Below are 144,179 nucleotides of genomic sequence, written 5' to 3' on the forward strand. Positions count from 1 at the left end.
TGCTTTACTGAATTGCATCTGATATTCCCCCCTCCCCCCCACCCCCAATTCATCAGGCTATTTTAGCATTTAAGTTCTTCCCTTCAATCCCATTTGACAGGCTGATGGTGAACCCCTGAGACTATTCAAAATTGTTAGTTGAATAGATAAGATTCAACCAAGACTGTGACAATACTTGTCAGCACTTTTAAAAGTGTCTGATCCAGGCACAAAAGCTAGGAAAAATCACCAATCAGCAATAGCAGCGGGTTGATTCTGATGGTAAGGATTAAAATGAACATTTCTTTGGGGCAGAGATGGCCAGGATCTCAGAAATATGTTTTGCAAAGCTAAGCAAAAGGAATACAAAGCTTGAGGGAAAAAAATGTAGTTTTTCAGTTAGACAGGCAGACTTTCAGGACATTGGATCAGGCACATACATTTTATCTGTCTCAAAGTGTGTCTTGCTGGAAAAGGTCTGCACGTTGTGCTGGTTTCTTTTATTACTCTCTAGATTCCCTTTACAGTCAGAATTCCTTTCTCATGTCATATCAGGATACATGCAATTTTCTGATCAATCCTCCAAGCCAATAAGACCATCATTTTCCATAACAAAAAGGAACTTCCTAGAACAAACTCAAATCCAAATCAGAAATACAAGAACTTCACCTTGCTTTTACTGCCCCAAAATTCATCTAGCTGCATTCAGACAGAAGGGCAAGGGGGGAATGTTCCCTTCTGCCACTGTTTTACTCTGTCCAAAGTTTGTTGCTGTCTTGAAATATCTGTGCACTACAAATCACACATTTCTGTGATAAAATGACACAACACCGTCCTGGAATGCTGGGTATTAGTGAGCTTCAAATTGCTGAAGGTTTTTTGTCCCTAATGCTCAAAGAAAGTGAAGGGATTTTGAGTAACGGTTTGCAAGGCGTGTGCTCGTTGAGCAATTACTCCCCAGCACGTATAATGCTGAAGAAAATCTCATTTCTTTTCCAGAGCAGCCTCTGCATATCAGCCATCTGCCACTGACTTTAGCCATCAGCCCCTACAGAAGCACGGTTTCATCTTTCACTGAAGGATTAGCCCATGCCATTCTCATCCGCTATAGTCTTGCCTATCTATACACTTAACGCCTTATTTTTAAATGTCTCCTTCCTGATTAAAACACACAGGTTATAATTCTCAGGGGTGATGAGAAGATGAGGAGATGATCTCTTCAGCTACCGGGGGGGCATTCCATCAAATTTTCAATCAGCTCTGAAAGGGATATAACCTCTCTTTGTTGTGGGTGCAGCCGAATCTTTTCTGTTCTCTTCTTTTGCCAGGAAGATATGAGTGGCTGGAGTGTTGGATTCTATATATAACTGGTTGATGTCAGCTGGATGCCAACCCCTTTGGAGAGGATCAGCCCCCCAGTTTGTCTCAGTACTAGGTACCATGCAGATCCCAGCACAAGGGTACAAACCATCCAGGACCAGGCAGGTCATCCCCATGCATAACTAACTTCTGAAGCCTCAGCTAAAGGGTTGACATCGCTTTTTATCTGCACAACAAAACAGTAGGGTAAGTGTATTGTTTCCTGAAATGTTTTGACATTGTCTGTCCTACAAACTGTCATATACAAGACATTTATGTAACCTCTTGACTCTGCAACTTTAAAGATGTTTATATTTTTACTTAGACAGAAATGCACCTTCTTTAAAGATGCCAGAGGAGCTAGTTTCATTCCTCAGATTCTTAGATTAACAAATTTCAAAATGTGACATTTCTGAAAACATAAACAAAGATGTAAATTAAAATTACTTAGGAATTTACATCTTGTAGTATAGTGAGTAGATGTGAGAAGGCCTATACCACTGACACTGATTTTTGCTGAAGAATTTATGTAACCAGCTCGAAGTCCATTCCTTTGAATCTTCTATCCATCAAAACATGTCCTAACATCTGTCTGCAAGCAAGGACTGCCAGTGCATTTTGCAGTGCAGTATTTCTCAGTCAGAAACCCCTGACTTCACTCTTCAGCCCTTCTAAACAGGCTGTTGGAAATGAAAGTTGGCCGAACTGTGCGCGCTGGCTCAACAATATAAAAATGTGTTGTTTTTTTGCAGCAAGGAAAAACCATATCAGGAAATCACAATGTTATCAGACTCTGCCCTGGCCAAAGAGAGGAAAGAGCAAGCATCAGCCATTATGGATGAAATACACAGAAATGGTATAGCACTGAACCCAGCTTACTGCATATGCAATGTCCTCTAGCCCTCCCTAATACAGTTTTTTAATCATAGAGTTTAACTCTCTTACAGCTTTGTCTCTGGGTGTTTTGCCATAAATAATCTTGTGGGAGTATCATGCTGCCTATGGTAACTAATCCTTTTGTAGTTGCCTCTTTTCATTTGAAAGCTATTTTCAGATGAACAACTGCTGTGGAGGAATGAAGTAATCTAACAGCTGATGTACATTCTGCTAGGATAGCCTTTCAGAACATTGTTTGGGGTTAATAACATGACTTCATTCCACTTTAAAAGGCTATCTTATAAGAAACATCATGATCTGTACCCTCTATTTTTTTTTCTCTGTTTCACTCTGCTTTTTTTATATAAATGATAAAAAAATTAGACACAAATCTTTACATCTCTGTTCCTCTCAAATCTTGTCTTTGTAACTAACACATTTTACTAGCTTTTTGGCATTCTCTCTAATGCACAGCCACCAATTAATCTTTTTTGACAGAAATTTTACTTCTCTGTAGTTGCACTGATGAAAATGCAGGCACTTGTTAGAAGGTTGTTTGATTTTCTAAAACAGGTTCTTGATGTTATGCTTCTAGCATGACACCTCAAGAAGCAATTAACTCAGCTGGGAATACAAATCTGCTTGGCTCACATTAGGCATGTGCTGGATGCTTTTGGAGAGCCTTCCAATCCTGCCCATGAAACCTTTTTTACCATCTACATAAAAGACCAATTTTCTAAAAGTGATAAGCACCCCACAAGCTTCACTGCAACCACAGGGAGCTGCATTAATATTTAGGATTTATGAAAGTTATACCACTTTCATGGGATAAAATATTGAACATTGAATTCCAGTTTTGAAAACATTTACAGTGGACTTTTGTTTCAAAGAACTTGTGGTTGGTTTCTGCACTCACTCAATGACCACTGTGATTGCATGAAGAGGAGGGTGAGAGACTAAAGAATTTTTAGAACAAGAAGCTATGAGTTTGTCTGGTCCTACTCCTTCTGATATTTCCAGAGATTTTTTTTTTCTCAAGTTTCTATTTCTAAGCAAATACCTCTTTTCTATTTCCATTCTCCACTGAACACGCACTCAGATCTGAAAGCCAGTCTGTCCTTCCAGATTTCATTACAACCCCTGGTTTTTTTGGGGTTTTTTTTTTTGGTATTGTAAACCCAAGCACTACATGTGCCTGAAATAGCCTGTAAGCTCTTCAGGGCAAAAAGAAAAAAAAAATCTTTCATATGTTTGTTTGGAACCAGGCATTTCACATGGTAAATGTTGCTACTATTCATAGCAATACTAATAAATGTAGCATACAGCCCTTGAAATCATTGGCGTATCTGGATAATCTGTACTGATGCTTAACATTTGCCTCACATAATCTTCCCTTTTATTATTTACGTATTATCAGATTTGCTGTCAAGATTCATACTCATAGTTACAGCAGTTTATCCTGCAAGATATGCTGTGATATGTGGCCACTGAAGGCAATTCTATCTCTTCAAAAAATTCTATTTTTGACTCTTCTCTGGATGTTTGGGGTATTTATATGTTAAGTAAAAAATGAAAGTCCATGAAATGGGCATGATAAGAGACTAAAATTTGTACAAGCTCAGTGAAGCCGGATAGAAAATAGAAAGATAACCAAAGCTGTGGTGACACAAAGTAGAAGCCAGTTCTTTGGGACCAAATCTGAAAAATCCTCTGAAAAACCAAGGAGAAATCTGGCATTTAATTGGCTAGATTCAGTTCAACTAATTTTTGACATTTTGTTTTGCCCCGAATTGTTAATTCAATGACCTTAATTTGAGATCTAGAAGGTGAACTGCTGGGTTTCTGGGCTTGGAATCACTATTCTTAATGACAGTCCTGCAACTGGTAATTACATCAAAATTAATTGTACAGTTCCAGTCAGTCTCACAGCCCTGTGAAACTCTCCACTGCTAACACAGGTACACAATAACAGAAGGCTCTGTAACACAAACCCTAGCACCTTGGAATGGTGTAAGCATTCCTACTCCATTTTTATTTCAGGCCTTTTTATTATAATGCTTTCAGGTAAACAGTGACTCTCCATTTCCTTGTTAAAAGATATTCATAGCAGAAACATTTGTTGGTAAACCCCAAAACCAGCCAAGATTTTTGGCAGTGTCTGAGACCACCTGGGCAAGACTGGTGAAGACTGAAAGTCCACCTCTGCTGTTGGCTTGTGGGACATGACTTTGTCCCATTTTTTAGAGAAAATGAATCATAAAACACTGCAGAAATAGACACCAACTGTAAACCTTCTTATAGTCCCAAAGAGAAACTGCCTGATAAATCAGTGGGTACATGCAGTGACCCCCTCAAGCCCTTGGTTTGTCACTTGTCAGACTTGGGCTGATGAGAACATTTCTAAGACTACCTGCTAAAGGTAAAATTGGATGTAAATATATATGTTTAAGGAAACCCTTAGAGCTCATCGCTTAAATCCCATGTCCAGTTCTATATTACTTCTTAAATGCATTCTTCAGTATCTACATGATTAACTGTCTTTCCTGATGCAGTTAAAAAGATCTTATTTATGATACTACACCAAACACACTTTCTAATATTTATTATTAAATTTTGTAGTCCAGATTAAGATATTTAGAAGATTGTACACTGAAGGATTAAAGGAATATTAGGTAGTGAATCCAGGGGGAACTATATAAATCATATTTACATACAATTCACTGTAATTTTAAGCACAGGACAACAAGGACTTGACAGAAACAAATTAAAGAAATGAAACTAAAAGGTTAAGATTAGGATTAAACTATGAATTAAGCGTTCAATATTATCTTGCAATGTCCATCTATGACATTAATATCTTCTTTCTCTCATCTCCTAAATGTCCTCCTTCTCTCATTCTCCATCACCTTATCTGCACTGACACTGAAACTATCCCTAGACACATCATAAAGCTAGACAGATGATTAGATTTTACTTGGCAAGGAATTCAAATGAACTTTACACTTATGATTTTGGGATGCTGCCTGGATACACAATAGAACACAACTGTGGCTTACAAAGTAGCTTGGAGCCTTCAGTTAACATTAACAAGAACAGTGTGTATGTAAGGGAACAGCAAGACCCAAAATAGATAACACCCAGAGTGTCCCAGAAGAATCCCGAGTGCTTTGGACAGAGCTGGGCAGTTGCCTTGGCTCCCCGGTCTCTGAGGATGTGCACGCTCCCCATTCCGTGTACAAACAACAAAAGCTTTTCTGTCTGAAAATGTTGCTGATCCGTGGGGTGAATTTCTTACTTCTTACTAACATAAAACCATCCAGCAGTCTCTACCCCCACAGTCATTTTGAGAAATGATAAAACAAAAATATGACTTGAGGTGTAAACTGCAGGCCACAGGCCAATAACCAGTGCAGTTATCTCCATGTCAGAGCCAAAATCCCACCACTATCAGTCACTGATAGGGCTACACTGGGCAAGCTGAGTCATTTTCTTCCATGTTAAGAACTCTCTGTTTTGTAACTAGCTCTTAAATAACAAGAGGTTGTTAGGATTTATTGCACACACTATTTTTAAAGGAGAAGTGCACAATCCAGCTCATGATAAAGTTAACTTGCACTTGCTCTGCTGAAATCCACTGCAAGCATTCAATTGAAATTAGTATGGACAGAAAAGGATCAACAGTGATGCACTCCAGGGCCCATCAACTTGTTTGATTTACTACGTGGAAAACTCTTGTCCATCCTGCTTCAGCTAAATATTTAATATACCTGTCTCCATTAAGTTTTCCTAAATGTCAGCACATCACATTGTTTTTCCAATATAAAGTTACTAGGAGACACATGCCAGGCTGAACATGCCGTTTACTCAAAACAAAACCCTTCATATGCAATATTGACTTTGGCATTAGGTACCTTCTGCAGTTAATTAATTTGTAATGTTAATTTTAAACTGGGCCTCCTGTCTGCTTAGTCTCACAGCAGGGCACACATTATGTATAATTTGTCCTCATTTCCTTTTAATGTAATAAAATACATGTCAAAGTTCATAATTTCACATCCTGGGGAACATAAGAATATGTGAAGCATAGAATGCCCTATTATTGTTATATTTCTTAAATTCTGCAACATTCTAAGCAAAAACAAACAGAAAATAGTTTATTCAGTGTTTAAGTTTCTGTATTCTAAGGTTTAAGTTTCATCTCTAGGTTGAGGACATTCAGTGAGAGTTCAGTCACTAAGCAATTCCTTGCTTGGTGCCACCAACATCCCAGCTTCCAGAACACCACCATGAAGATGACCACAGGAATTCTGACATTCAGAGTTCCTTTTTTATGATCCTGATTGATCTCCCCTTCCCTTGCTTATGCATTCTCTTTTTCAAATTCCACAGGATATGAGTAAAGACATAGAAGAAATTTTCCCCAAGTGGTGAATAGAGAAATACTCATCCAGTACTTCAGTTTCCTCTTAGAGAGAATAAAAGCCAAAATGTTCTAAATTAATGAATTCCTAGAAGCACCTTGTAGTTCTTTGTTAGGACTCTCATTTTCCACACCTTGGGCTTTATTTTAAGTTTAAAAATGAGAGTTAGTTTAAAAATGGTGTTTAATAGAGACTGGTAGGTATTTTTAAAAGGGGTTATCTCTAATCTATCCAATGCAGACACTTAACTGAAGGTTTGATGTGGGAACCTGGGATAAGAAGGAGTTTTGTTCCCAGTTTCAGCAGAAGCCAGTTTTTACTAGCCTGCTATTAATATAGTGTGTAGGACACTATAAATCTTATCTTGATAACAGCTAATTTGGAGCTTGAGGTGCTTATCCTCTTTGAAAATTCAGGTTTGTGGTGTTCAATAATCTCCCCCAAAATTCTGGAAGAAGGCTTAATTTCACTAACACCATGTGACACCGTGCTATGTGCTAACAAAATATGCATGAACATGTGTTGGATTTCAGGTGCAGGGCATGGAATATCAGACATTTCAGACAAACAGAGGTTTGTACTTACCCATTGCATTGCAGTCTCACCCAGCCTGAATCTTGGAAAGAAGGTCAGCACGCCCAGAGATATCATGGTGGAGGAATTGTCAACGCTCAGCAACAGAGGGGCCAGGCTCTTCAAGCGACGCCAGCGGAGATCTGACAAATACACATATGAAAATTATCATTACGTGGCAAACAAGCCAAGAAATGTGAGTATTTTGCAATGACTTCTTAGTGATTCTACATTGGGCTCCTTGGGTGCTCACGATACACATTGTGTGTGATTTACCTGTAGTTTCAGGAAAAATAAAAGCTAAGTTCTAGAATGAGGACAAGAAGAAGTGAGCCAATTGTATTTTATTAATTGAGATCCCATAGGAAAATAAAAACACTAAATTTACATTTCTTTTTATATGATATAAATATTTCCAACATCTTTGATCACTTGCTCACCAGAAGTTAAGTTACACTGGGATAAAAGGGGATCAAGTTTGAGCTTTGATAAATCTGCCTTTTAAAAATATATCTGCACAAAAGAAATCCTGTATAAAAAAATCTGAATAACTCCACTGAGCACCCAAGGCTATTATTAAACACTATTATTTAAAAGCCCGTCTATGAATACTGTCCCCCCATTTCTCCCTCTATTGAGGGATTAGAAGCTACACAGATAAATTCTGAGCACACCGTCAATCTTGTCAGAATTCTGTACACAATTCCATGATTTTGCTACAGTCTGACAGATCCATTTCCCTCTAGTCCACTTCTCCCCCCAAAACCACAGAGTACACATGGTTTACAGTCAGTACGACATTCCAACATATGAAAAAATGATGCCTCTGGCTCCTGTTCCCTCCCCTAAGTGTCTATTTAGCACCGCTGGTGGTGCCTGCATCATCTTTAGGATTCCGCCTGCCAAAGTTAATCTTTCTAACCTACTTCAGGATGACTAGAAAACATTCTGCCTTGATCATTTCTTTGTTGTTGTTTCAAGTTTAAACAAGTATTATTTGTTTGCTTTCCTACTTCAAGAAACTCTTACTCTAAACCAGTCTATATTTAAATTTGTTTTAGCCTATGTGTCATAGCTAAAATAAGATGCTGACTTCTTATGAGACTCTAATTCTATATTTATGCAACAATGATTAAGCCTTCAGATGTTTCCTTAAACCGATATCCCAATAGGAGGGTGGAAAATAACAGCATATCATCAATCTCCAGAAAGTGACCTGCACTGAATTTGTTATTTCTGCTACAAATAAAGGAAAAGACAATCCCAAACAAAAGCAGTTCAACAAATGCAGCGAGTTTTCAACCAATAGGGAAGAGTTGCTTTGAAGAATCAACGCTTTGAAACTCAAAGGGCTCAAACTTGCCAGATTTCTTGACCCTTTGGGTAGCATGGATGCTCTGTCTGGCACAGAACAGCTTCTAGTGTCTAGTGACCGAAAAAAATGCTCATTTTTGGTTACTTAGGCAATTGAAGTGTGAAGGGAATACTGTACCAAACAGCAGGACAGCGTGCTTTAGGATTGTACGCGCTGGGAATCAGATCTGGGCTGTAAATCAGAGCATTACTGCAGCCTCCCCAGAGAATCCCATGCCTGAAGTGCTATTTCTTCCTGTCTGAATGCAGCGTGGAGAGCCCATCCAGAGTGTCAGAATGGACGGCCTCAGTGTGGAAGGAATCCCCCAGCATGCCCCGATGACACCTCCCAACACGCCTGACCCCCGCAGCCCTCCGCATCCTGACAACATCGCCCCAGGTAATACGTGAGTCCACAGACACTAAACACATTCAGTCTCATTTCACAGCAAAGACCATTTTTAAGGCAGTATCCTCAACAAGGATGGACTAATGGACTAATATCAGAAAAAGACCTAAAATATTAGATAATTATATATAATATATAATTAATATTCTAAAATATTAGAATCAGAACTTCTCCCAGAAGTGTAAAGTGATGCTCTTAGTTGGTTGTGTTCATTTTTAAAAGATCTGATTTACCTTTTGTACTACATCTCTCTAAATTGAAAACGTATCTTAATATCAAGAGAGACTGCTCCCATATATATAGGCCTTAAAAACATTGACAAAGAAATCCTCTGATTTAAAACCACATTTATATACTGATTTTTCTTCACCCAACCATTGTTTCCAATATGCAACACCCTGCTCAACAGTCAGCAAGCTATTCATTGTAGTTTAATTATCCATAAATGTAAATCCAAAGCCACTAAGTTTTGCTAGAACCCTTTAGAGAGGAGTAACTTTAAAAGGAATTTGCCTCTGGCTGCATAAACTGTTCTTTTTTAAATCCTTAACTGTGAGGGTACTGTTGGCTTTATTTAAAGGAGTGAATTACAAGAAGGCCTTATTTTGTATTCTTTAAAGACTAGAGAAGGCTAATTTGTTTTAATTAATTTATTCAGTGATATAGCCCTTCTTCCTGTTTATGAATTATCCATGAGCAGACCGTGGTTTTTACAAATTCATTCTTTGTTCAGAATTACTCAATGCATGTTTTGTGCAGACCTTTTCCAGTCCATGTAAACTAGGTCAGTCCTGCTCTGCTGGTGACTGCTGAGGCTCTGCATCTCTTGGTCAAACACAATGCAAACAGAGGTAACTTCCCTTGCTAAGACATGATACAAATCTTCAAGCCTTTCTTTAGGGAAAAAAGCCCTGGTCAGAGTAAGTCATGAGGAGATTTAGGCTTAAAGAATGAAATAGCATTCATTTAAAAACTGAGATGTAGATGTACTTGTGGAAAATTTCACTCAAAGAGGTAGAATTATCTTACTTTTAATCAATGGTCTCTTTTCAACATCTTTTTGTTAATTTAGCCCAAGGACTGTGTAGGTACTCTCTGGTTTCAAACAAATGCTTACAATAGAAGCAAATTTATAAAAAAACAAAATAAATGTAGCTTCAAAAGAAGTTGGAATACTTCTTTTAGAGCAGTTACCTATCTAAAAGGCTACAAATTTCCCCTGCCAGATCTCTGTTTCTGTGTAGCTGTGGTCTGGTGACTTTATCCAACTGTTCATTTTAACTCGCTGAGAAATTCTGCTGTGTTAGTTCCTGCTCAATGCAGAATGGTGGCAAGGAAGCAGAACACACAAAGACTCATTATAATCATTTTACCTTGATCACACTGCAGGATATTCTGGACCACTGAAAGAAATTCCTCCTGAAAAGTTCAACACTACTGCTGTGCCAAAGTATTACCAGTCTCCCTGGATAGAAGCCATTAGGGATGACCCAGAACTGCTGGAAGCTTTATATCCTAAACTTTTTACACCTGAAGCAAAGCCGGAACTGCCTGACTACAGGAGCTTTAACAGGTAACCCTGAATGAACACTGAATTTTACTGACCAGAGGAAAATTACTGTGAAATAAAATGTTTTTACACCAGCTTTAAAAACCCTACCACCTGTGTTTGCAAGTGTATGCATAAACATGAACACTCACAGAGATTACAAGTGGTAAACAAGAGCATTAAGGAGCAGATTAGTCCATCTCTAAGGCATGGGCTCAAATTCAAACTGTAGAATTAGGAATAGAAGCTAAATTGCAAAAAAATATTGAAAGAAAGAAAGGATCAGAATCCAGTTCCCAGAGAAGTTGTGGATGCCCATTGCTGGAGGTGTCCAAAGCCAGGCTGGATGGAGCTCTGAGCAACCTGATCTAGCAAAAGGTCTCCCTGCCCATGGCAGGCAGGTTGGAACTAAATCATCTTTAAGTGCCCTTCCAACCCAAACCACTCTATGATTCTATGATTCTGTGATTCAATGCACTCAATAAATTGGAAATATGAGCTTCAAAGTCCTTTCAGGACGCCTGTTGTTGACTTCAGTAGGTATGTTATTGTCAGATCTCTCAGACAGAACTTTGTTTCTAAGTTGTATAATGCAAAGTACTCTTTTTCTGTTTCTTTTTTTAATACAGCTGTCATGGTTTCATTTTAGGCAATGATGGTGCAATGAACTTTATCCCACAACTAATCCCTCACACTTTTGTTTTACTGCTGTATAACATTTTTTATTTATTTGACAACCTTCAGCAACAAATTAACAGATTAAACATTGTTTTACTTACATAGTAACTAGTGTATCATGGCTTTCCTTAGAACTTCTAGCTACATGGACAACACTGAGTTTTGAAAGCTTTAAAGCAAATTCTTACTCGTGTCTTTTACTTTCTTTCATTACATCTACACTATTTTTATTTACTGAAGTAATGGACAACCCTGCTGAGTTCTAGACAGCTGAGCCAAACCAAAACCCCTCCTCAAAAGGTCAGACAGCATCTATTGAACAACAAAATTGTTCATGGCAATACAAACTTAGAGAAAAATACCACAAACATCACTTGTGTTCCTGATGTTGATGTGGGCCTCAACTATGAGTGCAAGCACTAAAACATCACACAATTCAACACCCAAATTGGCACTGCAGACACTGTATTAGTTCTGATTTCCTAGCAGCAATATACAGTGCCATGTTATAACTGAGTCTGTGAGGCAGGCTCTTCCCGGCAGACAAAATAGCAAATCCAAGTCAGAGCTGTGCCACAGCTGCCAACATCAGAACAGTAACAGCACAGTTTATGTACTGTGCTTATTGTAACCTAAAAAAACATAAATTAAAAATAAATAAATAAATAAATAGCTCAAGAAAAAAATCTGAAGATACAAATAGATGGAGACAGAATCAGTTCTCCCTCTTACAAGAGGTGCTAGTCATTATTGTGAAGGACAGCATCAGACAGGGCACAGAGACTCCATTAACAGGGATATGTGTCTTGAGACGGTGTCTGATGGCTTCTTTGTGGATTTTAAGGCTGTCTCTGTGGCCCTGTGTTCTGTTAGCTGCCCTCTTTACAACACTAACTATTTGGATTTCTTTCTATGTGGAGTTTCTTTATGTATGACATGGCAGAACCGTGACTCACCATTTGGATGTCTGAATTTCTTGAACATATGTGCATTCTTATAAGGGAAAAGTCAATATTCCCCCTTGTAACTGCCATAAAAAACTAAAATTTGGCACATAAATCCAGGCTGTGAAACTGGTAAAATCAATCCAAAAAATAAACATAGCTCACCACAAGTCTCCTTCTCATAGAAAAAAAATTATATCCAGTAGAGAAGGATGGCTGGTGGTCTTTGCTGTTATAGACTTATGTTTTCTAGCAGATTCAAAAAGAAATGGAGAATCTGAAAAACTAAAATTCAAGATAATAATGTCTTGGAGAGGATTTTACAGCCATGACTTAGATGTCTACACTCCTGAAAATGCACAGAAGAGTGAGTGTTTGATGATGGGATTTAAAACAGCACACTGCCATGCCAGCAGAAGAAGACTAACTGGACTTCTGTGTCTAGATCCTACTAAGTCATTCTGTGCATCTAGGTCACAGCATCCTTGGTCTGCTTAATTGCAGTCTTGGAGAGAAAGCAAATGATACTGTATTAAACAATTAAAGTGTGATATAATGGCATCATTTTGTTATCAGCGAAGGTATCTATCTAGGCTTTCCATCCTGCCTCATCATCCACTAAAGTGCCATTGTGTTTGTTCTCCTGCAAAGCACTGCTACAGTCACCATTAGTCAGGAGGGGGTGCGGTTAACAGCAAGCGTGAGCCATAGGATTCCCAAGGGAAATGGCCCTGAGATCCTTCCCGGTTCATTCACTGGCGTCTGTCTAAGTGGCACTCAGACTTTACAAACCATTTCAGGCTCCTTTCAGCTTTCCTTGTTACACAACAAACTGGAAAAGCAGCACAACCTGAGCAGGTAGGGAGGTCTGCTGTGTTGGAACTGAGGTCCACATTCACACCTTAAGAGTATCTTCAGCACTAAACAGCATCCAATTTTTTTTCCCCACTGTCCAGCAGTGAAAAGATGACTCTGGATGCTGCAGCAGCACAATTTTTATAACACTAAGGAACTTTTTAAAACAAATAAGGAATTCATAGAGGTATTTTTTGGAGTCTAGTATTCATTTTAAGCTGCAGGGATCTTGCAGTGCTGGCAGGTCACTGGAGGAAGAGCCACGGTAGCAAATGTCAGGAGGGTTTGTGCAGTGAGACAGGCAGCAGTGCCCTGGCTGGGCAGAAGGGACTGGGGCTCAGAGGGGCTCTGAACACACTGTGAACACCAGGCTCCTCTTTCTCCTCCTCAGAGGTAAAATGAATCTGTGCTAGCAGAGAAAAGCAGCAGAACAGACCATGCCATCTGGCTTCTCTTGGAGATCCATTCCTATTAGGATTGAAAAAGCATTTACTAGTGAAAAACTTTCTTGTCGCTTTTACCAGTGTGGAAGCACCAAGTAATTAATCTGTGGGAAAGCAGCATGAATCTGCATTTGCTAAGGAGTTTATAATATTACTTAAATTAGTACCTTTATTCCATCTGCTTTCTTGGAGCTGGATAAAATGTCAGAGGTAGGATTATGAGTAACATACAAAGCACCACATCTTACTCACATAGGACAAGCAAGTCAGACTTGTTCTGCCTCCCCTACCAGATAAATTCTCGCTCAGCTTTCTCAATTCCAGAAGACTACTCTTTCAAAAGCACTACAGGAATTCAGTCCATCTGGACTGGGCTCTGTTTTCATTGATTCATGGATTTTGAAGTCTATTGTAAAATGCTAAGATACAGAGTCTCACAGAAATGTTGGGTGCTAACTTGAAGTGATGAGAGATTAGTGGGAGCTGGGTGCTTAGCCAATTCCTTAGTGTTCAAATACCTCTGTGAAATTAGCATTAGCTCTTGCACTAAACTCCCGTGAAGCTCTGAGCATCTTGCAGGGTCAAAGTCTTTGCTCCTATGTCTCATTTTTTAGCAGAATTAACGATAAGCAAAATGTTCTATGAATGATGATCCCGCTTTAAAATGTGAAACTCACATTTTTTGTGGTTATGTAACCAGAGATGCTAATCTAATGCAGTTAAAACATTTCTTCACTTTTCCAAATCATTAGCTACAAGCAGTCTCCTATGCTGAGAAAATACAATGTTCAATAAGAAAGACTAAGGGTAAAAAGTTAAAAAGAAATCCTGTTAAAATGACAGCTAAAAATAAACATGATTGTGCTTGCTATTGTTAAATCAAGCATCTACTTTTTAGGAATATGCAAAGTGAATATTAAACAATCTGTTACACTTCCTGGTGCTATTTCCTATGGCTCTGAACCAGCATTTCCACCCTTATTATGAGCAATGACTACTGGAATTTTTCAGGCATGAGATTTAGGCTTCTATACAATGAATCAGAGCTCAAGTAGCCCAGCTGATGTGCACACAACAGAGGTCATTACACCACCATGTTGTCAGACAAGTTATTGCTCACAAGAATATATTTACTGCTGCTGTGAAGGAAAATCAACATCTCCTAGCCAATTACTGTACTCTCCTTTCTGTCAATCATCATGTGCCCCTGGCCTATAAGGCAGGAATGCAGAGTTCTCTGAGGCCAGACTTTGGATAGCAACTACAGGGGGGTATTTTGCCACAGAAGATACCTGAATTTCCAACGAAAGCCCTCCTGTTTCTGTTACATACAGGAACATTCTCTATTTAAAACCCATAAATACCACAAAGAGGATGTTTTAGACAACAGAATTGTTTAGCAATTTATACAACTATTATAATTCTGTTTATTTTAATTATCCCTTTAATATACATATCAATGATAATTAAACATCACAACAATGTGAGAATGTGTATCATAATTAGGGCAGCAATTAAAACAATATTTATTATCCGGTGAGATGTAGATCACTACATTCACTCTGTGCCAATTACCAAGCAATTACTTTTAATCAGTATCATACGGTATCCCTGTTGACATTGTGACCTAGAAGACATCCCCACAAGAAGAGCTTGATACCACAGGCTCGATACCAACTTTGGATAAACAATTTCCTTTGACCTCAAGAGAGTTTAATGCCTGGGCTGGCTGCTGCTGCAACATCTTGTCTTATCATCATTTGAGATACATTTTTAGAGCTTAATCCAAAGCAGTGTTCTTCTCTCAGGGAGGGTGCAAGCCCAGAGCTTGCATGATTTTTTATATCTCCCAGGATTGATGCTTTGGAGTTAACACCATCCCCTTCAACAAATGCTGCTCTTACCAAAATGCAGTGAATCATCCACGTAATGACAGAGCACCACCACTTCTATGTCACAGATGCATTTTTCTGAACTAATCTTTTTGTGTCTGTGTACTTAATTCTTAGTACAAAACTTAAGGGTTCTATCCTGCTGAAAATTCTAGACAGACCTTCAAATGATCTGTTTTAGTTTCTGTTGGTATTAATTTCTCTGGGCTTCTGCTATTATACCTGAAGCCACTGGAAGTATATTCCCTCAGATCTGTTCTTCTATACCTCACATAAAATATACCAAGGGTGCTGAAATTCCTACTCAAAAAAACTCATTTTCTCATGCCACTGCATATCTGGTTTTGCAGAAATCAGGTGCTCTTGTGCAGTTTAAAAATCTGACACTCTTCACTGGCTAGAAAATATCCCAGCAAAGTTATGCAGCTGATTAAAATGCAGAGCACATACCATAGTCTGTTTGTTTGTACAAAGGAGGCTGGAAGAAGTGACAGGAAAACTCAAGGGTTTTTTTCAGGCTGAAACCTGTATATACAGAAAATCAGGGGAGGTATTTGGAAATACTGTTGTTTTAAATTATTTGCAAATGCATGTGAAAGTCAGTTCCAGCTTAGTATTCCTTATCTTCCAGTTTCTCAGGTTTACTGCCTGAGGGAAAATTTACATTTAAATAACATGAAAAATGCTGGCTGAACAGTGTTTCAAGGTTTAGTTACATAAACATTTTCTTCAGAAACAAAGCTGGTGTATCAAGTCCTCACCCATTCCCTCCTTTCCAGAGCCTGTTGTCTTTGGCTGTTCCTTTCTGCTTCACTCATTAAGCTCCACTCCTTCTCTTCACTTGTATTGCTGCAACTGTTCGAGCACACTGTTATAAACCAAATTGTTGAAATAATTTGGATTTTGAAGTGCTCCTTTGTTTTGAAGGGCCTTTGTTTAACCCAGATCACAGAAGTGACCCGAGTTTATAGCACAACCCACATACATTCTAACTGGTACAACAATATGGTGCTGAAACACAGCGTAGTGGGAGGAAAAAGCAGCTGAGGAGAGGAGAAAATGGGGTGAGAAGTTTCTGAACTAATTACTTGCTAGAGAGAATGTGTTGAGCTACAGTTTCAGACTTATCAACTTATCACCAACAAAATAAGTTTAGTAACTGTGACTCACCAGTTACAGGGTTTTCTTGCAACATCTTTTTCTCTCGGCTTTTCCATCCATTTGAATTTTAAAAAAGGCTTTGAGCTTTATCTAAGGGGAAATTAATCAGATCTTAAAGAGAATTTCCCAGAAAAAAATCTGAATGCTTTTCTCCAAAGCTTGAAAATGTAAACAAGGAATTGGAACAAAAATCTGTTATTTTCAGCTTCTGGCAGGAAAAGTATTTTTAAAATCACATTTAACTTTTATTTCTCTGATATCTACAGAGTTGCCACTCCCTTTGGTGGTTTTGAGAGAGCATCAAAGCTGGTTAAATTCAAGGTACCAGATTATAATATGCTGATGCTAAACGATCCCAGATTCATGATCCTTGCAAACCCTCTTGCTGCCAGAAGATCCTTCAACAGGACTCCCAAAGGATGGACATCTGAGAATATCCCTGTAGTGTTCATTCAGCCTGCAGAATCCAACACCGTTCCAGAAACAGAGGACCTGTGAGAGAGGCTGCATTCTACATGGTACAAAATGCTGAAAGCTGCACATCCGTGAATTTTTGGTCCAAATATTAATAAAGCCTACTGACAAAATTTTTCCTTGGAAGCTGGAGTATAAGTAATAATGTGGGATGCAGTGTCTCTTTTCTGGCACCCAGTTTCATCTGTAAACATGAGCTAAATAAAGTAACTTGGAAAATATGACAGTGATATTTTCTATTTGTGTTTACATGTTCTTTTACTTTCTGAAATCTTTGCATGTCATTTAAGAACAAGTGTACCAAGAAGAATGAAGTGACCTTGATAGGCACGGTAATTTAGGGAATACAACCAAGCAAACTCTGCATTTAATGCACCCCAGGTCCTGCCTGCTCAAGATAAGCTCTGACAAATCAACCTTTTTCCCAAACCCTGCCTTTGGCCCAAGGTAAGAATCGTGTCATTACTTCAGTGACAGCAAGTTCAGGCCATTTTCCTCCTTTCTGACTCTTCCTCAGCTGTTATGATGCACATCCGTGCCTGTGTCACCTGGATTTGTTTACAGAAAACTCAGTAAATTTGGCAATGACAAGGATTACGTACTGGGATGAAAGAGTACAGAGGTATTTCCTGGATGTCTAGAATGTTTGTATTATTCACAAGTAAAAAGCCCAGCAATGACTGGTTATGTCAAACATACAAAAATAGTATCACCAAGCTGTGTTAGCACAAATGCTTTACTTACTAGAAAGAAATGTCATAGATCTTTTCCCCTACATCTATACTGGGACTTATAAGCATGAGAGAGTCTTTGCTCTTGATATACCGACAAGCTCTGACATTTTATAAATATCAGTATACATGTTCTTCAAATGTCACTTCAAGGCAGGTAGCTGGCAAAGGATATTTTGCCATCCATTTCCTTTAATTTACTTTGTCACACAATTTTCACAAATAAATGTACAGGTCCTGAACAGATTTAAGAAATAAAGAAATAAATTAAAAAAAAAAAAAAAATCCACCTCATTGACTGAGAACACTTTCCTAGCAAGGGAGTATCTTGGGAATCTTAACTGTCCATACTGTACAACCATTAAATGAACAATGACCAAATATGAATTCTTCAAAGCCAAAGATGCTAGACTAAAGATAATAAAAACTATGGTGAGGTATAATGCAAACAAGTTCTGGAGGAATTAGTATTTTATGAGCATTCATAAGGCTGTTTGAAGAGAAATGTGAGAAAATTGGTGCATAGCACATATACACTGAGGACTGTGAAGGGGGAATAAATAATTTTTACTGTATTCTGCGTAAAAAATAAGCTATACATGCAGAGCATGCCACCTTGCTTCTTACACAGCACACATAATGGCAATTTTAGTTCCCTGTTTATCCATGAATCCACTGGAACAGAACGAGCTCTGGAGGCTTCAGATGTTTGAGAGGTGCTGAGCCTGCTATGGACGTGTTCAGCCAAAGGTCTGAGCAACAGAAATTACCAACAGCCCTTACGTTCTGCCTCAGCCTTCTCAAAGGAGCTGTGTCACCACAAAACCGGGAGCTCTGTTCCCCTCTCAGCTCAGTCTTTAGCTGCAGAACAGGAGCCCTGTGCCTCCTGTCTCTCAGCTCTGCCACCACAGAGCTACAAGCACTGGAGCTCTCCCTGGAAGCTCAGCTGGCAGGGAAGAGTCTCAGGCACACCGTTCAACCTTCCCGTACTGAGGGGCTTGTGCCAAACCACCTGCTGGGAAGGGGCCATTCTAAACTCCTCAACCGTGCCTGGGAAGGGTTTGGGAGAGTGCTAATTGGCAGAGGGAGGGCTGTGCAATGTGCTAAGCATTCAACAGCAGGCAGGAGCCAGTGCCAGTGTCCAGGAATGTTCCCTGGCTGCATCAGCCTGGATGGAGCCTCATTGTGCAAGTCCCACTGCAATAAACAAATCCCTCTGCCAAAACCCAAGTCGTTCGCCACAAAGGAACATCTCTTGGTAAGACTGGGAATTCAGAAGTCCACTGTTAACTTCATTGGGTTTTAGGACTTGCATTTATTTCCTCAGACTGTTATATTGCACTTGAAATGTATCCTATAACCAAAGGAAAGCTGTAGGGGGGCTCCTGAAGGCTTCTTTTAGCTGTAACAAATACAGCTGCAAGGAGAGATTGAATGGGAAAACACACAACAGATTTACACAAACAGAAACAAACACAAGTTTGTAAGTATTTCAGGAAAAGTGCATTTAACACCACGTACATTATATGACAAGACACTCATATTTGCTTCAAAAAGAGAAAAGCACTGAAGCGTATGGTGAGAAGGTGGAAGTATGGTGAGAATAAATATACAATAAAAACCCCTAAAAGTCTTTGTTCCCAAAGTCCTTTCACCTCATTTTTATTTACATTAAGGTACCTGTTGCAGCAGTATAAAGGGAACTCAAAAATTAATGTAAATGTTTTCACTTAAAGTGTTGAATTGAGAAAATACATGTGCTATATCCCAGTCTATACAAAATACCCTATGATCGCAGTATGAAAAAGATAAATAAGAGATGTACGTTTCTAACTAGCTCCATGACTATAAGGGATTTTTAAAACATGAACCTTAAACCTCTTTTGACATGAAAAGTCAGGGTTCATGGCCTGTACTGTCTGCTCTGGAGAAAAAAAAAAAAAAAAAAAGAACTAACTGCATGCTCCCTTCTTAGAAGTCTGAAATATGTCAGCATGTCTTGGCTGCTTTCCCTGCTGCATGATCCATACAACTGACAGTTGTGGAAATAAATTATTATTCTATTGTCTCAAAGTATCCCTGTGTTTAAATTAGTTTAATACACATTGTCTCAATCAGAAGCAGGAAAAACACGCTGGAGACAGAATTCTACTCCCAGTGAAATCAGAGGTTTTGGCACTGCCCTCTGTGCAGACAGAACTTGTACATGGTATTTATTTCATTGCAAACATGCATTTGCAATCAGAATTTGTACTTTGTATTCAGCATCAGAGTGGGTATTTTGGATTACAGAGCTGGGTCTAACTGTGTAGGTAGTTTCTTTTGCATTTTACATATGGTGAAGTGCTAACAACCCTAATCATGCCTTAGAAATACTCTGGGAAACTGCATGGAAATGCAGGGGGAAATGAGCCCGTATCTAATTAGATCCCTTTAAAATGATTTTCAGACCAGACATGAATAATCTGCACTCTACCTCAGCTCTTAAATGGATGGCCTTACTAATCAGCACAAAATATTCTGGGCAGAACAACCAAGAGGAAAAAACAGACTTTCTGGAATACATTGAGACTGTGGAGCATAAACCCCCATATATGTTAGATTAGAATTTCTCATTGTGAGGCCCATAAATTATAAACAGACTAGACAGAAACACCAGAAGATCCCTATAAGGCTGACAAGTCACGTAGCACTGGCTCCTTCATTATTCCCAGAGGCTACGTACTGTTCAAAACCAAATAAAAAGTGATCTAAATGATTTATAAATAGTGTGTTTGCCACAGAGCTGTTATGTAACTGGGTGTTAGAATATAGATTTTAAAAAACAGTTACAAAATGCAGTCAGCAGACTGATAGAGTTTAAGAAACAAAAAATTGCACGTAAAATACTTTTACTAAAAGGAAATTAAATGGCCATTGAAAGGGTGAAATCCTTCCAAGGAAATAATGCATTATTTTAAACAGCCTGCAGACTAAGTGTTCAGAGCAAGGAAAACTGCTGCACCACTCTAACCCTTCTCTCCAAAAAGAAAAAGAAGTTATCACGGCTTAAGAGTACAATAGAGGAGACTCAGAAGACAAAAAGACAAATAGAACTTTACTGCAAGGACACAGTAATTAAACTATCTCAACACAAATAAAGGAAGTTATGACAGAGGTCTCCACAAATGGTATGGAAAAGATGATGAGGGAACAATAACACAGGAACAAACTGACTCTTAATAAAATGGTAAGGAACCAACATTTAAATTAACGGAATAAATATTTTTTCAAGAAATGCCTGGTTGTGGAATCTGGTGCTATAAGATGCTATGGGTCAAAAACTATTAATAACTTCAAAACAGGATAAACAACTTCATAGTGGTAACTATGCCTATTATGGATAATGGCTACTATGGGATCTGCACCTGGAACATAGGAAGTGTGTAAGATCACCCCACACTTACCCCATTTCTTTCTATAAATATCTTCAACTGGGCACCATCAAAAATCTGGGAAAGAAGGATTTGTCAGTGCTGTGAAATACTTCCTGTCTCCCCAAAGCCATGTATTAAAGTACCATGTGAATTCTAGCATGTGCCGTTAGTATTGATGTTCATTAATTTACATCAAAATATCCCAAATTAGGGGAGCAGTCAGAGCAAAGTTAATTCCCACATGGAAATGGGGACATTTAAATGTAAGCTGGAACCAGAGAGAGCCAGGGTTAACTTAAATCTCCCACACAGCATATGGGCACTGCAGGGAACACCAAAGCCTGACCTCAGCTACGCCTTTGGCAAGACTCCTGATCCTATACAGAGAGCTCAGGTTAGGACACAACATACACAACTTTCTCCTCAGTCTTCCCTTTAATAAAATAAAAATCCTAATGCAGACTGTATAAAGCTTATTATTGTTTTATTATTGTATGTTTGGGGGATTGGGTTTTGTTTTTTTGGTGTGGTTTTTTGCTTGTTTTGGGTTTTTATTTTCATGTTAAAGAATTAATTTAATGGTGAAAAAAAGGAAAGTGAAAAATAGCCTTACATGAGTACCTACATAATATTCCTAGCTATGCTGTATAATGAATGCAAGAAGCATTACAAGTAGAATAACATTCTACTTTCATTTTACTTGAAATACTGGACTTCATTCTACAATGGGCAGACTAACTAATAAAAGTATCAACGAATTCGTATTTGATTTTTTAAAATAAGATGTAACTTTAGCTATTAAAAAGTCCAAATAATTTCTCTTACTGTTATTTTTGGACAAAACTATAAACTAAATTCAGGATGAATTCACAACCCTTTTGTTTTCAGATGGAAATTGGATTTCCTGAGAACAGGCTACTCATCCAAAATACCTGGCCCAGAATTTGCAATACTTCCCTACCACACAAAGACACTGTGAGACAAAGTTAAATAACACTTGCAAGAGGCAGAGGATTTATAAATCACTGTAAGAGTGAAAATAAGCCCTGGTATTGTGAGCCAACTATTCTTTCAAAAGCAAATGGAGATTAAAATATTCGATGGTGTTTGTACAAAGAACAGCTTGAACTTTGCCAGTTCAGAGCTGGCTGTACTCCTTAGCACAGGAATGCCCTCAGGCTGCTTTGCATGGAAGGTATAACTTAGAAATGCATTTCTCTAGAGTTCTGAAGGACATATGGACAGTCATCTCCAAAATGAAAAAAAAAAAAAAAAAAAGAAAGTTTAAAGTTTCAAAACTTGAGGAGATCCTGGGTGCCAGGAGGCTGACCATACCCAGTCCCCATAGTGGGAAGGCTGGCAGCCGTGCAGAAGTCCAGAGTGTATCATTCCACTTCCCTTTCCTTTGAAAAGATTTCCTTTGAGAAGATTGAGAAGTTAATCTAGTCAAATACTAACTTGAAACAGTAGTTACTCTGGTCATTACCCTGCAGATTACTGAAAGATGACTATGCAAGATAACTACAAATGATTATAAACAAACATTTGAGGCATGACAGGCTCTTCCTAGGCTGGCCTACTGTACGTCAAGGAGCCAAGTAAGGCTTAATTCCGGCAATGAATTCCAGCACTATGTCATTCCTCAAGTTCTTGATGAGAACATTTTGACTATTTGCTGGCAAGGGTAAAAATAAGAATATGTTTTACGTAAAGGAAGGAAAAGAGCAACCTGAACTAAAATGGAAATGCCTATTTCCTATCCCAGTTTTGCAGTGATGCAAATCCTTTTCATTAGTGGCTCGTTGCTGAAAAGGAAGCGATATTACACAGAGCTGAAAATGAAAAGTCTCCTTATATTCAACAATGTCACTTTATCATTTGTTCAGATGTGCCTTATAAAACAGGAAGAAGGAAAGGAAAATGTGGAAATGGGAAGCATCAGTGGGAAAGAAGCAGCAAAGCAGACCTGTAGCTCTAGGGTTCTGTGAGATGAAGTCGGTGCTGTTCTAGAATGTGTTCCTTGCACAAGACATTCTCTCTTAGCAATATTTAGACACCTTGACAGTTAAAAAACTTCTAATTTTCAATCTAAATTGGGTCATACCCATTTTAATTTCTTATCATATTTTTTAAAATTAATTAATTAATACATGCTTCTTTTCCTGTCACATTTGCTTCAACTGTGATATTCAAAGACTGGAAGGTCTTTAATGCTTCAGTTGTCCAGACTAAAAAATTCAAGTCATTTTAGTCTCTTGTCCACTCATCTCATTTAGTAGGGATTTGAAACATATTTTTACAACTCTTCTAAGTTCAATTTCTTGCATGTGGATTCTAAGATTTGTTCTATTCTAAGGTCTCACTGACTACATGTACAACACATGGCATTAGTACTGTTTTATCTGTTCAAGAAGTGCAGGGCTGAAACTATTTGTGACTGAGTTCACATTTTCCACAGTGGCATCAAATCAGTGACTCACATCCACTCTGTCTTTGGCTTGCACACCCACTTCTTTAAAATTCTCTCATCTTCCATCCAACAAGCTCTGAGCTTTTATCAGGGAGCCTTTCCCTGAGGGGCTCTAACAGATGACCTTGTACTTTATATCCTATCCCATTTTATTTCTCTGCTCCTCAAGCTCATCCAATTAGTTTGGCATGACATCACCCTACAGGGACTGTTTCCCCACTCTGTGATGTCAACAGAGCTCATTAGCAAGTTCTAGTTTTTGTGCCAGGATCACCAATGAAAAAATTAAACAATATGAGTTTCATTATCAATTTTTGGACAGAGCTCCAACAACTTCTCCCTGCCATTGAGTGTAACATATTGCCACCTTTTCCTCTGGGCTATTTCTTTGTCCATCTGGCACCTTAAACATTGCCCTTTTCTTCAGTGCAACAACTTTGTTTATCTAGGAAGCAGTTACTGTATCACAGAAGAAAAGTAGGCAAGTCTGGCATGGTCTGTCTGTGGCAAAAAAAAAAAATGTTTTGTCCTATTTACTTCTATATTTTCCCCTAAGAAGTCACTATAATCTTTACATACTGTGTTTTAACCCTGTTATGTTTTACTTGGGTAAAGACTGAGGTGCATGAGGAATCCAACAAATGGATTTTAAATCAAATAATGCTCAGTTTCTCACCACAGACAAAATACAAAACATTTTTTTGCCTTCTATTATCTGAAGAACTTAATGTGTTTTTTATTTTTAATGAGACAGAACATGTATTTTGTATGTTATATTTTGTAATGTCTGCCACTATATTACTCCTAATTTTATACTCACTAAATTCCTCTCTTTTGTTTTTATTTTACTTCATGTTGGGTTTCACCCTGAAAGTTCAATTCAACCACAGGAGTTGTCTGTATGAATCAGATGTCTCTTTTCTTTTTCTGTTGCAGACATCCATTCTTATTGGTTTACATGCTAGGAGGAAGCAATAAATGAGACCTGAAAACTTGAAAGGATTCTTGAAGACTGATGCAACACTAACAAAGATCATCATAAAAACTTTATTTTTTCAAGAGCATCCAGATGAGGACACAATTTTAAACAGCTGTCAGATACACACAGCATGCACAGAATTTTCTTATACTTCAACTGTTCCAGCAACTAACTTTAAAAACAGAATAGCCTAAAATAGGAAAGGATTTCAATTGCATTGTTGTTCCACAGAAGTAGATTATTGGACTGGAAATTGGATTATCCAAGAGGAAAAATATTCAGTTGCAAGACTTATGCAACCCCCACCCTTTTCCTTGTTCCTAAAGAATGAAAAAAAAAAATCAAGAACACAGAGACCTTGTTCCAGGCCCATTATCATCAAAAAGTCTGGAGAAGAATGCAAACCAATGTTTCTTTTTCTCAGGGTGAAATCCTAGAGGACTTCAATGAAATTGCTTTTGCCACCCCACTGAACATCGTAGCCCTTGAAAGCTACCAGGAAAAAGTCTATAGTCAGGCTAATGTACAATGAATAAGAGCAAAATATCTTCTGTTTATTCCTGCACCTACAGGAAGAAAAGTTTAAAAAAGGTGGCAGTGCTCTATGAAAGTGTCCACAGCTAACTGAGAGGAGGAGGAAAAAGATCAAACTTGACCAGAACTGCTAGGCAGATTTTTTTTTAAACTTAGCTAAAATGAACCACCACTTAACACTCTCTCATTGCTTCTGAAGCTTCACTTAGAGCTTTTAAGATGAAAAAAGCCAGTGATGTCTTTTTTCAGACAAGATCCATTTTCTCCTTCTTTCATTCATGTCTTCTTATGTCCTCAATTTACATGCATAAATTTTAGGCTCTGTGCAGGATGTGGGAATGAGATCAATCGGATGAGTAAGCTTCATGTGACTGCTTGCTACAGACTACATGAGGAAAACACTGCTAGATGTGTTTAAAAGAAAGGTTAATAAGGGAATAAGATGTTCATGGTAGGGAAGATTTGAGCACTGGAATGGAGTTAGGTAAAGTTCCCCATATGAAAACACGTCCTCATGTAGCTTACTGCAAGCTGAAGGTATATTTTTCATTTGTTCTGCTCTTGTTTTGGATCCTTTTGTGGTGATACAGCTGAGCATACAGCCTAGAGAACTTGGGCTAAAGTGCTGTTGGGGCTTCCCTTCAGAACCCATGGCAAATCCATATGATTGCTATTTGATGCCACAAATAATTAAAAATGCTGTTTACCTTTTCTCTGGTTCTTCTCCAGCTTTATGGCACTCCATCCTACCAGGGTGTTTTCATTAAGTCTTGCAGGATTATGCACAGAACTGAGCAAATCACTCAGTTAAAAAGCACTGCTCCTGGAGACAAGCAACTGCAAGAACATATTGGAATTGCAAAGATTTATTTCTCCTCTCCAGAATTGTTTAAACACATGATCTGACAATACCCCAAAGGCTTAGAGAACTTGGAAAAATCACATAACCTGAACTCTTACCTTACTTAATGAAACTTTATCCTGCTACAGCGTATGCAGAATAGGGCCCAGTGTCCCTGGTATCTTTCAAATTACATTTTCTTCTAGGAGAATGATTCTCTTTATCCTTTTTTCTCTTGAGGAGAGTAGCCAGCCTCAAACACTCTCTTCAGAGCTCAGTAATTACTTCACAACTACATGATGGCAGTTCCCATCCACTGGAATGAAAAAAGTTTTTCAATTAAAATGGCATTATCTCTTAAGTGTCTTAAAGTCAATGCTAAATGGTACTTGATCACACAAAAATTGTTTATGGCCAGTAAAACAGACTTGACCGTAACAGGCAGTGTGACATGTGGTGCTGAACTAAATGCAGTGAAAACACTTAAAAAGAAATGTAACTAATAAAGCACTCCATAAATCCTGCATGGGCTTGTGGAATTTTCTGCCTCAGACCTTACACATAATTTCCTAGTTTACTTTTTGCAAAATACTCCAGTAAGTACAGACACAGTCCCTGTTAAGTATACAAAGTTGATTTCACATGATTAACAGCTCATGAAGAAGGAGAAATATCCATGCAGAAGGGTGACCATGACAAAATCAATGACACAATAACCTCATTGCTTAACTATTTTTCAAAAAACCGTCCAAATTTTAGTATTCTACCCCTCCAAGAATTTGAGGAGGCATAATTTTTTTATGAAACATTTGAACATGAAGAGGATAGCAGTTGGTTTAAAAGATTGTTGCAAACATGTTCCAAGCATTAAGAAGAAATATGAAAGAAATTAGAGAACAGGTGTTTCAGTACAGCTACAGTTACTGTAGCTGATGAAAATGTTCATTAAAAAATGTTCATTAAAAAATGCATATATATATATGAATATACATATTTATATGAAAAGACAATATAATTATTTCAGAGGAAGAAGTCAGAATTTATTTACAGAACAGCCATTGGCAACAAGATTAGAGATGACCCAGGAATAGGAAAATTGTAACACCAAAATAAATCCTTGTGTGCATCTGTAAAACACAGATTTGTAGCTCAGTCATTGATGAAAACAATGTGTGACACCCACAGCATTGAGGAAAAATATTTAATGCAATTACCTTGGAACATTTTGATGTCTCCTAACTATGTTAAGACTTTTCTTTTGGCATGTAGCTATCCATAAATGCGTTTTACCCTGGAATGGACATGTGCAAACCCCCAATGCCCTGGATATGCTTAAGGATCTGGATAAGTTCTGCCTCCTTTCCCTCCCAGCTTGGTGTTTTGTGTCACATCCTGAACTCCTTCAAGCCCTCTCCTGCAAGTTCAGCACCTCTTCAGCTCTCCACCAACTCTCCAATGTAAAAATCTATTTACTAATAATACCAAAGTGCACTCATAAACCCACAGAAACATTCTTCTGCACCATGCCTGGCACATATGCTGCACTGCCACAAACAGCAGCAGGAAATCACCTGCCCTGGTAGCATTGTTTTGTACGTGCACCATTTATTCTAATTTTAAAATTCTTCTGCTACCTCATTTAGGGCTTCCTGTGCTGCACCTGTGTCACTCTCTGCCTGAACTGTGTGTGGAAGGCTCTGCTAAGATTCACTGCTAGAGAATCTTAAAATATACTATAATTAAAGCTCACAGACTATGCTTACTCCCAGAGGAAAAAAACAAGGAATAGAAGAAACCAATATAAATCCTAAGGGACTTGTAAAGATTAGTGGTGAGAAACAAATCCGTGCTGAAGAAAGGGCAGAGGCAAACACAAAAAACAGAGTTCAGGGAAAGCAAAAATATCAAAATGAGGTCATAATCAGAATGAGGTCATAATCCCACTTTGGGGGACACAGATGCCTTTGCTTGACTGGCTTTGCAAAGAAGTAATGCAGGGATCAAGGACTGAACTGACACTCCCCAAAACAATAAGCAGAATGCCTTTTGTAAGTGTACAATAACAAGATGCATGAACAGAAAATTGGATTTTTAATTGCCAGGTTAACACACTGACTTTCAACATGTTTTAACCCTTAAATCTCTAGTGAGAACCTCTCAATAAAGAGCTAAGAAAGAACTACACAACAAAGTAGTGCCAGGATACTGTATGAATCTTAGAAGAATAGATCAGATATTCAATTCCCTTTAAACAAATTACAAATTTAGGAAAACAAAAGACGAGCTAATATGGTATCTGTTAAAAAATTAAAAAGCATCTGGTTAAAACATCCTAATGCCTCAAGAAAAAACATTTTCTACAAATCCTGCAGTAAGTAATTCCAATTTGTGAAGATGACTCCAAAAATCACTGAAACATGTGGTTATCTATCTATTGATCTAGCTATCTCTATATGTACAAGACAAAAGTCTGGAAAACTTAATGGAAATCTTCCCAAAGAAACACCAAAAAGCTGCTGAAAGACTTAGGAGAGTGAACCTGCTAAAATGGCTTTGCTAGTGGGCGTTTTACACTTGCAATATAATGGAAGAAACTGTAGGAAAAAGTAACCCGAGGAAAATGTATCCATTTAAAAATGGATACAAGAACAACAAAAATGTCGTATTTAACGCAGTGAGCTAATTTGACAGTGCCTTGTATTCCATACAGTCATTTTGCAATCTGGATGACCTAAACTAGATGCAGAAAGGGAACTTTACAAGGAAATTATTTTATTTACTGTTGCAGAAGATGCTGTTGGAAAATTGGACATGCTCTCAGGCACAGATGCACTTTTCCATTCCTAGAAGACTATCAGAAAGGCAATTGGAAGAGAGAAAATACAAGTTGTATCCATCAGCATGGGCCAAGGATGGATGTTGGGTGTGGTAGGACCTAAAATATCATTGCTAATCTAGAAATGGAACGTGTTAGTGAAATCTACATGTTTATCCAAGAAAAAGATCATAACAGTGGAATATAAAAGGTACTTGAGCAACTAGAAACACGAGCACTTGTGGATACGGAATTCCTATCTCAAATAACAAAAGGAAACACCACTCCCTGGCCAACATAATAGACCAGATAAAAATCAGAGGGAACACAACTTTGGGGCAGTGACTTTGAGGCAGGGGGTGGATAAAATATTAATCACGGAGGATCTTTCTGGGCCTCATGGAAGCCAAACTCGACTCTGAGGTGGATGTAGACTCGCGTGGGGTGCGGCTCACGAGTCGCTCGATGCCAGTGCTATTCCACGGGCATATCAAGGAAAGCCAACGCGCACAGCCAGATATCCTGCAACGAGAACTGGGAAACAATTGCTGGAAAAAACAAGCGCCGCCGCGCTCACTTGAACGGGCTGCTAACTCCAAACCTGAGCGCCCCAGGGGCGCCCGCTGCGCCCTCCAGCCGTGACCAGGCGGGGAAGGGAGGAGCGGGGTTGCGAGGGCCTCTTACCTCGCCGCGGCTCCCCCTGCGCCTTGGGCAGGACGCGGGGATCCGAGCCCGGCTCCCGCTCCAGCCCCATCGCCTCAGGCGCCATCGCGGCCCCTCAGGCGCCCCCCGGCCTCGCGCGCCTTCCCGCGCGAGCACCGCGCACGCGCGCCGGCCGAGGGCGCGGCCAACGCCTCCAATCGCTTCTCCCCTCTCCCTCCCTCCCTCTCTCTCCCGGCTCGGGAATATCCGGGATACCGCGCTGGGAAAGCGTCCCGGCTGCCTCCCCACTGCGCAGGCGCGGCGGCGCCGGGCCGGGGAGGGGAGCGCGAAGGAGGAGCGGGAAGCGGGGGAAGCAAAAGTTGCCGTGAGGGCGGGGCCGCGCCCGGAGTCGCCGCCGAGAGGGGGCGGGAGAGGAGCTGCGTGAGGAGCCGCCGGTGAGCCGGGGGGACTGAGCCGGGGCTGGGATAGGGGCTGAGCCGCGGCTCGGGCAGGGCTAAACCGCAGTGGACAAGGGTCGGCTTGGGCTAGGGGTCGAGCGCGGTTGCGGCCGCGGTGCCGAGGTGAGGACGGAGCGCGGAGTGCCGAGGAGGGAAGGGACAGCCGCGTCCTCCCGGCCGGAGGGGCGGCCGGGGTTTAAATCCCTGCCGGGGCTGCGTGGGTGGGGGTCAGCGGCAGCTGCGGGGCCGCGGCCGGCGCTGCCCCCGCGCCCTGTGGGAGCGGAGGGGTCGCGGAGCCGGAGCGGGGACCCCGCGGGCGGCGGTGTGGGCTCCGAGCGAGCGGCGGAGCGCGGTCAATGTTCAACGCGGCGGTCACATGCCCACCAGCGAGTTCTTCAGGAGTGTTTCCAGAGGCTGTCTGGCTGTCCGTCTGGAACAGGAAATGCCGGTACAGGTAGTGTTGGAGCTGTTTGAAATTTAATCAGTTTTTGCAGCCTTTTGGAGGCAGGGTTGTTTGCTGTGTGTTCTCGTGCAGATGGAGTTTCGGAGGCGTGTGGGTAGATGTATGCAAATGTACGCAAATCACCTGCTTAGCATCTGGTCTAAGTTTACCTATATCCCTTCCTTTGATTTCCAATGCAAATGTTTTAAAATCAGCTTTTCAGAGGAACTGTGACTTGTTCTCTCGACGTGCATTTTTCCCTTCCCACAACAAGTGCGAGTTTTACATATCTTTACTTAGCGCTTTATTTTGCTCATGCAGCCCCCTATCAAAAACACCAAACACCAAACCACTTAAGCTTTCTTAACTTTGAAGCTACTAGGATTATTTTAAGAACAACAACTTAATCGTGCAAACAGCATCGTGCCTGATTGATGATGCAGTATCCCCTTCCACCCCAAGGCAATGGAAAATCCCTTGACGATTTTATGATTACCTGCTCTTTTCTTATAGAATGAAAGGGTGCTTTTTGGTGTCAAAGAAGTGAGACCTCACGTTATAATCTGACTATAAATTAGTCTTGTCAAAGGGTAAATAATCCTTTCTTCCCCTAACAAATTGTTGCAAAGTAAGAGATACTTACTGGTTATTTTTCTTAAGTATCGAGTTACTTGCATAAAAAATTATTATTCTTGACCAGTGTGATGTTGACAGTAAAAACACAAAAAATAGGCACTTGACTTTCATATCAAGCCTTGATAGTGCAGAATCTTTTTTTGGCCATACAGTATGCACGATGTGCTACTGACAAAATTATTTGGATGTGCGACCCGGAGGGTGTCAGGGTATTGGCACTCTCCTTGGTTATTCCTTGGTTTATGCCTGTTGAGAGGGTAAAACGGTTTAGTCATTGAGGGATGTAGTGGCGGGAGCAAAACCCATTCACAGAACTCTTCACAAACTTCATGGTTTGGTCAGAAACGAGTTGGAGTTTGTTTGGGCCAGGTTAAATGATGATGGGTTGAGGTAGGAACAGGATTTTAGATGCATAGACTGAGTGAAATGTTTGTTGGAAGGTTTGTACAGGATATGTTAATGTAGAAATATGAGGTATAGTGATTCAGACATGCAAACTTTTTTTTTTTTTTGTCAAGCCTATAAAATATGTGTGGGTTTAAAGATGATGCTCTCATTACCATTCCTTGTAACTCCGTTTAGTCATTTTTTTTCCTGGTAACTTAAGAAATAATCTTTTTGAGGAAGAGCAGAACTCGGTATTTCGTATTTCTGTTAATGATCAAACATCTTCACAGATCAAACAACTGAAAGGCTAGGGCAATTAATCTGAGATAAAAAGGCAAGTGTGAGTATGGCTGTAAAGATACATTCTATCTTTCTTAGGCTTGGGGAAGGAGTACATTGTAGTCTTTGAATAATCGCATAAAAAGCAGTAGGAAGACTGAGAAACAAAAATCTTCTCCGTAGTGTCCGTGTGATGATTCACTGTAAATGCTGGCCCATGTCATGGGCTGGGAATTTGTGTTCTCCAAGATCTTTACTCACAGTTCCCATTGTAGTTATTTCTAAAGTCGGTTTCTCCTTGTAACAGATGAGGGAGGCTGAGCTGTGAACCTGTTGTTTTGGTTTTGATGCAAACAGGAAAGTTTTTATTGGAACAGCTTAAAGCAAAAAACTGTACACTTATACAAAAGCCATCTGGGATAGCATCTACACTTCTGGTTCTCCATCCTGGAAGGATACAGAAATGTGTGACGTGCAGGAGCAGTGGTTTGGCGTAGGAGGGACAGCTAAATAGGCAAGGGCTCGAGAAGACACAATAGAGATCTTGAAAAAAGAAAAAGTCTGGGTTGAAAATCTACAGGGATTGTTTGGAAGAATTTCTAGAGGAGATATCATCAAATACCCCTTCGGTGTCTTGGGGACTTGTTGAGTCAGTGATCAAAGAAGAAAGAATGTGTCAGACCAATTCCAGTCGGTGGTAATATCCTGGCACTGGCCTTTTCTTGTAGTGTTGTTCTGTTTCTTCTTACATCTGTTGCAAGTCAGAGCTATTAATCAAGTTTTTCTCCCTCTCTGATGTTTAAAATAGTGAGAATTTGCATTCCTGTAAACATATTCCTGTGGTGACTTCTGAAGTAAATAATATAATTTCCAAAGACAAAGACTGGTGGCTACTAAAAGCATTACATGTATCTTATGGTGCATGAGATTGGTTGACAAATATATTTAACAGGGGGGCTACAGGTTGAAGGGGGCAGGATCTGTGCAGGTGCCAAAAAAATTATGATTCAGCCTCATTGAGGTGGGTGTAAGAGATTATTCCTTTCAAAGTTTGGTCTTTGTCTACATCTTAAAAGCAGTTTCACTGTTTTTTTATTTTTTAAAATGTAGGGAAAAATCCTTACAACCTGCAGCACTGTCACAATACAAATCATATTTTCGTTCTGTTCACAAAATTTGGCAATTTTAAATGTAAGCCTTCGAACTGAGGAAAACACTTGAATTCTTGCATTTGCAAGTTGTTGAATTTTTGATGAATTTCATTCTGTTAAGGAGGAGACAGTAACCCCAGTCCTAATAATATTAGCTTATTGCAGAGAATTTTAGTGGCTTCCCATGGTAACTTTATTCCCTCATAATATATTTCATCACTCTTCCTTCACAGTTTTTGTTGTCTTGTGTTTAAATTCCTAAGTTACATCAGATAGAAATTGATTTCCCAGAGCTGTCAGACCGTTGGGTGGGGTTGCCAGGCTCAGCTCAGAAGCATGAACTGCAAGCAGAAGCAAAATGCTGTGTGGCTTAAAAGTAACCCCAGCACAGGGCATGAGAAAAGGTTTGCCATTAGTAATTTGTGCAACACCCTGAGAACAGTCGCAAAGTGAAGGCGAGAAGGTGTAAGTAACTATTCTTCAGCCAAATTTCAGGGATAGAAACAGTCAACAACTTTTGAACTTGTTGGCAGGTTTCCACTCAATTTGACAGAAGGGATAGAAGACTCAAAGATGATTATGTACTTAGAAAGTGCATGAAAAGAGGCAGCTGGCTGGAAGAGAGAGACCTTGTAAGATGATGTGAGGAGCAGAGTTGGCTTATGCCCCAGCTAGGGAGAAAACTGGGAGAACTTGGCCATGAAGCAGAAAATTATCAGGAGCCCTGATAATACCAGGCATTGGTAGTTCCAGTGTTAACACAGCCAACTGTTTATCTCTTCACTTTTATCTTGATGGATATCAGAGATGCTTAAACCCAAATGTGCTTGTAGAGAGTGATTGTTTAGGCAAAATATCAGCTGCACTGATTTCTAAGCTTCTTTAGTGACACTGCTTCTTAAACTAAAGAGTCTGTGCCAGCCACAGCTACGTGCTGGGGTGTACCAACCAAGCAAGGTGATAACGTGAGGTTCTGCTGACAAGTGGATTTGTTGTTCTGGAAGCTGTAAAGGCAAGTGCCAGGAATTTTTGACAGGAATGTGTTTTGTCCTGTAAGGCTGCTCAGCTAAGGGTAGCCAGGTGCTTGATGAGATCACCTGTGACTGAAAAACAGTGACTGAAACTGGACAAGGTCAAAGGAGTTAGGCTGGTAAATAGACATTGGTTTGAGAGCTTATAGCCCTTGTTCAGTGTCTTTGGTTGAGAACAGTTGTCCACAATCAATTCCTGTAGTTTGAAGGTCAAGAGTATTCCCTAATTATCAGCTGCTAAAAATCTTCCGTAGCATGTCAGTAACACTGTGTGAAATAACTCTTTTCCTGAAATATTGCACTCACTGAAGACTCAGTATGGTTCAATCACAGAGTGTTTGGGTTGGAAGGGACCTTAAAGATGATGGTGTTCCAAACCCCCTGCCATGGGCAGGGACACCTTTCAGTAGATCAGGTTGCTCAGAGCCTCATCCAACTTGCCTTTGAGCACTGCCAGGGATGGGGCATCCACGACTGACTGTCTATACTCTGTCACTCACACCTTTGGCAAGCCAAGAGCTTAAAAAGTTCTGGTAAACCCCAGAGGTTAATAATGCTACAGTGCCCTCAGCAACACTGGCTTACCACAGACAAGGAAGAAGTCTTCAGGTCCTAATTATAGTGCTATTGACTGCTGAATTTAGGTTATGGGAGTCTGGTCCAAGTCGCAGTCACCTAAAAGTTCACTCAGACTCATGGTAGGTGAAGCAACCAAAACTGGTCAGCAGCATCACTTCTCTCGTTTATGGAGCCATCTGTGATGGGGGTAGGCTTGTCAGCAGATGAATAATATTCTTGTTGGTTTTTTGGTTCTTTTTCAAGTCAAAACTGAGATATTTGTCCAGTGCAAATTTCAGAACAAGATGCCACTATAGGCTTTCTCATCTTATGGAGAGTCTGATGACAAATTAATGCCATTGCTTCTGGCACCATTGGAAGGCTAATCTACCGTGCCTCTCTTCCTAATGAATGAGGAGCCACGTACCTTAGTATTTGAGGCAGTGGAGAAAAATTTGCAGTGGAACTTCTACATATGAAAACTGCAATTAATGTGTTCTGCAGTTTATAAGAATAAGGTTGTGTGATAGATGGAATTTTGTATTCGCAGCGTTTTGGATGTGAAATTCAGCAGGAAGCATTTTAATGCAATGGGGAATCATTATAACTTTAACTAAGAGCCAGCCCAACAGCTCAGTGCTTGGTGCGTGCAGTGTTAGTTGCAGGGCATTCCTGAAATGCAAGAGAAAATTACTTCCTGTAAGTTCTTAGTAAATGAATGCTCTTCGTCATTATCCTAAATTGTTCCAGAAAACTCTTGTTTCCAAAACAGAGTGTGTATTTCTGAGAAGATCTGAAGCTGATACACATTTCCAGCTACATTTTCTTTTCCTATCCTCTTTCTGAGTTAACTGAAGTGAACATAAAGAAAACAAAATTGTTACATGATGTTCTGTCAAGGTCAGTTTCCAGCTTGATTTCAGACTCCTCGCTCAGCGCTGCCACAAATCACACTTACTATCTCCAGTATTATTAAATCAAATTACTTACGGGTGAGATACAGTAACATCAGTAAACAAACAGAACTCATCCGATTATTCATGGGGCAAAAGAGATTTTTGGTTAGGTTCCATTTATTGATTTTATTTTTAAATACAAGCAAATACCAATGTTTCTCTTAAATAAAGGGGAATAGTTTTAGGGTTGCAAGACATCCTGCGGGTATTTTTGAAAGCCACATATCCGAGCTGTACGTTATTAGAGAGCTGTAGAATAGTTTTGTGTGAATGTGGTGTTGCTTGTTCTCAGCTGAGCAAAGTTCTCCTACAGTTTATACAGTATTCCAACTACACATTTCATTTTTGTTTTTTAATGCTCCTCATTAATTTTGGTAAGTTTACAGTGGAAAAAGCTGTAGTGAGAAGCCACAGGTTTTGAAATGTCACCATTATTTTTTTTCCCCTCCTTTCTTTCCCAAATATGCAATCCCAGTTGTGTTGGTTTATTTAAATTTATTCTGTTCTGAGCTGTTCCTTCAAATGTTTGTGTGGGGGATGTACTAATGCCAAACCAACAGAATAATCCATTGTTGTGAGAGGATCACGGCTTGGGCTTTACATGTGGTTGTGGGGTTGTTCTGGAAATGGACTCATTTAACCTTCAAAATGCTCCTTCAAGAATTGGAGAAGCAACCAGTTTTTGCTGGAATTTGAAAATCTTGGAATTGGTTACTGAGGCAGCAACCAGAATGGTCTTGCATTGCTGTTAGCACTGTTGTTCTGGTTGCTTTGAGAATGCAGCCAGGTTAATGACACATTTATGTAGTGTTTAGTAGGCAGTACAAACTTCTGAAAGCTGAGTACTAGCTGACAATCTGTCCGTAAAATTGAAATCAAAACCAGCTTAGTTTTTTGAGTGTTGAATAAAAAGATTTATTTCTTGGTAATGTTTTTGTTAGCTTGAAGATTCAAAGATTGACTAACTCGTGTATTATCTTTTTATAAGCTGTTGCTGGTTATTAGGAGAACCTTTACAGCAATTTTTTTGATCTTCAGAGATGTGAAAGAAATTAGAAGATAATAAATTATGCTAGATAAAATAACTTCATTTTTATGCCTTAAAAACAATTTTTAGTTGGTGATTTCTTCTCTTTCCTGGCTATTTCATCTTGCCTTTCAATTTAGAGGTTGCTTTAGCCATGATCTCCTTCCTAATTTTAAAGCTCTTTAACATTTAGGTTTTTTGTCGGGGTTTTTTTTGGTTTTTTTTAATAATTTCTGTTTTTTTCTTATTTCAGGTTCATTGGAAAGAGCATGAAATAAACATGGAGTCTTCTAAACTTGAATATATGTCAGGGCTTACAGTTAGAAGTAAAAAGAAGATGGAAGAAAATGAGAGAACTGGAGAATAACACCTGACAAGAACATTCCAGTTCTGTGATATATACATATAAACTTTCAATATAAAACAACTAATGATTTATAGTAATACTTTATTGATATCCCTGGAAGAAGTCAGTTACTGTTCAACTTGCTTAACAAGAACTTTTATTCTAATGACTTTTAACATGTTTTAACCTTAACTGGACACCTTTATTTATTTATTTTTTTAAGCCTGAGGGTTAAAAACTTTCTTCATCTGTATTTTTTACTGGGGGACTGATCCTGAAGGATGGCTCACAGCTGCTTATGGAAAATGGACTTAAGCCCATGGATGGTTACTACTGCACAGAGTTGAATGGAATGCCATGACTTTATGGTAGAACCACCTTCTTTGCCTTGCACCTGTCATATCCTTAAATATTTAAGCGTGAACATCGTGATTATAAACTCTAAAAAATAATGGCATGGGTGAAATTCCTAAGAAAACCTGGGGGTAACCTTGGAAAAGTTTATCAGCCTGGAAGTATCCTGTCCCTGGCCCCTACTAAAGGCTTATTAAATGAACCTGGACAAAACAGCTGCTTTCTTAATAGTGCTGTTCAGGTAAGAAAAAACTTCATCTATTGAACATTTTTTGAATAGACTTTCCCAAGTGTATGTGTGGGAAACAAAAATGGCAATTGTAGGACTAAGACACTGTATGAGGCTAATCTTATTCAGCATTTAACTTTGAAGAATTGAGAGTATTAATACTTTATTTTGCACAAAATTTTATTTGCATGTGTCAAGAATGTCTGAAAAACTTTCCTTTTGTATCTGAAAACATAGGAGTTAAAACTTTAAAACTTTCTGCTTGAATTTTAAAACTAATGTTCATGTCAAACGTAGCAAAATTTACTTCCAAAATTTACACAGCACTTTTTCATATGGGGCAACCATTACTACTTGTATTGGCTAGGACATTATTTTTGTTAAAATCTCATGTTCTCAGAATTAGTACACGAGCCAGTGATACTGGGGAATATCAGAATATGCACATATAATGAGAGCTTTGATTCTAATCTTAGGAAAGACTTGGGGAATTAGAGTAGGAGATACACTTGGTAGCAAAGAAATACGACTTGGAGTTCTCTTTATAACAAGATACTGCTTGTAATGCTCAGATTTTGGATCTGAATTTAATTTAATTTTTAAATTGTACAGAATTATTTGTCAAACTGGCAGTGGGTTTAATAGATGCATAGACTATCTGAAAGTTGGAAGACTTAAAACTGGTGTGGATTTAAACCTAGGAGATATGAGAGGTACAGCTATGTGGTGTGTATGGTATTTATATGTGTTTAAAATAAAATTATACTGTAGTTTCAGTAGAGCATTTGCTGTTTTGTATCCAATGGGAGCAGCATGACCTATATTCTCCTGCAATTCTGCTATTTTCACTTAGATGCCCTAAAATGAGTAATTTTTAGTTCTAGTTTCAGACAATCCTACAACTTCACAACCCAGTGCTGTTTATCAAACAGTGGCAGATGGTTGGTGACTGCCCTTTTACAAGGAGGAATGTGTTCCTTTCTTTTCTTTTAACCGCTGCTCACACTTCAGACCTGAACTTTGGACTTGCAGTCTCCAGTGCATCCTATTTCATTTTAGCTTTTATATTTATAGATAGGATATATTTTTCTCCCTGGATTTGCAGCTGTTGTCTTACTGTGCCTCTGGACGACTCATTTTTAGGGGTTTTATTTTTATTTTTTTTAATGGACAACTTTCTGAACTGCTTCACTTCATGTATACCCAAGACATTAGATATTGAGCTCTGTGGTGTAGCCAAGCTATTACCTTTTTGTAGGGTATTTACACAAATAAGAGGTAGAAACATATCTGTGTAAGCACCAGGATTATTTTGATCTGTGGAAAAACAAATGTACTGCAGCAATCATTTTGATAAGAGACCATAAGGATATAATATAGGACTAAACTCTTATAGGGAGCTTTAAGAAATCTGCTACAATATCTGTACAAAGTTTAGATTGCTGCTTGTTTCCTTGAGAGTATTTCAGCTCTTTCTCCAAAATACATTGTTTCAAAAAGTTTCAAAGACAGATCTAAATTTTAAGTCCTGAATGTGAAACTTTCATTTCTATCTCTGTAATTTACCAAACTAATGGAAAACCCCCCACATTTCCTGCAGCAATATTGGTACTTGAGTTGTATGTTATGTGAAATAAAAGAAATAAATAAAATCTTCTGTAAATTGTGTTAAACTGAGAGTCTTCACAACTGATTACTTATTTTCTCTTTGTTTTTACAGGTATTATGGCAACTTGACATATTTAGACGAAGTTTAAGAGGTTTAACTGGACACGTGTGTCAAGGAGATGCCTGCATATTTTGTGCTTTAAAGGTAGATAAAAAAATCTGGAAAGAAAACATATTTCAAAATAAGTGAAAAATAAATAGTTTCAAAATTTGTCTGTATCATACCTATCTCTGAATATGACCAAGTAATTCTTGTGTAAAGAAGCAATTTAGTTTTAAGGACATTTTTAACAGATGTTTGTAAGAGAAATATTTTTTTTGTATTTCAAGAAGATATTTTGCAGGGTTCTGAGGTTGGTTAGAATGGGATAAGTTATTTTTTTAACAGTGTAGTTGTGATATTTAACTTCATGGCCTATGTACTGACCTCAAAAAAGAGAAGTTAATTTGTTTGGAAATATCTGTCCCCAGCTGTTCTGCACACTACTGGTTTTGCTTTCTTGGCTCTTTAAGATACTGGTTGAGTAATTCTGTTTGTTCTGCATTCAGAATTTTGTTCATTTGAATTCCCATGCAATATATACACTGCATGAGGATAAACAGTAGCTTGTTTGTGACTTGGGTGGAATTTTTGGTTGGGTTTTTTTTTGTGGTCTTGGGCTATTTTAACACTTCTTACCTGTTTAACAGTGAAGGATAATTTATCTCTGTCAGCCTCTCCTATAAACTAAAAGCATAGGCAATAAATTCTGGGACTTGGACTATGCAGCCCACTAAACTGAGCATACCTATCTGCACACCTGCTTATCTCTACTGGATGTTTGGGGTTTTTTTAGCTGGACATATAAAACTATGTTGCATACCAAATATATGACCTAGCAGCCAAAATGGGAAGTGACAAATGTTTTCAAAACAGATCTGTTAAAAACTTCATTTTGAATGTTTACATGGGTACAGTGTCTGTAATTTTTGTCAGTAGTCCCTGCTTTTTGTTTTGAGAGGGAAGATTAAATACTCGAGAGACACCCTGGACTGGATCATGGTTAAAGCAACACTTTTCGTTAGCAGTGAAACTTTGCTTCTCTGTTTTGTCTTTGCCTTCTAGCCAACAGATTTTAATCATAGGAAACCTATGTAAAGAATGCATACCCTTATTTATATTTTACATGACTTCTCCTGACTTGCTTTGTCTTTAGTCTCTTCAGTTCTCCATAAAGCTTGGCTTAGAATTCTTGACGGGGGAATACACCTTTAAATATCTGCAAATCTGTAATTCATTTAATAGCTTTTAACTTTCAGTTCTTTCAGAATCAACCTCCTTTACTTGCTAAATGATGAGCTCACTTGGAGGGCTATCTCTGCCAAAAAGAAAAGTAGCAGCCAACTGTCTCTTCTGGGAAATGAATTAAAAACCAAGTGCAATTTATTATCATGTTCCAGAACTGAGGATATTGACCTTTTCTCTTGTATTCTGTGTGCTGGTTCAGCACTGAGCTAATTTCATAGCAAGGATTATTGGCATTCTATCTAATTGATGGGAGGTTTTGCATATCCATAATTTTAATAAAGATATACTGCCCTCCTAAGCAGTAAATATTACATTATTTAGTGAATCATGAGTGGTATTACATTATGCCCTAAGAAATACACACTATCTGTAGACATAAGATACATATGGATGAACTGCTGTTCCAGGGGCCAGATTAAAAAAGCTGTATAATTACAGAACAGGGCTTGTGTTGCCTCAGGGAGCTCAAGTCAATCACTGTTAGTTTTGTATTTTTTATGTTGTTGTTCTACAGGTTCAGTGTTTAGTTTGGTACCATAACTTCTTGTAGAGGAATCAGTAGCAGAATACAAACACAGTAACTGGAAGAGAAAACAGTAATTTTGGAAGTGACGTGGGTCTATAAACATTATAAATATAAATATTTCACATATTTATGCAAGAAACCATGTATTTGTGTAGAACCACGGTAGAACCACGGTGTCTAGCCAAGCTGATGAAGCTAAGTAATCATTGTATTTCTTCCTAGGCAATCTTTTCACAGTTCCAACACAGCCGAGAAAAAGCCCTGCCGTCAGATAACATGAGACACGCCCTCGCGGAAAGCTTCAAGGATGAGCAGCGTTTCCAGCTGGGATTCATGGATGATGCAGCAGAATGCTTTGTAAGTGTTTTTATGAGAGTTGAGTAAAATTATGTTAGTTTAGAGGTTTTGGTAGCTCCAGGGTCATGGGTAGGATTCAAATGACATAATCCTGCTGAGCTTCTTTATGCCAGTTTAGGGCAACAGAGACATGGAGTAAGTGTCAGATAAGGGGTTTGGAGTACTCTTGCACTTGTTCCATACTTTACTCCCTTAGCTCTGTAGCTCAGGTAGAGCAGGAGGTTGGTGAGGATGATGAGTTCTAAGTCACTCCTAGAAATATTTTGATGTAGAGAAAGGGTACCTTCTCAGGAGAAGCGCCTATGGATTTGAATATATTATCTATTCCTTGGAATGTTGAGCCACCAGCTATTGAAACACAGTGTGTTACAACTGACCAGCTCACTGCCAAATTCTGCTGCAGAAGAGATTTCCATTTTCTCACCCAAGAGTGAGCAAATAGTTGAAGATCTTGCTGTAGTTACTTTCTGCTTCAGTCAAGTGTCTTACTGAAAAACACAAGCCACTGCTGAAGCCTGTAAAGGTGACTCCAGATATCACAGAACTCTGGTGAAGAGGTCCTGATTGTTAGACAATCCTTCCTAAGAGGTCCTGTGTTAGACAATGAAAATGTTCACCGTAAAACACCTGCAGAATTAACCTTCAAACACAGATTTGAGGGGCAGGAAATATGGTTGCTGCTTCAGTTACTTTCAGCTTTGGACATCCTTTGAGAGTCCAAATTAACTTCCACCTGCTAGATGTTTCTTCAGATACGTAGGAAAATCCAGTGCAGAACTCCTGAAAGAGGCTGTTTGAAATCTTGTTGTCTTGATAGGGAGACTCTTATTACTGCTCCATCTGTTCAAAATACATTTGGACTCCTGAACTAATCATCTGTCTGATCCACCTGAATAGATTCACTTCTTCCCATTACCTCTGATAGTTTTGTCAAAAGGGAAAAATGGCCTTGCTGATTCAGGGGACAAACTCACTGCAGCCATAGTATTTTGGAGTCAAGGGGCATAGTTGGAGTACTAAATTATAATGTTCTTAATGTGTTCTGACTTCATCAGTTCAGTTTACATTGATATTATTTCTTTTTAGGAAAATATCCTTGAGAGGATTCATTTCCACTTAGTGCCAAACAGCGAAACAGATATGTGCACTTCCAAATCCTGTATTTCTCACCAGAAGTTTGCTATGACACTGTATGAGCAGGTCAGACCTTAATTTGACTGGTTTAACAAATACCTTGTTTCCTCTTTCCTGAATAAATAAAAACAAAAGTATTTTTATTTTTGTAGTGTGTGTGTCGCAGTTGTGGAGCATCATCAGATCCGTTGCCTTTTACGGAATTTGTGCGTTACATTTCCACCACAGCCCTGTGGTAAGAGCTTTTATTCTTGTTACTCTTTTTTTAGATACACCCTTCTAGTCATATGCAAAGCATGCCCAGAGGAGGGCTTTTAAGGGTTAAAAAATTAATGTATATTTTTTTGTTGCAACCTGTTTTTGAGCTACTGTTAAAAAGCAGCATTTGGATTTCAAAAGCAAGATGTAGGCAAGGCTTGACAAAAAATTTGTATTGCTACTGTTTTACCACTGTGTATTTTCTTTTTAGTTATAGAATACAGTTAATTGAAATCTTTTACTCTTTAGAAGGGAGATCCATAGTTATGTAATTTATTTTTGCAGTAATGAAGTAGAAAAAATGATGGAGAGGCATGAACGTCTCAAGCCAGAAATGTTTGCAGAATTGCTGCAGGCAGCAAATACTGCTGATGACTACAGAAAGTGTCCTGTAAGTAAACAAAAATGTTGCATTACTTCGGGATCCAAGGGAGAACTTTTTAGGATTTTAAATCAGACTAGAAGTATTCTTATAAAAGAAGGGTTGTGTGTTGTGTTGCTGATCAGAAGAGTCAAGGCAAACAAAGCTCTTACACTTATGTTTAATGGTTACAGTCAGAGATTTCTGGTTTAAGGTGGTGATTGGGTATAGAAGTTAGGCTGTTGTCTTCATCAAAGTGTTTTTATGGTGAAGAATGTTATCCTTAAATTGTTAGAAACCAACACCATGACTAAATTTTGGAATTAAAGACGTTGCGGAGTTGTTTTTTTGAACTGTTGTTTTTTCTTGTGTTGTGACTCACCTTTGGATTTCCAGTTTTTAAACACTTTTCCTTCCCTTTATGGTTTTTGCTTCCTTTTTTCTAGAGCAATTGTGGTCAAAAAATAAAAATTCGTCGTGTTCTTATGAATTGTCCTGAGATTGTCACCATCGGTTTAGTCTGGGATTCAGAACACTCCGATCTGACAGAAGAGGTTATGCGGAATCTGGCAACACAACTTTATCTTCCAGGGGTATCTGACCTAAAACTTACTCTTTGCTTTTTCTAGAATTTAATTTTACTTTCTATTTTATTCTTTGTATCTGAATATATAAAAAAATAGAAATATTAATGTGTGTTATTTATAAGCACGACTTACCTTTACATGAAGTTTATATATTTATATAAAGTTTATGTCTACTTTTATGGTTCTTTATAATGTGCTACTTGATGTAGTTTCTGTGAGAGGAAAAAGTCCTGTTGGAAGTGTTTTGTTCCTAAGTACCATAATTAATCTGGGAGATTTCCAAGTTGAAAACCTATGTACATAATTTTCAGTTTGAAATTTGTGAAATTATTCCAGAGCATTAATACTTTATTCTTTCAAATATAAAAAAAAAACAAAACTGAAAAAGTTAAAATGGATGTAGTAGTGCAAAAATCAGTATTTACACTCAGGAAAAATTGTATAATGCAACAGGATATTAAATACCAGTTTATTGGTGTAATGCCAGCAGTAGGTCAGGAAATTGAGGCTGTGTTTTACACGTGTTTTAAAATACGTAATCATTTTTACAGCTGTTTTATAGGGTTACAGATGAAAATGCCAAAAACAGTGAGCTTTTTCTTGTGGGAATGATTTGCTACACGAGCCGACATTACTGTGCCTTTGCCTTTCACACCAAGAGCTGCAAATGGGTGCTGTTTGATGATGCTAATGTGAAAGAGGTAAATATTGGCTTTACTCCTACCAAATTTTTGGATCTTTTCTTTTCTGGAGAGGGTTCTTCTGACACCAGTGTTGAAGAAAGTCAAACAACTATTTTATTTTAACAAACATTCGGTGTAAGTAATTTTTTTAAATGGCTAGAATTGATTTCACTGCTTCGTGGTTGTGCCTTACAAGTGGTGAATGTTTCAGAATGTTTGCGCACTTGTCTGTTGTTGAATTTTTACTTCTTTTAATGAAAAAGAGGATACTGTCAGCTGTATCCATAAGGATGATGTTCTGATGCTTTAGCCCATATAATACTCGTTCTATCTTTTGGTTACAATTTATGTAAACCACAGTGCTAAAATGTTGTCTCTTCATGTACATTTGGAATTAGACTCTTGCTTAATGAATTACTCTTTCCATATTTGGGTTCAGCACTATTGATGACATTTTGGGGTTTTGTTTTGCTGTTTTTTTCTTAGATTGGAACGAAATGGAAAGATGTGGTGTCCCGGTGCATTCGGTGTCACTTCCAGCCATTGCTGCTATTTTATGCTAACCCAGATGGCACAGCTGTGTCTCCAGAAGATGCACCAAAGCAGATTATTCACTGGTCTCAGTGCAAGGCAGCAGGAGGAAATGGGGAAGACCTGGGTAATTAGATATATCTTATTTTTTTTTTAATAACAGTATCAGCTCTATTTCTGAAATGGGGATTATGAAGGAGAAAAAATGGATTGGCCTCTTTTTCTGAAATACTTTTGTTAATCATTATCCAAAGAGTCTCAAAAGAAAAGAGATTAGTGTGTGTACTCATTGTACCTGTTAATAAGGGGATACAAATTGAGACTAATGGGTAATGGGAAAAAGTATCCAATCTTTTTGGTTCTGTAATTTGTACTGCTGTCTCAGGCTGGCCTTTTTAATTTAATGGTAAGCATAACTTACAAGGAACTTAAATAAAAGGCAAATTGAATTTGACATGCTATTCTTCACATCATGTGTAGCAGCAGAACATAGATTACTTCAGGGAGCAAAGAATTGAGTACCCCGTTTCACTGCAGGCTACAACTATAAATATGGCAGTATATAAAATATTTCAGAACCTTATTGCCTAATCTATTGGAATGCAGTGTGGGTTTTGGTGATGTTTCTCTTCTGGTTTTTTAATCCACAATTAAAAAGCTTGCACTTTTTTTTTTTTTTAAATTAATTTAGATACTGGAAATTAAAATTTCGAAGTTTTCAATTTCTGAAGGTGAATATGTTGTTTTACAGGATTTGAAAAGCATTCTGCTGCTAAATCAGACCATGTGAAAGAGAATGGAATTGTAGATTCCACTAATCAAAGGAGTAATAAAAAACTTCAGCCAGATAATCCAGCATTCAGTAGAAGCCATATTCAAGCGAGTGGTGGCAGAGGTCCAGGTACGTATTCCCTACTTGCACCCCCAAAAAAACAGACCAGATATGTCTTACTATGAAATATTCCAGTTGATAGCGTTTCAGGTGGGTTCTAACCTCAGGACTAGAATTATTTCTAAGGGAAGAATTCCATCACTGACTCAGTTGTTATTCAAAGATTTATTCGATGTTTAAGTAATATCTGAGTATCTGCCATGAAATGTTAACTTTTCCAGAGAGAGCTGTAAATGCAGAATATTTATTACTCTTGTTATTCTTTAACTAAAGTGGTTCTTGAGGCCTTGTTCTATTTCTCAAACACTATCAAGCTTTCCAGTGATGTTGCTGATTAAAAGGCACATTAGTGACTTGAGGCTGAGGTGTGGCTCTGTGGGTCACTGGCTACTTGAGGAACACTTTTCCCCAGCAAATATCACCATTATTTGTAGTCCTGCGTGTTAATGGACTTGATCTTATGGTTGGAAAGAAATCTCAAGTTGTTAATCTGTGTTAAATAATTCATTAGTCAGTTTAAATAGTCCTAAGAGTAAAAACTAAATCTTACTGTCCATAAGTATGTTTGTGTGTTCTGGTGATGAACGACTTTGGAGTAATGATGTTTGACAAGAAGTATTTTTTGCAGCCAAGTTGGGATACGGCGAACACAAGGACAGGCTGAAGGACTTATCCAGAGAGTGTGCCCAGAAAGCTGCTGACATGAAAAGCTTCACATCTTTACGGAAAGACGCAGACAGAGGACCAAGGAAAGAGTCTGGGAGACAAAGAGGTACGTTTTAAAAATATAACCAGAGAGCCAATGGATTAAATAACTTTTTGCATCAGTGCTGCTTGTGCAGATTTTTTTCTCCTTTCAAGAGACCACACTGTAAGATTAGGCTTTCCCAGTTTGCAGTATTCTGAAATACATGCTGGATTTGTAGAGATACTGTAAGAACTGTTAAACAGTATCAGTTCAATGACTGCTTCCACCCTGGAAGTGTTCAAGGCCAGGTTGGATGGGGCTCTGAGCAACCTGGGCTGGTGGAAGGTGTCCCTGCCCGTGGCAGGGCAGCTGAAACTTTGATGATTGTTCAAGTCCATTCCAACACAAATAATTCTATGAAATATTAACGAGAACTGTAATGGAACTTTTTTTTCTTTCCTTTTTGTTCTTGTAAGACTTGATTGGGGAAGACCGTTCCAGTGCTAAGTCAGGGTCTCCTCCGGTTGGAAACGGACTGAGGCACTGCGCGGATCAACGGATCTACGGCAGCCAGGGAAGGGGCCCCTACAAGCACGACAACCAAGCATCTCACCAGGCAAAGCTTTCTGCACATGTGCTTGGATCAAACAAAACAGAACCTTTTCCTGCTGGGGAGAAACCAGTGACAAGGACACGGACCGATGGCGTCACTGGCTATGATACGGACACCAGTCAAGATTCCAGGGACAAAGGAAGTATCAGGAGCAGGAGTAAAGGCTGGAAACCAATGCGAGAAACATTGAATGTAGACAGCATTTTCAGTGAGACTGAGAAAAAACAGCACAGCCCAAAGCACAAAGTAAACCTGAGCAGTAAATCTAAGCATGAAAAGGAGCGGAGCTTTAACCACTGGCCAAAGGAGAACCAAATACAGAAGGGTTTAATGACTATATATGAAGATGAGACAAAACAGGATACAGGAAGTCGAAGTTCACTGGATTCTGAGGGAAAAGGGAATGCTGAAAAAAGCAAAGGATTTACAGAGAGAAAAATCCATGGTGAAAACTGGCAAATTCAGAGGACAGAATCTGGGTATGAAAGCAGTGACCATATCAGCAACGGATCTGCAAATCCAGACTCCCCTGTTATTGAAGGAATCAATACAACAGATGCCAAGAATGTGAAGGAAAGTTCTTCCTGCAGGTAATGCTAGTGCTCTTAGAGCTTGCATAGGTTGTTTTTATGGAAAAATAACCTGTTCTAACCTTTATGTGTTCTTCAAAACCAACACCACCCAGGAAAACATGCTTTGAAACTTGCTTGAAGTCAGGTATGTGGAAAGCTAAAGTGTACCTTGAAATAAGGGTGTGGGCAATTAAATGTTCAATTTACCTTCACTCTGGTTCTCTTTGGGAGGCACTGAGCCAGTTATCCAGGCACTGAGCCAGACCTGCTGAGCCCTGCTGAGGGGCAGGGTGTGTTCATTTGTAGTAATTGATACACTTCTTTACTTAGAAGTTTTTTAGACTGTGTGTAAGTTTCCATCTGTAATGGAATAATACAATGTCCATATTAATCACAGCTGTAACATTGGTACAGGCCCTCACAAGGAGATGGGAATGGAAGCTGGTGAATCTTGGATTCTGTTACCAATCACGGTGCAGAAATTCAGTTTCCTAGATATTTCAGATACATATTGATCACTTGGTAATTGATTGACCTTTTTGAAATAAATCTTAGCTGAAAAGTGTAAAATTATTAAAACTGGTTGGACTTGATGATCTGAAGAGGTCCATTCCAACTTAAATTTATGTGATGCTGTGGAACAGAAAGTTATAATCCTTCCACATGCAGTTTTCAGTCTTGTGTATCTCAAACTGTTTGTGGAATGCAGATCCTTCTAAAACCCATTCATTCTTCTTTCAGATCTTGTCTGTATCCATAAAATGGAAGAGCACAGCTGGGAACCCAAGCCTAGTCTCTTTGACAGATCTAATTTGCTAGATCCAAGCAAATTTTCAGACATATATTTTCGTGGCAACTTATTTCACAGGAAAAACGATGGCAAATACCAGGATATGAAAGGGCTTTGACCTTTCTGCCCTTTGTCCCACTCTTTCCCTCCACCAAACTGTACAAAATCCCACTATGCAAAAACCTGATGGGCTTTTATTGGTTAATGACATAATCACATATAAAGCTACTCCAATTCCTGGCTGTATTTTCAGTGTTTGATGGTTGCCTCATACAGTGATTTTGCACAGTTGAAACAGTCTCGTTTTTAAGTATACCCAAGAGGCAATGGGGCACCCAAATGTGTCATTTTGTAAGGGAGAACATGATAAATTTCAAAGAGTGTAGTTCATTAAGAAGCTGCTTACACTGTTGTTTCAACATTTGTCAAATTAATATATTTTATCAAAATACAGCTGACTTCCTGGGACTTGCAGAAGTGCTTTAAATGACTGGTAATTTCAGTTGGCTTGCAATACCTACTAGTTCCCTGCTAGCCTTTCAGACTGTCTCATAAATCCCCAAAAATACAAATTAATTACTTGAAAGTTCTTTTAGAAAGTGGAAAAAATTACTGTTTTGTTTTTAACTCCATTCTTCATGTTTCTTTCAGTATTTTTCTTGTTTTCCTGTCCTTTCAATAACAGGGTTAGTTTGGTTTTTTTTTAAAATATAACCTCTGCCCCCGTGTATCTTCTTCCCTGCCTTACTCTTGTAGAAGGTAGAAATTGGCAGGGTGTTTGTCAGCTCCCTATCTGGATTAGCAGTGCATGTTTTCTGCTTATCTAAACCAGCAAGATTTAGTAAATTCTCTATTAATTTTTTTTTCTCTCCTTTTGGGTTGTGATCTTCAATCAAAAGCTGTGATCTTCCAGTTTTATTCCAGTTTGAGGGAAAAAAATTAAATGAAAATCCCTATGAATGAGATACCAAGGGGCAATCACAACTTAGAATAATATTTGTTATCAGAACAAAGAATTAATGAATAGCATATTATCAAATTAAGAAAATGAACAAGATGGAATGTTGATTAACGGTTTACACTTACTTAAGATATTGATAACTACAAATAAATTGGATTAGCTGTCCAGTGGTGTCTGTCAACAGTTTCATTGCTGTAATCACATTTATGCTTCTTTTACAGTGAACAGAACTTGCCAACCAAAAAAGCTGACAGTGTGGTACATTCAGTACCCCAGCAGAACAGAAACTTCCATGGTAAGAACCAGTATAAAAATTAAGTTTTCAAAAACTATAGTAGATATATATATACCAAAATTTCTCTTCCCCCCTCCAGCCCCAAAACCCAAAAAACCCTAACAGAGATGATATGGTAATTTGGTTCACTCCCTGTGGTTTCCCCACAACCTTTTGTAAGAGATTGCTTGGTGAAGAGTAAGCAAGACTCTTTTTTGGTTTTGTTTTGTTTTTAATGGCTGGGTGGACTGTGGCACCATTTGTTTTCCTCCTAGATATGAAGCAGTATCAGGAAGAAACACTTGTAATAAGGAAGTCTCCTTCCTTTTACATACTAATATGTCTGCTGGGGTTTTATAAAGTTGATAAATGCCTTGGCATATAAATATTACAGGTCAGCCTGAGGCCAGCCAAAATCATTATCTGCTGTTGCTGAAACAATGGGAGGGTGCTTGTACAAAGAGGGGCAATAAATATTAGGCCACTTCCTCAGGAAACATTTGATTTTTATAGATATCATACTTCTTTTCAAATAACATATAGTAGAGTTTCTCCTAGGACTTAAAGTGGAGGTGGGAGTGTTGCTATAGCACTTCTACCTTTTCTGTCCTTATTCTAATTCATTTTTTGGTGCAGAAAGAGAAATAATTTGGTGTTTGCTTATTTTGACAACACATAACAAACAAACCAAACCAAACAAAAAACTCAACCAAATTAATAAAAAAAAACAACAAAAAACACAAAAATGAGTAGCATAGAATGCAATGATCTGGTTTTGAGATTTATTCTGCTTTAGTTTTGTACTATACCATTCTTATCAAACACAGCTGGATAGGAAAAAGGGGAAAAAACACCAGTGAAAAAGACTTAAAATACCCTTTAGGCATGAAAAATTAGGGGGTTATGCACACTCTCTGGAGAGCACTTAAGTATACTTAAAGATTTCAACATGCATCCTACATTTTCTTTAAAAAAGTTTAGTGATTCCCTGTGATCCTTGAAGATACCATAAAGAAATTGATGATAGGATCCCACCTATTCAGCTATTCTAATTCAGTAACTAATTATTTTAAACAGCTTCTTATGAAAAAATGCATGTATTTAGCTCCATTTTAGAAAATAATACTTCTAATGGAAGTGATCAATGAACCAAAAAGAGATCTGAAGAATTTGGTAATCTTACATGTGCATGGGGATAAAGATTTATTCGGACTCGGTTTTTTGGATTGCCAAAAGGTGTCAGGACAGCTTTAGCCAAGGACAACAGCAGTCATTTGCAGGTATCAGTTGTATTACCTTTTCTGAATTATTTGTATTATTCCACCTCTGAATTAGTTGTATTATTCCATCTCTGAATATTAAGAATGAGACATGGATTGGTAGGTAAATACTAGACAGACTCACAGAAAATAGGACTTTAAAAAACAAATGCTCAGTCCTTTCTGAGAGAGGAATGGAATGTAAGAAATCTTTGTTAGGCTCTCATGGCAACTCCAAAAAAAATATGTCTGAGTGGCTTTTTATGTGTGGAAAAACTTCTTATGGAAATAATGTTGGGCTTCTAATTATGCTCACCGTTTGTATAACTGTGCTTTACCAGCTCCTTGTTTTTTACTGGAGCTGAATGAGGCTACTGTTGAACACTTGAAGAATTCTGCTCCTGACTTATAAAAATAAACTTATTGTCAGAATATTATAAAGATAGAAACACTGAATCACACAGTGAATTGGGAGAGCAAATAGCTGCTCCTTACACGGGTAGTAAGCAGTGGATAACTGTAGTACTTAAGCAAAGGTCCCACAAGGCAAATCCTTAAATTGTGTGGTCAGATTTTGGCAGGAAAATGTAAATATTGAGCAAGCAGATGTAGTATCCATGATTTATGTTAATCACTTTGTGTTTATGAGGTCTGAACTTGATGAGCTGAGGAGGCAAAATTTTTTGGAGTATAAAGGACTTGAAATATGAGCAGTGTGAGGGCAGAATTTCCAACCTTGTGTTCTGCAAGTTAAAGCAAGATTGATAGTTTTGATGCTTTTCCCATTGGTTTTTAATTATTTTCCTATTGTTCAGTTCAATAGCATGAGACAAGTCAAACTGTAATCTAGAATCATTCTGAAGTCCTGCTTAGTGTGTGGAGAAGAATCCAAATTGCCTTTATTTACATTTCACTTCAGAAAACCCCACAAACCAATCATAACTCTGAAAAAGACAGCTCATATGCTTAGGAAAACTGTATATTTATAGTAATAATTTAAAACATGCAACTGCTCTTAAGGAAATCCAGTTCTTACCCTTATGGTGCAGTCAGTGTACATAAATGTCAAGTTTAAAGAAATGAGTAGAGAATTAAAGCTTGTAGCTACTTAGTTTATTTACCATGAAAGAGAAGCAAATAAATGCTTTACTGGAGTGTCTTTAAGTCATAAAATAAAGATACTTAGGAAAGGTCTTGCTACTGAATGTTGCTCCAAAAGTAAAGTTTTTAGTATATAAGGATGTCTTTTTTTTTTTTTTTTTAGAAGATTTGTCACTGTATTTCAACACTAATACTCCATTTTGAACAAGTTATAACATGCTTACTTCCTTGACTCAGAGGTTGTTACTCCACATTTCCAAAACTTCCAATAAATTTGCCTGTAATTTCAACTGAATACAGAAAATGTTTGGGCTAACAGAGAGGAATTTGCCACAATATTTATTATAATAAATATTACGCTTTGTTTTTGGGGTTTTTTTATTGACAACTTAGGGAATATTAAAAAAAAAAATAAAAATCTAGGAACCATGCAGCTGAAACCCATAAAGCATAAGTTGAATTTAATGTGGAGTTGAGTTTTTGCTAGAGGTTTTGTAGGGGTTTAGTATTTATTTTCATTTGGGATTTTTTTCTCCACAGAAGCTGGGCAGATTTTGGCACAATGGAGAGATATTAGACAAGACCTTTCCCATCCTACCTGTGGGCTTTGTCCTACCTGTAGAATGGACTTTAATCTCTTGAAAATCTGGATTGACTACCCAGATGTGCAAATAGATGTCTGTACATCTTAAAAGCAGACCGGTTTATTACCTTTCATTTATTGCTCAGCTCTTAATGACCCATTGATAAGGATGTGGGGCTTGTTTGTCCCGTATTTAGGTTTGCAGAGAACTTAGAGCCAAAATTCCCAATCGAGCCAGCGTCTGGTTTTAACCGTGCATGGCTGTCCTGTCAGCAGAAGGGAAAATAACACATCTATTTTTAAGTTGGCTGGAATTCCACAGGCACAAAGCACCTGGTGCTGCTGGATGTGCCCAAGGGAGCCGCTCACTGGGCTCTGCTGCCGTCTCCCGGCCGCCTGCTGCACTGCCCTGGGAGCCTGTGGACTCCCCCAGGAGTTGGGCTTGCAGTGAAAATCATCACAGCCTGAAGCAGAATGAAATATTTCTGTGTGAAATGTTACCTCGGTGTTGGCTATCTCACTGTTAGGCAGTTCTGTGGCACACAAATGGTTTTGAACTCTCAGGTTAATTATTTGTCCCTTGCATGGGCTCATTCAGTAAGGATATTTTCCCATTAATATTATTGCTAAAGTTGTGGTATTGTTTATTGTGGCATTTTTTATTATTATTTTTTTTATCTCAAGACTTCAGGAAAGCCTTGAGGATATGGGGGCTTTGTCCCTTGTGCTGTGTGCTGCTTTAGCCTCTACTACCTGTGATCTTGGTCAAAGAATTCATGTCTTCAGTCTCCTAAAGATAGGGCAGATACTGACCCTCAAAATGGGTATCACCAAACAGCAACACCCAAAGTTTCCTGTTCAGTTCTGCTCTGCTCTTGGGGTTTTGGCTCATATGTTCATGAGTCTAAAGGTCCAAGACTTTAAATTTTTAAACTTAGAGGGAAATAACAAATGAAATTAGGTGTAGCAGTTGTAAGTCTAGTCTGTACATAGACAAAATAAGTCATTATATTAATATTATTATTATTATTAATAATAAGTAGCCATTCTTGTGAGTGGCTTCAGAGCAGGTGACTGATATTAATGGGCTAATCATGGCATTAGTAAGACTATTTCTAAACAAATAGACTGCTGCTTGTCACTTTCCAAGTGTTTTATTCTGTATGGTGTTGACACAAATACTTCAATGCTTCCTTTATTTCCTGCTCACTCAGCTGCCTTGCTCAGAACTTGTGTATTTTCAGGGAATGATTCTTTGCCTGGGAATAAAAGGAACTTCTGGAGTGGGAGTGCAGTGGTGCTGGTCCAGGCACTCAGTGCTGTGTATTTGGGGCACGTGGGTGACAGAGCTCTTTGTCTACCCAGTGTCTCTATAAGCTTCACAGTCTGCTCTAGGGTTTGAGTTGTTAAAACCTACAAACAACAGAACAATCTAAACCACTCCCAATCTCTGCAGTATTCATTCTATTTAATCATTGTAACACAAATTGAATTTTTAGAAGTCATAGTTTTTATTCTGTAATTTAAATGATGTTGGATGTTTGAGTAAACACCCTTTTAAGAAAAACATCTTTTGAAAATGTGCTTTTAGCCAGATTAATATTAAGGTGGTCTTGAAAACATGTCTACAGGACTTCAAAATTGTGATAATTACCTATTTTCTGGTAACAAGAAAACACAGAAAGTTTCCTCCAGATTCTAAGACCTGACCTTCCATGACAGATTATCTTCAAAATGGTTATTTTGACTCATCTCAAATCTTGAAAGAGATTGTCCTGTTGCATTTTATTTGTTTCTGTAATCTCTGAGGAATTATAAAGAAGGTATTGGGTTGTATATCTATTGATTTTGAAATATTTTGTTTTCTAGCCCCAGATTTGAGAAAAGACCAGATCAGTTCTGAAGTTAACTACAGACCTCATCCTCATGTTGGTTTCCCAACAGAAATACATTTGCAGGTGCCCAGTCCTCCAGTAAAGAGGTAACCAAGATTGGCATATTCCTCTGTAATAGTTTAAGAAATACTGATTTCTGTTATGTTAAAATGATTGATATTAAGCATTGATGAGTTAAGGCACTGAATATTTTTGACAGGCAATTCCTTTTGAATTTGGCATGATTGATGGGTCGAAATTCTCTCTGTCTTTAATTTTGATGCTAGCAATGTCACCAAATAGCTTAGATGTTTTGAAACCATCTTACCAGAAACAGAGGGATTTAACATTTTGGACTGTTAACTGGAATTATATGCAACATGCAGTACTAACCAATCTGTGATCAGTGTAGTCATCCCATAAAGCTTTGAAAAGCTTGTCTGGAAGGGGGGAAAAAGTTAATTTGTGTTCAGAAGGTACTGCTGTATCTCATTGTTTCTAATATGAACTCTAAGTGCTCAGTATCTCCTAAAAACTAAGAATCTAAATACAAATGTATCAACTTGAAGTAGCATCCAGTATTTGAACAATGGATGTATCAGAGTCACATGGATGTTTAGAAGAAAACAGAGGTCATATTTGACATAGTCCTGAATGTTGAAGCAATTTATCTTACCTTCTTGGGGCACATTTACATTTCAAATGAAAGAAACTCTGGAGTAATTTAACTTGACCTCCAGGGGCTGTATCCTATTGAACAGATCCTAATTCTCTTGTCAGTTAGAATATTTCAGCAGTTTTACCGAGGCTGTCTTCAAATAAAACCTCTGTTATCTGAGCCTTTTCATGTTTTTATGGATATTCACATTCTGCATGGTTTTGTCTTTTAGAGCTGAAATACCTGAGACCAACAGGAAATTTTTCCCATCATCAGCTCTCCAGCCAGTTGTCAAAGAGATTGTGAAGTCAGACAGCAGGAGCAAGGCAAACGAGCCCAACTCTTCCGAGCGGCTTCACGCGGACAGGTTTGAGAAGCTGAATGCGCCGGTGTATTGTGTGGACAGTGTGTCCCACCCCTTCCCAGACAATGCCTGTGGCAGGAAGCCCATCCACAGTGACCTTCCTCCCCCTGCCCAGCCGCAGTCCCATCACACAAGAAGCGTGTCCCATCACACTCTGGGTCCCAAGGTGGGGCTGCTGCCCTGCCCGCCTCAGAACCTGCCGGAAAGGCCGGCGGTGCCGCCCGCCCCTCCCGGTGAGCACTCCGGGCACCTGCTCCGGAGGGTGGATCCCCTCTGGGTGCCTGAAGCCGTGTACCAGAACATTCCTCCCCCCTTACCTCCGAAGAAATATGCTCTGAGCACTTTGGCAGGATCAGAGAATAACTCGGTAGCAGATGTAAAATCAACGGAAGCGTTGCAAAATAGCCCATTAAGGCAACCAGGTGCACCTTCAAAATCTGCATCAGAAGCAAGTGCAGTCCCAGCTGAACAAAGGCTTAAAGAGCCCTTTCCAGGGAACGAAGTGTTTGTTCATAAACCGGATTCTCCACCTCGCTTATCAGTTAATGAGTTCTGGACCGTGTCTGAGAACATGCTGAAGAAAGGACCTCGTCACACGGGACCCAGCCCTGGCTACGCGGATGGGAACGACAGCGTGTCCCTAACCACTTACTTCTCAGTAGACAGCTGCATGACTGACACCTACAGGCTGAAGTACCATCAGAGGCCCAAGCTGTATTTCACAGAGAGTGGAAGCTTCCACAAGGAGAAGCATCCTCCAGCAGCAGGAGTAGATCTGAATGCCACATACCCTGCCACTCTAGAGCCCAGGCATCCCACCCCTGAACCGAGGTACAAGGCAAATACAGAAGGAATACACTGCAGTCGATAGATTCCTGGAGAAACCTGCACCTGGATCTGACTTTGGCATTTCATGTAGTCTGTAAAGGGGCACAACCTCGAATCTCTGTGTCTGTGTGTGTGTGTGTGTGAGATAACCAGGTACCCAGCTGACTGTACTTGCTTGGAAGTTGTGACTGTTCAAACAAATATGCAAATAGAGGCCAACAGAGGAGAAGAGGTGCTAAACTTGTGGTTCATTGATTTGTTACTCTAGTTGCCTTAATGCTTACCTCTGTTACTCAGCTTGTCTTCTCTGGTTTGTGTTCCTTGTGGTCCCCTGCAGCAGCAGGATCAGCTGGATGTTACTAATTCTGTAAGATCTGGTTAGCTGCAGTGTAAGAAGGGTTCCTTCAGACTGTGGTCACTGTTCTTTGACTAACAAAAGGGATAAGCATGCTACCACAACTAAGGCAGTACCTGTAGTCACAAGACAGCAGTATTTGTGCTCAGAGGTAGCAGGAGGTGACATGGTTTTTTCAACTGATGTCTCTCAGAGTCTGTGCTTTCACAAGCCTTCAAGTGTCTTTAATGCAAGTTTACCCAGAGGATTTATTTTTTATTTGAAAAGCCTTAATAATATTTCTTTAAAAACCATTTTGGTTTGCAAATGTTAAATGAGACTTTCAAAGGGAATTGAAGAAATCTGCAGTAATATTTTCCTATTAATACCCCTGCTCTGTTAGTGTACATTTTTAAACACATCAAATTTATTCACCCTTTAAGCTGTATACTTTTATTAAATTTAACCTCCTAAGATACAAACCAGTATAACAGAATAGGATGCTAATTTTAAATGCAGAGTTATGCAACTATGAAAGATTGTGCAACATTTTAGAATTCCTACTTATGTTCAGTTCTGACTTATTCTACTATTGCATGCAAAGTCAATGCTGCTATTTATTAAACTCCCCCTTTTTTTCCAGCTTGACATTTTTGTTCATGGGGATCACATATTTGATTCTTTTTTTAATTTATTTTTTTTACTAACATGTTTTCCCATTTGGAACAGTCCTACTCATGGATATGGTCTGCGTTAGCAGATCAGGCTTGAATGTGCAGCCAGACTGGTGGCTAAGGGAGCACGGAAAGAAGAGGTTTTTCTTTCTCTTCTCTGTCACTCTGTCTCCAGTTTTGGCAGCTCTGGAATTTACCTTGTCTTTTGTTAACCTGACTTATCTCAGTAACAAGGAGGAAGATTTATTTGGCTTTTATTTGGTTAGTTAAGTCAGTGCATAGAACCATCTAGTGAGTGCTGAAGCAGCATCGGCAAAGCCTGACACAACCCAAAAAGTGAAGGCAAAATTTTTCCATTATTCACATTAGAGTGTTAACTTGGGGTGCTGCTGATTACACCTAAACATCAATGCCTTTTATTATGAAAACAATGCAAGAAGGTTAAATATGCATAATAAACACTCTTATTTGCACTGTTAGTCGGAAAGGCTTTTTTTTTTCATGTTTATAACCTTATGTACATGTGTTTTACTGCTTCAACCAAATGATGGCAATTGTTTAGCACAATTATCCGAGGTAAACATTTAAACAGTAGTTTTGGCTATTCTGTGGCAAGGTCAGTTTTTTTTTTTTCTTTTAAATAACGTACCTTACAGTAGAACTGGAATATTATATGTATGCATAACAAACCAGGTATTTCAGATTAACCTTCTTTCTACCTTCTTGATCAAAATTCATTGTAGCACTTGGGCAAAAAAAAAATCCTAGAATTTATAGTGAAAATACTATGCATGTTTCTGTTTGGCTGCTAGTAAACAGCAACTTAAACAATGATCCTTTTTGTAAGAAAATAGTTGAATACAGAAGAACACTAAAAATGTAAGAACCTGGGTGATTCCTATTGTAATATTTTTAAGAGAGATTTCAGAACCTGTAAATTAAACTTTTCTAGTTCATCTAGCCATGCTACATAATATACATAGCCAGTTAAGTATAACTGTCCTCTAATATCTGTGTAAAAACAAAGATGATTGGAATTTGTAAATAATGTATAATTTGTAAAATGTTTTTCAAAAAAACAAAAAACGTCTTGTATTTGAAATGACAGTATTTTTATGTATGGATAGCACAGCAACAACTGTGAATGATGTTAGAACACTTATTTTTAAACATGCATAGCAATGTTGATACTTCTGTACCACGAGCAATATGAATGCCTCTTACTGATACCAATGAACTCTGCTCCCAGTAAGCACAACTGGTAAACTCCTCTCTAAAGTCAGCAACTTAGTAACTTAAAGCAGTAACTTCTGTGTACTTGAGTCTCCTCGCTTAGCTTGGAACAATCTTACCAGCTTCCAGCTTCCTCTGTGACCCAGTTTACCAGGTATTTCATGATTAAATAGACAGCTAATCAAGGCACCTTCGTTTTTATATTTGACTCTGCACTCCATGTATGTATGTACGTAATATTTGCTAACTAATATGTGATAACTCGTTTTAACTTACCTAGGGTGCCTATTTATTTTTTTATAAATGTCCCCCTCCAGCTTTAGATTTGTATGAGAGACTAGACAATTTTTGTAACAGTAAAGATATTAACAAGTCTTGTAATTAATATATTTTTCAGTCTTTAGAATTATTTACTTGCAAAGTTCTACTTGTTCAAAATATCAAGATAAAAATTTAAAATCCTTGTTGTCTGTTCTTTCTGTGTTCCGTGTTTTAAAAAAAAAAAAAAAGTTGACTTTCCAGAACTACATTTTTAAAGTGACAGATAATGCTGCTCCTGTGATGGTTGAGTTTTTGTGGAGATGGTGGTTTGGTTATCTGAAAGGTAAAATTCATCTTCTGAAATATTTGTTCATAAAGCTATTAAGTAGATTAAACTTGTTAAATAGCTATGAAATGCATAAAGCCATTTCTATACCATAATCCCACAGACTGGGTGACAAGTGATTGACAGATCCATGAGCTACCTTACTGTCTTGACTAGGGGTAAACAAAATTTGCCAGGGTCTGTGTACCTGGGAGCTCCACCTACATAGGGAAGAGCTGGAGCCCAGTTCAGCACAAGCCTGCACTTTGTTTGCTCTTAAGTTTTCTGAGATAAACAAAACATTTAACCTCAGATCTGGCTGAAGGAGAAAACTAAATTAGTGGAAGGTACCTTGCAATTCAACTTTTTAAGCCTTAATAGGCTTTAAATCTCACCTGTCTTCCTTACCAAAAAAGAAATGGAGCAACATTCCAGTCCTTTCCTGATAGGTTGTTCCCTGGGGATTTCACTCGTGATATCATGTGAGTGTGGGGGTAAAAAATTACCATGATTGTATTTGTCTCTTTAATGGCCTCATTTGAAAAACTGGAACCCCCATTCTGGTGGTTGTGAGAATGCAGTGACAGTTCTGGGCTCCTGTGCACCTTGAGTCAAGATATCTGAGCTTACAGGTACCAGCAGCCAAGATGATAAAAACCAGCAGGGCACAGCATCTCTGTTCTTACAGCACAGCTCTGACACAGGGAACAAACCACTGCCAACAGCAGAACTGTCCAAACAATCAGATAAAAATAAAAGGAAAGAGCATCTGTCTATTTTTTGCATCCCAAATCCTATTTAACATCATCCTGGCCCATTTTTTGTGTGGGAAGATACTGAACCTCTCTGCACTTTCAAGTCTCTGCCATCTAGTTATTTTGTAATATGTACTCCTGGAAAAAAAACCCAGACAACCAAGCATGGATTGAACTTCTCAGGATTACAAAATCAGTATCCCCAAAGGAAAAATTCTAAAGAAAGCTGAACCCCTTCATCCATAGCTTGAAAACAGTCTTCTGCCATGCCTGCCCTAGTAAAAACCTCAGCTTCTATTTGCTTGTCCAAAGACTGCAAGAGACTCCTGCCTTTAACACAGGCTTGAAAGTCTCCCTCTAGTGAGACAGAGGAAATTGATGTTGAAAGCTTTTAATTACCTGTCACTGTCTACTTAGAGCCATCCATGGCCAGTGAGGAGGAAGGAATCTTTATGTGTCATCTGCAAGTGACTCAAGGCTGCTCTTGTCAACTCCTCCTTCACAGTTTCTAGCAAGGAAATCAGAACCTGATTTATCTTAATCGGTAATTGAGGACAGGACACTGCTGCTGGGTTAAACACTGACATGTTTATATACATTTATATTTATAAATACCGAGCCTGAGAGGGCTCAGTAACCGCTGAAGGTAAAGAAAGAAAAAACAGAGGACAGTATAATAGAAAACCAACCAGCATCAACCCATCAGGATGAACTTTTTGGAAGTAGAATGGCTGGCTAAGCTCCATCTGTTGAGGGAACAGGTCTGAGTTATAACTCCAGTGTATACAAGAGCTGGGTTTTATTCTCAGCCACTCTGCAGGGTGTCCTTGCAGTGGATTTTATTCTAACAGTGAACACTTCCATTCCTGCACAACAAACTTTAGGGACTGATCACAAAAACACCATCAGTCTGTCACACATGACCCTTAAGGCACAGTTTAGGACACAGGAGCAGGATACAGGTAAAACCTGAACAGCAGCACTTATGACACACAGAGGTCTATTGCCACACAGTATAAAAATGTGCCTCCTCCATCGAGACTCAAGCGGAGTCGTGTTCCCAGCTGCTCGTCCCGCACAAATGGTCCTTCTCTTCCATCGCCTGCGTTCCTAAGGTGCGAAATGGGTGAGAATTCCCTCGGTGGCAATGGCCCTGCAGGGAACAGAAAAGCTCTGGTTATGTTCCTAGCGCTGCACAGCCCTTCGGAAGATACTGACACGTAAATAGCATCCATCACACCTCCTGAACGAAGTGCGCATAATAAATCTCGCAAACAAATCAATAAAGCTGGGGATGGTTTGGAATGAGTTTCCAGTTTCCCGAGAGGCATTTGCGCTCCCGCGGCCTTCTGAGGCGGGGCTGTGGGAATGCCAAGGCTGCTCCCAGGGGCCCGCTCCTGAAGCGGACCCTTTCCTCCACGGGACACAGCCCGTCGGGGCTCACCGACCGACGGACGGACGGACGGACGGACAGACCACGCTCCTCACCTGGGCCGCGCCCTCAGGGCAGCAGGTAGATAAGCAGGAAAAGCGCCAAGTCGAAGAGGATGAAGAGCCACAAGTCCAGCCAGTAGGACTGTCCCGACAGGGATCGCGACAGCACCCGCCCGCCATCCTCCTGCTGCCGCTCCTGCTCCCGCGGCCGCCGCCCCGCCGCCGCCTCCATCTCCTCGGGTCAGGGGAGCAGCGCGACGGCCCCACCGCGCAGGCGCCGCGGCTCTTCCGGGTGCGGGGCCAATGAGAACGGAGCGCACGTACCGCGGCCACGCCCCCGGCAGCACGCGCGGCGGCCCCGCCCTTCCAGCCTCAGGCACAGCCCCGCCATTCCCGCCTCAGGTACCGCCCGCCCTTCCAGCCTCAGGCACTGCTCCTCCATTCCCTCCTCAGGTACAGCCCCGCCCTTCCAGCCTCAGGCACAGCTCCTCCATTCCATCCTCAGGTACCGCCCCGCCCCTCCCGTCTCAGGCACTGCCCGCCCTTCCAGCCTCAGGCACAGCTCCTCCATTCCCTCCTCAGGTACCGCCCGCCCTTCCAGCCTCAGGCACAGCTCCTGCATTCCCGCCTCAGGCACCGCCCCGCCATTCCCTCCTCAGGCACCGCCTCTCCCGCCTCAGGCACAGCTTCTCCATTCCCGTCTCAGGTACAGCTCCTCCCTTCCAGCCTCAGGCACCGCCCCTCCATTCCCGCCTCAGCCGAAGTCCCGCCCCACCCGCCTCAGGCACAGCTCCACCATTCCCGCCTCAGCCGGAGCCCCTCATCTCCGCTTCAGCCAGGACACCCCCTCTTCCCGCCTCAGCCCCCGCCCCGCCATCCCCGCCTCAGCCAAAGCCCCGCAATCCCTGCCTCAGGCACCGCCTTGAAGGGCGGGCCCTCGCGGCAAACGCGCTGGAGATGTAGAGTGTTCCTGCCTGTCCCTCTGTTGTTGGGACAAATGATGCTTGTGGTGGCTTCCCCAGTGCTGGTGACTGACATTCCTCCCTGCTGCTCCGTGCCAGGGGAGATGCGGACATTGGGGAAGAGCAGGCGGTCAGTCCTGTCCGACCGTGCTGGTCTTGTCCTGCCACCTGAGCTGGGGCTTGTGTGGAAATAAACATTGACGAATTCGTCCCGATGCGGTTTCTTGGAGAGCAGATGATGACCTGAAAAAAACTAGAGGTCCTTTTGGGAAATCCTGAAGAAGTTTAGGGTAATTAAAACTGTTTTAAGATACCCTCCTCTCCTTGAAGGTTAGCTGGAGCTTGTGCACGGAACAAACGTGGAAAAGTTCATGTAGGTAGTGTATTCTGTTGTTCTTTATTTCCACAACACACAGCTGCAGGAGTAAATAGGAATAAATGAAGTTTCACAACCTGATGCCACACTCACAGATGGGATGTGCCACCCTCAGTCCTGCCAGTTCGCTCCATATTGAAATCAGGGCTATTATTTTCGTATCCAGAAAAATGACCAGAAACCCAGGAGTGTGTGAAACAAAACCTTTCTCTTGGTAGCCATTACCCCTTTTTAGCCTCAATATTAGGAGATATTAAGAGATTTTAATAAGATATAAGGCAGATTGCAGACAGCTGCTTCTGAACAGAGCTTACTTTTCTTAAACACTTAAGTGTAGCAGTTTTCCTTTATAAGTTCTGTCAATAAAAATAAGGATGGATTTGTTGTTATACAGCAAGTATTGGTTACATATGTGTAGTAGATGAAGTATGTTCCAAATTTGAGGTGGGACAATGACAGTACTTCCCTTTTAAGCGTTGTCCCCATCTGTATGATCTTTATTTTTGGTTTTCCCATGATTTTGCTCAATATTACATACACAGAGAAACATATAAATACCTTTGTAAGGAAACTTAAGTCTTCATTTGAGAGCTTGTGCAAAAAATATTGAAGTTCTGTTCATGCAATACAGTTTCTGCAGCTTTTTGTATTGTGACACTTTGGTAGGACTTAGAACAAAAGACATTTTAGCATTTGGTAATGGGGGTTTGTTTCTTCAAGGCAAAACAGTAGCATAAAGAACTAGCCCATGTTTTCAGCAGGGCTAGGTAACTGCAGCTAGGGAGGTTTTGTGAGGGGATGGAAAAAAAAAAAAAACCAACACAGAGGAAGTGTAGAAAATGGTCTTTTATTGTTCCTTCATTCTGGTGCAGTTCTGTGTGAAGTGCTTAGCCCCTCTTGAAGAACCTCTTGGACTCAACTCCTTCATATACATAGGTCTGTTAAAAAATTAGGAAGGAAAATCAGTGGCTGGAATTGCAAAGTTTCATTTCCCAGATACGGTTCAGAGAGTTTTAAATATTTTATAGACAACTGAGAATTTTAACTAAAGATAAATGAAGCTATTTGGCTTGAAGAAAATATTTTCTACTTTTAGGAAAGCTCTTAAAACTTCTTTTGTTCATTTTATTGCAAACTTGTGTGTAAATGATTTCTTAACTCACCTGAACGAGTTCATCACCCACGATTTCTCTGGTTGCTTTAAGTACCTTTCCATTGTCTTTTCTGGTAAATGTGCCCACAAGTTTATTTCCTTCCAGGGTCCAAGTACCCTGTGATGGGGAAAAAAAGTCAAATAATTTGCAACAGTTGTGACACTGATTTGGTTTAAAGGCTGTAGAATGCTTAAAGGTGAAAAAAGCTTAAAACAGTGTAATAATGCTTTTCATAAAGGCTGTAAAAATGAAATTTTAATAAAAAACATTGGCTTATTTAAATACCTAATAGCCAAGCTAGGTGTTTTTTACTGGTCAATACACCTTATTTTAAATAACTGTATCAACAGAGATTTGTAATTTCTTGCAAATACCCACTCTGCACTCTAGGTGGTGGACTTGAGTATTGGAAGAAGTAAAATTCCAAATCACCTGGATTTCATCTTGGCTCTGCTTTTTGGGCTCTCTGGGACCCTGAGATCCATGGTACAGTGTTGAACCTCTAACAGTAAAGACTCCCTTGTGCTTTGGTGTATAAGCTGCAAGAATTCCTGAACTATCAGGTTCAGGAAAATTTAATGGCATTCAGAAGTAAAATTGAAATTAAAAACTAGGAAGACAAATTATTCATCTTGAAACTGCACATTACAAAGTCATTGCCATAAAGTAAATATTGAATTATGTAGGAGGACTTACAGAAAGTTCAGTCCCATCAGCCAGGCTGTACTCAAAGTTGACTCCCAGAGTAAATTCAATCTCTATGTTTCGGAAGTTGCTGGCTTCTTTGACATTAAATTTGTCCCCATTTTGTTGGATGGTAATCTTCAGATTATCATGAGCTCCCAGCTTTCTTTTCATCATGCCAACACCTAAAAAAAATCAGTTAAATCAGAAAAAAACCCAAACCTCTGGAGCATCATATTTGTCCCTTTGAGTGAATTCTGTGAGTTTATTCCAGTGTTCTGACCCAAATTTTTGCCTTTTGGTTTTCATTGAGGCCATCTTCACTGGTACACATAAAATACAGATCACTGTTCTAACTGGAGTGGTTAGATTTATATCCATATGATGCACAATTTGTACAAACTTTAAGTAACTATCAGGGTGTTATAATGACTTGAATCAAGTGTTTCTCTGAAATTGAAGAATGATGATTTCTTCCCTGTGTAATTTTACATTGGTTCGATGTTGCCAAAATAATAATAAAAAATAATAGTCCAGCTATAGAATTCTCTTTAAAGTTTATCCATTCAAGTTATCTGAGCCTTTCCCTCAAATCCATACTTAGAGATTATTTTTTCTCCTGAAATAAATCTGTAATTAGTTAAAATGCTTAAGATTAACAAATTAAAGCTTAATTAAAATCAGAACGTTCCTCAGCATCTTCCCCCCCCCCTCCAGAATATTTAGAAAATGAATGCGGAGGCAGAGCAGCCAAGAGTGAAAGGACAGGCTGGCCTGAAGGTAGCTCTCAGACAGTCTGAGTTTGTATTCATCTGGAGTGATATTTTTCCTGCAGAAGGGGTTGGAAAGGTGAGCCTTACCCATTGCCTCCATGAACTTCTCATAGTTCTCATTTCTGTCAATTTTCCAAGTGCCGTCGAATGCCATGGCTGTGCCTGCAGGAGGGCTGCTCTGCAGGGACGAGTCTTTGCACAGGGAATTTATGTACTGCCTTATCTTGAGAGCAATTTACAGCATGATGTGGCTGAGTAAAGCTCAACTGATGCACTGACCTCTCCAAGGAGAGGTTTCCTGTAGTTTAATCAAATTCCCAGTCCTGACCACGCTGCTTGCTGAATCTCTCTTATTGCCCCCAGATCATGACAGAATCTTTATTGCTTATCTCAAAGAAGAATTGCTAACCCATCCATTCTATCCACTACATGGAATAAAAATCAGGTGTCTGGTGAAAGTAATAATTAAACTAACAGCATTGCTTGACATTTTTTATCTCAGTTGCATCTTCAAACTTGTGGGAGAGTCTTTGAGCAACTGGAGGTGATATTATTTACCCAACAGGACAAACACAATGTCTCTGTTTTGTCCTTTATAATTTTTCTGTTCTGCTCAGCGTAACAAGCATGGGGCAGAGGATTTACTGAATGTCTGCAGGTTGTTTCAGAAAATTCTCCTCTTGCTGCCTGTCTAACAGTGAGCTGTGACTATTGGGATGGTAGTCTCTATTCATGTGATCACTTCTTAATATATACATAGTTAATTCTCAGCAGCATCTACAAATTCTCTTCATTATAATACATTCAGTGAAGAAACCAGCCAGATGGAAGGTGTTCAGGCTGCTTACTGCTAAGGGTGATGAGGGAAGTACCTCACAATGTGCATTTCACAGCAACAGTTAGGTCTTGGTGTGTAGTTTTCACATGCAGCGTTCTTTTCCCACAATTTCATGCTGGTTTTGATCACCTGAATAATTAAAAAAAAATATTTCAGCCCATGCCCTGTGCTGTGCCAATCATGCATTCCCATCTTACCCTTCAGCCAGCTCAGAAAATGGGCAGGCTTCATTCTAAGAATCAGATTATCTGTTTTTATTGCACTGCTGTGTATCTTGACCTTTGTAGTTATCACTGTCAGTCTTAAGTGATCTCTGTAGTGTATACACATAGACAAAACTACCCAGTGTCGAGTTATAGTTCATCCAAGCTGCTGTTACATAACAAAACTGATAACTTCCTTTACAGTCTTGGCAGAAAGGTTCTTTCTTACAGCAGGTTCTGCTGTATTTAGTAGAAAATTGAGGCCTAAAATAATGTGAGTTCCTCAATATGACAAAATATGACTTTGGTTTTTCTTATGTACTAGAATCATACAATCTGTTCTTCATTTGGAGCGCTTTTGTCTTCTTACAGTAGCTGGTTTTTCTTCTAAAATCACAGTTAAAATCGGTTTTATAGATTTTCTTAGTTGGAATATTCCACAACCTTTTTCCTTCTTCCGTCTCCCTCTTCCTTGTGTGGTTTTCAGAACGGTGCCTGGAAATCTTGTTTTCTGGTACTGCTGTTTTCATGACAGTTTTGAAAGCTAAGGGTGTGTTCTTGGCTTTGTGGTTTTCTTCAACATGCCAGCTTCAGAAGCCTGAAAATGGACAAACTTACTAACTTTGAAGTTTGATCTTTGGATAAGGTGGATGGCAAATAAATTATTAACTTATATGGTTATGCCAACCTCATGCTGCCAGTCTGTGATCATCATAGCAAGGTGTATTGTGATGGCAATTGAGAGAGAAGTTCCAAAGATCAGGGTGACAAAAAGGCTTTTGCAGTGGGTTGTATTCATCTCTCCTGTTTATTGTTTTGTGGTTTGTATTTGAGTTGTTCTGACTAAAATTAGTTAGGACAGTAGAACTGTTGAGTTGGTTAAGGCTTGGTGCCAGCATGAACATAATATACTCATGAAAATATTGATTTCTATAATGAGATATTAATTCCTGATAAAACCATGCAGATTGATTGCCCAGTATTTATGAACAATTATCATATTGATATGATAATTTATCAATTTATTCAGTTTTCTACTGAATGATTCTTCATTATATCTTGGGATGAGTTGAAAAGATGGATCCCTTACTGGGAAGTTTCACTAAGCATTTGAACCACAATACTCAGTTTTATATCAATGTGGCAAATAGTTCTATGCCAGTAAAGCCAACTTGAGCGTTACAATGGGTGGCCTAGCAACCAGGAACTTGATGGAGCCTAACTAATGCCATGTCTTGAATAAATATTTTCAAAGTACATATTGCAGTTGGGTGTTGCATTGCAGCAGGATTAGACCCTGCTTGAACTAGATGTTTTCCTACTCCAGCTGCCTGTTTGCTGAATTTCTGCTTTTATTTTGGTTCGTGGAGAATCTCCTGGAGGCTGCTGATGTGGGATTTGCTCAGCAAGAGAATTCAGCATTTGAGGATTACCTAGAAATTTCCAGTGAGTATAAATCCATTTGTCTGATTAGTTAGTAGTGGGCTGTGGGTTTTAAAATTTGCTCTTAAACTGTCTGTATAGAGTGCTTTTTAATTCCTATGTAATGGCTCTGATCCATAGAATGCTGCATTTTGGAGAGCTTTTTTATTGGAGAGAACTGAAGTGCAGGAGTTAATAAGATCTAGGCTGAAAAACCCTGGAAGCAAAATTTAGGATTAAAGCAGTAACAACCCTGGTATTTACTTTATCAGTTTCTGTATGCTAAAATGAATCCTAGGATTACCTAGAATAATAGAATCTGGCCTTGTTTCAATGAAAAAAGTGACAGTGAACAATTGCCAATAAAAATAAGTGCTTTTTCAGAAAAGGTTAAATGAATCTCTGAGAATCAGTGCCATTTGACACTTGTCACATAGAGACTGATACACCAGTTGCCCTGTGGGGCTTTTTGTCAGGCTTTTCTAGAGGGTATTTAAATTTACATCTGAATATTGTTGTATTACCCAATTTCTTTCTTTGCTTACAATATGAAATGTGATCATAGGATGGGGTCAAGTTATAGTCCAGTGAACTAAGAATGTACAGTATTGAAAGTCTGCATCAGTCATTTCAGTTTCTCCAAACTGCACTTTTAGCTCATTTCAACATAACTTTTTAATTACTTGAATTTAATTACTTAATTAAACTCTTTCTCTTGGTTATAATATAGCTCCAAACCCCATGAAAGGTTATTGTGATTATCTGGATTAGTGGCTTGAATCTAATTCTGTCTGTAAAATGGTGAGCTTCAGAGTTCTTCCGAGTGCAGCAGTATAGCAAGAGAGCACCCTGTTATGGCTAAGATATTTAAATGCTTGTATTTGCAAAAGGAAAAGATGGTTTCAGATTGAAATTTTTTTCTTGGTTTGGGCATCATGTGTCTCATGTAAAAGCAGAAGAGACACCCAGGTTCTGGTGCTCTTTCCAGCTCAGAAATGGACTTTCCATGTGACCTTGATCAAATTAACCCCTCTACTTATCTGTAAAACAAGCTTTCATTAAGAAGCTCCATATATCATAAAATAAATTGCCAGTGACTTCATTAACTACTACAATAAAAGCATCCTGGATGCTTATATGTAAATGTATGATGTGTAAACTACACTTGGTATTATTTAACAATGGATTTTACTCCTAGAATTTGATGGTGTTAAAAAAAGAGAAACCTGCGTTAGCTGTAGATTTTTCAGCCATTTTGCAGCCATCATGAACTTGGGGTATTTTTCAACTGAAGTGGTTCTGAAGTTCAAAAGTGTTCTAAGAAATGCTGCTCTTCTCTGAGGGGCTGAAAAACACAGTGACTGTCAGATTCCCTAAGTCTGTCCCTAAAGCTTACTCTCAGAACAAACTCACTCATGTCAGTTTTTTCCTAAAAATCTTAAAGGGTGAGGTTTCATGGGAATGTGAAATGCAATAGCCATCACCACTGCTGCTAAAAATGTGGCTAGAGGAAGGAGCTTTTATCTTTTCTGTTTGTTAATGAGGCATCAGATCTGTACCAAAAGTGAAAGACCTGGTGTAATGTTTGTTCACCTCTTCAATAAAAATGCCCTCGCTCAAGGCCGTGTTCTTTCCAGGGCTGGGTAAGAAATGGATCCCAGTGCTCCTGCTGCAAACACTGCCACTTCTCAGAAGGGAATTGAAACCTCCAGCAGGCCAGAAAGGCTGAGCAGGAGCAGCACTGGGTTGGTGAGAGGGTGGAAGGGTTGTAGTCCCAGCAGCAGATGGTGACCTGATGTTTGCAGATATGCACGGGCAGTTGTGCAGTTCCACTCATAAATTGCAGTTGGTTCGAGCAAAACAGCGCTTGTGTTTTGTGCTGAGCTAAATCTGGCCCTTCATAACTTCTTGAATGAGCCTGCTGTTTGTCAGGGGTGTACATACTTTTTGGTTTTGCCTAGAGCTAAAAAAAGTCAAGCCAGAAGTGTTGCTGTGAAGGACCTAATAGGCAAAGAACAGAAATTGCCAAGAAGCCCACTGGTCCAGAATTCTAGAAGGATCAGCAGTTTATGCAGGATGAGGCTTTGCTTGTCAAAAATAATTTTTTTCCTGAAGTTTTGGTTGAAGTCACTGTGCTAACTATTTGTATCTCTCTTGCAATTGATGTTCCCCAGGAATTGATCTGTGGGGGCAGAGGATGAGGGTACATCTGTGTAACTCTTGTGTTTGCTGGTTCTGCTTTCTGTCAGAAATAAGCTGGTCTCTGACAGCTCTCAGGAGGTGCAGCTCCAGTGCTCTCTAGTGGTCACTGCCACTGAATTATTTTGTGTGGTTTTGAGACAAGGACTGCTTTAACTGCTGGCTGATCTCAGTAGTACTCAGAAGCATCTTGATATTAACAGATATTTTGCTCTTTAGGATTTCTAGGACCTAGAGAAGTTACTATGAAATATAAATTTACAGAAGCAATGATTTGAATCAGGCATTGAAAATTCCACCTCGATAATATCGATTATAACAAGCAGTAAAATTTGACATCGTCCTTTTTATTTTAAAAAGCATGAAAACAGTACAAAGAGAAGAATGAGGAAATAAGTAATAAGCAGCAGTCTGACCACAGAAAATAAGCTGACCCTTATGTTCTCTAGCAGCTGTACAGTAAGGGCTAATGATTCTCTTAAGTAATGTAACTAGCTTTATTCTAAGAAGTCATAGGACAGAAGCAAGAGAGAACACATAACATTCAGAAGATTTTAATACTGCTTAAAGGCAAAACATAATATACAGAGAAACCCCTTAACCTAGTACAAAAATACTGTGCCCAGAAACTATATATTTTTTCAGGTATTTTTAAAAGATAGAAGAATACAAATGGACAAACTCAGTGACTAGTGACTGTGATTAAGGTTTTTATTAAACTGTGGTAGGAATGTATGTTAAAACTATTTACAGTGCATTTCAAACTACATTCTTTAAGAGACACATGCAGGTGTCTGCCATGTGAATACAAAGAGGACTCAAATTCTAACTTCAGTTACATCTGTAAGGTACCTTGGGCATCAGTGGGAATAGCTGAACCAGCAAAGAGCAGGTGAGGCAGCTGTCACCAAGGGTAAGGGTTTGGTCCCACTTTACAGGTAAAAAAAAAGGGGGATTTAACCCATTCTTTCACTTCCTATACAGCTCCCCCTGAGGATTCCCCCCGGGAATCACAACCTTGACTTCAGGTGGGCATCTGAGCAGGTGTGAGGCCCTGGCTTGCCAAGCTCATGCTGTGGGAGTTTGTGGGAGCCAGAAATTGCAGAGCATTGTCCCATAAATACACATTTACAAACACTGGGTACTCAGATAAGAGTTTCTCTATGGAAACAACCTTCCTTATGTGGAAAAGAAACTTTCCCATGCAATTTCCATTCACCTTGCAATGACCAAGATAAAATATCCTGCTATTAGCAAGTGTCACTAATTATCAGGACAGATTCTGTGACGTTTCTTCTTCCTGTCAAAATCCATACCTAAAAAGTCAGCCCTCACTATTTACCATACTCTGGCCAAACTTATTCTGCTATTCACGCTTATGTTTTAAATTAGTGCAAGCCCCTGAAAATGTACAGCAGGGAACTGGGAAATAAAGCTGAAACCTTGTGGAATGTAAACTGCATGTAATTTGACATGAAGAAAAGACCTGCAGTATCACAGAGATAAAACTCTGAATGAATACTTCCTACATAAGTTTGCTTGAAATATGAGGTCTTTATAAAACCTTTAAAACATGTGGATTTATTACAAGTGAGGCAATTTTTTTCCATAAGAAGTCTTTGCTATGTTTTTATGCATAACTGGAAGGGACAGCAGCTGGATCACTCCTCTCATTTTAAGGGCATAGATCTGATTCTTCATTATCTTTCTGTATAATGAGTTGGAAAATAATTTACCTGGTAATTTTGAAAAACCTTATGTATGAGTTAGATAAGTGCCCTGAATTTGTCAGTTCATGCCACTACCAGGTAAAATGTATTGGGTTGGAATTGAAAAGATGCATGCAATTGTCAGGGGGTGATGCATATAAACAGGCTTTGGTTCTCTCTCAGAAATCAGCTATCATCAGTGAAATTAATTGTTTCCTTTTATCAGTAGCTGACTTGTACATGTGCTCTGTGAAGATATGAGTAATCTGCTCTTAACTATAAGCTGCTTCTAATTAAAAATTAACACCATCTCCAAAATCAGCATTACATTATTTCCCCCCTCTTTTCTTTAACTGTGTGAGAGAATAGAAAACCTAGGGCTAAACAGGTAATATTGCATGTGTGGCTAATTTCTTGGAAGAGAAATGGCACCTACAAGCTCAAGAGTCTCACTGTTATTTGGAATTAGAAGAGGTAGGGTTAATCAGTATTTTGTGTGTATATTAGCACAAGTAATTTTTTTCAGAACAAACCAAGAAATAAAAGTGTCCTTTAAGCATTAAACTGTGCTGTGGAGTGAGTTTGAAAGAAAACATGTTTGTATCTGAGATTAAGTAGGATGCTAACTCAGTTGTCTTCACTGAGAGGAGTATTAAGAATTAGCAGGACAAATTCTTGTACCCAGAGATTTAAATCTCAAATGTGACAACGGTTTCAATGGACTTAAGGCTGAACTGACAAAGCGAGAAACTCCATTTCAGCTGGTTTCTTGTGTAAGCACACTGATTGTTACAACCAGACAATGTAAACGGGGGGAATGTGTTTGAGAGCTGACTGAAATAATGAGATACACAGCTCATGATGAAATAATTAACAGCTGTGTGGCTGTAAGCCACCAGCTGGCTTGGAAAATGTTGAATTCTGAAGACAGTGAACTTCAAGCAGCAAATCTGTACCTCGTCTGGGTTTGGTTGTTTTGGGGTTTTTTTCCCCATATTGTTCCCTATCTAAATTATGAAAGGAAGGAGCTGTTTCTGCAAGGGATTCAAACAAAGCTATGACATGGAACCAGCACACTCTGATTTTGCCTTCAGGCAAAGAAAAACACTTGGCAAAAAAGGCTTTGAATTTCATGAAATACAGCACTCTATGCTTTTAAGGTTCTTAAACCAGTAGTTTAAAGGCTTTGGTTTTGCAGAAATATATACAGATACAGGAGTGTTATGATATTTAAATGTTTATTTACTAGGGATTGTATTTATATGTATGTTCCAACATTTATGGTGGAAGGGATTCTGAGGGATAAAAGTATATGGATATGTAATTAAATATATGCACATATTGTATAACTGTTCATTTTAAGTGAACCTTTAAAAAAATGTAACATCATGCCCTTTTTTTCAAGTCAAAGGTATGAATCCAGCACTCCTTCGTAGCATTTATAAATTTAGTTATAATAAAGCTTTGCTGAACACACAATATAGCAAAGAAATACTGGGATATTAATGTCAAAGTTACATCACTGCACTGGGATATCATCATAGTTATCTGCTGGGTTGTCACCATGAGTTACTAGTCCCAACCATAATAGCAAGAATACACCTTTATATACATATATTTTATTCCTATTTATATTAAATATGTATCTCATCAGCATAATAATTATATTTCAGTATCTCAAGCACTCAAGGAAAAGACTATACAAGGACTATGCAAATCCTGAAGCAGAGTTTTCTATTTATCAAAAAGTACCTAAAACCTTTTTACCTTTTTTTTGGGAGCTGGGGGCAGGAATACTGCACAACAGGAGTCCTGGAATTTTTAGTGAGTGTTGAAATCCATACTTTTTTTTTTTTTTTTCTTTTTTTTTCTTTTATTTGTTGTGGCAGAATAAGGAGTAGAAAAATGTTTTCAAATTCACAGCTGCAATAATTTATTATTGGTGCTCACTAGAGAAGTATGAGATAGGACTGACACAGTGACAAATAATTTAGGTTATTGACTAAATATCAGAATACCTTATCCTACATTTAAAAAATATCAACTCTATAACTCAGTATCATCAAACATTTGGAAACATTTGCTTCATCTTTTCTTAGCTTCTGGCATCGTTTATCTAAATGAAGAAATTGGTAAAAAGGGGAAGTTCTCCCCATCTTTCTGACCAGCTCTTATGAGCTGGCTTGGCAAGCTCCTGGGAAGAAGGATTTATTGCAGTTTCCAGTAGAATTTCCTGTTTATTGTGATAGAACTAAATTCCCACACTTCAAAGTGCAATGCCAAAGGTGCTACTTTTGCCAAATACAATTGCTGATTTTAACTAAAAAACAATTATTACAGATTAAAAAACTGGAACATTTTGTGTGTCTCTGTGCAGCCAAAGTTACATGTGCTCTAATGCATTTTAGACTGCTGACTTTCATCTCCTTATCCTGTCTATCTGAAGGGTTGTATTCCTCTTTTGGGATTTGTCCAATGTGTATATTTTCTTTAACTGGGTCCCAATTCAAACCCACTTTTATTAATCATCTTCATTTAAATAATACCCCAATTATTATTATTATTTTTTACTAGTGCAAGTTAATTGATTTCTTACTTTTCAGAACATTAATGCCTCACATACAAATGGCAAATCCCTGTAGCACTCTTGGCTATTTTTGCTTTTGGTATTATTTTTTTCCTATTTCTTCAAGACACTATAATTAATCATTTTGTTAAAAATGCTTTTTAAGAGATGTTAACATGAAACTTTTTTCTAAGTGGTCACAGCCATTTCGTGGTAACACTGGCCTGAAAAATCAGTCATTGGTGGTCACCAGGAGCGTGCCCTTCCTGCATCATTCTGATTCAGCTTTTCACCTCTTGCAGTCATTCTCTTCTGTCTGTGATCCAGTCTGTTGGTTAGCTGATGTTGAAATCAACTTCCAAATGAAGTTAAAACCAGCATACAAAAGCAATCCTGTTTTGTGCCCGTTTCTCTGCGTGCTTCTTGCAGCTTTCTGTGGGAGCCCTTCTTCCGTGGCAGCCTGTCAGTTATGTCAGGACATCTCATCCATCTTCAAGCAGTTCCCATTGGGCTTGGATAACTCAGACACAAGACTCCCAAGATTCTCATTGCCTAGTAATTCACAGAGGTCTTAGCAAATGTGTTATTCCAGCTGAAGAAATTTCTAAGACTTCCATCTAATATGGAAAAAACTCAAACCCTACTGGGTGCACAGATTTTGGGGTTTTTCACCTCAGAGCCCAGTTCTGCTTACTGAGAGAGGTTGGCAAGTTTATGCTGGAATAGGCACCCCAGAGTGAGTCCCCATCTTTCCTCTGAACCTCTGGAAAGAGAACAGGCAAGACTGCTCAATACTTTTATAACACAACACAGCAAGATGGGAAGAGGGAGAGAAAAGGTGCAAAATGCAGTAGTCTTTCAGATACTGGCCACAACATGATCACTAAACAACTATGTACATCTGTAAAGCAACAGGTTCTTGGGCACAGTCAGTGCCTGCACCAGTACCTTCTTGTGGGGTGGGGGAGCAAAAACCACCCCTGCAGGTCTTTTTCCATCTCAGTCAGATGTAATAAAAGAAACATACTGTCTTCAGATAATCTTGGCATCTACACGGTCATGCTATATCTTGAAATGTGAAAAAAATAATACAGCAGTGGCAAAACATAAGCCAAATTCATACAGTGTTTAGCAAAATGTAGTACTCCCCTATTACTGTGTCTCCTACGTGAACTTGAGCTTGTGGTGGTGAAATTGGCATCTCAGTTCCGTTTGCCTTGGTTGCTTTCTCCATTAATCAGGTTCTCTTGCTGCTCAGCCAAGGCTTGCCATTTCTGCCTGTTTTTTCTGCAGCCATCCAGCAAAGGGGAGCAGGCCTCTGACACGTGTGTTAGGGCCTGAAACAAATTGAGAACATGGAAAACAGATTGCATTCAATTTTTAATTTAAGAATGGAGAATGAAACATGTCTCTCGTTTTTTCAGATTTCTCAACTCAGGGGAAGACTTGTATATCATTAACTGCACTGGATACCTAACACAAGAGCTGGGTACAATTTGGACTGGGATCACTTGGTAAGTGTACATTAGTACATATTTCAGAGTAAATAATTCCAGTTTTTCTAGTCTTTTCATAAATGGAAAGGTAAAACTCTCCCCTAGCAGGAAGAAGTATAGATGTTCAGGTTCTACAACTGTGGGCATTCAAACCTGCTCAGGTGTTCTGTTAAAGATTTTTCTGTTTGTCTAAACTGCCTTTCTCCTACTGTAGAAAGTTTTCTGAGGCTTCAAAGCAAAGGCTGCCTTATTTTCCTGACAGTTTCCACAGCACAGAAACTACTTGATATTCACAGACAGCAGGTAGTAACTCCCTTTCTTTATGCCCGTTTCCTTTGAACTGGTGAATGTGCATTCTTTTTAAAAAAGTTTATTGTGTCAGAGGGAAAAATTCAAGTAGTCATGCTGTTCCTTGCACTGGAAGGTTCTTAAGAATTTGGTTATCTGTTAATCTCCTTTCTTTCTCTCACCTTGGTTCTGTAAAATACTTGCTACAGTTCAAATAAACAGACTTTGAGTCTAATGTACTGGTTGAAAAAAACCAACCCAGAAATCATTATGTTGTGCTTCACACTATATTTGACCAAGCAGTTTCTCATACAGTTTGTAACCAAGACAAAAAAAGCATTTCAGTGAATTATCTCATGCAATGCTTTGGTGGGTGATGAAAGAGAAGAAAAAGAATGGGATGGGAAGTGTCGGGTCAATTTCCAATACATAACATATCACCTTTTGTATGACAAATTCTGAATTCTTTAAAACTTCTAAACATTTTCCATCAATGCACTACCTGGATACCATTCTTTCCCTAGAAGTCAAAGCATTAGTTTTGTGACTTGCCCTGATAATCCAGCATATAACACCAATTGCACAGAGGACAGCATTTTAACTAGGTTTAAAAAACCTGTGAAAAAATATATTAATCAGACAAATACACAACTAATTATAAATACTAAAATAATTTCTTCAATGAATAATTGAGTTATGAATAATTTCTACATATGAAGCACATGTAATATAAAATAAAAAAATATTTTATAACTAAGGGGCTAGTTTTTAATTTGCTTTTTATTCTAATTGTAAATCTGTGTCTACCAGTGAACAGCTCTGGTTTCAGAGACTTGCTGTTCTTCCTTAGGCACCATACCTCATACAGCTGCAAACAAACAGCATCTATGAATCCAACCTGCATGCTGGGAATTTTGTTTTTCTTCTCTCTGTTCATTAGATCCTGCAGATAATAAGCAAACAAGCTCTGTGTTTAAATGCATTAAATAAAAAAAAACAAACCCAAAGAGAATCTGGAATTAAAAAGCAGCACCTTAAACAGCACAGCAAGCTCAGCACAGCGGGGGAACATTTCAGGTGTTATAATGAAGGGAATTGGACTGCATGACTTCCCTCTGGAGATTGGCTTTGGGTTGACAGAGCCCAAACAGCCAAGCAAAACTTACTGGGTTTGGATAGCTGCAAATAGGTACCAATTTAGGAATGTATTTCAGAGCCAGTTTAGTGACACTGACTTAGAGGAAATAATACTGCCTGTTCTTCTGGTGCACAGATAATGACACATTATTGGTGTTCTGGAACCACAGAACAAAACTGACTACTAGGAAGCCAGGGAAGGAGCTGGTCCTCTGTTGGGGTCAGTGGGAGAAATTTTAGGTGCCATTTCCAAAAGACATTTTGCAAGAGGTGATTCTGCACTTACCGTGGGTTCTATGTTGAGTTCCTTCCGCTCTTTATCTCCTTGATCAAAGAACTCGGTAGCCACAAGCTCAGCAATCTGTAAGAGATTTCACTCGTTGAGAGCTCTAAAAGTTTCCTTGCTACTTTTAAACAAGAGTGGTTCCAACCTCTCTCTCCTTAGAATTTATCATATTAGCCCCCCCAGACATTGTGAGACTCCAGCTCAGCATTCCACCACTGCCTTTGCAATAAGAACTGGGTGGAGGAAATGAACTTTAATGCAGTTTGCATTTAGGAAATCTTAAAAGTTAAGCACATACCCGTTGCTGAACGGGCCATGGTTTGGTTATGGCTGATAAGTCACAAGCAGTCATCAGCATTGCTCTGCAGAACAAACAGAAAGAAAGGGATAAATGAATCTATGTGAAATGTATGTTGTCACCAAGTTGAGGACTAGTAAAATACAATATAGAATTTCAAGGAACATTAAGTCAGAAAAACAAGTGAAATTAATGAAAGTTCTAAATGTAACTCCTTCACATGCTATTTAACAATGTTTCTTATGCAGAAAAGGTTGCACACTTAGTATTTCAGACCCAGGGACTTCAGTGACCTATGTGACAGCACCAGCTTGTACAGACCCAGAGCACAAAGACCTGCTGGGTTTAATGAAGTTCACAGCAACACAGTGTGGGAAATTGGGTACCCAGTAATATTAACTGACTTCTTGATTCACCTGCTTTTACTTACAGAAATAACTCCTTTTGTGAGGGATCTTCCCAATTAAACTGCTTCTTCCGTAAAAGTTCAAAAAATTCTCCTCTCCTCCTTTAAAAGAAGTTAAAAGATTTAGCAGGATGCTGACATGATGCTAATATCCAACAGTGATTATCCAGGCAAAGCTTCCTCTGACTTACTTGATATATAGTGCCAGATCTGTGGCAAGAATGGCTTGTTTTATCATTTTCAGTGTAGCCTTGTATTCTTCAATGGAAAGGCTGCTGAGAATCTGATTTCCCTTTACAAAAAAAGCCAAGAACAGTGCTATCAGTAAAATGGGCAGCAGCACACCAGTTTGCTAAAGTGTCTCTAAGTTACCAAGTCATTAAGAGTCACTTGCTGATTTCTGAGGTCATTCTTTTACCCTCTTTCCTCTTGCAGATTCTCTAGTTTAAAAATAAAAATTCCAGTCTTCCTGAGCAATGGCAGAAAGCCACACAGTGGCTACATCATCACTGACTATTACAAAATGAAACTGCAAGCAGATCAACATCAAAGCCTTCAAGTCCTTTTCATTCATTAAAATTAAATTTGTCACTGGCTGTATCACAGCTTTTCCTTCCTCTTCCTTCCCCTCCCCTGAAGCAGAGGAATTATAACAAATTCCCGTACCTGCCCATGCACCTCTAGCAAATTAAATTATTTTCCTTTTATGAAGCAGCATAAATAACAAGTTATTAAATAGAAATATGAGCTCAGCAGCCCCGTGTTAAACCAAAGCACTGCAGAGCTGGTGAAGTGGAACTCGCCTCCATTGTTTTTCCCTGTTTGCCTATCTGAATAGCAAAGGCTCACTGCAATACAAGGATGCCAGAAGTACCTCAACCTGTAGCACAAAAGGAGCAGTCCTTTGAAAGGACCGTGAATGCTACATAACAGGTCTTGAGAATTAGTTAATAGCATCAAAGAAGAGGAATGTAGTTTTATTTGCATATTTACTAAACTTAGGTTTGGCTTCACTTTGGAATGTCAGCAGTGTTTGGTTTGGTCTCATCAGGGCTGCTTTGTGTATGTGTAGGCTGGAATGTTTTTTTGAAAGGAGAGGGAGGACTGGGGTTTGTTTGGTGGTTCCTAAGAGGTCATGAAAATGACAGCAAAGCCTTTTGTTTCCTTTGGTCCAAGGAAGCAGGTACTCAGAAGGATGTTAGCAAGGCTTCCATTATCAGGCAGCACTTGGAAGGCTTTGGAGGCGCTCAGCAACAAAACTGTGATTTCCATGTTGCTGCATTTGCTTTCTTTACCCAAAAAGGAATAAAGAGCACTTAAGAACATATAAGGGTGGGATTCTATCCAGAGCCTAAAAATAGAAAGTAGAATAGTTTCCTTCAGCATACACAGGAATGTGGCACTCACTGGACTATTCAGGATCATAAGGCATTGATCAAAATGATGATGCTCCATGATTGAGTGGCAATACAGCTGAGCCAGTGGATGTTCACTTCTGAAGAGGAAAAAGATGGAGAAAACAAATTAGACAAACATATTAATCATCCAGAAATAACTTCCCTTTAAACATCCTCTGTAGAAATACAGCTAAAAAGGTAATGTTGCTGCTTTGTCAGAGCACTGACAGCTCTGGTTTTCTGCCTTCTCTACCTGTAGAGACCAGCTGCATGCAAGGAGTGAGAATGTAATACTAAGTTTCAAAAGGAGTGAAAGTTCCTTTATAGGAAGCAAAGGTGACACGAAGAGTTCATTCACAAGCGCAATTTAGGAGACCTGTCCTTAAACACCCGCCTGGAATATTCAGTCAGCTCAGCTGCTCAGCTTGTAAGTGATAATGCAAACCTAATAGGAAACCCACTGATACCAATGGAAAAATTCCTGCTGACCTCTGCAATGTGGTGCTGGGCCCAAAATGTTGATCAAGTAATTTCCTAGTGTTAGTAACTCTAATGGTGTTTCATCATCATTCATTGGTTACCTACCCTTTGCCCAGGGTAAAATCCAAAAAGGAAACTGCTTAGAGGCCAACAGTGACATTGATTCTACTACAGGCAGTGAAAAATAGCAGGAAACCAATTGTAGGCACAGAACATAAAAATAGCTTAATGCAAAACTTAAAAGTATCTTAGTCTAGAAAATAGGATTTGTTGTTTGAATTGCTTTAGTCAAAGCTCCCTCACAGAAGCTCCTCCTCTCTTGAGGATTTTCAATTTCTCCCTGTTTTTTGCTGCTCTGTCTTTATTTTCAACCCCTGGTCCCACATCACTCATGTCATCTCTTCAAGTAAATCTGGATTCTTCTGGAAATCTATTTTGCTGACGATCCTGGACCTATTACTCTAATTATAATCTGACCTACAAATGTTTCATCATGTTAGTACCTCTTTTTTAGCATATAATTCCATGAGATTTTCTGCATGGTTAGGACCATTCACGTGGCTTAATAACTGCAGGATTGGGTCCCTGTGTGAGTGAGTGCACACAGGCTGAAATAAAAGTCATAAGAGAAGACTCTGGGGATTTAGGGAGCACAAAAATGTGGAGAGAAAGATGGAAAAACAAACAAAAACACAGAAAGGGAGATTAAAGGATGCAAGCCCCTGAGGAATATGGGCTGGCTGCCCAGCACCTCCTCTGAGACCACCACAGAAGGGGCGTAGAGCAAATGTACTCGTGTGTTTCTGTAAGGAAACAAACCACAGGATGGTGCCAACACATGCTGGGTGAAATTCCCATTGAATTAAGTGGGATGCATATTGTGTCTCCCAGAGTTCATCCTGACTGGAGAGAGAAATATGTGAGAAATCTCTTAGGTTATCTTCCCAAGTACTGCTCCAAACTAGAGCTTGCTTAGTTCTCGCAGACCCTGGCTAGGGCTGGAAATAAATTCAGGCTCAGCTTCTGTAGTGGCACTGGTGTCAAACCCCCACTCCAGGCCAAAGGGCACCATGGTTTTCTGAGCACAGGGGTTTGGTTATGCAGCTTTCTGTGCTTCCTACTTTGCATGTGGGATTGGAGCAAAAAGAAAATAACCCCCCCCTGCATAATTACCAAAAGGCCTTCAAGCAGTTGCCCTTCTGTAACTTCTACTGCCAGGACCATTTCAATTTTTGAAACCCTGATGCTTAAGAAAAAAATCATACACTGAATATCCACTTTCCCTGCTTCAAAGGAAAAAACAAAAGGGATTTGTTCCTAGAAATAAATACTTTTGAATTTAGGTTTAAAAAAAGAAATTTGTGGAACTTTCTGTTGAGAAAGGAATTACTAAGCTATAGCCATCTCAGCTTTACAGCATGTGTAAATGTTAGATTTTGCTGTCTATGACACTTTCCCAGGACATTTTTGAGAGGAGATGACGCATCTCCAGATGTCTTCCAGGAAATTTATTTTTAAATAAATAAAGCAAAAAATAGCTAACTAGTTCAAATCACTGCGAGGCTACAGTTACTGCTGGAATCCTCTATTATCAAACTAGAAAAAGGTCACTCCTCCAATGTTGTGGAGTTTGGTTTTTCTTTTCTTTACACATCAGTTAATGCTACCCCAAACATATAATTGTGAAATGCAGGAGTCCTGCTTCAGCTTACTTATTTTCTGTCTTTCTGTATTCTGTACCTTAAACAAGCTTTTCCTCCCCTACCATCTTACTTTACACAGTGAGAACAGCAGACCACTTCTTCACAGGTCACTTCAAAACCATCCTCCAGCTCTGCCAGAAGAAGATATAAGCACACATTTCTGGCTCCCTTTTGCCCATCTCTGATCAGACCAGGACACACTGCCACATCACAGGAATCACATTAAACCAGGCTTTAAAGCAACTGAAGACTCGTATGTTGTTATTTGAAGTGACACCAAATTGGGCAGATTTGAAACTACTAGTAAATTCTAAAAAACCCCAATATCTTCAGTTCAAAATTAAAATATGGGGAAAATTTTAGACTTGTTCAGATATTTCATTTTGATAACTTGAAACAAAAATATTTTTTTTAGTAAAAATATTTTTTCAATGTTTTAAATAAATTTTCCCTTTTTGTGTTGTGAAGGCCTTTCTGTAATTCCAGATTGGATCAAAGTTAAAAAGTACAGGTAACCCACAATCAGTGCAGAACAGCCATACATTTTAAATGTGATTTTAACCATGTAACTTATTCTAAACAACATAGAATTCTCGAAAAATGTGCCTAAACCAAGAGTAAAACAATCTGAGTTCAAAACAGTGGGGAGACACCTTTGTATCAGAGGGCTGCAGATCTCCGTGCTGTGTTGGCCTCGACGAGAAGGGAACAGCTGGGTTGGGCAGGGAGTGATCTGAAAAGCTGCATGTTTCCTACACACTGTCCCTTGGAAGCTGAGGCCTTTTGCTGGCACTTTGTGGGAAATGGGGGAGGAGAGCTGAGGAATGGGAGCAGGAAAACGCTGTCCCTGCACAGCAAAGGGTTCACTTCATCTGCCATCGTAGTTAGGCAGCAGCTGAGGCTGTGCATCTTTGGACTTGTGAATGGTTCTGCCTGTTCCTGCATTTTCTGCTTTGTGAAAAGCTGCTCCTTTGCACAGCCCCACATCAAAGCAGTCAGTTTGTACCTAATTTAGGTCTGTGCTCGTTCACTCACTTGTTTTTATTTTACTTCTCTCAGACCTGCTTACCTTTGTATGTAAGAGTTGTTCACTCCCCTGTGATCCAGATCGTGGCTCAGAGTTGCTATCAGCAAAGCCAGCGTTTCTAAGTCAGTCAGTTTGCTCTGTATGTGAAGAATAATGCCAAAAGTGAATTGGGGGTTTATTTAGTACAATGTGTTTTATATCTCAGACCTGTTCTTAGTGCAGTCAAAAGACAACTCGGTTTGGCCATGATAGATTTTGTTTCTGCTAGGAAGATGCATCTCCCAATGCTTGCCTTTCCCCTCAAAGTAGAAAAAAATTGAGTTATGTTCAACACTGTTCAGACTCCAGAATCTAGGCCAGGAGAATCAGCAGGGAATGAATCCAGTGTAGTTAAGAATAAACAATTTATGGAAATTGCAGTGGAGACTGTCAGGATTCCAAAAATAGCAGGCAAACCATCAGGATCATCAGGGATTGCTCGACTGCACACAGCAAAACTACCATGTCCATTCCAACAAGGAAGGAAGATGGATGTCCTTGCTGGTGTCTCTTCCAGCACCTTTTGTCATATTCATTAGTGAGATGAAGTTTGTAGAGGAAAGAAATGCTTCTTCCTCATTGGTATCGGGTTTTGGCCTAGAAATGGGATTTATTTATGCTCTCAGAAGTGCTTGCCCTAAAGTAGTATAAACCAACTAGTAACACCAAAGTGAGCAAACACATTTATTCAGAATGAACAGAAACATTCAATTTCCTACAAGAATATAAAACAAAAACCTAAAAACATGTTTTGGAACAATCTAAAATCAGTATCTGACTTATTTAGATGATCATCTAGCCCTAATCAGAATGATCAGGTTGTTTTTAAAATTATTAGGAGTCTTTTTAAGTGAAAGGTTGAAAATTTGTTCAAAAGCATTGGAATGAACATTTATTTATTTCTATGTTTTTATGTTCTGTTGTTCATCTAAAGCTGTACTCAGCTCTGCATTTGAACTTAAAAAATTCCTGCTGAAACTTTTAAGGAAATATCCTGAAAATGGGTCAGCCTTTTCTTCTCCACTTTTTTGACTTGCTTGTAGCATAAGCATTAACTTTAAAAAAAGGACATAACCACATACATGCCTTATTTGAGATATTCCCATTGGGAACATCCTGATCACCACTTCCAGACGGTTTAACTGAAACAGGGAACAAAAAAAACCACAGCAGCAGTTTCACAAACCAAGCCCTCATAGCCCGAAATCCTCAGCAGACGATTCCACTGGCAATACCATGGAATAATGAACATCTTACTGACATGACAATCAGAACTGGTGCATCATTAGAGAATTTGTCTTAATAGAGGAACTGGACATGTACCTGAATTTTCCCAGATTTCAGAGCAGCAAACATGCACTGTGCTGTGTTAAAGGCGTGTCTCCAATTGTGATAAGCAACATTCTTCCGATAGTTTTTCTTCACACTTAAAATCCATCTGCAGAGAACCTTTAAGAAACAGCATCACATAGATTTGTTTTCATAAGAACAGATTTCTAATACATGCAAACTTTCTTAATCCCCCTCTTGGAAACTCTCTTACTGAAAAAAAAATCCATTTAACTCAATTTTAAGTTCAAATATAACCCTTGTAATTGTGAACACAGATAAGAACAGGCTTACACCCACTAGTACAGCTCCTAATTGAGTGTGTAATACTTGTGGGTTTGGGGCTTTATTACTAATGGCTGAGTGTTCATGCTAGCAGCACTGCTGTTAACTCAGAAACTGAGGTTTGTTGAGATACCTGGGAGAAAAAAATCTTTGTTTATAAAGACATATTTGATAGAGAAAATTTATTTAGTTATTTAATCCTCTTAAGAGCTGTTCTGAAAATGAATACACAGCTTTTCCCTCCTATCAGCTTGTCGAATCCCAAGCAGAATTGGACTTTGGAAAGCAAGTAAGTATGATAGAAAGATTACTACATTGCAGGGTAGTTTCTTTTTCTATGCAGGAGGAAAGCATGTCCTGGATGTTTTACTCAACAGTATTAAAATTTAGGGTTATAATTTTTATACATATATGTGTACATTTATTTTTCTTGCCTGTTTTTTTTTTTTTTTTTGCAAGGAACTGACAGATATGAAGTTCAGGTAGTAATTTAATGTTGGGACATGTTTTTTAAGGTTGTTGACCTTACTACAGACGTGAAGCTAAGTACGAGGATATTCTAGAGATCAGATTAGGTAATAGAGCACTTTTGGCCCTTGAACACTACTAATCTAAATTGGTCTATAAACTGCTGATCTAGAAAATAAATACATGTTTTCTTTAACTAATGTGTTTGCCTATAAAGCCCTACAAATTTTGCATTTTGATATAAATTTTGAATGTTTTGTTGAAAAGGTTGTAAAGCAAAAATAAGGTATTTAAAAATGAAGGTTTCTACAAATAGATGTTGTTTGCACTGAGTGGAAGAAGCTGGAGAGATTTTCTGCTTCACCTGTCTTGATCACCTCGGACAGATGAGGGAAATACCCAGAGCCCATCCAACTTATCTACTTCAGTCTTTACTATCTCCATAACCATGAACTTCCACCTAATCTTTAATCTATTATTTTGTAAGAAAAGAATAAGATAATTACTATCTCATATGGACATAGTGAACAGTGCTATTGTCCTCTTAGTAAGAGTTTTTCACTTCCTGAGAAGTTGCTATCCTCTCCCTTTTCAGTATTCTGTTTTCCAGTCCATTAATCATAGACTTAGATAGATTAAAATTAATAGATTAAATTATTAAAATTATTAATCCTCCAGTAAAACCCAACTGAGGACAGACCCCAATTCTTCATATACCTTCCTAGTTTGTTAATTACTCTTTAATACACATGTCCAGTTCTAGTTGCTGTGGGATCATTTCACTACTCTGAATTCCTAATAATTAAGCTCTTTCTGTGGGGCAGTACTTGGCAGCAATCATACCTCATGTTTCATTTGGAAATTTTGCACCAGGTTGAGGTCTGTGAACATTCGAATTGTGCACAGCGTTGTTTCAAAGTCTGACAGCTCAAAGTCACTGAAGTAGAAGTCAGTCAGGTTGAGAGTTTGTGCAGATGGCACTACAGCAGCCTGGAGAAGAATGGAAGAACACAGCTTAGCTTTTTAGAGAAAACAGAACAAATACCTGCTTTTTCAACAGACTAATTAAAAAAGAGACACTAAATCGTACCTTCATGTGATACTGAAAACTGATGATTGCTTCTCATTTAATTCCCCATGCCTCTCTTGTTTAACATTACTTTATTACCTTAGGTTTAACAAGCACTTTTCCATAGATCAAGGGAATAAGGATGGAATTACCTGGTCAGTCTGGTTATCTAAATCACCTGAGGCAAATTGTAATCAAAAGTATTGATAAAATTAGGAAAATGAGAAAATAAGGCAGTGGAATTATATGTTTGTTTTTATGGGTGTGCAGACAGCAAAATCTGTAACTGTTGACATTTTTCTAAAAATGGTGAGGAAAGAGATGTCAGTAAAACAGATTTGCTAACAGAATCCACATTCAGCACGATGGGAGTCAGAACACGTCCACAGGCAGAGTTTTCTCAGGGCTAGAAACCTGAAAAATTAGAGTTCATCTGTGATCAGTAATTTTTAAAACCCATGGTGAGTGGTTGTGGTGCAGTTTGCATGCATCCATAAACCTTCAATGTGAAATTTGAGATTACAAGGTAAACAACACACCTCCCCATCCTATGCTTTTAAATCTGAGTTTTTAATTGTCAGTAATATCTCCACATATTGCATCCCTTTTCTAGGTATAAAATAGGGAATATTTCTGTCCTTCAAAATACTGGTGTTGAGGTTATGCTTAATCTTAAATTAACTCTCATACTAACAAAATAAATACTTAGTCTTATACTATAGAACAAAATTTAGTATCATTTTCTGCTGCAGAATAAAAGCTGGGGTTCTCAGTGCTGCTGCTTTAGAGCTGTTTCACCTCAGCATGAGTGTGGTTCAAAGAAAATCAGGTAAATCTGAAATGGTAAAGGAGATAAATCTTTGTGTTTATCTTCCTCTTGGTAATTCTAAGGGAAAACATTTCTCCAGTGTGGGCAGCTGTGTCCCAGAAGGCTGAGGAACAGGAAAGGAAGCATTTGTCAAGATCTAAAATATTAGTACCTGAAACATGCAAATCCATAGAATTATGGCTGCCAGCCTCTGTTCCGTATCAGTTCACTCTCCTCTCTCTTGTGTGTCAGAATCAGGAAGTCACAGGATGTTATGAAAAAGGGTATTGACACAGGGAGAAAAATGCACCATTCTTACACACTTCTTGTGGCAGTAATTTTGTGTCCCTGTTTGGATTCATGTGGGATTTCAGCTGTGAGCACGTGAAAGGCCTGCATGTTCAGTGGTAAATAATGCAACCGTTCAGCAAAGCTACTGACATATTTTTGAAAAACCTCAACTGCAGGCTGGGATTTCACAAGGAAAGGGGCTGGAAGGAGACAGAAGGAGCTCAAAAGCACCTCACACCTCACTTCATTCATAATTTATCTTTCCCTTCCTTGATCTCCTGCCTTTTGCAGCCACAACAGTAAGTTTCATTTCAGCTGAAGCATAAAACCCCTGCACTCTATAGCAGTTTATAGTGTTGTTTAACCAGATTAGCTATTTCCTTTTTCACTTACTGAAGCCACTAGAGCCTCTGCCTCCTGTTTTACAGCACAAAAGTTCATCAGCTATTTTAATTTCAATTTATTGAGCCGTGGTTTCTGTAAATACATTGGCCACAAAAAGGCGGCTGTGGAAAACATGGGACCACTGTGTGGCAACTAGAAAGGCTTTTGCTTTGTTTCATCTGCTTTGGATGATAAAAATACAGCTTGCAGACAGTACCAGGCTCAAAGGAGGTAACTGATGCAACAGGACAGTTCTGTAGTATTTGGAAATGATTATTAAAGTAAAACATTTGACTGCATCCAATGCCATAAGGCAGATAATTAATAGAATAGAATAGTGCCAGTTGGCAGAGCCCTACAACCATCTTCTAGTCCAACTGCTTGATAATTACCTATTTTCAGATTATTTAGAAGGTATATCCAGAAAAAAATTCAAACTATTTTGGCTGTCTTTATACAACAATATGAGTGCAAAAAATAAAAACTAAAATAAAAATTCCATGTGTGCAAATAAAAAGGCCTGTGCTTGTGCTCTCAGACAGCAGTGGCTGACAGGCCAGGACTGTGCTAGGAAGCTGTGGACAGTTAAGCCATGCAGGTGGACACTGGCCCAGGTCTAGGTTTGATGTGGCTCTGTTTCATTGACCAGTAACGGTGTAACCACAAAGATTTCACCTCAAGCCCTGAAGAGAAACCTCAAGAGAGGAGCTGCACTCTGGTCTTGTCATGGCTCTCTATTGATGAGCAGCAGTGTGATAGGACTGAAGTTCAAAAATCTCTGTGACACCATTCTATAAATATCCTTAGTCTCATCCCTTGTTGTGTCATGCTACCCAGCTCAGGTCCCCTATGCCTTCCTTCCTCTCCATCCCTCCCTTTTGTTTTCATGCAGCAGGGGTGATGCCACTTCCCTGGAACAGCTGCTGAAGGCTTGGCGAAGCTAAGCACATGCTGTGCTTTGAAATGCACTTGAAATCCTAGCTGTAGTTATTCCTTAGGCAGTGTCTTCTAAACACAGAATTAAACATGAGCAGAACAGGACGCTGCGCAGAAAAGCAATCATAAATTATTTTTTAAAAAATCATTGCATCAAAAATTCGATACAGAATATATACATAAGGCCATAACCTTGCGCCCAACACGTGGGATGTTAGAAAGGTACCAAAGCTGTAAGATACACAGCATTCAGACTTAGCTGCAGAATGGAGAGTTCTCAACATCCTGCTTCTGGAATGCTTCATCATTATGAGTTTGATACTGACATTGCACCAGCTGTGACTGTCTCAAACTCCTGAGAAAAATCAGCCAGCACAGGTCTGGTTCTCGCAGTGCTCTAGCCAGCTTTTCTCTCTCACTGTAGACATTATAATAGTTTACTTTTATGTGATTCAGCTCAGGAACCTGTCAGCATAAGCTTCACTGTCATTTTTATTTCTAGAACATATGCTTCTACCCCTTTAGGGATCACATCTGTGTACAGGACTGCTCTTGGTTGTTCTATTGAAGCAATATTTCTAAAGTAATAGTAAAAAATTTAATTACCACTGTTACCTGCAGCTCCCTCGTTTCCTCCTCAGCAGCAGAAGCGTGGTAAGAGAGAACCTACAGGAAGGAAAAAGCAGCCCTTAGTACCAACAAAAGAGCAATGTGATAACAAGGTACTTTTCCTAGAGCAGATCTTTCAGCATTCCACTGCATTTGCTGATGAAATTTTCTGTCCATGCAGGGCCTGAGCCAGTTTTAGGGGAGCTCTCTGAATGCATATCTGCATTCAGAGATATGGGGAGAAATCTGCATCTTTTACACATCTCCCACAGCACAGAATCTTCACGAGATAATTAGGCCAAGAAAACATAAATAGCTTCTAAAAAGAGCAAAGAACTCTGATTTTCTCTTTGGAAAGTTTTCATGGCCCACTTTCAAATACAAATAATACACGAAACAGCTCTTATTATGAGCCTGACATTATTGCCATAGTAACTCCTTTGAGAGTTTATTCAGACATGAAAGCAAATTTTACCCTAACTGAGACTTGGCACAAAAGTCTGAAAGACAATATATTCGTTTTAAATTAAAAAAATAAGCTCAGATTTTTAACTATTGAGAACATATGACATGAAAGAGTTTTATTTTTTTGTAACAAACCCATTTTATATGCTAACCTATAATCTGGCTGGAACTTCCTATATTACTTATGAAGTGTTATAGTAAGAGACAGAATTGCTAATTTACCATAAAAGCAAATGATTTTGACAATAGTTTTACCAGCTTTTTATTTAACATGGCCTAATAAAGGTTTATTTGGGAACTGTAATGTTTCTTTTAGAGGCCACAGGGCACATAATCCCATTTTAGGAGCTCTGCAAACACTCTGTTTACATAATGAATGTTAGGAGATCCAAAGTCTACACATTTTTCACTTTCAGCTTCAAGTTATCACCCCTGAGTAATTCAGCTTCTCAGACAAAAGCCGTGAAGGCTTAACAGGAACCAGTTCAAAGGCTGGGACCAGGTGATGTTCATCATGGTATGGTTTGATGGAGTCTGAGGAAATTGCTGCTAACCTACAATAATGCTGCTGTTACTCCTCACACTGGTTTGTCTGAAGGACTGAGCCAAAATCGTCACAAAAACCCTCAGACAAGGAGAGGAAGCCCCTTAATCTGCCAAACCATTTCCCTCTTCCTACGCAACGGAACGCACCCACTGTGCTGCCAACTTGCAGCCTCGTGGAGAGGAAGAGATGCCTTCAGCTCCCCACTAAATCTCAGGAGTGAAGTTAGCACACAATTCCCAATTAAAGAGTCTGCTGGCAGAGTCAGAAACAAGCAGAAAATTCCTGAGCAGCTCAACAGCCTAAATGCTGCTCTCCTGAGGGATATCTCCTGAGTAGCTGCACTTAAGTGCAGAACAAAGGGAGTCTGGGGAGCATAAGGACCTGTTTGGGGCTAATTAAAGACCACCTAGATTTGGGCTTACCTCTAATGTCACCATCTGTTTGGCCATGGCTCTTTCTACAGCCTCGTACATCTGTGTGTTCTGGATCCCCAGGCCACAAAAGATGACAAATGCTTCCAGGAACTCTTCATCATTTCTGTTGAAAGCCTTGATTTTTCCTGAGTTTTCTTCCATCTTATTCACAATCTGGCAAACCCCTATGCCAGGACACAGAAATGAAAGGAAGTATTACAGAGAGCATATCACCATCAGGAATTAAGTTTAGGACAGATTAGCCTACAGTATAAACCACCAACATACATAAATGACACATAGGAATGCTGTGGGATTTTCCTTTTTTTTTTTTTCCCCAAGGATAATTTCAGTGTATCATAAATAAATATTCAAATAAATATATATATATGTATGTAGTAAATTTACAAGTATTTATTAGGATTTGTAAACCAAAAATGTAGGGCTTTATAGACTTGATCATCCTGTGAAATTCTAGGGTCGTTTTCATCCTAACTTTTATTATTAATGGTATTCTAGATTGATTTAATCCCTAAAGACAATTTGTCCTCTGGATGCTAATTAAATTTTTGCAACCATGCCAAAAGAACATTTATGAAAGTCAGAACAGTGGTACACAGTTTTTGCTTCCTCTTTTGAGCCAGTACTAGGATTTTTTTCAAGTAAATGAACTAAGCAGGGAATACCCAAGTTAAGGTTCAAACTGAAGTACACTTGCTCATTTTCTGAGGATGTGCTTGAATTACAGCCCCTTCCAAATACTACCCAACTCCTTGAGAAGCATCTGACTGAATTCAGCTTCTTAGGTTCAAACTCACTGATATTTACATTTGTTAATTTTCTGTTAAGAATTTCTGGACTTTTCTGTGCACATGTCATTGAAGAAGTCTGACAGGTAACTTCTGCCACACCTTGCTGCAGTTTAAATCCCTGACACCACTGTGGGCAGAAGGAAATTCAGAAATACACCTCCCCTTAGTTTTACCTGCTAAGCAACCAGAATAGTAATTAGAGCAGCTGTATTATAGGAATATGTTGTCTTTGGCCAAAACTGCTTTGGGGGTGACTACTGTCTTGAGGGAGTCCAAATGTTTTCTCACTCCCATGAGCACAGAAGCTGCATTTTCCTGGCCAAGTGCCAAGATATCCCAGCTGCAAATTAAAAGTTATGAAAAAAATTACCACGTGTGCATCTTCCCTATTACAGTAGATGATAAAATTGAGGAAAAGAATGCACATGCAAACTGTTGTTTTAGAAGAATTTTGGCCTCACAAGTTTTAATGTCTGGTGACAATTCAACATTGTCCTGTTTCCAAATTGTATTCTGTTTGGGGAACTTAGTATCAGAGTCTCCTCTAAAGACACCAAGACTATTACAGCTGTAATGGAGGGGACTGGGATATCTGAATATTGCAAACAGAATTCTGAACCTTTATGGAATGAGATGGAAAGGAATGGATCATTGAATCACAGTACACAAATGTAATCCCATCAAAAAGGGTTAATTCAAGTAAGGAACAACATTAACTTCCTCAGGGGAAAAAAGAAGCTGACTTAGAAAACTCTTTAGGAAAATCCCATGAAACTGACTTTCAGATTTCTGTTTAGTACAGCTTATGACATTATAATTATTTCCATAGCAACTGTGATGCAATGAACACAAGATTCCCAACAGTGAATATGCCGCAAAAGTAAATGAATTCTTAAAAGGCATGGTATTTGCACATAAATGTCTCTTAAAAAATTAGAGAACTACAGTAAATATACTGTGTATTACTTAAGACTCTTCAGCCTCTTTCAAAAACTTCCCCAAAGCACTGAGAGGTCCACTGATTACAAATAAAGGAACTCAAAAGTCTTTCATTGGGACACAAATATTAAAATCACATCAAGATTCTGTAAAGCTTTTACCACGTACCTGTGAAATGCACAACTCAGGAGAATAAAGTTCTTTCCATCTTTCTTGCTAGTAAGATTTGCTCAGGTTTGATGTGGACAGTTTTTCCTACCCCCATCCCACTTCCTAAATTCTGGTTTGGGGTATCCTAATCTTAAAAATAATTTAAAAAAGATACCAGACTTATAATAACAGTCATACATGTCACGTAGTATTATAAAGGAACTTCTGGGTACTGTCCCAAAGATAACTTCTTGACCTTACCCTATTAAATAACTGAACATGAGACAGCTGTGAAACCATAAAATACTTCAAAGAACATTTCCAAATGAGAATGACTCAGATTTGAAAAGCCCACCTAAATGGGTGGCCTGACTGAAACTTTCAGTTTGAACTTCAATAGAAAAATCTCAGTAGGAAAAAAAAAAAAGATGCAACTGTTTCATCAATAGCTCACAGCATGGTGAAATATCTCTAATTAAAGCTCCACAGTTCAGTCTTCATCTTGGCCTTCTAGGGTTTGTTGGAATATTTAAATAAAGTAATAAAAGAACTTGTGAAAGAAACTAATAGCAAAAGAAATTTGAGAGAACTGCATTAGTTAAAGATGAGGTTTCTCTTTTTGCCTCAGATGTTTAAAAACTAAATCTGTCTCCACAAAAAAGGGACACATATTTGCTCTATAAATTGGGCCATGCAGTTTTGCCATCATTCTCAAAGAAAATTATTTTAAGACCATTAAAAAGGCATTCTTGGAACTCTTAATATTTACTTGCCAAATTTTTTAAAGGTGATGAAATTGGATCCATGCTCTTATCTAAGAATCAGTATATTTTATTTGCTGTTTGCTTGTGAGTTCCTGATGCCAGAAACCAAGGCTGACACTCATTCTCTACTCTTTGGCAGCTTATTAGGTGAGCAATTTATATTCAAGGTTGCAGTAGATTTATTAGTTGAGAACATCACAATCTTCTCTCCTAGCTTGAGATTGCATGTTGCTGTGATTTTACTGTGGAGCAGATAAATTTATGTTAGAAATGTACAACATTATTTTTTTTTCAAGATACCTACCTATCACTTTATTCTTTTTCCCATTTTTTATTGGTGTACACAGCAAACTCTTTATGCTCCGATTTACATTTTCTGCAGTGTCATTCTATTAAACAAACAGAAAAATATGGTTACAATATTAGAGGCTGTTTTTCAGCTGGCTGAAGTGAAAAAGCTGTAGAATTGAGCTCCACAACTACTCTTGGCTTACATCTTCCTTCAAAAAGCAACCACGTGATCAACGAGTTTGCACACAAACAACAGGCAGGAAAATTACTACAGCTAGGTTCAGCATTCTGTACTCTTCCCAGGACTTTGCAGCATGTCCTGTGCTCCAACAGAAGGAGATTAATTTATTTGGGGAGTGGAAGGATGGAACAAAGAGATAATGCCTCCTTTTCAAACAGCCGGGGAGAAAAGGCCACAGCTCTGCTCTGACCGCTCCAGGAATAATGCAGCAGTTGTTGAGAAGGACATTTGCTCTGATCTCTAATTGTGTGTGACACCAAAAGAAATGGACACATGCTCATATTTCTGTTCAAAGATTATCCTTCTTTTTTTATATTGTTGCTTTGTGCTCTGGTGCGGTGCAAGGACTGTAGAGAGTATCTTGGCAGGATTTTCATGAGATGAATGTGCTGTTGAATGTCCTCCAAAGAAAGAGGCAAGCCAAGGTTTCTAGGGCACTGGCAACACCTGGGATTTCCCTCATGTAAGGGTGCATCAGCTTTCTAAACATTTATCCTACAGCCCTGCCTTGCCCTGCTCCTGCAGTTGTGTGAGTGCAGTCTCTGTGTTGCTGAAAAACATGATCCAGATTCCTTCTAAAAGCACCATTGCTTTCTTCTTTATGGGTTTCTTTTACATACATAAGGTGAATTCCAGGCAAAGAAAAAATGAAAAAGAAATTGAAATAACTCTAACCCTATTGAACAACCTGTTTTCAACAAACCATTGTTTGGATGATTCTCAAGGTATTAATTTTATTTTTAAATGTCTTCAAAATCATCACCTCTTTCTTTATTAATCAATAATTAAACTAATCTATTAATCTATACCATATATCCATTGGATTCTGTCTGTACTTCCAGCCCTGCAGTTAAGACAGGGTTAGTCTGAGAACTCAATTCCTGTGTTGCTCAATCTGTCACAGAAACCCACTCCAAATATCCAAGAATATCCAAGAAAGCTTGCACAGGAAAAGAAAGGGAAACAACCCTGTCCTTTCTTTCCACTTAGTGGTACAATTACACTGAGCACTGTCTTTTCTGATAATTTTGTTGTGTATCTATGAACAAATTTTGGTAAAAAGCCATCTGCTGACCATAGTAGCTCCTCTCCCTCTCATTAACCTCTTGCCAACAAGCTTAAACATAATAGTAGGAGCAGACATCTTTCTAATTTCTGCATTGAAAAAATGGGAAAATACATAATTAAAAGTTTGCTTTTAAATTTGCTACCTGAGCTTTGCCAAATGACTTTCCCTCCTCACTCTCCGGTATCTCTGTGCTCAGTCATCTACCACATCACCAGCTCACCCTTTGGGAGTTTTGCCTAACACTTCCCCAAGAAAAGTGAAGTTGATCCATCTCCACTGCAGCAAAGAACTTGGATCTGTAACACTAATATTGGCCAGAACAAGATGGGAAAGGAAAGGATAAAAGAGAAACTTCTGAGAGCCTCCCAATGCTTGCTGTGCATTTGCACCATTTTAACTGGGGCCACCTTGACAGAAATAGTAAGGGGAAAGCAAAGAAGCTTTAAAAGTAAAACAGAAAAATATTTTCCATTTCTAATGGATTTTTTCCATTTCAAGCCTAAGCTTACTTTACTTACTGTCCATGGAAATCTTCTGTCTTTGCAGACATCTGGGATGTTGAGTGGCTCCATCGTGTTCTTGACATACTGAGCATACATGTAATTGATTTTGTTTGTGTCATAGTCCCTGAAGGATACAACATTATTATTATGTGCTTTGCATAAAAGTGAGTCATTTCATTATGCCAGGCAGGTAATATCTTCCCCATATGAGAGAAGGATATATAGATACAACCAATAGATAAATAACAGAGTCAGAGTTCAAATCCTGCATCCTAATCCAGCTGTCAGCACAAAACTGCTGCATGGATTGGTGGATGCTTTCCACCATTTCTTTAATGTTCAACAACATTAACACCGAACACCAAACTGAAGAAATAAACAGTTCCCTACAGTTTACACATATGAAAGATAAAGAACGAACAGCTGGGTTTATATGGAAATAAACAGAACTATTTGAAAACAAACTGCATTCACAAATCCAGTACTCCTGAAAAACCAATTCTGGATGAAATTCACATATTAGTTCAAGAGACTGCAGCAGGTATCACTTGTGAATTTTCTGCTTCTAAGTTCATTTCAAATTTGTTCTAAAAGTAAAGGGACAATCAGTCACATGGAGGTTGTGTTACTGAAATAGAACTGTCTATTCCAAATCAGGACATAAAGTATCTGTACAGAATCAATCATCTCCACTTCTTTAGCCACAATTTATTTAAGGTATTTTAATTCTCTTAGACCCTTTGTCTGCCTTGGAGGAGGACCTATGTCCTACTTATAAACCTATACCCATCAAGCTCCTGTAGTTTCCCTCCAACATTTGACTTGACTTTCCTTATCCTCCCGGTGTAAGGATGTTCCAGGGACAGAGGAGAGGAATTACTCTTTCCTTATTTCACACATACAAGGCAATGCCCCACAATTCTGAAAAATAGTCTGATTTGGGGCTTGGTTCAGTGTCCTTGATTGCATAACGAGGCTGAAACTTTTATATTATGTAAAGTAATAGTTCCCATCTAATCCATGTCATTATATTTCTGCTCTTGCCTGAAATTGTGCCCTTCAAGCATAGCAGAAGTTGTAACTGCAAGGGCTGAATCACAATGCAGTCGTTGGCATATAATTGTGTTTTCTCATGAACAAGAGTCTGATATGGCAACTAAACCTCCAAGATTCCTCTTCCCTATCAGGTATGAGAAACAAGTTTGTGGTGGCCCATGCAAGCAGCAAATAACATTTGGAGTCCATTAACCAGTCACCATCAAAGGGATAATGAGGAGGAAGGGTCCATTCTTAGAAAGCAGACGAGGACTAAAGAGGAATTTTCGTTTTCACCTGTGATCTTACCAGGCTGTTGTACCCCTGCACTTTCTGGCTGAACACTGTCTAAAACACGGCTCAACAGCTTTTTGTTGCTCAAGTCACACACTGTGGACATCATTCTCATATATATAAAATTAAACTTGATGTAATAAATATTTACTGCAAAACAACATCAAAGGAGCTCAGAAAAATCTGTTTCCTCCCTGCACAAAATATTTGTAGTGGAGCATTTTATATGCAACTGTGTCTCTTTCTGAAAGTATTTGGAACAACTATGTTTGATGACAGAGACAGTAATTGCCAAACTTCAATACAGAGGTTCGGGCTAACTTTGGGAACTATTTTATCTGGGTATTTTAATTCAGCTCCTTATCTCTTTCTTTTCCTCCCAGTTGAACTCATTAGTGGTTTCCCAAAGATGAGTGGGAGTTAGAACTTTAGGGCTCTAATCTTGATTTAGTGGGACATGTTCCTTGGGTCATCTTCCTTATCTATGAGATGAGGATAGCGATTAAAATAATTGATTAAAAGCATTATTTTGGTTATTATCTACTAATTTGCATATGTCTCCTCTATACCATAGTCCTCCACACAGATTTCTTTGAAATCAGTTTCAGAGCAGCTCCTCTGTACTTTTCCATAACTTAGCCTTGAAATCCAAATATGTTCTTAGACTGGCAAAGTGAAGAGATCAAGCCCTACTCTTGCTCGGCTCAGTGGGGTTTTTTAAGGCAAGAGAGCTGGTCCATAGCCACTTCAGGATGAACAAGTCAGAATTAATTGGTTTACCTCTTCAGATTTTCAGCTGAATCCTCTAATTCCTCAGATTCCATGTGAAAGACACTAGAAAATGTATCCTGGAATATCAAGAGGATGTTTGAATACACAGGTGTATAAAATTGTCATTGTTTAGAACAGTATTACTCATTAAAACCTTATTGCAGGTTGTTATCAAGACCTGTTCTGTACTAAAGACAAGTGTAAGATTATTTAGCTTCATTCCACATCTGTCATCGAGCTGGATACTGGATCCTATCATAAAGGTATCTTTGATACAACTTTAAATATCACTGTAGTGTCTTGAATCTCTATTCACGACCCAGAGAAGAAATGCCAGTATTTACAAGCCGTGCCAAAGTTATATGTCAGCACAGAAATGCTTTAATTCCACAAAGGCCAAAACCTCTCATGTTAACACCCAACCTGAGCAAATGCCATAAAAGAAAAGACAGAGAACGAAAAGACAACAGAACATATGAGAATGGAGGGAAGCTCACCCCACTCCCAGGGAATAAACAGTTCTGCCTCCAGACAAAATAAACATACTCACAGGACAGTCTTCATCCACTATGAAGATGGTACACCTCTGCACCTGCATGAAGGATATTATAGTGGCTGCTATCTTCTTCAGGATCACTTCCAAAGACTGCTGCTCTTCAAAAATCAGGCTGGCAAGGTCAAGAAGGACCTGAAGAAAAGGTCGTTTGTGAAGGTTTGACTAACTGATTTGTGCAGTAATTATTGTTACTGATGTCTTGAGTCTTCTCCTCTCCCCTGAATCAGGGAAGACAATGTTTATGTCTGTGACCCAAAGTAAGTTTTGGCTCTCACAGAATGCAAGGTAACAATCAGTATTAGCCAATTTGACACTTTTTATGGAAGAATTAAATAGCATAATAAGCTGTCTGATTCAGTTTTCTGTCAGAGAAGCAGAATAGATTTAGGCATTAAAAGGTCAAATGAAACCTGTGAAATCCAGACAACACAGTTACTTGTCCTTAGGAAACCCATTTTCCTATGGCTCATGTGTGCATTCTCAAACCAGTGATATTTACACTTTTTAAGACTTCTGAACACAGTTATTCTTGGTTGTAATTCTAACAGATCCTAATTAACTCATTTGGTGAAAGCATCGCTTAGTACAGTCTACTGTATTTCAAAGCTACTGTTGGAGTACTTAGGTGCTCAGATATGCTCATACTTTTTTTTTTCCTCACAAGAAACATGAAGGCAGTTTAATAAACTATCCAAATTTGCACCAATTTATGAACACTGGTAGTCAGTTGGAAACTCAGATCTACAGGAAAACTTTAGAACAACTGCTGTCTAGTCTTTCTCTGAAACATTATCACATCATACAGGGCAGGTGTATTCACCCATAAAGGCCTTGGCATTAATAACCCATCAGTTACAAAGTTGTCAACAAAGCAGAGCTATGGCAATCTCAAGGAAATTCAGTTTTCCATTTGATCATTACTGAAAACATGGTTAGTGACTGTTACAGCGGTAATTGCCCAAAGGAACAGTCTGGATGCCCTCTGCTATTCCACAGGGATATTCCTGCCTGTAATTTCTGGAGTCTGACACTTCTGGTTTTTCAATGCATAAAGTGAAGCACAAGATAACTTGAGGCAATATCAAGTGTATTAACATGGAATGAATTTTCTGATGTACAGCTTTACCTGCTTCCCCCTAGACAGGCCATTTCTCACAGCCCGGGCTGGAACGTGCCCAGCCTCTTCCTGGCGCAGCTTGTGAGGAGAGCTTTATCAGAGGCACACAGCATTCAGGCACAGGGATTAAAAGCAGCCAAGGAATAACTATCACATTAGAAAGAGGAAGAGGAGGCGCTGATAACTTGCAAACCCTCCTAATTTCTGTGTCCCTGGGACAAACCTGTTGGCCGTACCTGATTGCGCCTGTTCTCGAGCAGAGACGTCTCGTACAACTGAGCGTTGTGAAGAACAATCCCACAAAAGGCCAAATATGCTGCAAAATCCTGGAGACAAATGAACATCAACATCTCACAGAGAAAACATCCCACAGCATCCAAACTCTATTCAAAGATAAGCTACTGCAACATTTTGTTTTCACTCTCAAGTATTAATTGATATTTTGTTATTTTTGGCAACCGCATGTTCAGGGTCTGGGTTTTTTCCAGCTCCTTGTAATTTCTTATTTCCTCAAGAATCCCATCTTTTTTTAAGCTAAACTCTGAAGAACATTATCTTGGTATGACTAGGGTTCATCTGAAAAGCAGTTTAGAGGGAAAAATAATTGTGCAACAATGCATATTTTATCTAGAAAAACTGACCACAGCAACTTGCCTTTCTGAGGGAATTCAATCCCTTGGGAAGTGAAAATAAAAATTTGCTAACATAGCAAATGCAAAATTTTTTTCCTCATTCTGGATGGGATTCATTCTGATAGTCTGCAGATAAGCAGCATGCATTTTGTTTTAAGGGGGAAATTCTCAAAGAGAAAGGCTGAATTCTGATTCTTTTATTTGTGATTGATAAGTCAACTTCAGCCTGAGCAGAGCCTGGCTTTTGCCCCACCTGTCTGAACGTGAAATCTGGAAAGTTCTGAAAAGCAACTGCACTGGGATAATTAGGAATCAATTCTGGCTGCTCTCCTGATTCTCTCTTATATATTTTCATAATTTGTCTAAAGCTTTTTTTTTTCCTGCAAATGCTATATACTGAAAAGTGACATGGTGTTGAAAAGAGAATCATGCCACAAATTTTAATATTCAAATTATGTTTGTTGGGCTTGCCAGGAGAGTTAGAACCAATTAATTAAAAACTATGTCCATTGAAAGTTATGAAAGGGTTTTACAATGCATTCCAGTAGAGTAAGCCTGTGCTTTAGAGATATATGAGATGGTGATCCTGAAATGAAATTATTTCACATCCACATTTCTCATGGCCTCAAAGAAATAAAATTGCAATATTGCCAGTAATGTTTACTTTCTCAGAGATGTTTAATTTTCAATAACTTGAAAATTTTTGAGCAGCAGTAAAATGAAAAACATATCCATCCCCCTTCCCCTATGAAAAGCAAAGAGACAAACATCCAGCTTTTTATACCTTTTCGTCTTGTTCAGTGAAAGTGCCGCCAATTCCGGATTTCTTGTTGATTGCTTGAGCCACACCAACAACCTGGGTATTTAAAATGGAGAAATGAGTTAATTTTTAGGAGTCTGTCACTGGATTCCATTGCTAAGCATATTTATCTATTTTAATATATAAATCTATAATATAAGAATATATAATTTATATAAGATAATTAATGATCATTACAGGTATTCACTTGGTTGACTATGAAATCAAATGGTTAATATAATAAATGTTTCTCTCTCTCTCATGCATCAGCATTTCCTAGATTACAGGATTTGAAGACTTTAGCCTTTCCCTAATATAATTCTGTATTTCCATTCCTTTTGAGACAAAGTATTATTAATCTGACAAAGTATAATGCAAAGCTTTTAGATATTTTCAGGGTTTTTTAGCATTATTACAAAAACTGATAGAAAAAGCTGCAAAGAGCTTCTTTTGTTTGAAGTGTACTTAGTGTAAAACCAATGCAAAAGGCTAATGGTGGTTTTTTTCATCTTGCTTTTTTAGGATAAACATTATCAGAGGAAAACTCTGTGGTGAGCATGTTTAAAGAGGTATTTAACCATTCATGGTCAAGTTGTAACTGCTAAACTGATGGAAGACATGTGGTTTTATTTTTGTAATGGAGAAGAAGGCGATTTACTGTCTCTCAGCCCAGCATTCCCAAAATACTGATGCTGTAAGTAAGGCCATTGTTTTTTGACATGAATTGCTGCCAACTGGTGGCTCAAAAATGTCTGAAATAAAGCTCAACTATCAGCTCCATTCCATACAACCCCATTTTTCCCACAGTCAACCTCTTACTTACTTCAGTGAGGAGTATTTCTCATCCAGTGGACTTCCTTTCTGTAATAACAATGTACCACCAAGCCTGTATGCTTCTCTGGCAGACTTTGAATGAAAGCAAATCCCTTAACCAGTTAATATATGCTTTTATGTTAACCTACATGTGCAGAGGTTGATGCTTAGACCTCTTCTCATGCCACTGTCCTCCCTGGGTGCTGATTTAATTTTTTATTTTTTTTTTCCAGTTTTGATCCGGCATGAGCTAAGACAACTTTAATGAGGCCAGAGGCTTTTCACCCAAAAGGTGAGTGCTTTCATGTTGCTTGTTTAAATACATCCCCTCCATGAAAGGAAAATCTGCAGTGCTTAAAAAAAAGCTATAAGAAAATAGTAAAAGGACCATATGAATACAGGGGAAAAAAAAAAAAGACTATTTAGGCTCCTTTCATCAGCATTTCAGGTCTCAGATACATTAACAAAGGTAGGTGTTCCAAGAGCAATGGTCAGTTTTAGATGTTTGATACGGTCTTTCAGTAAAGGATTTTAACTTAAGGGGAAAGAAATAATGAGGAGACTAAACCTGCAAAAATTTCATGTTAAGTTGATTAGTATAAAAATTTTGTGCAAATGCGAGCCTTCCTCTTTTTAGCTGCTGTTTCAGTGGCATTCTAAGCTTCCAGACAACTTTATGTTGTGTCCATTTCTTTTTCATACAAAATGAACTGTTTTAAAATTAAACTGGTCCAAATTCTGGCTTCATTTTTATCAGCTTAAATTTCAGTGCACTTCTCAGAATTCCATAGAATATGGTGCAGACATTAATGAGAAAAACTTCAGACAGACATTTTTTTAGCTATTGGAATCTTGCCTGCCACCAGGTAATTAGTAGAAGATGTAAGAAACCTGAGAGGATCTGCTCCTGTTACTAAAGTAATTATGTAATTAGGACAAAAGTCAATCATGTGGTAGCACTTGGGGCCATGGAGAACACATGCCTGCATTTTAGAGAATACTAAGCAAAGTATGAAACCCAAATCCTCATTTTTAAAATTTATTCTAAACAAATTGCAAATAGCAAAAGGCCAAGTCTGTGATCTCCAGCTGGGAGTTATGTTTGCACCAGCAGAAAAACTGAATCAAAAGGCCAACTGCTCTGGGCTCAGCTACACAGGGAGCTAAAAAAGCTCAAGATATTACTCTGGACTGAAGAAAACCAAGGCTGAGAGAAAGACTGAAGTAATTGGGATCTACTTATGCTTTGACACCTGTGATTTTATGGCCTAATCACTGAAGTAAGCAGTGTACTGTGGAGTGCTACAAGCTCCTTTTCCTGAGCTTTCCTCCAGTTTGGACTAGGCAAGTGGGGTTCTAGAACACAGTATTATCTAAAGGAATCCTGCTGTTCCCAACAAGAGCCTTCTCCCAGATTTGCTCTATTGAAAGAGCCCAAGGGGAGAGCAAAAGGAAATTCCCCTTGGATCAGAAACCAAGTACTTTGCAATTTTCCATTCAGATCACATAATACACACATAGACCATAGAAACAAAAAGCTATTTTCATGGTGGAATTTTCCCCTTACTTTCAGTCCCAAGGAAGGACAAACCTTCCATCAGTTGCTGATTCAATACACACACGTGTTTAACCACATCTGAACACAGCTTTCCTGATTGCATTCTTGCTGGTAACATAGGTGATCTTTCAGTGCTCCACATGTTCTCTAACCTTTCTTTTCTAGCTGTGCTACTTTTCTAATTTAATAAATCCTGATCCACATTACAAGGAGAAATTTCTTCTAATTATCAGAGAACTTAATTTCTACTGTTTTCTTGCAATAGCTGAGTCCTGCCTCTAAAAGTAGCAGGCTACCTTGAGTACCCAGTAGGTGACAACTGATAGATTTCATTGCTGATGACTCTGCTCTGGAATTTATATGGATGGTTTCCTGCTGCAATTTTTTGCACATTAAAATTACAGGCCTAACTCTGTGAAAGCTGTTCCAGCTCTACAGGCAGCTGGTGCCTTTTTCAGTAGGCTCTTACTTCAGCTGACTTCTGATGTAATTAATTTTGCTTCTTAAGGGAATATATTTTTTATTTACTTTGCTTCCACCTGAAAGAATATTGCATTAAAGCCAAAGAATGGTAACAGAAAATGGGAAAATTGACATTTTTGATAAGAGAACATACCCACATCAGAAGACAAAGTGGTATTGACCTTACTTTGCTCTCCTGGTCTTGTGTAGAGGTTGGGTTCAAGCTTATAAAATTATCCTGCAGTGACAAAACTGTATTTACAGACTTTCATTTTGTATCAACAGAAATTTCACATCCCTTTCTATTATTCATGCCAACAGTAGCCTCCACGCTTTGCAGCAGTCTATCTACTATACTGTGTCTCAGCATAAGCTGAAAATCCATCCAAAAAGCAAATTACTGACCTCCATAATCCTGCAGCAAGACTGCTGCCGGAACTGAGTTTGTTTAAAGTCAGCTTGGCCAGACTGCTCTGTCCTGCAATGATTGGGATGTGTGATATCTGAAGGGTTCACTGGGGGAGAAAATAACTACAGGTGACATGCCCAGTCCCATTTTACACGATAAAATTCAACAGAGACTTTTCAAAGGCTGTTATAAGTAATAGCACCCCTGATTTGTTGGGAGGAGCCTCCCAGTGACAGGAGATAGGGCCCAATAAACAACAAACCAAACAACTGAGTGAGCATTGCCAGAAAAAAAAACAAAACAACATTTCCCTTGCTGATTACTAGGAAATTCCATCTTCCATGCTCACAGCTTGGGAGAAACACCTCAGCTAATTCAGCTAAAAGCTCCATATGAGAAAATCCTACGGATTTTAGTAGAAATCAAACTGAGATTGACTTTTATGAAAATTACTATGCCCAGCTCAAAGAAAAAATAAATAGCAGCAATAACAGAAAAATTGTGTCACTCCTAGAGATGATATTTGGTAGCTTTGGTGGCTCTGTGCTTCAGAGACCATCCATTCTCCAGGTATTCCAAACCTGCTGGAGAGCTGTTCTCAGTCTTCCATCAGCTCTGGAGAACTCCATAAGTTGGTTTAAGCTGAGGAATGGAGTAAGGATGTCTATTCCCTATCCAGTCCTGTCAAAGTGACTGTTTGTTTACAAGTGTCTACAAAACCATGCCAAAGGTAAAGTTGTCTTACTGCACTGCATTGAGTCTCATTGTTACTAATTCCTGGGTCCTTTCCATGAGCTCTTCTGTGAATCAAATCGTTTTCATTTATGGAATTTCTTACTAGCTGTTATTTTTAAATGAGACTTTGGTTTCTCACACGCCTGATGGAAATATAGGCAAATGTGAAAAACATCTACTGGAAAAATCTCCGTACTTCAGCAGGCCCAGAGGATTTAGTAATCAGCATGAGATTTTCTTCCTCTCAATTACTGACTCTTTTGTTTTAAAAAAAATACCACTAATACTAAACAAACAAACAGAAAGCCCCAGTTGCTCCTCTTTCTCAGTGTTTATTTTTGGATGCCTTCCAGAATCATCTTTCGACTGCAATTGCTGACATCCTGGGCTAAGGCAGCATTCACAAGCATCAATATTTCTAGAGGGGCTTTGGGGATTTTTGAAAGGTATCTTTTTATTGTTTTAACAGGGAGGAGCCAGTATTCTGGTTTGGTTGTTTGAGGGATTTTTAAACAGAAAAAGCAGCAGAATGGAAAATTAAGGACTGACTCACTGACTCCAACATCTCTCCAAGAAACATGTCAGTCATTTGTTACAGAAAGGATGAGAGAAACCTTCTGGTAGAGAATGTAAAACTCTGAAAAAAAATTAGGAACTGCTATCCTTTCCTGTAAGAAATCTTACAGTTTGACACCTTCAAATTATTGCCTATGAGTGTAACACTCCTCAAACTTCAGGTTGGCTGCACTTGTCAAAATAAATTCCTGCTTCATTTCCACTTGCTGATGCACTCAGGAGGAGGAAGCTGGCTGAAGACACGGCCCATTGCAGGTTTATTCAGCCCTTTAGTCATGGTGGACTGGACAAACAGACTGCAGCTCTTATTCCTTCCTCACCCACCACCAGCACCTGGTGAGAAGTGAGCACTTCCACACTCCCCAGCCAGCAGGGCTTTGTAGCTCATTTCTGTGCCCATAGCATCTTTTTCCATTTGACAAAAAGAAAATGGCATGTCTTGGGTGAAACTGGAAGCCTTGCATCAGCCTGACATGGACCACTGATCCCTGACAGTTCTTCACATGGCATCTGCTTCTCTCATCTGCTGGCCCAGGGCCAGCAGTGGCTGCTGCCAGGTGGAAAGAGGAAGACTTTTAAGAAGGAGTAGGAGTAGGAAGGGATCAAGTGCTCTCCTTGGAAGAATGGAACAAAGTAATTTAAGCTGAAATTTGCAGTACGTGAAGAAAGGAAATACTGGCTGATCATCTGGGTCAGCTATAACAAGAGTCAATAAACAAGTTAATGCAGGAGTTTAATTCATTTAATTAAAAAAAAAAAAGATTCAGTGCAGTAGAAGTCAGGATGACACTCTACAAGAGGAGTGAAAGATGGAAGAGCAGAAAAAAGAAGGTATGATGTCTTCAAATCAATCTTGGCTACATTTCTTTTTGGGAGCTTGAGCTTTCTGGAAGCAAACTATAAATGCTCTGAAAAATAAATGAATTCCAGGAGAACAAAATCTCCATTTCAAAGCTCTGACACACTGTGTGGAGAGCCTTACCTTTTATGAGTATTCTAAAACTGGTGATGTGGCTGAAGGCCACTGCAGTCAGGATCAAAGAAAACCCAACCATACTTTCCTTACTCCCTAAATCAAAGAGTTCATCTCATCTTTTCCCCATTCAATGGATTGCATGGACTTCACTGAATTCACTCTTCAAATACTCAGGGCAAGAAGGTGTTGTTAGCTCATAATAATAATTCTCCCTACTGCAATAGCATGAGACAGGATGAGAGAGCTCCCATGAGAAGCAGCATGAACAGGAAATATGGACAAGAGTTCAGTGAACAGATTCACACTGTTTCCAATTAGGAGTGATTTAAGTTATGACTCGAGGATGACTTTTCTGAATCACATTGACACCGTGTGTTTTCAGTGCCTGGCACTTAGCTCATAAGTAATAAATTAGGAACCATGTTGAGTTAAGGGAGTGTAAAAATAATCAGGTTTTTAGACAATGATAAAACCCAGTTTGTGCCCTCTGAATGAAGCAATATAGATACAAGCTAAGCTGAAGTACAGTAACTTAATCACAATTTGAGATAGACCAGTAAGTGTGCAGAGAACTTTAATGCTGATAGATACTGAGTACAGGAAGCCGGAACAGCACTTCTGGAGTTAAATACATATATTCTACTGCAGCATTTGGGATTAAACTCTTCCTGACAGTTCCCTTTGGCTTACATTACCCAGCTAGATAAGATAAAATTACAGTCTAAACAAACATAAACAGTCCTGCTAAAAAAAAAAAAGAGATGGTTGGTAGATGATGACTGCCAGCTAATGAAAGTTTAAAGCATACACGTGACTGGAAAGTGAAGTGATCCCAAGATTGGAGCTTACCTCTTCCCTGTGATTCTTTATTGGCATACAGAGAATGCTCTGAGTCTTATACCCTGTGATCTGGTCAACTTCTGCATTGAATCTTGGATCCTGGTAAAAGAAAAGAATGCAATTTTTAGACTACTAGCCTAAAGATCAGTTCTTTTTCTTCCTTGGTTTATAGATTAAAAAAAAGTTTAATATTTTATTTGACTGTTACCCAGGATAAGAAAGGTTTCATTACCTGCCAATAATTATATAAAGTTGTTACTACTAGTGTGTTAACAACAGAAAAGCATTTGTGTGGAACATGGGTGCCAATAGATTGAGACCACTGCTATAAAAACCAAAAAACCCAAACCCTAGGAGAAGCTTTTTTTTTTGAGCCTAGACCATCACTGTAATAAATATGCTCATGGATTAACCACACCTAGTTTACCTTTTATCATCAAGAAGAAATTACAGAAATAAACTAAAAGATCTGCACCCACAGAGGAGCACAGTTTCATAAAAGTGGTTAGTGGTTTTGTTTTTATCAGAGATTGCTCATTTCATTTATTCACCTCAGTACTGAACTCTGAATAATCACCTCAATAGAACTCTGATTTTTTTAGCCCTAGCTTCACGTTTCTGTATGCACTTGTATCTACAATATATGCATTACAACCAAAACCATGGTGTCAAGTTTGCATCTTGACCGCTCTAAGTCTATACAAATACAAATTACAAAATACCAAATACAGGCACTAAAATGCAACGTTCCAGCACGTGGTGGCTTCTTTTTCAAGAATTGCTGAAGATAAATTTCCTTGACTTACCTCATAGGCATTCTTGATGTTGAGAGGCTGCCCTATGGCTGCCACGTGACCCACAATGCCCTTGTTCCACTCCAGGCGAATGCAGTTGTTGGAAGCTTCTTCCAGGGTGGATCCTTCTGCCACGTCAAACAGCCTGCTCACGAGAAACTTCTCATTGGAGCTGTCCTCACACACCAGGAACAGGGAATAGCGATCGGCTGCGATCAGCTCGTGGATGTGTAGGAAGATCTTATGGCAAAGCGCTGTGACATCCAAGTGACTAGAAATATCTTTCACAAGTTCTAATAGTCTCGAGCACTGATCCCCTGCACTGGTCTCAATCCTTGGAGATTGCAGAGGCATCTGTTCCTTCTTGTCAGAGCCAGAGAGGAAGCTCACTGCTCCTACCGAGTCCTTGACAAAAATAGGCCTTAAGGGCCTGTCAAATTCAGAAGCGGAGATTTTCCTTGCTGGTGTCCCAGAGTTGGTGGTCTCGGCACAGGCAGGCTGGTGACAGGCACAGGCTTCGCTCTGGGACTTGGTTCCCTCCTTGCAGACTGGGATGGTGTGAACTCTCTCAGCAAACCATGCATTAACCATTTCTCTATAAAACAAAACCAAAAATACAGCGAATGACGTGAATTGAAAATCCTCTAGCTGACACTGTGAAAGGATAACTAAACCTTTTCAAACAGAGGACACTGATGCACCTTTAGACTCCTCTGTATCAATATTCTCCAATTTTATGCAGCACTTAGCCTACATTAAGCAGTAACATCTTCTGCCCCATGAAAAAAAACCAAAAAAACTATTTTTGCCTAGAGGAAATACCTGAATAGGGCAGAAGAGGACCACTTGTGCTGTGGCTTTCAGAGTACAGATCAGAAATTTACACCATCATTTTTTGACTGAAAAGTTCCAGTTCTTTCTACTCCTAAGATCTGGATTTCTATATAAGACATATATAGATATATTAATTTGAAGACAAAATTTTCTGTTTCTAACCTCTAAAAAGAAAAATTCTCTGTCAATCACCTACAGCCCCTCCTATTTTTCTGTTGCCAACATACTGTTTTTGAGTTAACTTCCTCTACCCTTCCAAGTTAATAAAAAATGCTGGTTGGACTCAAAGCATAAAAGTTTTACTTAAAAACCATTAAATAAACATGAATATTACTAATTCAACCCCCTTCAAAATAAGAACAGACTGTTTTCATGCATCTCTCCTATTTCCTTTCCTTGCAGATGACACTCATTGTCTAACTCAACCCTAAAACTGTATTTTTAAGAGCTCATCACTAATCAAAAAATGGCATTCATCTTTAGTGCTCAACTGTGCTACTCAAATTAACTTTGCATTAGGAAGCAAATCCTAATAATGTCCTCACTAAATACAGCACATCATTACACCATAAGTACACTTTTTTTATCATTATAATATTTTCTTGTCCAAAATCGGAGGGGTTTTTGTTTCAGTTTCTTTTTGTCTTTTGCTTGGTTGGGTTTTTTTAAGTACAGGGCTTTTTATTTCATTTTTTCAATGTTGAGGATTCCTCGCAGCACATGCCCTCCTCTCAGAAAAAATGGATTTTTGCTGTATTACATAACATAACGAGCCTAGGAACAGCAAAAATCCTATTAACAAGTCTGATCTTTTGGAAACCTTTCATGGTGGTCATGTTTTAAATTTGGGATATTTTTTATTTGCTCAGCAGACCACAGGAATTCTGAGAGTGAAGCTGAATGAAGCCATGGAACTGAGTCAGGTTAGTCAGCCGCTGATCAGTTACACGCATCGGTGTACGTTACACGTGAAAAGCACTGTACAATAGTCTTATTTTCCTTACAGCACACCTTGATCTTTGCTGTAGGATGCAATACTGCAAGCACAATTAACCCTTAACTCAAAGCAAAGTGATCAATTAAAACCTAAAGTCCAACAGTCCAACAATGTTATTTGTAATAGCAAGCCACAAAAGCAAAGTCATTTGACTTCTTTTAGGAAGGCTTGAAAGAGATTTTTTGATCACATATCATTTAGAGACCTCAACAGCAGGCAAACATGCTATAAAAAAAATGAATTATTAGAAACCAATGATCCCCCTTTATTAAAGCAGTGATACCTATTTTTTGTGCAGTAACCTCATCCAAGTATTTCTTGAAGCAAAGAACAATGAACATATTATTAAAAGTTTGACTTTAAAAGTGTTACTTTCAAGTACTTAAACAGGATAAACATTAAATGGGGGAGGTATGACCATTTATTACTGCAATGAATAATATGATTTGCATAGGACAGTGTCACATTTGCAAAAGCTGTTTCACTGAGAGTCAAAATAAGAAGCTAGCATTTGGTAACACTTGGAATTTTCATTTCATAGACTAAATGAGAAAGAATAAAAATTTTCAATTACCAAAAATATCCTTAAGAAAATGAAAAAGCTAAAGGTACAAAAATCTTTATGTAAATATAGTACAACCTCTAAAGTTGATGCTGCTAACTGTTAGTAGCAAATGCATTATATTGGGGGTCCTTTTTGTTTTACTCTGATCTCTTCATAATAAAAAATTACCAGGAAATTTTAGCTTCTCCGTAACAAAACTTTCATCTAGCACTAAGGCTCCAGAAAAACCTGCAAATGCCAGCTGGAGGCATTTAAGCCTCAGACACAAGAAGGTAGGTATAGAAAAAACTGATAGTTTTAAAGAAGATTGGTGATTTGACCCAGATCCATATGTCTGCTGACTTTGTTTCTAAGCACTGAGGACTGGCATTAATGGAAGGTAAGACTGAAAAGTAGCAGTAATAACATAGTACCAGATGGAGGGTGTTCTCCAACAACTGATGAGGCTCAAAAGCCATGTAATTGAAAATGCACATGTTTGAAGGCATGTTTGGAAGTGAACCTGTGCTTTTGTTGGGTGACAGCAATTTGCAGAACAATCTGATTCACTGCTTAATTAATCCTGAGGAAAGGAGTAAATATAAAAAGCTATCATTCTCCTGATTTACACTGAATTTACATGCGTGGATGTGTTGGTAGAAGACACTAGGCAGAGAAAGAATCTGAAATTACCCTTCATGCATAAAGAAAAAGCTACAGCAGAAATTTGATTTATCAGTAGAAACCTGTCATTTTATTTATTCTGCCATGTCGTGTTACGATTTTCCCAGGCCTTAATGGTGTAGCAATAGCAATCAGTAAGAACAATGTCCTCTGAATGCTAATACCTGTTCTCAAGCTGTGGCCATGAGATTACTAATTTTTTTTACCCTCTTGCCTTTTTACTGTGTAAAATAAGCATGCATTTCTTACGGAGGTTATTGAGGGATGTGGAACACAGCTGTAAAACCTTTCACATGAAAGGAATTATGTTTAACAAGAACTGACTACTTGTTGGGTATCAATGCTGTTTATAAAGCACTTAAACATTGAACAGAATGATAGGTGGAGCTGCATAATTATGAATAACATATTCCTGTCCTTTAATTTCTCTTGGGTGATGGTTCAATAATTTGCCAGCAGTGCGTGGTTCTCAGAAAACTTTAGATTAACAACAACTAATCCTTAACTAAATTGGGTAAAGCATGGTTTTCAAATTCAAGCCTTTTAAGCATTTTACTTTGGGCAACAGGAAAGCCATTCAAAATTCAACTGGAAAAAGAACAGTGTTCAGTGACCTTTACGAAATGCCTCTTCTAACAAGGAAACTATTTAGCTCCTTTTACTCACCCAGTTACACACACGGGTGGAAGAACCAGCATTTCGCATGAGCTGACGTATTCTAACGCTATTTAAAATCTCTCAGTGTCTTGACATGTTCTCTTGTTGACACTCAGTCCTATTTAACAATGCATGACAAGAAGGGTATTATGACTAACACAAGTACTCTCAGAGCACAGAATTAGCTCAGCAGTTATCTGACACCAGACACATCCTGAGCCACGAGTGAAGCTCCTGGAAATCAGCAACGAGTGCCATGTACAATTAAGAAGTCATTTTGAAAGGCCTGCAGGAAGAAGCCAACACTTGTAACTATTCATATGAACAGTCTTCACTAAGCATTGGCATTGTCAAGAGCTGATTGTAAGGACAAGACCCTGGCTGTAGTATCGAAGTTGCAGGAGCTGATACTGATCCACAGTGATCAATGCAGACAAACTCAATGCGGTGTCTCTATCCCACCACAGCAGTCACCACGAGTTGAGGAGTTACAGCACCCAATATTCCTCATGACCAGGACGCATCTTTGCTGCACTATGATCCTTTAATACAAACCTTCACTCAAGAAATATGTAATTTATCCCAGAGCTCATGAACAGCAACAGTAGAATATGAAGTTACTATTTTTTAGTCACTCCCATCAGCCAAATCCAATCTTTCCTCTATAAAACATGACAGTAGTGACTGCTGAATTTGGCTGGTGACTTCATCAGCAGATGACAAAACTGGAAAGGAATTTTGAGATGATAGTGCTAAGAAGGGGATAAAAATGCAATGGCAGGCAAAACATTGAAGAAAAAAAAAAGAGAAAATATGGTGTGATCCTCCCCTCTATCACTGCTTATATACAAGCACACGTAATCTGCAGTACCAGAGACCTTGTGAGCTTCAGAGGAATTAAAACCCTTTGGCCCTGATTTGTTAAATGCTGCACAGAAAGTAGACCTGCCCCCAGAGCAAGAAGTTTTTGGTATAAATTGGCAATAAAAATAGAAAATGGATGTTTGAGAAAACACAGGGACAAGGAAGCAACATGCCTTGAGCCAGGTCATGCAGGAGGGCACATGTAGAGCTGAAGAGAATCTTCTTGTATTTCCTGGGCTGTGTGCATCAAACCATACTGACACAACACTAATTGCTATGCTACTCATACACTAGGAATATTAAATAATTCATTGTACCCATCTTTGCTTCATTGTGATTATCTTCAAAGAACACAGCAGACTTCTCAAAAAAAACAAACACAAAACCCAACCCAGTGAAGGCGTTTATTAAAAGCCAGGTTGTGATTGTCTTGCTTACATACAGCCACACTGCCTGTGTAAGAACACACCAAGGGGATCATTGAGCACAATTGCTTGGCACCTTTGGAGAAAATGTACAAAAACCAGAATGCAAAGGTAACACTGAGATGCAACAATGACAGTAAAAACTGCACATTGCTTGCCTGGCACAAAGAACGTGTAACATTTGAAGTTCTGTAAGACAGAACACAGTGATGAGTAGTTTTCAGTGAAACAGCAAATAATTCCCTGTTTTCTCTGTTACTCACAGACACAGTGTGTAAGGTTTTAGTAGTTGCATGGACTGTTCTGCTAATTTTTCATTCCAGCCAGCAGTTATTGGTAACACACTTCAGGAGAGGGATTACAAACTTGCCTACTAGAAAATGCCAGCTTTCAGTGTCTGAATTCCTGTAGCCTAATCCTGTCGATGTTGAAACCAACAATATTTCAAGCTAAACTTTGGAACTGTTTTCTCAGTTCCCTTCCATAAAATAACCACTAGATGTCTTCAAATTTCTCTCCAGCATCTTGACATAATTTAGACACAAAAATCATTCAAAGCATTAGCAAAAACTCCAAAACTATTTGGTTTCATCAGAGGAGTTTGAAATGCAAAGCCACCTGGATAATAATTGCCTTCCCATTTTCTTTCTAGTACTTCCCATTTCACAATCACATTCTAAGTGGTTTTGTCTCTCTTCTAGCAATGGAAATATTTAAATAAATTGTATAAGGCCTCATTAGATGGAAACAGAAAACTGACTGTAAAAGAAGTGTTTTCAAACTGGCTAAAAGAGTAGATTGATAAAAACAATTGATGTTTTTTCCTTAAACCCTTCCCAATTATAGTCAGTGGAGATGCCACTTCTCACAGTAGTAGGCAAGCAACTCTGGAATATGAGGTACAACAGTGCCAGTTTTTTAGCACAATTCGGTCAAACATATTAGCATGCATTTAGCTTTAAATATTTCAATTGGCAGAAATTACTTCTGTTTGAATACAGTTCTTAATTTAGAATGCTAATTCTTGATTCAAACCATGCTCATGAGACTGAAATAACTTTTTAGAATGATGAAATTTTCATCTTGTCTGAATGCTCTTTTTTTAAATAGAAGGCAGAGATTGCTTTATTAGCAAAAGAATTCAGATTGGAAAACTAACACTGACAGGCTATTCTTGGCTATTTTCAAGTTTTGTTTAATAACCTAACCTAAAGCTTCACTTTTTACAAGAAAGCTTTCTTCCACAGAACAGACTTTCTACTTGCACTATAAAGAAAGACAGAATAAATCCTCAGGGATTCAAGTTCAAATTCTAAAACCTGACCTTTATTTCTCCTCCCTATGTTTGCTTCTTGCTCCAAACTCAAAAAAAGGAAAAATTAAAAATAACTAGGTACCAAATGATTTTTTTGGGGGAATGCAGTAGGATAATACCAGTAATTTCAGTGAAATGTGGATTAAGAGTTAAATTCCCACCTGCTTGGAGATCTCATGTAAATCTTCGGCAGGACTTCATTTCCACCTGAATTCATAAACCAGGGGTTAGGCACAACTGAAGTGCTGCAGAGGCTTTGGCTCTCCCTGCTGGGGTGAGTTATCCATAATGCACAGATAAGTGGGGAAAAATATGTATCTTTTACTAAGCAAATATATTTTGTGGTGATATTTTCAGTGCCAGACCCAATGTGAAATTACAACCATTGTGTTATCCACGAGGGCGTCTTTTCTGGCACTTTGCAAATAGCTCCTTTTGTATTTAATGCCCTTCTTAAAATATGGTTTTCTTCAAGTCAACCATATCAAAGAGAAAGCATTCCATATAAATTTATGTATGTTTCTTTTCCAGTAAGGAAAAGAAATACTTCTATACTGTGTTTTTAGTAATTATATTTTACCACAACAAAACAAAAAAGCATTAGTGGTGAAAATGAAAACAGGCAGTAGCATCTTAGTTCAAGTCAAGAATGTATTGCCTAAATCCTCCTCACATGAGGATTCTTCAGCAGATAGCCAATACAGAACCTTCCTGATCCTTTATAACTTAGAAATCAAAGAAAGGTGTCAGACTTTCTTGAGTCTCCTGCAGAGGCAATGTATCCCTCAGCTCCACTTCTCTCCTCAGTTGCCAGGAATTTGACCCTGTTCTCTAAAGTCTCCCCAGCTACAGCCAAAAAATCACCCAGCAATGGAAATGAGATTTCAATGCCTATTGGCATTATCAAAACTACTGTAATATGGTAGTAGTTCCCCTGAAACAGGAGGAGGCAAAAAGGGATGTAAACTGTCAGAGTGGTTCCCTTCATCTTATTTTCCACCAATTGTCTGAGGTTTACCAGTGTAGTTAATTAATGTATTCTGCACACCCATTTGATTCTTTGTTGCATAGGGCAAGCAGAACTGAGTGAAAACACATTCTCCTTGTAGCTACTCTCAGTTTCTGCTGACTAGTTCATCTCCATACCAAAGATTCTGTGTAGGAGTTCAGTTTAGAGCTTTGGGGGAATTTAAGATGTAAATAGCTAGAAAGTGGTTTCTTATCATTTCTCAAATGACAATTTCTTCAGTCTACAATAATTGCTGTTTTAGAGATTTTTTTCCAAAATACTCCAGCACTCATCTCACTTTGCAGTTATCTCACTGTATTTCCAACAACAAATGCCAGGAGTCAATAACATTTGCAACTTGATGAACACAGGTAATATTCCTCACCTTCCTGAATGCTTTTTGAATCAGTAGTTAAAAAATATTTTAGGCTCACCTTAAAACTTTGCTGTTATCATGAAAGGCATAAGGAAGGATATGGATACATTATTTATAAGCGGGATAACTATAAACATCATTACACCAACAAGAAAACTTTCCAAGTTTTCACAGAAATTGATTTTTTTCCCCTGTACTTAGTTTTCATAAAAGCTCAGTAAACATCCAATAAAACCAAATAAGTGGGAGAAAATATTCTGATCCCCTCCATTAACACCGCTGCTTCCTGTGGGTTTCAAGCCACACTCCCAAGAATCAGTGGGTCTGCAGCCCTCTTGTAAATGCTTTATACTGGGTAACTTAGAAAAGTTGCAGCAAACCCCAACTCTCTGCACTGAATTCTGTGCCTCCACTGAAAAGCTCCTTCAATCATGGAAGTTCAAAGCTCACAGTCTACTTGCCAAGCTCATGTTAGGAGCACACACATATGGTTGATACCGATGCATTTTTAGGATTATTACTTTTTAAGAAAAACGCAGGCCACAGCACGTTTCAGTGCAGAAAACCTCGAATAGCTTTATCTTTGAAAATCAGAATTTTCACTCAATGACAAGAAATTAAGCACACATGCATTACCAATGCCTAGAATTCATATGACACGTAATATTCAGGAGATTCAACTTCAGATAGCTGGCTCAAACTACAAGACATTTTTAAAAGCCCTCCAGACAGAGACTAGAAGGCAAATGTCCCAACTAATGTAGTACCACAGGCAGCACATTATAAATTGATTGTCCACCAGCCATCAAGAAGGAAAAAAGAAAACCATCCCAAACAACTGTGTTTGAGTTTTTTCCAAGTAATACATGTAGTTGATATATTCAAGTAATGCAATATCTGAATTTTAGCACAGCTCCCCAGTAAACACCAGTTCTGGAATCCTCAGTGAAGCACTGTGAAGTACCAGATTGTTAAGAACATCTATTTTTTCCAAATACAACCCCACCTTTTTAAATTTGTAAATATTTTTCAAACCTGCTAATAAGCCAAGATGTATTTATAACAAAATAATCTTATTCCTACTGAAGGACATATAAGATTTGGGACAATTATTTGTCTTCATCATACCATACATTTAGGGAAAAAATAAAAGATAAAGGCAGATAAAAGCTGCCTGTAACAATACAGTTACCTCCAATTGAGAGGAGAAATTTTACTTTGGCTGTTTTGGCAGTCTGCTACTTCTGAGTGCAAAGAGCACTGAGAGAGAATCACTCCCATATTTTTAAAACAGGGACAAACAGGAAGTCAGAAGTACAGAAATATTCCACAGCAGGTTGAAATAAGTGTGATATTTGAGCATGGCAATGCATAGGTTGTTTTTTCAAAGGAATGTAAAAAGATAAAACTTCAGGAAGACAAAACCTGTAATGAATTTAGCCATAAATGTGACCAAAAAAAATACCCCAAAACCCTGCAGATTATGCTTTTATAGAACCTACTTAGAACAATCATAGTTGTAGCAATAAAGCAGAATCACCTTGAAAAGGTTTCTGCTTCTGGGAAGGCAGAACATGAGAGGAAATTCTAAAACTTTGGGAAGGGAAAAATAACAAGAGCTGGGAAAAAAAAAAAAAGCTTAAACTTCATAGGAGCGAGGCATTTAGAAACTCTTGACCCTGAAGTGTGCAGTAGCAAACTCTCCAGCCAGAAGTTTTGTCAGGCAGCACAGCCTCAGTGAGTGAACCAAATTCATCTCATCCCCGAGTGTGCCGGTGACACATTTCCCCTTTGTTGTGCTGCACTTTGATCATCCTGGAACAACACCTCACGGATAACAGCTATTTATATTGCCTCCTCATGCCACTCAGCTCCCTGGTACGAAATAAAGTAATAAATAACTCATTCCATACCTTCCTACTGATGAGATCCCAGTTTATTCACCTACTCAAAGGAGAGAGGACTCAAAGCTATTCACCTGGATTACACGCCTGTAGGATTGCAGCCTCGCACTGCTCACGTGGAATTCAACCAACGCGGTTTTATTGCAGAATATCCCTAGAGCCAGCCCAGCCTGGAAGGAGGCTGGGATGTGGCCTTCCTGCAGCCACTGCCAGCCTCGAGGCATTGCAGATCAAAATGCAAGGTGTAAGCCCTTGGAATGTGCTCATCTTCAGCAACACTCCAGAGGGGAGAGAGGAACACAGGTGCACACTTGTTAAGCTGACAACCTGCAGCCCTTCTCTCCAAGAATCCAGAACATGGACCAGGGAGCGCAGTGACTCCAACAGATGTCACTTAATGAACAAATTGTGACTAGAAAGACACAGCTTTTAAAGTGCCACCTTGCCAGAAAACACAATTTCTATCAAAACCACTACAACAGATACTAATGCCAATCTGCCCTATGCAAACTGGATCAGGAAGCAACTATTCAATCATATGAGATGATAACCTTAACCATACACTTTAAAAAAACCCACATAACATACATCTTCTAAGTATTATTTAGACACCTAATTAAAACTTCTTTGTGTCTGGAAATTACCAACAGAACTACTATGTAAAACACTGTGGGAATTAATTGCAGAAAAAAAGATATTAACTATTCAACTCTCATTATAAAACTGTTAAATTAGGTTATAATTCAAAGCTCATTAATATGAGTGTAAACAGCTAGTATTATGCAGTCATAAATGATGGATCCGGTGATCTTTTCCTATTCCTATGTATAAATATTTGAGAAACAGAAACTATCTTTATCCATTAGCAATTGTGCCTCACAACATGCAGCTGAATATGCCTCTGTGCTCCGCAAGATACCAGATTAACTAACTTCTTAGACTATTGCTTTCAGGACCTGTGGGAATTTTGGCATATTATGAAACATAACAAAAAAACACCAACACAGAAGCAGTAAATTATGATTAAAAAAGAGTTGAAATTAGCTCAGGGAACACTGCTTTACTTGAGAGAGTAAATACAATGCTAAGTAGCAAAACATTAACAGCATGGTATTTGTTCAATGTTCGCTGTTCTGCAAAGATTCAGCTAAAACAAAGCATGGTATTAGATGGTAGGATTTTCTCTTTTCAAGCCCTAAGTAACACCACCAAATGGAACACTAAACCTCTTTGCAAAGTACAGCAGTTCTTTCAAACCACTCAGCTCTACATGTTATCATCTTCGAACCAAAATACAGTCATTTATCATTTGTCTTTTCAAACACAAACTTACACAGAACAGAGGTATTCCTTATTATTTATAGTTTTCTATACATTCCATACAAGACAGCAGAGAAGAGAATTTTGAGACAATTGCAGTGTTTCTATCATTTCAAAAACATCACAGAATTGTTGCCAAGCGAGGACTCAGAAGTCCACAGTCCCTCTCTAACTGCAGAGGCATTGCCATCACAGAAACTCGACTGGATTGTATTTTCCCAAGCACTGCCTCTTTCAGAACGGCACAAATGTAAAACTGTGCCTCGGAGTGAAAAAAAAAGAAAGGGACTAACCAAACCTACCCATGGGGAAAACCAATCTGACACAGCGGTTGCTATTAATTAGCATTCCTATTTGTTCAGTGCTACTTCTAGCTTCCAAAGGAAGTGTGACCGGCTTAACTAAGAAAATGCTACTTCTCAAAGCTGCTAGCACTCTGTTTCCTGGGCAAACAAGCTGCCCTTCAGTGCCACACCACGCACTGGTGTTGTGGAGAGCATCAAGGTTAACTTCCGTCTATGCATCCTGCACCTATGTACAGCCTTAAAAAAAAAAAAAAATTCAACATTTAAAAGACATTTTAAAGGCTTTTTTTTTTTTTTTCTTCTGCTAAATTAACCTAAGGAAGCAGCAGCAGAAGAAAGGGGACTGCCTGACAGATGGTCACAAGCAAGCAGGTGACCCCTGAAGCTTTCCAGCTCTCTGCGAGTCAATTATTAATGGGGATTTCTCTTCTTACCGCCCCATCCCATGCAGAGAGGAGCAGCGGCAGCAGGAAAACCTCATTCAGAATGCATCCATCCCCGCCAAATGACTCTGGGAAGAAGCAAACCAGCAGCGGTGAGCAGATGGTGCGAGCGGCTCGGGAGCCGGGAGCGCAGTCGAGAGGAGCGCGGCGAGTCCGCGGAGCCAGCCCTGGACTTCCTATCCCGAGCTCCCGCTAAGACATACCGTGGGAGCTGCAGATGGCCCGGGCTCTGCATCCCCACGGCTTTGTTTATCGGAAAATATTCAAAATGGAAACCTGACTCCACTTCTAAAAATAGCCGAATTTACTCCAAGTCAACTTGAAGTCCCGCTGTTGAAGTGTGTGACAACAGTGAGCAAATACCTCGTCTTATCTCCAAAAGGCAGCATGTCAAGCCAAGAGGCGGGAAATGCCCAGACGAGCTCTTCAGGTCCTCAGTATCGGGTTCTTCGCAAGAACCGGCACCGAGAAGGGGCGAGCGCGGAGCGGCCGCCCCCGAGCAGCGGCAGCGCCCGCCGGCGCCGCGCCGCCCCCTGCCGGCAGCGCTCCCGCTGCCCGGGCTGCGAGCCCTCCCTGCCCGGGCTGCGAGCCCTCCCTGCCCGGGCTGCGAGCCCTCCCTGCCCGGGCTGCGAGCCCTCCCTGCCCGGGCTGCACCCCGCTCAGCCGGGCAGAGAGCCCCCCCCGCCTCCCTCCCGGGGGAAGGCACAGTGTCCCAGAGGCGCTCTCCCCGCTGGACGGGCTCCCGAGGAGCCCCCCTCGTCGGGCGGGGCTCCGGTCTCGAATGCACCGCGCACGGCTCAGCAGCTCCCTCGGCGCTTAACCCGTGGCCCTGGCCGGTGTGGGGGGCCGCCCTCATGTCAAAATAAAGGTGACGAACCCACAGGGTGACGGAGCTCTTGGAGAGCAGCACTTTGTTTTGAGATGACTAAGTACTGACATAACCCGCCCTCCCCAAGACATCAGATGCTCTTTGAGGCTTCTACCTACTCGCAGGGCGGGGAAATACATAGTTGCTCGCTACTCACGGGAAGTTGACCGTGTCTATTTTGAACGGAGGAGAGCACAAAATAAATGACTGGAAGCCCAGGGCAGGGAGCTGCGGGGCTGGGACAGCTTCCCCGAGCGGTGCCGGGCAGGGCGGCCCGGGGAATGACGGCGAGAGCCCGCGGGGAAGCGCCGCATGTGCCCTTCGGTGGCAGCCGCACGGAGCTGCTGCGTGGTGCTTTCAGTTCTTGCTCTTTCGAGAGTGGGGGCGGCGGCGGTAGGGTGGGAATCGCTTCTTTTTATTTTCTTTGGAGGCAGCCAAGTGCAATGGAAAAGAACGAGGTTTTCCTGTAAAGAAAGGAACTGCCTCTATCCGCCGCCGCTCCGGTCTTACCTCGTAGCTTTTCTAACAAAGTAAGAGCGGGTGAAGTCGCCGTGATCGTCCAGCCACGCTTCCACCGCTTCCTGCTCCGGCTCGGGGGGAGAGCAGCGCTCCATGCTCCCGCCGCCGCTCTGCCGCCTCCCTCCGCGGCTGCCGGCGCTGCCTCCCCCGGCCCGGCCCAGCCCGCTCCGCTTTCCAGCTGCGGTGCCCGGAGCTCCCACCCCCGCCTACGTCCCGCTCCCAGGTGTGCGGGCAGCAGGGAGCCCGGCCCGCTGCACCTCAGCGCATCTCCGGCCCGGCCGCCGGTCCCGCAGCGGGCAGAGCCGGCTCCACCTCCACCGCGGCCCCGCCTGCTTCGAAAAAGTGGTAAATCGAGTGTCACTTTGGAGGGTTCCCCTGTCGGGTATCGATGTGTGTCTCTTACAGACCTCAGCCTGGGTACGGGTACTAAAGCTCTGGCTTTACCGTCCTTCATGCCTACAATGCGGCTGTTAGATCCGTTTTAGACTCCGAATAAGGACAGCCTAGCTTTGAGGATGCTCAACACACAGCTCCTACTTTCTCACATTTAGACAGCTGGGACTGCAATTTTGGTTAAAACTGAGCACCGCTTTCATGTATTGTAGTTCCATTCTATGATGTGCACGTGCACACATTTATAATAATTTATACTCTGCATTCACAATACACCTTTACAAGATCTGATGCATATCTGTGGCTTCCTGTGTTGCCACACGTGCAGTGTCTTTGAAGGTAAGGTAACAAATAGCAGAATGTTTCAGGGGAAGGGAATTCAGAGTCTTGCAAATTATTCCCCTGTGTAGTCAATTGAGAGCTTCATATTTTGTACAAAATATTTTGTGCTGCTCTGAACTCCCTTTCAGGCGTATACAGACTCCTGATACAGAGATTTATCTCCTGTGTGTAGAGAGGTGGGGTTCTGCAGCTTGAGAAGGAGCTGCAGCAGGGACTTCACAGCAGAGGGATTAAGAGCCTGTCCATGAGCTCGAGGGAAAAGTTTTATCTTCTGTGTCTTTGTATCAAATCTGTGTGTAGCACTGACTTGGACACGTGTGTCTTGGCTGTGAGAGTTTTTGTGTAATAGGAGGCACACAGAAAGGGAGGTTTTACATGAACGTTACTCTGTTGTAAAGGGAATCTCAGGGGAAATGTTGTGCGTGGTGACCAGAGAGCAAATGTGAAGATAAAGCATGAGCCAGTTACACACAGCACGAGTTCAAGGCAAAGACAAATCTTTCAGCAGGGAAATACAGAATTACCAAGCAAACTGCACAGACAGACGACATGGCAATAAGTGAAGCAGATGTTTAGTGCCAAAACCTGGAAAGAGTGGTAGGTTAGAAAAAAAAATAAAATAACCCGTTGTGTAAATCACAGATTTCTGCATTAACCATTTCATTCCAGGGAAAGAGTTCTGATGCTACAGTAGACATGGTAGTTAAAGCTCCTAAACTAGGCAGAGGTTTTGGAAAATGACGCTATGTTAAAATGCTTAAGTATGTAAAACATACAATTATAGAATGCAGATTTTATGAGTAATTGAAATGCCATTCACTGAATGGTCTAACATGGAATATTGATCATGGTACTGCTCATCCGGTCTTGAAAAGCAATTGCAGAATCATCAGAGATGATCTAGACAGGAAAAACAAGGAGGACCAAACACATGGAAATATCTTTTTTGTAAAGAGGCAGAAAGAGTTTGTTTGCAAAAGGAGAAATACAAATATATAATTTAATTACTGGTATTTAAAAAGTAGGATAGTATTTTCTCTCTGTCTCATAGGAGAATAACAAGGTAATGGTCAATGCAATTATGTCAGCTGCAATAGATAGCGTCTCATTTCATGTAATTAGGAGTAGCACTAATAGAAATAAGCATTTATCCTGTGCTAACGTCCAGTACACCCCAGTCAGGAGCAGAGGTTGCTCCAAAGAGTACTGTAAACATGTAACATTAAATACCAGGCCAGCTGAGGTGCATCCAGCAGCATCCCTTTACTCCACATCACAGGGAACAGGGCCCTGTGGCTGCAGCTGCTGCTGCTGCTGCTGGGGCCCTGCAGATAAGAATCAGTGAAGCCAATGCAAATTATTGTCTTCCTGTGAGTTCAGTGGCAAAGCAACTGTTCAAAGGATTGCTACCCAAGCAAAGAATAGCATAGTTTTTTTCCCCAAAGAAATAAAAACAGAACAGCTGGGGGGAAAAAGGGATGTCTTCTCCTTATCCGATGAATTTCCATGAATAATAATGAACATGTTGTTTTCATTTTTAAGGTGACAGGAGGGGACGAAGGCCAAGCATAACAAAGAACAAATGGTCAAAGTGGAAAAAGTCTTCCATAACTTTGGCTTCCAAAGTGCTCAGAAAAATCTCCGTGTATCTTAGCTCTCGCCCAGCTTTCCAGTTTGTTTCCAGAGCTCTGAGGATAGAATTGATGTGGAGTAGCTCTAAACCCGAGAAGGGCTTGTAGTAATGACACACAAATAAAAATGTCCAGTTCAAGTTTAGAAGCTGCTTGAGAGCTCAGTGTTGAAGCCAGGAAGCTTTTCCATCAGTAGGCCATGCTATTGCTGGTGGATGGAAAATTATTTAGCTGAAATCTTTCATCTGATGTTTTGCAAATATTGTCATGTAAGGAGATAAAAAAGTGTGGGGGGGGGTTTTTTGTATGCTCAAGGCACATAAATTAGAAATTCTGCTAACTCAGGATAATTAGTAAGAATAAATAAGGAAGTATGTAACCAGAGGAAAAGTATTTATGTGATGATTTATGCTCAAAGAACTCAATATTTATTTAAATTTATTTGAAATTAATATAATTCTGTTTAATTTGCCTTTAAAAGAGAAAAAATAACATTTCAGATGTCAACATTGTTGACTTGTCTGACTTACTCATTAGATGAATTGAAGCAGCATTTAGCTTTGCTATGAAGTGGGAATTGGCTGTCTTTCTACCATCTCTTTAATCTGGAAAACAGTTGGTACATTTTGGCTTCTAAATCAAGTTTAGGACTGTACTATATGGCCAGTGAGGTTAGAATATGATAAGGCAGAGGAAACTATTCCACTTCTTTATTAGCCAGCACTTTCACACGCATCCAGTGGAAGAATCCTAATACTAGTGAGGCAAGTTTCCATTTCCCTTCCATTCCGTTGCATAAGGAGAGTGAAATAATAACCAAAATCCAATTATTTTGAAATCTAGTAGTTATTTAGTGATGAAAATACTAAATGATGAGAATGTCTTAAAAGTTTATTCTCTCAGTCCTTTCCAAATAATTGCTGGAAATGTTTCCCCAGAGCTGCTCAGCAATTGCATAACCTGCCTCTCCTCTGGGATAACAGTGCATACGTCCTACAGGAAGCCATGGAAAATAGTAGCTTCCTCCTATTTTGATTTAAATGTGATTGAGCATTTGCGTCAATCAAAGTACCAGGAGAAATTATTGTTCACGTCAGGAAAGCAGCAGCTTCTCAAAGCGGTTTGTAATGCATGGATATTTGTCTGGAAAACACTGTCAAACTTTATCTCCTGAGAAATGTAAGTTAGGATTTGAGTTAAACATATTAGCATTTGATATGTAAATCTATCCATGTGCCCAAATTTTAACTTCTCCTGATTTCTATTGGAAATCTCAGGATAAGTTGAAAAGCAAATTGTTAGCAAGTCTCTCTCTTTTTCTCTCCTTTAAGTTAAGTAGTGCCACATCTTTCAGTTCTTCCTTGAACATCATGTTTTCCAGCCCTCTGGTCATTCATTTTCACTTTGGGCATTCCCCAGATTATCTCTCCCATCCCTGCAGTGTCTCACCAAGCTAAGATGAAGTAATCCAGCTGAAGGTGGATCAAATCTCAGTGAAGTGGAAGGAATATTTTGGGTTCCTTGCAAACTCTGCTCCTGCTAATACAGTCACCCTTGCTCGTGCCTTCTTGGCAAGAGCCTGATATTTTTGATTTCTGTACTATCTGTTCCCTTTTTTTATATATACTTGCCATGTACCCAGGTGCTGCCCGTATGTTTACCTCTGCCTAACTGCATTTTCTTGCTCTTGAACATTTTTAATTTCATCCTGTGCTTGCAATACATCTCCAGTTTATCAAGACAAATTCTATGCCTGTCTTGCAATGTGTACTAGGCCAAGCTTGGTGCAAGTTTGCTGAAAGGCACCGGTCTGGGCAGTGATGATGGGGTTTGATGCAGGTAGGTGAAGCTGTAGGTGGATAATATATGCAAAGGGTTTGGTGGATTTTGCTTGGGAGGTGGTGGGTAAGTAGGAAATGTGTAGGGCAGATTGATTCCAGGCCCTTTTCAATGGCATATCAAACCTTTTCTTTATTTACAATGATACTTAGCTTAGTTTTAAAGAGCTTCTTAGAAATTGCTTAGTAATTTTCAATTAGCAGTTACTCTTATTAGTACTTTTACTAGTAATTTGGATTTTGAATTGAAGTATTTGCTTTATACCTGGTCTAACAGATGATATTATTGAATCAAATTATAAGGGGCTTGTTTTCCTAGTTGTGGTTGTTTGGAGATAGAGAATCAATGGCAAATGATATAAATGAAATATCAGTCAGATTTTTTCCAGGTACATACCACTGCTATTTGGGCATTCACTCTCCTGTTTCTGTGCTCGTATACCACAATCCTCTGTTGAACTTCTCACATGTTAACCTAACAGCTGGAGTTTCTGAAGGCCCCCTATCATCACAAATTAGTCTCATTTCTCTCAGTAAAATCCTTGGTTTTCTGGAGCTGTTTTTTCAGGACATTCTCCCAGTAATGATCTTTTTGAAACCACAGAGAGGTGTAGTAGCACCAACTCCTGTGTTGTGCTTTAATCCACCTTGGACAATAAGAATAATTTTGCCTACACTTTGCTCTGAGAATATGTCTGCTTGGGCCTATTACTCCTATTTCTTTCTTTTCACAATAGCTCTTTTTCAAAAATCATTTCCTGTGTTGTAAATGAGATTTTCTTTGTTCCTTTAATGCAAAACTTAGATTTCTCTGTGTTAAAATATAGGCCAGACCTCACAAAGTATTCTTAGTTGGTCTATATTAAGGGCCTGCCCTTCATGTTATTTATAGCTCTATAACTTTTTGTAATTTGCAGCTTTTGCCATCAATAATTTTTTTGTTGTTGTTGTTCAGATCATTCAGTATAATTTGGGTCCATTTAGAATGGACCAGGCTGATAGTACACATTGCTGGGGCTTTTATCAAAAATCCTGTAGACTTGTGAGCCAAACCCCTAATGAAATCTTACAGGAGTTTACTTTATCAAACTAATTCATGGTCTCCTGGGAAAATAGGAAGGTTTTTTTTTTATTCCTGACAAAACTAATTTTCTGTGTTGACTGGCGTTAATTGTACTATCATCCTTTCATTGTACACTGATTTCTTCCTGTACCAGCCTTTCCATCAATTTCCCTGACGTTGATGTCAGGCAAAATGATCTGCAATTTCCTTATTAAATAATGGAACAATGCTTGCTTCTCCTCTGTCTTGGGGATCTTATGTGGAATTTCAAGACATGTTCTGCTTTGTTTGGTTCTTTTTAATTTAATCTTTTAGGGTTTAGGTTTAGGGTTCATACCTGTTAAACTGGTATTGTTTTAGTTCTTGATGTTCTGGAATCTTAGTTGTGAACAGACACATTTCTTCTTTAATAGAACACATGAGGAATATTGTAGTGGCACAGAGATGGTGGAGTATTATGCAGTGGACATAAAAATTGTTTTCAGGGCATTTTAGGAATGCACAGACGTATTCTGGTATTGAAGGAAAATGTTAATCTCTGATTGTGAAAGAACAACAAAAAAATTAAACATTAAATACAATGAATAAAAGCATTATTAATGTATAACATTGTTATTATAACCTAAAGGTATAACCACAAAATTTTCACTGTTCTGAACAATGTGAAAGGAAAATGTGTAAGAGATTAGTGTGTAACTAAGGCTCACTGCAGCACTGCTAAATGAATATAAAGGGTTTGCATAGCATTTTAATTATACTCAAGAAGAAAATGCATGGGAGCAGTCAGACTGAAAAGAGCTTGTAAGGACTGTGTGTCTATTTCTGAGTACCCCATTTGATTTTGTTTTTTTGGAGAGGTATGGGGTATCCAGGATTCTGCACTGTTCTCCACTTTTCATACCTATCCCTGAAGATATCTGTGGTGTTGATGTTTGGCCAAGGGAATCTGCAGGGGATTATTCACAATGTACCATTGCTGATCCCAAATCATCAGCAGCCTCATTGAGAAGTTTTCCCCACAGTGCCTGTTCATTCCTCCTCATCTCTTTTTTTTTTAAAGCTTTGGCTGATGTGAGCACCTGGAGCTTTCAAAACCTTTTGATACTTGGTAACTAGTTTCTCTCTGGTAAATAAAAGAAGAAAACTATTAGAGCAAATCAGTGAAATTGATCTTTAGATTCTCCTATCAAATAGCTTGGAGTCAGCATCATCCTGCCTTCCTGAAAAAGTGAAGCTGTATTTCTCAGGAAACTAGTGAGTATTACAAGAGCTGCTGGGTCCAAATTGAGATAAATACCAAGCTTTTCACGTTTGATGCCGCTTTTCTGAAATTGCTACTTACATTTCATCACTGGCAGGTTGCACACCATTAGGTTTCTGAGGCAGGGGCTTCCCATGGCCATGTGTTTCTGCAGCCTTTAGCATAGTTGATTCTTCATATGTGGCTGTAAAACCAGTGCAAGGGACAAATTAAATCCATTTTTGTTGCAATCCAAATATAATTTTCATTGCTTATGAGCTTTTTTATTAATCATCATCCCTCCATTAGATCAGTGAGGACAACAATAGTTGTCATTGATGCTGTACTGTAGGTAGCCATAACAAAATAGAAAGCTTATGGGATTTCACTTAGGTTATAGAAAAAGTTTCTATCTCAGCTAAAATTACAGAAAATGAGTCACTTTGTTTTAGTACTACATTTAGTCTTCTAAATCCCCAGGGAGCTGATTTTCAGTCCATCTTTCTACAACCACAAGGGTTACACACTTCTGGCAGCTTATACCAGGTCCTAGGAGAGGCAGGAAGAGTTGTGTCAACAATGTGGCAGATTCCATTTGGCACCTTTGCTCCCAAATGGATAATGTGAGCATCTGAAAACAGCGTGCACCTCCCTGTGTATCTACCTCTTGGTGTAGAGTTAATATGGATATAAGTTTTTCTACTCTTGTTTATCTGAAAATTTCAAATCTTGCTTTTAAAATATATGTTTCTTATTTGTAAGAATAAGCATGTGCTAGCCTTTTCCAAATGAGCAGAGATCATTAAGATATGTAAATATGATAATAATGCTAAATATAGGAAATCATGGATGTAGGCTTGAAACATGGGGCAGATGATAATCAGCTCAAGGTAAATTAGTTATGCTCTCATGACTGTGTCCAGCAAAGTTAAAAGTTTGGTATTTTTTTGCTGTATTAAGTATGTTTAATTAAAATATGGTAAATTAGTGGCTGCCTAATCTGCTGGCCTGGGCGCATGGTGAAGGAGAATTTCGGCCACTCAGTCCTAAAAACAGGTTGCTGGCTCAGCCCTGCCTGTTCACTGCTGTGGCACCTCACTTTTAATGGCCTTCACTGTAGATTTTAGAGTAGGGGAGAAACAAACTGTGTGAGAAGAAAGCTGCCAGAAAGAGTGAGGAATGTGGAGACAGCAGGGTGGAAATAAGCACATAATTTTGCTAAACTCTTCCAATACGGAACAATATTAGGGAGGCTCTTCTAAAACTTCTTCCAGCTGCTTGTGAGCTACCGGCTGTGCCTGACATTCCTGATTTCTGGCTTCTAAGTCTGGTCTCTTTTTAGAACCTTGAAAAAACCCATTTTTATTTGAGCCTATTTGATTTATTTTAATTTGATTTATTTCCAGAGTAAAACTTTTGCGTGGAAACAAGTTTGTGGGGTGTTCTCATGGCTCAAATAGTAATACAAGCACCCCTGAGGAAATGAGAAGTGACACAGCATGGGCCAGCCTGCAAGGACAGCTGAGTGCTGTCCTCAGTTCATCCTGCTCTGAGCACATATATATTCCCTGCTGTTTTCCTCCTTTCCATGTGAGACTGGGTGACAGAGGTACAAAATGGACTGAAAAGCAGGATTTTGTGTGTGTGGGACATAGTATCTTTCTGCCATTTTGCTTTCCTTTGTTAGTGATGTAGAAGAGTTCCTGTATTCTGTGAGAATTTTATGCTACCTACACATTGCCAGTATAGTGACATTAGCAGGTAAAAACATGGATGGGGAAGTATTGCAGTACTGGAGTTCAGTACATTCATACAGACTTCAAATTCATTTATACTGTGTTATCTGAATTTGCAGTGTGTGCCTTTTGATTAGAACTGCCAACATCTATTTTTAATTTGACAGCTGAATTATGGGTTTTGTGAGGAAAACCTCACAGCTGATTAAATTTGTATTGACAGGATTGTATTCTGCATTAACAGGAAAACAGCTACTTCAGGTCCCCTAAATCGCATATTTTCCTCTGCTCTTACTTTAAGGCCCCAAAAACCTAGGGAAAATCAGGAAGCATTTGCCACCACAGATTCTTTCAGTGTAAAGGAAACCAAACATGTCATTGCTAATTGACCAGAGTAGTTATTTTGATTAATTTATGCCTTCTTTTAATCTGCTCTTTGTCTTTCAGATGTGGATTGATTTATCCTTCCAGCATTTCTGTCTTGGGCAAAATATTTTTGTTAGTTTATAGGAGATAAATCACAGCTCTTCCCTCTAAATACCTAGTGGCTGACGCTTAATTTCTTGATCTCTGTCTGTGAATAAGTCTGATCATGTTTTTCTACTTTAAAGTACTCAGGGGAGGTAAGAGAATAAAGAGCTGAACATAATGAAAACCATCAACAGAAAAAAAAAAAAAACCAAGACAAAAACTAATCTTCTTGGTGGTTTGGAATTTTAGTGAGGTTGAAAGATGTTGATTTTCTATGGACTAATATTCATTTTAACTGATACATGGAGTTTAATATTACAACCAGATAAAACAAACTTTGGCATTCCTGTAATCTTGTAATTCTATTGCTTGCTAGGGATTTAATTGTTTAGAATGGAAAGTGTATGACAAAAAAAAAAAAGGATATAAATATATCTATAGAAACAAATGGAACAGGAACTGGAATTCTATAATGTTTATAGTTACTAATAAGGAAAGGAAATAAATACAAGTTGTTCTTAAACAAGCTGGTAAAACTGAAAGTGAATGCTGCAAGTTCTCCCAAGTGCTTCCCGGCCATAAAAACTCACAGAAAGTGGACTTTAGCACAGATACAGCCCAGCTGAGCATCGAGCTGAAATGTGCACAGTACTATTGTTTCCATTTGCTAACAGGCCTGACTTGCTTCAGGGGTCCCTGCATGTTCTGCCTGGATTTCATTCCAAGTGGCTCAAAGCTTTAGGACAGTTTGGTCCCTTCACATCTCAGTAGGAAAGCTTTGGATTGAAACAGTTTCCCTCATTCTTAAACAGAGCTTCTTTCTATTTTCTTTTTTTTTTTTTTTTTTAAACTCCCCCAGGATTCTAGCTCTGAAGAGTTATGCTCATGAATAGTAATATAAAATAATTTCTGAAGCTCTTGCTACAAGATAATTAAAAAAGGATGGGGGTGAAATAACTGAAATATCTTTCAGTTTGTGTGTTTATCTGTGTTTTTGAATATCTATCAGTTCCTGCAATTCCAGGACCCTTCAAATTCACTAGCCAGCATCAAGCACATCCAGTGGAAAGACAAATGTAACAAAATACTGTGAACACCTCAAAAAGAGTAGGTTTCCTGTTGAAAAGAGGACACCATTTTCATGCCTTCATCAAGAGTCAGGGCATCAGTGACCATCTCAGGAGGGGACAGCACCCAGGCAGCAGAGAACCTGCTGGTGCTGGAGCTTCAACTGGAGCTCTGCTCAGTCCCAGGAAGGTGTTAATATGATTCATTTAAAAACCTGGCAGCCACAAGATACAAATAGAAAAAATGCAGCTAGATTTATTCTGATGCTCCCAGAGCAAACAGCTCTCCTGCTTCAGGCTAGACTCTCTTCTTTTCCTCTGCTAACATTGGGTTTGCCCATCTTACCCGCTACCTGCAAGAAGAGCGTGGAGACAGCAGAACTTTCTTACCTTGCCTAACTTTGCCCTCTTGGTTTTAGTTTCTTTTGGAAGGAATTGGAAAAATGCCCCTCTGCACATTGACCTTCCAGCTTCCAGCTCAAGAGGGAAGTTCTTTTCTGGTGTAGCTTTTCTGGTGTCCTCACCACATTTCACCATATTCCATTTTGTTCTTGCTCTTATCATCACCAGTGCTTGAAAATACCTTACACTCTAGTGCCAGAGCAAAATAGCCTCTTCTCTTCACATCTCCCTCAGGAAACTCTTCTCTTCAGAGACACGAGTCAATAGCAACAGAGAGCCATCATTATCTGACCATGCTGCTGCTTCTGGTTTGCTGCTCCCCTTTTGATCTGGCTGTGCTCTGCTCACAGACCTGTGCTGCTTAGCAAAGGTCCTTGGGACACGGACCAGGCCTTTGTGTTTTGTACAGAGTGTTTCTGTTCTCTGGCTGAATGTCTTGACCTTTAAAAGGCAACTCTAAGGTTGTCAAAATGTGGTTTATTTAATCAAGAATCGAATTTGGAGACAGCAACTCTCTGTTACAGGCCCCAAGTTCTCTTTGTGTACTGTTCATGCTGACACAGCTTTGCCCACACAAATGTTCATGGACCTCAAATAAAAAGAGCAGTAAATAGAGAAGAAAAGGCATTCAAAATGATGAGGAAAGGTTTCTTAATATTTACATTCTTCCTTAGCAAAATGGGTAACTTGAATTCAACTTAATCTGTTTTTATTTCAAAAATGAGAAAAGCACAACCAATGCTTTCCTCAGCAGAGCAGATTAGTGAGCTCCAGTGAACTAAGCACAACACAATGAAATGAAGCAATTTAAAGAAAACCATTAAAAGTAAAAACATTTGAGTAATCAACAACAGTGTTCCTTTCAGAACAGGGCATTACAACCAAGTTGCTTGTGCTGCCAGTCTTGTTGATTTTCACTGACTACAAAGCAGAATAGAAACTTTCTCCATAAACCCCTGGGTGCTAATGCAGGAAGGTGGCTGTGTAATCTGAGCTGTCTGACCCTGGCAAAGGAGCAGACTGTAAGCTCACTGCCTAAAGAACTGATTAAAAAATTCAGTGCTGGGAGGAGAATTTGCTCCTTTATTAATGTTTATCAGACTAAAGAAGTTAAATAACTGAAGTACTATGAGCAGTGCATAAAAGCAGGGGAATGAAAGGAAAAAAACCTGGTTTTGGGGTGTGCCATGGCCTCTCTCACAGAGCCTCTCATTGATCTGCCTTCCAATTCATCCTGTCAAACAGCTGCCATGGCCTGGGGTCCACAGGCAGACGAACAGCACCATTCATACACCCTGCTATTCTGAGCACTGATGCTTTCCCTGACTCCTGGTAGTTCCTAGCCAGCTTTCAGAGCTTTGGCAGAATCGTTTACAGATGTCTGACACACTGGGGTGACACAGAAATTCATACAAAAGGGATATGAAGTTAATGCATGGTTAATACTGTTGTCTTTATCTCTGTGAAGTATCTCCAGGAAACAATATGTGCACATTGCATTAAAATTCCTTCTTGGAAGGTATATCCAGAAGTTAAGGAAAGAAGCTTTTTTATTAGCATGTGAGAGTTTTAATGTGCTGTCAATGTTGGGGCTGAGATCCTTATCCACAGAGCACAGTGCACAGCTTGCTCTTCAAGGAGCCTTTTAACGTGCCATTCCAGGCAGCTCCAGAACCCAGCAGGAATGGGAGGCTGGAGTGGCATCCTTCTCTTCTCAACACCACACTTTTGCTTTTTTTTGACTAAACCTCCCCAGTAAAAGCTGTCCCACTCAGGCCAGTCCCACAGCACGCTGCCATATCCCTGTTCCTCCTCAGCAGTTCTGTCAGGGTGGTAGGAAAGCTCAGGATTAATGCCAGTTTATGAAAGCACAGAATTTAGACCAAAAATGTTTCTCAAAGTCTCTACAAGAGTCAGTAGAAACTGAAGTGGCCATAAGTATACATTTACAGGAAAAGTGAGAAGCAAAGTAGTGACAGACAATGAGTATTTTAACAGGAGAATCGAATTTTTCCCTTTTCACCACATGTTATGCAAAGGACAACGGTGAGCGCTGTATTTGCTGGCAGTGGAGGGAAGTCTGGGGAATCTATTCATTTTCCTCCTCATTTAAACAAACACTCTCAGAACCATGACCAAGAAAGGAAGCAAAAGTACTTAGCAAACTTATATTAAGTGTTCTAACTCAATGTTTGTATTTTGCTCCTGAAAAATATACTGACTGTATTGATAGCACAGTAGTGTCCAGCTCCTGCAATCTGATGTGGGAGAGGGCTCAGGGAATATTTTTAACCTTGCATGGAAACCTAGTTTTATTTTCAAAATACCTGCAACTCAGAACAGACTGAGCTATTTTGAAGCAAAAATTGTGTCCTTCAAAGAAAGTTCACACAATTCCCCCAGGGTAATCCTGTCTGGAAGAAAAAGGAACTGTTGCCCAGAGATAGGAATCCCTCCAAGGAAATCTGTCTCTTCTCCTAACTTTCTAGTGCTTTGGGAATGTGATTGTAAAACAGAGGTCTTGTGAACACCAAGAATATTCCTGTAGAAAGATGATCTCTTTTGACCAGATAGCTGTCTCAGATAATATCAACTTGCTACGTAATGCCATTGCTAGCTAGGATTTTATAGATTTTTTTTTTTTTTGATGGATAAACCTGTGACTTTGCTTACTAATCTGGAAGCTTTTGCAGATAAACTACAATATTTATGAAATTATACTCCATTCCCTTAACTCTGTATTTTTGACTATCAAGCCAGAAGTTCTCACTTTGGGAAATGTAAAGCAGATTTAAAATGTGACTGAAAAGATAATTTGGTCTTGAGAAGCCAAAATATTTAAATTTTGTTTACTTTTTATTCTCATCTCATAATTTTTAATGTTTCATGCTAAAATTCTCTCGTGTCTAAGTAAACTTGTATCAGTTAAGGATGAGCTGCAACTCACAAATGCAATCCCCAGAGAAAAAGGAAAATCAATGAAGAACTGATAGGGTTTTTTTTAAGGCTACATCTGAAAGGTTTGGATAAAAGATTGTAATTTCTTTCCATAATTTATTATCCCCACTATCAAAATAATGTCCCTTCTGCCAGAGAAGGAATAAATCATAAACTGCATTGGATGGTGGCTGTTGTGTTTTTAATCAACAGTGTTGTCACTGCGTGGCTTGGTTTTCCTCAGGAAAATCCCACGTCTTTTGCAGAGTTGAAACAAAATGTTTTGAACTTATTAGCTGCCTTGAAATCAATTAATCATAGCGATGAAAAAGAGGCAGAATTGTGAAAGGCAGGTATTTTATGGTAAGGAGCAGCTCATTATTTCGTCTTTCTGAGATAAGGAGAGGATATGACGCACAGATTCCTCACGAAGTGCAGAGTCCAGTAGAAACATCACAGACTCAAGAGCAGAAATGGCTGTAGAGGTATCTGGATACTTCTTTGCTGTCCCCTTCACCATCATATTCTCTTCATGACTGAAAATCTAATTAAATCCAAGAAGATTCGTGGGTCAAATTCTCCTCTCTGACCTGTGCTGTGTGTTTAGAGTGACTCATTGCACCTGGGTTTATCTGTATTTATGCAAACCTAGTATAAAGGAGAAGCTTGTTGATGAAAACATTTTGCCCTTGGTGGGAGATTTGCACCTGAAGTGCTGTTTCTATCAAAACTATGAGGAAGCACCAAATCTGAATGATGGTAATGTGTTATTTCAGTTTGGCAATTTTGCTGTAAAAGCTGTTACTGTTTTTCTTCAACCACCAGATTCAGCTTTTTTCTAAAATAACATATTTATTGCTTCTGTCCCACAATAGTTCGCAGAAATGGTCTTGTCTCTGTCTCCAGTGCTGTCTTGGGAAGACTTTGAAGTGTCCATCAGTCTGAATATGTCTGAGTGACTAATCCAGTGTATGAACCCTAAAAGCAGCCCTGAGAACTTTGCTACCACACAGGAAACACAGTGATGTCAGTGAGAGCTCAGTGTACATTTGGGTTATCTGTGTGATCTAGAGAAGTAAATAGATATCCTCTGGAATCAAGAATATTTGTTCTGATGCTTCAAGAACCTTATTCTCCATAACTCTGTGAGCTTAAATCATATTTGCATTGGTGAGGTTGCTCAGAAATAATAGATACAAAAGGGGAAAAACAACAAAGGGTCTTGACGATTATTTCTTGGCAATTCCCACTTCCCGTGAGAAGCAAACACACAAATGTTTTTTTCAAAGTGACGCAGATGTCGCCGCACGTCCATCGCTTGGGAAGGCGCAGATGGACTCATGTTTGGAGAAAAAACAACAGGCAGGGAGTTTGGAGAGGAAAAACAGTCTTTGATATTTTGTGGCTGTCACCTTCTGATAGAGGCGAGCACAGGCAGAGGGGCAGCAGGGCCATCCCAAGCAAGCGCTTCTCCCTCCGTGTCCAGCACTGCCAGGGCTGCTCTCAGTCAGAGGATGCTCTGCCAGGCACTTTTGGGAGAAGGGAGAGTGTGAGGGGCACGGACAGGTTGTGGTGGGATCTGGCCATCAGCTCTGTCCCAACACTTGTGCTGCCAGGATAGCGAGAAGGATGCGCGGTGAGGGGCTTAGCCTGGGCCAGAACTCCAGTCTCACCCAGCCTGCTCTTCTTCAAAGACTTGCTCTTTGAATTGGCTTCTTCATGGAAAAGGAAATTTCCATCTCACCAATTAGTTAACACAGACCAGAAATAAAATAGCTGTGGAAAGAAGGGGGAAAAGCTGGAGCTGTGAACCAGAGTAAGATGCTGAGTTGTGTAGTGGCTCAAGCTCTCGGTTACATGAGCAGGGCTTCCAGCAGTGCAGTTCCTTCCTGGATACAAGTAGGGATTTTGTTCCTTCTGATTTCCTGCCATTTTTGTCTAATTAGCTAATTTACTGACTCGGTAGACAAAGAGTCAGAATTCCTTACCTCCATTTCACAAATTAGGATTATTTTTATTTATTTATTTATTTAATCAGAATTATTTATTATTTGTTAAAACTAGTTATTTATTTATTACTGAAAAAGATGCTGTTAATTCATAATAAATATTCAGACTCCCATATGGATGAAGTAAATGAATCACACATGTACTGAACATGGATTTGAAACACCAGCCTGTCAGTGTCATCCAGTGGAATTTGGCCAGAAGTTGCACTACAAATATGTGGGATCTACTTTGTCATAGGTTATGATTTGCTTGCCTTCTACACTAGAACACTGATCTCTGATTTTGAATCATTATTTTCCCATGTATTCTCATTTGATATATGCAAATATGTCAGTGACTAGAAGTGGAGAAGGTTGGCAATTTATCCTAGAAATTCTAAGAGATCATCTAGGAATCAGCAAACTATCAAACAAGGGTTTATTCCTATTGCTGAAATGAGAAGGATTGCACTGCCTGCTTTGACGTTCCCAGCAAGGACAACTAAAAGTGTATCATCCACCTATGGCTTGTACTGGAAAGAATTTAGTTTCCTTTTGTAATTTAGGTGTAAAAGAATATAAGGGCCATCAGAGAAAAAGGAAAAGGGGTTTAGTGTGTATCAGCTGAAAACAGCAGGAAAAAAGAGGCTGTTATTTCATCACCAGTGTGTAGATATCTACTGCATGTGATCTCTGAAAGACTCCCTAAGTCTTTTGAAAAGTCTTTAAAAGTTCATATCTATTTCATCTGTATCTATATCTTTATCTCAAAAGTTTTTGTACACTGCCCTAAAGTACTCAGTTATTAGGGCAAGTTCAAATTCCTTTCACCCACTGAAAGAATGAATTTGTCACTTTGGAACTTGTCTTCTATGAAAAGGGAAAAAAACAAAACCAGCCTGTAATTCTTTCTGTGAGCTTAACCAAAAAAAGTTTTCAGGGAAAATTTTCTGTTTAGGGGAAAACACTGAAAAGCCCCATGTGGCCCAGCCTCAGCACACATCACATGTAGAACATACAGTGAGAGCTCGTGGACACTCACAGGTCCTGAAGGGTTCATTAACAAAGAAATGGTTAATGATGGGATAGCCTGTATTCCATGCAGCCTTGTAAAGGATGTTTTCCTGATTTGTTTCCTATCCCATACGCAGGACTTGTTTTTGTCAACCAATCCTTAGTGAGGCTGCTGAGCTGGGCCCCACTCAGGCTCCAGCAAACCACAGCAATGAGGTTAATGCTCCCCAGTGCAGATTCATTAAAGTTTCTCATCAAGACTTGCCTTTTCTTCAGCAGAGGTTACTGATCCATATAATTTGATGACAAAGGTATTCGTGAAATTTGTGCTAAAGAGCATTCATTTAGAGGAAAAAATCCAAAAACAACAAATCAAAATACCTAGTAATATTTAAAGTAACATGGTTTATTTTGAAGTACCTGTTCTAAGGATTTAACTACCTCTGATTTATGTCAAAAAATATTAGGAGATGGTAATCTAGAAGTGTGACCATGACAAAAACCTTTATATCCAGTTGATTTTCAGCCAAAAGAAGACCAGTGGTTTCTCCCCATGTCTTTTTTTTTCAAAGCCTTATAGTACTGTTTGTTTCGGAGGTACGGCCTTCTTGAAACCAAAGATAGCCGGGAAAAAAGAACAATTTAATTTACATTATAATTTGCAATTTAATTTGAGGCTGAGAAGACATTCTGAGAAGCATGGTAGTAATCCAGCAGAGGGAGAGTGAGATAAATAAGCCTGCACTAATGTCAGCACTAATAAGGATCCTGTTTTCAGCAGCTGAGGCAGAGTGGTCAGAAACAGCTCAATTATGTCTGTGCTATGTCTGCACCACAGCTCGTGGTGCAGATAAAACCAGAGAAACCTCACAGTGTCTGGCTTTGAACTCTGGCAGCAAAATACTGGAGGCCATTCCAGATGTGCTCATTGGGAATTTGAACAAATTCTTATTTTCTTTCAACTTGTAAGGAGATACAAAGCTTTCTTTCAGGCTCCAGACTTAGAAGATAGTTTTAAACAATGACACACAAATACTTGGGTCTCTCGTCAGAGGCTGCTCCAGGTTCAGTGATAATTCAGGAGTTAAGGTGTTCTGTTGTGCCATTTGCTGGATTGGAATTCAACAGAGCTGTTACATTACATCTCTCAGAGCTTATTTCTCCTCCTTCCCCCAGTTAGGAGCTAATAACCTAAACTTGTAAGGTAGCCATGTATTACAGATACCTCACAGCTCCTAAATACAGTGGGAACAGCTATTGGGGTTCCCTTGTATTACAGATACCTCACAGCTCATAAATACAGTGGGAACAGCTATTCAGGTTCTCAAGTGCTGTTGTGAGACACAAATAATATTAAACATTGCCTTGAGACATCACTTTTCATTTTTTTGGTGAGAACAGAGATGTGAGTGTGGAACTCTGAAGAAGACTTTGGGGCTTTATAAATGCTGATCGCTTTAAAGCTGGAGCTTCATCTGTGAGCTTAGAGGCATTTCAAATAAAATGCTTTATTCTTTCAGTGTTTTTTTGCATGGATGTAATTGGTCAAATATGTACAAAACCTATCTATGGGCCTTGCCTCTGTACCTATTTAGGGAAGCAGAGAGACTATTTCTATAAATTATAATAAAATGTACAAATTGTATAGCAAACGACAAACATTGTAAAATGTTGTCTGAAAAGTTCAACCAAGCACTAGATACAAATTGAATTTGAATTCCAAGATTCCAGATAAACATATTTTTGTCTCTCCAGATTTATGAGCCGCCCTAGTTCTCCACTAATTTCCTCTTAGTTCTTGGAGGTGTGTTTATATTTGGTTCATTTGGCCTACTCAAGCATCCTTTCTACGCCAGTCCCAACGTTTGATTTTCCAGTCAAGTACTCTTCTGGGGACACTCAGCACATCAATCCCTCAAGGGCTAAATTTGGAAAGCCCAGCATCAATTGTTATCATTAACTGCCTTTAGAGTACATTGGAGTAGTGAGAGAAGTGATAGATTTCCCAAAGCTTCCTAGAGAACCATTTCCTACTTCAGACCAGGACACATGCTCTGCTATCTGTTTAATCAAGTAACAGAAGGAACAGTCATAGTCAAAAGCCAGAAGAGGAACAATTATCTGGTCAGATAATTTGAACATCTTTAAAATTTGAATCCACAATGCAGCAGAGTGTAATTTCATTTTCCCCCAGACATTAAAATTATTAATAAGAAGTCACTATAAATTATGAATAGTACAAAGTGTTCAAACCAACTCAGCTGTAAATTTCTTTTGGCAAAATTCCAGAGGTCTACTTTGGTCTTCCAGAGAAGATTTTTTTGCCTGATACTGTGCCGCCTTTGCGTTTCTTTTGTTTTAGTATCAGCAAAGAGAAGCAGAAGGCTGGACCAGCCATTCTTCTGGGCAGGAGCTGAAAAGATCAAGAAACTCCTGATGTTATCTTGAAAAAGGATGTAGGCTACTGGCTAAGGTTGGGAGTAATGGGAGGTGAGTTATTTCATAACTAGTTTGGATAGTTTCCATGAGTTGGTTAGAGAATAATGATATAGTTCTGAAGCAGAGAAAGCACAAATAGCAAATTACTCCAATGAAAGCTTTTGTGAGCAAAGCCTTTCATTATAGCTATTCCAAATGTGCAAAAGGGCAAAGTAACAAGGCTAAATACATTTTGTATTTTCTTAAGCAGTGCCCAGTGTCCCTTGAGCTCCATTTGTTCGAGTAAGTAGGAATATGGTGATGCAAAAGCAGATGGTGTTTGCTGCTATTGGATGACAGATGTTCCCTTATCCCTGAGATTATACAGTTAAGTGTGATGCATTTATAGCTGGGTTATGCAAAATACTGAGCACCCTCAGCTCGCATTAGCGGCCGGGGCAGCTGGAGGGGCTCTTGGGAGTCAGGGACCTTCTTAGCTGAACTCTTCACCTCAGCTCTTGATTTGGAGATGTCCTGATCATCAGTGTTCAACATCTTTGGGATCAGCCTGCAGTCACCCTCACTAGGACTGAAATCAAAGACCTTTCCTCTGTGCGTGGATCAAATGCCGAGGAACTCGGTTGATGCAATTGTGCGAATGTAGCAATCCCACTGACAATAACCGTGTTGAAACACACGTCTCTACGTTACTCAGAGGTGGAAAGGAGATAAGATAATCTCAGTACTCAGTAGAAAATTCTCACTAAAAGCTAAACAGTTCCAGATGCTGGGCAGCCCCACCTTTAACTTAACACTGTTGCAGTGTAGCAGCGTTGGGTGAGCCCTCCAGCCAGCCCTGATCCTCGCTGTCCCTCGAACATGGCCCTCCCAGGACTATCAAACAGGGCTCCTCATCTTCCAGCGAGGTTTCTTTTGAAATGGCAAGAAGCATTTTTAAATTTATCTATATGGACTCTGAGATGAGGCTGGAAAATGTATGGAAGTCAGTCAGATTTAAGAGCTGCCAGAGGAGTGCAAAAGGGGATATCCCACTAATGAGAATTCTTATAAAATTCATTAGGAGGAATTTCTCCACAGTCATTGTTTATCAGTTAAAAGTCAATGAGAAACCAAGCTCTTTCTTATTTCAGGGCTGATTCTGTAGTATAAAGTACAACCACCTATTCTTAACTTCTGCATGTTACTGCATACTCTAGATGGATATAGTTACAAAGCAATAATTTAGGACACCGTGCCACAGGAGTTAATTCATCCTTGCCTTAAAAGTTCCTGGATTCTTGTTGAACCTTAGCTTTGACCTTCTCTGAATAGAAACAGGAGATAGAGACTTCAAAGCTGATACATTTCCAAGCTGATACATTTCCTGGGTGACAGAGCACATGACCAAGTTTCTGTTAGCACATAGTAAAATAAATTTTCAGCAGTTAATTCCAATTGTATTTCATTTTATATTTGAGCGCTACAAATAGCAGGGTTCCTTTGTATAAAATTGTAACTTTGATTTCACTTGATGGTTTTCTGTGTTTTGAACAGCAGATTTTTCTTTTTATCGTATGAAATAGTGCCATTTGAAAAAAAAAAAAATCAAGGAATTGCTGCTTAAAAAAATAAATGGATATCCTATACCAGCTCCCTCTAAATTCTTCTCTTTCTTAAACAATGCTGCATTTTTATGTAAGCAATATGCATGCCAGACACTTGCATGAAAAATATCATGTGTATAGTGCACTTCATTTATTTCTTGACATAACAACATAAGTTGAAAAAACACAGCAGTTTGCAGGAATTAAGTTAGGACATAAAACAGACTATTTATGTCAAGAGAAGGAGACAATTTGCATTAAAAGCAGAGAGATGACGACTTGCTACATAGTTCATGCAAATCTAATGTGAACTTTATGAAAACATGAGAGAGACTCGCTGCAGCCATGTGACAAAACACAGAGCATTGTCACCCCAGTCACACAAACAGTACTGAGTTTCACTGTGGAGAAACCCAAATTTTGAATGTCAATCTAGTAAGTTCACAAAGCCCATTGCTTATGGAAGTTCTGGATGTGAAAGTGCTTCACCACCTCCTGTGATCCAGGAAGGGTCTAGGGCAGCACTTCCTGGCAGCACAGTTTCTTTCCCACTCTCTGCAAAGGGAGGAATTCAGTTACTGCAGGACATCAGCAGGCACTGGTGGGAGTTATAGCAGCATACTGAACAAAACATATTGTCTGCCTGAAATCATAACAGAATTTCAGGATGAGCAGGCTGGCATGAAATAAATATTTGAGGTTCAGTCCACTTCAGGCAATTTGCCCAAAATAATAGATGATGGTTAAAAATGATATTTGGTTTCCAAATACCCATCCAAATGCATTTTACTTGGCAGCTTGACAGAACAGTCATTTTTAGAATTTTATGCCATTAAAATCAGAGGTCAGATAAAGTGTAACTATCCAAACATTAGACTAATTATTGCTACCCAGTGTCTGTCAAGGGCTTTGTTCCTTGTCAAGATGCCTGCACACTTTAGCATGAATACTGTAACTCTCCTTCCCTAGCATCCCCCTTTTCCTTCACCCCAACCCACACACAGAGTGGCATTTCAATAAGATTCTTCACACTGTGTCATAAATATTAATGACATGGAACTCAGAGCCTGGCATTTTTCACTAATGGCCCTCTTCATCACAGTTTCACCCCTGGACTGCAGCCAGCCCCTGTGTAACTGCCTGACATTTTTTAAAAACATATTACTATCAAAGTGAAACAAAATAGTGAAACAATTTCTCACAAATTAAAATTGTTGGCACATCCTCTCTCCACATTGTGTGCTTGGGATGTCATTTGGCACGACTTCCTGAACAATGCCCATGTTGGCTTGACATGGTTTATCTTGTAATTACAGTTTATGCCTTTCACCTAATCCTATAATAGCTCCAAATGAGCTGTGGATGGACATTTGATATAAAAGTCAGCCTGGTTAAAAAAATAAATAAATTAGTACATATTTCCCTACAATCCAACTTTTCTATGAAGCTTCCAGAAAATCTCCATAGAAAGATTGATATCGTTGTTGGCATTTCTTAGTTCCTGTGATTATTTGCATCATTTCTGTCCTTTCAGTCTGAGATGTACCAGTCATCTGAAATTGTAAATTAAACAACAAACAATGTTTTGGAGATATTTATGGCAGTGTTCAAGATTTAATGATTTAATTTTCTGTTGTGTTTCTGCCTGAATGAAGCATGTACAGCTCGGTCTCTCCATACAAGGTAACGAGCCTTCTGAACAAGCTGCCAGACACTGACACGCTTCCTGAAACAACAAGTATGTGCTTGCTTCTTCTTAACCTTCATTTTATATCTGAGTTGGGACCACAATGTTCACATCCCACAGGCTTGAGCCTTTCAGTTTCTAGATCATCACTGCGGAACTGACATTTCACTGAAACAATAGGGTGAAGGAGAACAATAATAATTTGTCTTTTGCCTTCAGCGGGAAGTAAAAGTAGAAGGTGGATAACCAGAAACATATTCTGGGCTCATTGAAATCAAATGTATTTCACAATGCAGTGTGTGTCAGAACTTTTAGTGCTCTGAATTAAGCAGGATATAGAGCAAGCAGAACCATGGGATGGTAGGGCTGGAAGGAATAAGAAATCACCTGATACAAGGCAAAAGCCACAGCCTTTGGAGTCTTCCTGGCAGACATTTGTCAGCCTGCCTTGAAATCTTCAATAAGGATGCACAAAACCTCAGTCAAATTTTCCTGCTGTTCATGGCCCTTTCATTACAAAATATGTCTGATAACGTAACCTGAATCTTTCTTGAATTCTATCTTGTAACTTCTGCAGACACATAAAATAGCCTTCTACATGTCCGAGAGGCTGTTATTAAGGCTTTCCTCAGTCTGCTTGGCTAAATATCCCACTGTTCCAATATTTTACCCTAATTCATAATTTATGGATCACTTCATCATTTTTATTGCTATGTTTGGGACTGTCTCTGACCAGTCCATAGACTTCTTGAAGTGTGGTCCCTGACACAGTCATAGCAATCCAGCTAAAGCCTTATCAGTGCTGCTCTAGCAAAAGGGTTCCTCTGCAAGCTTGTCTGCTATCCACATTCCAGAATGACACTCTGTGTTGGCAGCAGCGTGACGTTGTTAACTCCCATCCTGTCTGGTCTCAGTTGTCATTTCTGTGTTTTCTATCTGAATTTCCCCCTCCTCAGCTATTCCACATTTTCTGTCTATGCAGGTTATGAGCACGGTGCTTACACTTGCAGAAGTCAAAAAAGATTAAAAGTTTTCCATTTGTATCTCCAGTTTGTCACAACTATGTGGAATCCTATTCTTGACCTCCAGAGTACTGGCAATGGACCAGACTTCATTTGTCTCTAAGTCAAACGAGCCTCTTCTGTGATGTGACCCTTGGGTAAGGAGGAATAACACTGGGACAGACCCCAGTGGAACATCCATTTGATCCATCCCATTTGATAAGCTGTGCACTCACACTGGACATTCCTTTTTCCCTAACTTGCTGTGGTATGAGACAGTATTACAGGCATAACACTAATGAATGCTAAATATCTAAGATTCATAGTTCTTCTTTCTGCTTTATTTCTCAATAACACAGTTTTGGAAAAAAATTGCTTAACATGGAGTAAACAGGGGAACATTTGAAAACACGTATTTAAAATAACATATTTTATATTGATTTGTTTCTTTAACATATAGAATTAAAATACCAAGAAAGTTATTTTGTTCTGAATTCTCTTACTATAAGCTTGTGCATTTTAAAAGTCTTCATAATTTAATGGATGGCTACCAAATACAACTTAGATTGTCTTTGCTGTATGAAGACAAACTCATGATATACTTCAAATTCGGGTAAGTATTTGAGTTTTAGAAACTTGGAGCATTTGCTGACTGGATTTCATCTACTCTGAAATCTCCAGTTATCCACTAAATTCAAGGTCAGGATGCGAATGCTTGGATCCAGAATGCAAGATCTGGATTTGCAACATTTTTAAGATCTCAAAGTTCTGAAAATTTATGAGTGTTTGCAGTTTGTGTTTTGGTTTGCCTCCTGCTACTTACATATATTTTTTTTTAACGTGTAAAGTGCTTTTTTTGAAAAGAAGTGCAGTTATGTAGGGTGTTTATCAGATATACGCTCAACTGTACATAAAATGGTAATGGACCAGTCCACAACTATGGAATGGGCTGTGATATCCTCCTGTTGTTCAAGGCCTTGAAGTAT

General features: G+C 39.1%; 4 protein-coding genes and 1 long non-coding RNA gene across 8 annotated transcripts; 2 read left to right on the top strand and 3 right to left on the bottom strand.

Moving 5' to 3' along the window:
• Window positions 1–1,387: 1,387 nt before the first annotated feature.
• MYOZ2 (myozenin 2) lies at window positions 1,388–17,187 on the top strand. Its single transcript, XM_058838955.1, has 6 exons — window positions 1,388–1,545; window positions 2,091–2,194; window positions 7,235–7,404; window positions 8,832–8,961; window positions 10,360–10,543; window positions 16,759–17,187. The coding sequence occupies exons 2-6, from the start codon at window positions 2,119–2,121 to the stop codon at window positions 16,988–16,990; spliced, it is 792 nt and encodes a 263-aa protein (XP_058694938.1). The 5' UTR covers window positions 1,388–1,545; window positions 2,091–2,118; the 3' UTR covers window positions 16,991–17,187.
• A 12,547-nt stretch (window positions 17,188–29,734) lies between these two features.
• USP53 (ubiquitin specific peptidase 53) lies at window positions 29,735–58,803 on the top strand. Of its 2 annotated transcripts, none has more exons than XM_058837704.1 (16): window positions 29,735–29,849; window positions 36,573–37,260; window positions 38,969–39,061; window positions 40,953–41,087; window positions 42,174–42,287; window positions 42,374–42,456; window positions 42,765–42,870; window positions 43,287–43,433; window positions 43,979–44,128; window positions 44,597–44,768; window positions 45,393–45,542; window positions 46,162–46,305; window positions 46,698–47,424; window positions 49,379–49,452; window positions 54,244–54,355; window positions 55,139–58,803. In XM_058837704.1, the coding sequence occupies exons 2-16, from the start codon at window positions 37,117–37,119 to the stop codon at window positions 56,139–56,141; spliced, it is 3,354 nt and encodes a 1,117-aa protein (XP_058693687.1). In that variant the 5' UTR covers window positions 29,735–29,849; window positions 36,573–37,116; the 3' UTR covers window positions 56,142–58,803. The 2 variants fall into 2 exon arrangements, with proteins under 2 accessions (XP_058693687.1, XP_058693688.1); XM_058837705.1 differs by lacking the exon at window positions 29,735–29,849 and adding an exon at window positions 29,857–30,306.
• Window positions 58,804–60,249: 1,446 nt separating this feature from the next.
• LOC131578681 (uncharacterized) lies at window positions 60,250–61,497 on the bottom strand. The gene is made up of 2 exons (XR_009277550.1): window positions 61,169–61,497; window positions 60,250–60,833 (listed from the first exon to the last, which is right to left on the bottom strand). It is a non-coding gene; the product is annotated as an uncharacterized LOC131578681 (long non-coding RNA).
• Window positions 61,498–62,597: 1,100 nt separating this feature from the next.
• FABP2 (fatty acid binding protein 2) lies at window positions 62,598–67,831 on the bottom strand. 2 transcript variants are annotated; one of them, XM_058838122.1, is made up of 4 exons: window positions 65,936–67,831; window positions 64,303–64,475; window positions 63,616–63,723; window positions 62,598–63,390 (listed from the first exon to the last, which is right to left on the bottom strand). In XM_058838122.1, exons 2-4 carry the CDS (start codon window positions 64,465–64,467, stop codon window positions 63,340–63,342), a joined length of 324 nt encoding a protein of 107 aa, XP_058694105.1. In that variant the 5' UTR covers window positions 64,468–64,475; window positions 65,936–67,831; the 3' UTR covers window positions 62,598–63,339. The 2 variants fall into 2 exon arrangements, with proteins under 2 accessions (XP_058694105.1, XP_058694104.1); XM_058838121.1 differs by lacking the exon at window positions 65,936–67,831 and adding an exon at window positions 65,151–65,589.
• Window positions 67,832–70,056: 2,225 nt separating this feature from the next.
• PDE5A (phosphodiesterase 5A) lies at window positions 70,057–120,638 on the bottom strand. Of its 2 annotated transcripts, none has more exons than XM_058838108.1 (21): window positions 120,353–120,638; window positions 107,310–107,892; window positions 106,513–106,602; window positions 100,120–100,191; window positions 98,940–99,029; window positions 97,581–97,718; window positions 97,040–97,107; window positions 94,946–95,054; window positions 93,131–93,215; window positions 90,171–90,346; window positions 88,743–88,793; window positions 85,483–85,629; window positions 83,881–84,006; window positions 82,561–82,655; window positions 79,319–79,406; window positions 78,103–78,203; window positions 77,936–78,013; window positions 77,506–77,569; window positions 77,208–77,282; window positions 76,644–76,727; window positions 70,057–75,337 (listed from the first exon to the last, which is right to left on the bottom strand). In XM_058838108.1, the coding sequence occupies exons 1-21, from the start codon at window positions 120,454–120,456 to the stop codon at window positions 75,203–75,205; spliced, it is 2,559 nt and encodes an 852-aa protein (XP_058694091.1). In that variant the 5' UTR covers window positions 120,457–120,638; the 3' UTR covers window positions 70,057–75,202. The 2 variants fall into 2 exon arrangements, with proteins under 2 accessions (XP_058694091.1, XP_058694090.1); XM_058838107.1 differs by having other exon boundaries at window positions 88,734–88,793.
• Window positions 120,639–144,179: the final 23,541 nt, after the last annotated feature.

This window comes from Poecile atricapillus, chromosome 4, assembly GCF_030490865.1.
Source record: "Poecile atricapillus isolate bPoeAtr1 chromosome 4, bPoeAtr1.hap1, whole genome shotgun sequence".
Lineage (NCBI taxonomy): Eukaryota > Metazoa > Chordata > Aves > Passeriformes > Paridae > Poecile > Poecile atricapillus.

Bases quoted from the DNA above. Each gene is read 5' to 3' on its own strand.
- MYOZ2 (XM_058838955.1), top strand. From the start codon at position 2,119: ATGTTATCAGACTCTGCCCTGGCCAAAGAGAGGAAAGAGCAAGCATCA. The intron at 2,195-7,234 runs GTATAGCACTGA...ATTGCATTGCAG, and splicing joins GGATGAAATACACAGAAATG to TCTCACCCAGCCTGAATCTT. The intron at 8,962-10,359 runs GTAATACGTGAG...ATCACACTGCAG, and splicing joins TCCTGACAACATCGCCCCAG to GATATTCTGGACCACTGAAA.
- USP53 (XM_058837704.1), top strand. From the start codon at position 37,117: ATGGCATGGGTGAAATTCCTAAGAAAACCTGGGGGTAACCTTGGAAAA. The intron at 44,769-45,392 runs GTAATTAGATAT...GTTGTTTTACAG, and splicing joins AGGAAATGGGGAAGACCTGG to GATTTGAAAAGCATTCTGCT. The intron at 45,543-46,161 runs GTACGTATTCCC...TATTTTTTGCAG, and splicing joins GAGTGGTGGCAGAGGTCCAG to CCAAGTTGGGATACGGCGAA.
- FABP2 (XM_058838121.1), bottom strand. From the start codon at position 65,217: ATGGCATTCGACGGCACTTGGAAAATTGACAGAAATGAGAACTATGAG. The intron at 64,476-65,150 runs GTAAGGCTCACC...GATTTTTTTTAG, and splicing joins GAAGTTCATGGAGGCAATGG to GTGTTGGCATGATGAAAAGA. The intron at 63,724-64,302 runs GTAAGTCCTCCT...TCCCCATCACAG, and splicing joins CTGATGGGACTGAACTTTCT to GGTACTTGGACCCTGGAAGG.
- PDE5A (XM_058838107.1), bottom strand. From the start codon at position 120,456: ATGGAGCGCTGCTCTCCCCCCGAGCCGGAGCAGGAAGCGGTGGAAGCG. The intron at 107,893-120,352 runs GTAAGACCGGAG...TTTGTTTTATAG, and splicing joins TTTGTTAGAAAAGCTACGAG to AGAAATGGTTAATGCATGGT. The intron at 77,283-77,505 runs GTATGTGCTTAA...AATCTCTTACAG, and splicing joins CATGGCCCGTTCAGCAACGG to ATTGCTGAGCTTGTGGCTAC.